Source organism: Dromaius novaehollandiae, chromosome 14 (genome assembly GCF_036370855.1).
Source record: "Dromaius novaehollandiae isolate bDroNov1 chromosome 14, bDroNov1.hap1, whole genome shotgun sequence".
NCBI lineage: Eukaryota > Metazoa > Chordata > Aves > Casuariiformes > Dromaiidae > Dromaius > Dromaius novaehollandiae.
In genome coordinates, this window is record NC_088111.1 from 8278044 (window position 1) to 8384132 (window position 106089).

The 106089-nt window shown below is 40.5% G+C and overlaps 3 protein-coding genes and 1 long non-coding RNA gene across 4 annotated transcripts; 2 read left to right on the plus strand and 2 right to left on the minus strand.

The window, feature by feature from the left end:
• The first annotated feature begins 9946 nt into the window (after positions 1–9946).
• BAIAP2L1 (BAR/IMD domain containing adaptor protein 2 like 1) lies at positions 9947–55764 on the plus strand. The gene is made up of 14 exons (XM_026116147.2): positions 9947–10166; positions 19269–19344; positions 23048–23134; positions 41221–41282; positions 41376–41447; positions 41761–41898; positions 43284–43436; positions 43916–44083; positions 44872–45022; positions 46195–46402; positions 46709–46786; positions 47151–47328; positions 52551–52591; positions 53153–55764. The coding sequence occupies exons 1-14, from the start codon at positions 10116–10118 to the stop codon at positions 53226–53228; spliced, it is 1539 nt and encodes a 512-aa protein (XP_025971932.2). The 5' UTR covers positions 9947–10115; the 3' UTR covers positions 53229–55764.
• On the minus strand, positions 55188–72012 carry BRI3 (brain protein I3). The gene is made up of 3 exons (XM_064520239.1): positions 71579–72012; positions 69995–70109; positions 55188–55576 (listed from the first exon to the last, which is right to left on the minus strand). The coding sequence occupies exons 1-3, from the start codon at positions 71742–71744 to the stop codon at positions 55444–55446; spliced, it is 414 nt and encodes a 137-aa protein (XP_064376309.1). The 5' UTR covers positions 71745–72012; the 3' UTR covers positions 55188–55443.
• A 1960-nt stretch (positions 72013–73972) lies between these two features.
• LOC112992870 (uncharacterized) lies at positions 73973–74773 on the minus strand. Its single transcript, XR_003261625.2, has 2 exons — positions 74614–74773; positions 73973–74427 (listed from the first exon to the last, which is right to left on the minus strand). It is a non-coding gene; the product is annotated as an uncharacterized LOC112992870 (long non-coding RNA).
• Positions 74774–74852: 79 nt separating this feature from the next.
• Positions 74853–102133, plus strand: TECPR1 (tectonin beta-propeller repeat containing 1). Its single transcript, XM_064520240.1, has 25 exons — positions 74853–75005; positions 77452–77684; positions 79192–79374; positions 79869–79991; positions 80650–80775; positions 82473–82647; positions 82745–82845; positions 84311–84412; positions 84804–84949; positions 85771–86297; positions 87212–87357; positions 88343–88498; positions 89041–89190; positions 89864–90021; positions 91253–91380; positions 91655–91757; positions 92440–92536; positions 92932–93011; positions 93335–93391; positions 94895–95069; positions 96270–96405; positions 97463–97555; positions 98274–98380; positions 98840–98959; positions 100271–102133. The coding sequence occupies exons 2-25, from the start codon at positions 77454–77456 to the stop codon at positions 100469–100471; spliced, it is 3621 nt and encodes a 1206-aa protein (XP_064376310.1). The 5' UTR covers positions 74853–75005; positions 77452–77453; the 3' UTR covers positions 100472–102133.
• The last annotated feature ends 3956 nt before the right edge of the window (positions 102134–106089 follow it).

The following is a 106089-nucleotide window of genomic DNA, read 5'->3' on the forward strand; positions in this document are numbered from 1 at the left end:
TTCTCTCTGTAGGTACATCCAGTTAAGATCTCCTGTACTTTTAGATTCACCTGTACATTCATTCCAGCAAGGAGATCAAGTGTATCTTCGGACCTGGAAGGACGAGCCATTGGTAGAAAAGTGGAGGGGACTGTATCTTGTACTGCTAACAACAAATACTGCTGTGAAACTGCAGGGAATTGATTCCTGGATCCACTACACCCGAGTGAAAGCAGTACCTCGAGAGATGTGGAAAGCTGAACAAGTTCAACCTCTAAAGTTAAAAATACATAAAGATATATGAGTTGTATTGGAAGCGAATCGGTTTTAAATTTAGATTGTATTCAGGAAAGAATTGCTTTAATCTGTTTGTTAGGAATAGGGTTAATATTGTTGTTACGGTATCTATGGTATCTGTGTACAAATGATGTTCTCCCAAATAACCAGGGGAGAAATGTGGTGGTTAGTTTTTCTAAGTTACCTGAGCCAAACAATTAAAGGGAATCAGGAAGGATTTTGGAGCCATAATCTCCATTTGGAAGTAATTATGAAATCTATGAAGATAATTAACCAGAAGGATTGCTGGGTGTGTACCCACTTCCCTGAACATTCCAACAAGGGCTTCCCCCTAATTGGAGTGCCTCTTAATTTTTCCTTTATGGAATTTATGAGGCAGATAAGAAATGATAGTGATCAAACGAAATATAATGAAACAACCGAACAGGAATGGGAAGTCCAGAGTGTGACAGGAGATTATTACCAATGTATCCGAAGATGTAATAATAGTAATAGATGGTGGGAAAAAAAACTGTACCCTATGGAAAGCAACCGATCAACTGTACTGGAGCCATTAAGGTGGGAGGTTATAAAAATTGCTCTCATATACCTGAAATAGGTTATAAGTGGCCAAGTAAGGAACTAAATGGGTGGCATGTTCCGAAAGGTAGTGGATGGTATTGGTTGTGTGGGAACAAGGCACGAAAAGTGCTACCTCCTAATTGGTCAGGGGCATGTACTTTAGGGGCAATAATCCCTAATGTTACTATAAGAAAAGAACTGAGTAATAAATATCAAAAATCCTGGCTAAGAACATTCATGAGGAGACAAAAGAGGGTCAATAATCCTTTAATAGATCGACCTACTAGGTTTCAGTCATTCGTAAGGTGGCTGTTTCCACAATTGGGAGTGAGTGAACTTGAAAAAGCAATAGTAAATATTTCAGCAGTTATTGAAAAAATAGGGAATAAAACCTCTGATGCCATTGCAGCTTTACAAGAGGAGGTTTCAGAAATTGCTAAAATAAGTACCCAAAACCGAATGGCTCTAGATATGTTATTGGCATCTCAGGGAGGAGTATGTACAGTAATAAATACTAGTTGCTGTGTATATGTGGATCAAAGCGGGAGAATTTCTACCGATCTAAATGAAATCTGGAAGCAGACTGAAATCTTACATGAGGTTCAGAAAGATGATACTTCTTTCGGATTTGAAGAAATATGGAAATGGTTGACTTCCTGGTTCCCTGATGTGAGCTCATGGGTTAAAAAATGTTTAACAATTCTAGGATTGATGCTAGTAATTTTTGTATGCGTTTATGTAGTGATTCAATGTATTTCTAAGTGTTATATAAAACTAATATGGGAAAGATTTTAAAAGAGTGAGACTAATATGAAAATGATCATATAAGTCTCAAAGGGGGGAATTGTTACAAGACAACCCTGAGAAGCTCAGAAAGAATGTTTGAAGTAGGTAAATTTGGATAATTTCTATCTTAGATAGAATTTGCTTAGCATGAGTAGCCGCACACTTGCTTAGCATAAGTAGCTAAATTTGCTGAAGCCTTAGGCCGCGCTCCTAGTTCGTTAAGAAAAGGCCTCAGAGCTGGTGCAGGCTGGAAAGATAAGGGAGTTACAAGCAGTCTGCATTCCTGTGCCCCACTCTCCAGAAGGGAGGATGCCAAGGCTGAGAAATAAGGCCTGTTTGGGCGCCAAGACCTTGGGAAGTAAAAAGCTTCCTCTCACTGTTAAAACAGTGATGATTAAGGGGTCTGGATTATGTCTTCTTCCTCAGGGCCTTGGAAGATAACACCTACTGACCCAGCTGGGGCAGTGTTAATTAATTGATCAGGACCTTGAGAAGTAGGGGTGGGACCCAGGGAAATGTGAAGAAATCATTAACCAATCAGTGTGAAAGAGGAAGGAAGTCACAAATATGGCAATAAGAGGAAGGAAGTCACAAATATGGCAAATTTGATTGTATAAATGCTACCTGAAAAGTTAGGGGGGTGTGCTTGATTTGTGGGAGACCACCAAGCACCCAGGCTTGCGCAACTCTGAAATAAATAAATAAATGTCTCTCCTGAGTGTGTAATTATTGGCTCATTGCACACCGGGCAACGAATCCGCTTTTCGGACAACAGACCCAGGCAGTGTGCCCCAGAGAGAACCTGCCCAGAGCAAGGCACATTTGAGCCATCTCGCCCCATTTCGCCTTGAGGCCAGGAATTGCTCCTTGTGATATAGCTCACATGTTTTTATTTTCAAACAAGAAAGCAGAATAAAAATGATGAATGTCAAACCAAACTCCTTCAGCAAATCCATAGGAACTCTACTGACTTCAAAGAAAATAGTTAGTCAGGAGCATAAAATCATCCCTAGTCATTCCAACTTCTCTAAGCATTCTGTTTTCCCAGTCCCAGTGTGACTGAAAGTGCAATAGTTTGACCCTGGTGCTGCCACCTTTCAGACAACCAGGATAATCCTCATCTCCATTTTCGAAGGGATTCAGATGTTTGCCCACATGCTAGACGAGCAAAGGAAGGTTTCAAAATCTCCAAGAACACTGTCTTTGGCTAATTTGACCATCATCTTATCTCTGCAGAACAACCTGCTGCCTCTAACCATCGCCCTTCTCAGGCAGTTTGCAAGCCAGAATTAAGACCCCAAACGGAGCCACAACACTGTCGCTGCCATGGAGCCTGCTGTGAGGACAGGCTCAGCGTGCACCATCAGGCCAGGCCGCACAAACCCTTGCGATGGATATGGTTATAAATATCCATCACCGGCCGCAGGGACTGCTCCCAAGATTCATGTTGTTGAACATTAACCATCCTCGCCCCTGCATTTTCTAGAAAGCATACGGATGCTTGGATGGGCATCCTGGAGCAATCCCTGCAGCCTGTGATGGATATTTATACCCATTCCTACCAAAAGTGTTTGGGCAGCGTGATGGTGCATGCAGAGCCTGTCTCCACAGCAGACTCCACTGATTGCCACTGCTCAGATCAGGGTCTAGAACAAGCAGCAGCTGGGCATGGCAGTGTTATATTCTACTTCAGGCAGCTTTTTTGGACAGCAGACTCATAAGGAGTCCATCCAAAGAAATCTCAGTATGGCTGAACCCCAAAACATCCACGTACAGTTCTGCAAGCATCATTTTTTTGTTACCAAAAAAATAAAAACTGATTACTCCCTTGGTATTAGTATAGCTTCTAAACAACATTAGCAGCTAAATGATAAGTTACCAGAAGAATATAATGATATTTTGAGTTGTTTATTATTAATACCACCTTCCCTTAACATTTTTCTAATTGTCCATTACTGTAAGGGTGCGTAAAAGAGGGGGTTAATTGGGTACAAGTCTCTTTATAAGATGGAAATGTAGTTCCAGGATTTTTGTCACTTTTCAAGTAGAATAAAATTATCAATATTATCTACTGGTTCTATCTTTTTCTAGCTGTAAAAAGGAAGAGGTAAGAACAGCACCAACATTTACATTTGAGTTCTTTGAAAACACTGACAAAAAACTATTTTGCATCTGGTGCATGTTTAGCTCTTCGCACAACAGTAGCGTCACACCCTGACTGGGATCCTTCTCTTCCACCCCATTACAAACACGGATAATTCTTACTCTGGTTTTAATATGCAATCTATTGATAACAGTAAGATCAGCAGTGCGTTATGCTACGCTTAGCTGCAGTACTCCACCTTTTGCCTCAGGCAAAACCAGTTTATGCCTCTGGACCAGAGTACACCTGTTGTTCGTTAATCCCCCATTAGGCAGATTACAGAAGGAAGAATAATAAGCAAGCCGTTATTTAAAATACTGTGTTTTTGGCATGACTGACATCATAAAACTCTGGAACCTAAACGGATTAGAAGTTTGTAACAAGTATTTCACCAGGATGTTGGCTTGCTACTAGTGCTGACTTCCAAAGGGAAGTTAAATCCCAAGGCATTTTTAGATTTTAGTAACATGAACATCCTAACAGCACTTACACTCTTAAAAAAAACTCCAAGGCTGTGTATGAGCAATATAAAGGCTGTTCCGCTTGCTTACTACCCATATCTATCTTGTTACTTTATAAAGCACTTTGAGAAAACCTTGAGCATAAAGACTGTATAAGTTTATTTTGTTCCTTCACACGTAGCTTGCTTGCCATCTAGTGGACACGACATAAAAATTAAAGCAAGCACATCTACCCCTCTCAGTAAAAAATGAGCCATCACAAAATGTGCAGGTATAAGAGTTTTGAATGAAGTATTTCCATGAGCAATAGAAAAAGGTCATCAATGCTGTAAGTAGTGCCTGTTAGATTGCCTTGAACTCTAATTTTGCCTAAATCCTAGACAAAATCAAAAAAAAAAAAACCCTGTACCCTATAAAAACCACATTCTTCTACATTTCTGGATACATTTCCTGTCTCCAAAAATATCCGCAGTGAAGAAATCAGATTATAATTCACTTTATACAGCCAAAAGAATTTGCCGAGGCAGACAACCGAGACACACAATGTAAGTATCCAAAGCAGCCACCTCAGAGAGAAAATCATCGCTCCATTTCAAAAGTCTGCAGAAAGAAACAGCTTATGGGAGATTATAAAAAGCATTTTGCACCCCCTTGAAATTTTTCCCCCATAAAGGTGAGTGGATTAATTATATGCTTAAATTCAGCATTTGATTAAGTGCCTTCCTTGATTAGAGCACTCTGTATCTTGCTGAATTGACCTGTGGGTGCGAGTTACAGCTCATTTGCTCTGAAAGCGGCTCAGGACAAGGGACAGGGGACAGAGGTGATGCTCCGCTTGCTTGTTCCAGCTTACAAATGGAGTAACTGCACTCACCCGCCTCGAGCAGAACCAGACCAAGGGGTTCAGCAAGCCTTCAAAAGTTTTACAGACTTCTCTCGAATGACACTTTGCGTTGCTTTCACTGTGCTTTTCTACTGCCAGCCTGAAGGGAATAAAATACCTGAAAAATTCCTCAAAGATATCAACAGAGGACCGAAAAAATGCTGATATTTAAAACTTTTTATTTAGAGGCATATTGTTCAAAAGATTAAGAAGAGGAACAAAGTATATTTTTGCATTTATCAATCTGAAAAACAAGCTGACAGTCACTTTAATTTCCTGCTCCGAAAATTTTATTCTGACTCTGAAACAACTCTGAATGTCATTTGATATCACTAAATAATGTGCTGTGTGCATATTTTTTTTTCTTAATTGAGTTAAATGTCTGCTAATGACCACAGGGAATTAAATAGGCCACAGCTGGCTATATCATGCATATGCTATTGCTGCTTAGCCACAATTTATGTAATTACTTACAGTCACATTAAGCTGTTTAAAACACATGCTGAAGATTTAATGATGAGCTGACATTAATGGGTCATTACAGTACGCTCAAATAGTTTCCAAAGTATATTTGTATATGTCATTGAGATGCAAATAGGACACTTACAGAAAACAGTTATACATAATAAATATAATTGATTTTAATGAAATACATATATTTACTCAAAGGAGTATTTCTGAGTTATTTATTTTTTCAAAAGATATGGATGATGCCGCTTTCTCATTACAATTACAAAACTCAAGAAAGCTGACAACTGCATAGGGACATTTTTGTTGTTGATACTTGTGTTCAAAAGCTTAAATGCTACAAAGGAGACCTGGCCTTCTTTTGGGAATAAGTATTAGCACTTATTCTGATTTCGTCCCTTGACTGCAGTTTTGCAATCAGATCTGTGTCATTCCACCTTTGCCCACATGGCATCAACTGCAGGAGGAATATCAGCCCAGATTCAGACGGCCGAAACTCCGTGCCAGCCCCTGTGCCTAGCTGCTCCTGTTAGCTAATGCCTGGGAAAGGTCTGAACCGCCCGAACCATCGCCGGGACCAGCTCACAGGCGAGGCTGAACTCCAAAGTGGTATCTCTTAAATTGCCAGTTTCGAGGCGGTCTGCTGAAGATTATGCATGACCACAGGCCTACAGATATTTCTGTCTGAGATCTGGAGAGTGTAATGTGAGGCAGAACAGTAGATAGAGAGGAAGGAGAGGAGTTTTGTCTGCTTAAAAGGCAGTGTGTTAAAGGCCAAGACCAAAGCATGTAAACAATCTCCTGCTTATAACACGGAGGAGGTCTGCTATGGACTGGCGACTCAGCTGGGTGGGTAGTAGATACCTCAGGAGATAAGCCCCCATAAAATGTAACAATAATCTCTCCCAGAACACGGCAGGGGATTTTCTTTATTTGCTGAGCTATAGGTTGTTGCAAAGAGGTTGAAAAACAGACTGAAACAGTCGTTCTTCTGAGCACTAATGTTACTTGTTATGAAATCTCCAGCTCTGGGGACTTTCAAAACTGAACTGGACAAAGCCCCAAGCAACATAAGGCTGAAGTCAGCCCTGCGCTGATGGGGGGCTGGACTAGGTGACCTACTAACCTATTAGGTTCCTTCTAACCTAAATTATCCTGGAGAGGCAGTTATTGCTTGAGATGCTGTACAAAGATGGAGTCAAAAGACACAATTATATGCTAGGGTGGCTTCACCACCAGAATAAGCAGATTCCCTTCTTCACCTTCTCTGGCCATGGAAATAATCTGTGTTAAAAGTAAGCTTCAAAAAAAGTAATTATGTTAATTTTAACTCCAATCAGTTCAGAGAGCATATATGATCGATGATTACAGCTAGGTTCCTGCTCCCTACAGCAAAGTTAGCAAATACTCTTCAGTGCCTCCAGGAAACAATTACAAAATGCACAAACCTGAGTATTGAAATACTGCAGCAGTCAAAATTTGATGCTATTGATGAATACGATACAACAGAACATTCTGAGTAAAAAAAAATATATCTCATATTAGTATGCTTATTATAAATGTTTATGGTAGTATGCAGGCATACACACTTACCCAGTAAAGTTTCAGTTCTGCAAGCTATTAAGTATTCTGCCCTGATCTGACAAAACACTTTGGTATGCTACTAAAGAATTACTGCACACATTTAAATTTAAGAGCATCCTTAAGTAATTTGCACAAATGGGATCTCTTTCACCCATTCTAAATTCACATTGTTTGCACACATCAAGATTCATCTCAGCTAAGTCAGTAACATAATACTAATACTAAAACAATGTAAGATCGGAAAGCCCCTATTAAGAGAAAAAAATACAAGAATTTGTATTATAAACTCAACTGTCAAGTTAAGCATATGGATGCTTGTAAATTAAGAATTGGATTTGCAAGTTTCAAGCATTTCAGTCACAGTAAAACACAACAGTGAACTAATACAGAACAATACTACCAGTTCTGAAGATTGATACACAAAATATCTCTAATAATGCAACAGAAAGGAAACACAGAAAATGTTTCCAAATGCCGTGTTACACATGTAATATTCTCAGTATTGCAGAAAAAACAATACAACCCTATGAAGGCAAAGGAAAACATAAAGACGAAAACTATTTTTCACACCGTTATTTTTATATTAACATATGATTCCCAGAGGAATACAGACCAGTGTTTTCTGTCAACAAATACAACCAAATCACACATTGGCTCTGTAAATGATTACTTCTAATGCTAATTTCAAGAATCAGAAGCAAGCATTGTTAATTCTTTCATTTTTAAATGAAAGGTCAGTCCTGCCACTTTCCATTTGTTATTTTTTTTCATATTTTGATTGTCTCAACTATCTATGACCATTTTTTCTTTAATCTGTACATAAATGACTTAACAGAAGCAATTATTACCTCTAATTAAGGATTTTTCCTTGCTAGCTACATTTCCCACTCGGGCATTCTTTAAAAAACTGCTTTTTCTTTTCTCTTTTTTCCCCACTACTTTGCAATTTTATTAATTTCAATGTTTATTTTCCTCATTTTTATACTCTACAGTTCTAAAAACCTAGAAAATATCATGTAAAAACTCTAAAGATCATATAAAAGTAGACATGAAGACTGCAGAAACCAATGCCAAAGGTTAAGAAGAAAACGGAAAATATGAAGTTCTGTAGACCTTTAAAATATTCACATCTGCTTGAAAAGTAAAAGGACTCTTAGAAATATATATTTTGAAGTGTTGAGCATCCCCATGATACCTGAGAATATATTAAGTATCAGGACATTTTTAAACAAATCTGTCTATATAAATTAACCTTATCTTGTCTTTCTGATATGTGTATTTTATTAACACTTACACTGCCATTTACTATGAGTGAATATGGACGTTATCCTGAAGATGCCTGAACTTCACATGCCAATTAGGTACAAGCTGAATCCTAGGTGATCTCCCAGACCTCTACAATTTTCAGGGGAAGTAAGACCAATGCTTTACCCCTAAACAAAGTAATACACATCCCACTGTAAAACTGCCAGCTCCTTTAGCAAGTGCAGCGTCAGGAAAGGGAAAGTCTTGTCCTGCAGCTTCCTTTGGGTACCCAAAGATCCCCAGATCTGCATGGCAGGCAAGGCGGAGGGACATCCTCTCCCTCATTACTGCACGGTGACACAACGGCAGTAGCGACTGGGCACAGCGTGTTTTCCAGAGTTATAAAAAGCTCCTAAGATGTTACAAAAGACTTTGGGAGAAACGACCTGGTTCTTCATCCCGTGCCCTGGCAAACAGCCACATCGCAAGGACCGTCTGTGCGGGTAAACACGGCTTGGAACACAAATTGCAGACCTGGGCCCAAAACGATTCACTGTAATTACAGGACAACATTGTAAATCGGATCATTACGGAAAGGCCATTCATACCATAAATACCAGCAGTCTGAGGAAACTTTGCTTGGGAGGGCGACGTCTCATCGAACTCCCTCTCTCCCTGGCGTTTTAGCTGTACCCAAGATAACGCTCCGCCTTCTCACTTTTTCCCCAAAGGTAAATTCAAGCTCTAAAGGCATAAACACCGCCACACACTCGAATAAACTCATTTCTACGACTGTCGAAACCCGATAACAACCTCCTCCCACACGAGAGTCCAACGTTGAGGGTTTGGGTCCAAGTCCGGCTTTTGCCACATGCCTTCTACCATTTTATTGCAGCAATAAAGGGGCGAAAAACCCAGGGACAGACAGCAACCTAGACAAGGGATTTATGCACCACAAAAATTTACAGGTTACCCCACGGAGGAAGGAGGCTGGGGACACTGTCTTACAGGAATATATTTAAAAAAACCAGAATATATTAAAAAAAAAATGCTCCGCCATTTGCCTGGCTGCTCGCAACCAAAGGACGCCCCAACGCTGGGGCCTCCCGAGGCCGTTGCCGTCCGGATGGACGGAGAGCGCCTCGGTCGCCATCGCGCACCTCGGGCAGCTGCGGCCCGGCCCCGGGTCGCGACTTGGGAGAAGAAAATCTGCTCCCCGGCCTGAGGGGCCCCGCGGCGCCGGCGGGAAGGGGCGAAGCGGCCGCTGCCCCCCTCGCTCGTCCTGTCAGGGCGAAGCGAGTCAGCTCCTGACAACTCGGGTTCACCGGTTCCGACGGAATCAGCTCTTCCCCGGTCGCAGGGGCCGAGGCGGCACCCGTGGCTCCGCGGGGGGGGCGGGCCGCCCCCCGGTGAGGCCTCGCCGCGGAGCCTCGTGCCGGGCGCCCCGGAGCGGCGGCGGCGGTGGTGACGGTGGCGGTGGTGGCGCAGGTGGAGGGGGCGCGGGCCGGGCCGCCCCTCCCGCCGAGCCAGTCGCGCCGCGTCAGGCGGCCGCAGCCCGGCCCCGAGCGCGGCCCCGCCCCGGCGGCGCTGCCCGGCCGGTTCCACAAGTTTTTGACAGTTTCTGCGCGGCGCAGGGAGCAGCCGGGGCGGCGGCGGCCGCGCTCTGCTGAGGACGGAGCTCGCCCCGCCGGCCGGCCGCGCGGCCACCATGTCGCGGAACCCCGAGGAGGTGAACAGGCTCACGGAGAGCACCTACCGGGTGAGCACGGCGGCGGGAGGCGGCCGCCACCTTTGCCCCGCTGGCAGGAGGGGGGGTCGGGCGGCTCCTCGGCCGCTCCGGCGGGGCTGCGCCGCCGCGCTGGGGCCGGTCTCCCTCCCCCGCAGCCTGGGCCGCGCGCGGGGTCCGGCTCCCGGCGCGGGGGTGGCGGCGGTCCCGTCCGCTCGCGCGGGCTTCAGAGCTCCGCCAAGCGCCGTGTTTGCGGGGCGGGCGTTGTTCTGCCTGTTGGCAGCAGCCGCTTGTTTTGAACTCACTTTTTGTTTTCCTCCACAAACTCAGGTGCTAAAAGCTTTGTGTTTCTGCTGCCGCGCGCCGTTTCTAGTCGTGCTCGGTCAAATGTTGCCTCCTTCATGGAGCAAAATTCCCTTAAAAATCGTAGTTTGGGTTAAGGAGCGGTTGCAGCGTTGGGGCCGCAATCTTCATTTTCTCCCCTGTGTTGTACTCGGAAAAGCGCTCGGAATTTGCAAACGCACCTCATCATGCAAAGGAAGGCACAGCTGCTGTGCGTCGGCAGCTCGGGGCCCAAAGGCAGCCTGCCCGGGGCACTGCTCCTCTTTCCAGTTTACTGTTTACTAAATCTTACTGTTTTGCTATCAAGTGTTTTCATACTTCTGAAGATTTGTTGCTGTCATGCTTTAAAAGCCTTCAGAAACACGCGCTGTTCCACAGCGAGCTGTGTTGTTCTCCAGCACCTCAGCCAGCTTTGTCCCTTCAAGCAGGCCGGCTACGCTGGCGTCGTGTTGTGTTTTCTGTTTACCTACCAAACTCAGGCAAAGCTGCTGGGGGGAAAAAAAAGAGTTTACTCAAGTGTAAATTTCCTCCACTGGAATATGTGTAGCTCTTTCTCTTAAATAGTCCCGGGCTGTTTTATATCAGTTACGTGCATGCAAGGCCATAATCAAGCATAAACTCCTTTTTCTCGGGAAAGCCGTCTGTCAATAAGGGCTAGCGGAGCCAAAACGGCAGGGCTGGCGGTTACCGGGCCGGCGCAGGGTGCCGGGGCTGTGCCAGCACGGGAATGTGCTGCTGTGTCCGTCGGCTCCGCAACGCCACGGGAAGAGCTCGCGGGGAGAGGGCGGAAAAGTGCTTGCCTGTGTGTTTAAGGGATATAATCTATAATAGGCTTTAAAGTAACGACAGACCTCTTAATAAAAAACCACCCTCTCGTTCTATTTATTACTTACTTCCTGCGGAAGTTTACCTGCTGTTTGTGTTTTTTGTTTTGTTTTTTATCCATAACTAATTCAAATTAATATTTAAGACTGAAACAACCGGCCAAAGCACAGTAATATGAGGTTAATGTTGACAGTGCGATGAAATGTCTTCTCTGGGGGTATTTGCAGAGGTCTGGTACGTTGCAGCACACAGCTAGCGCTCACGGAGCTGGAAACCCTCCGCCCGGCCCTCCTTAAAAATTGCAACTTTATCCAGACAGGGTATGAAAGCTCCTTCAGACAGAGAAAGGATTCTGGGTCTGGTTTGAAGTAGTTGTTTCTATAGCAAAGTTAAAATCTTGAACGTAGTCCTTAACTCCTTAAGGGCAGAGGGAACTAGCCTGTGTGTCGGCATTTGCTGCGACTGCAGTTACACGTCGCTCATTTAAAGCCTCTTGGTGCTGTGGGTTAGCCCGCGTTGCCGGCATCCTCGCCGTTGTTGGATAATGCTCACGTACTTCTGCTCCTGCTGTGCACCATCATGGCAACGTGGAGCTTAAAACACCAGGCCGACGCTGATGAAGTCGGCCGTACCAGTATTTGTTTCTCCCGCCACGAAGAAGAAAGGCTCGGTCTGGAGAAACCAATTAAATGTAGTATAATGATGTATCTGTGTACTGCAGGACCAAACAGGGGCTGTCAGCTTGTCAAAAAGTCAGCTTCTGGGTGAGCTGGAAAATAATCGAAAAGGAAACTCAGTGTCCTGCTAGTCTGTTTTCCACTCTTTCTTCCTTATAGTGCTAATCCACTGGATTTATTAAATACATAGCAACGTACATTAAGCAAAGCTTTAAAATATGCATACAAACATCATCCAGTGGCTAAGTACTGACCTTGTATTTTTATCTTATTCCTCCTCTCTGTGGGCAGCGACGTAGGAAAGTGAATACCTCAACATTTTTTTAGCTAACCAACTAAATAAACACCATAATCCACAAACGCACGCATGTGTGCACACAAAAATCGGGACTGACACTTGCTCTTTATGTAACACCTGGAGAACCATTTTAATGCACAATGGGAAAGGCACGTGCAAAATGCAGCCCGAGGGTGTGGGAGAGGTGACGCAGCACGGCCCCGGCCCTGCTCGGGCCGCTGGAGGATGCACCGGTGCGACACTGCCCTGCCCTTGCGCTCTGCCGGCGACGTGGCACTGTGCGGAGGGACGTGCGTGACTCCCCCGCAAACTATGCCGCTCCGCAGCCCCGGGAACGCGGTGACTTGTCGGTGCGTCACCGCAGCTGATGCGGCTTCATTTTATCCGCTCTATAGGAGGGAAGCGTTGTCGATTTGTCATCTAGCTGTGACACATGCTATTATGGAGGGGGAATGGGGCACAGCAAGAAAGCACTGAGTTACAGACCTGTCGTCCTGCCTCTGTGGTCCGAGGACTGCGCGAGCATCTCGTGTGTTGCTCCTGTGGCTTGAGGTTTCCGGAGCTCTTGATAAGTGTGATAAGCTGCAATTCACCGGGGTTAGTGGTAAACACTGAAAGCATTGATTTTTAAAATGTATTTCTCTGCATTCAAGTAAATGTTACCCAAAACTTTTGATAATCACCCAAAGTGTGTAGTGAGACAATTTAAAAAAATATATAGTTTATTTATCCCATGGAGTGCTGTGTTCTTCTGATTGAACAGGGACACACACAATTATTTTACTGGCTGAATCGTTTTATAATGGAAGTATATCTGATCAGTTAAAAACCTAACCTCCACGTTTCCGTATTTAAAAAAGACTTGCAATTAGATTAGCCTAGGACACTTATTTATGGCAGTTAGAATTCACCTAAGATCCTAGCACAGGCCGCAGTAAGACTGAATTGCATTACTGAAATATAAATATAACTGGGGGGGGAGGGAGGACCTTGGGGTTTATTTGTATAAAACCCAGTTTATCTTAGTGCAGATTATTAATTTTGACCTTATTAGAGTTGTGCCTATTTAAATTGGGTCACGTGTTCATAACCTGAAAAGGTTTTTATTTGAAACACATTGATAGGTGATGTATTAATGTTTCTCTTAAAACAAGGAGTGTTCCAGCAAGCTGACTAATAGTTAGTCATAAGATTTAGTCTTTTTGAAAAAACACTAGCATCCTGGGTTTTTTTCCACTGTTAAACCCATTTTAAAACAAAATTATTATGCCAATTTACAACTGAGATAACTTAACAGCAGATGTGTGAAGGGCTTTATCCTGCACTTAGGAAAGCTGTGTTGTGGATTTCCAAAGCTAGGGAAGAAGGTAAGATGCAACAATGTACAAAATGCTTTAAGTGCTGCAGAACATTATGATTTGCTTTCGTAGGGTTTTTTGAATCTTAAGAGAGCTCTAAAACATAATATAGCAACACTAAAGCCTTTTCCGAAAAAAACAGCTTCACTGGGTTTTTTTGAAATGAGGAGCAACAATTTTAACAAATATCAGTGGCTGCACAAAGGTTAGCTAAGAGTAGCTGTAGTGATAGTAATATGCATAATACTAGAGATCAAGACCTCCTTTTCTGTGTTAGTTGTACAGTTTCAGCTTTCCACCCAGCCGCAGCGTGGGAGTCCTGCAGGACGCAGACTGGAGGCGGCAGGGACCGCGCGGTACCTGCTGAGCCATTGTTGTGCGCGGTGCCTCCGAGGGAGGAGCCGGGCCCAGGACTTACAGGAAGGCGCTCGTACAATGCCCCTCGTCTGTTCTGAAGATTAACGGTGTTTATGAGTATCGGGAACTGAGGAAGAGATGATGCGTGTACACAGCAAGTGGAAATACCAGGCTTGTTCCTCTTTAGTCAGCTCCTTGCTGCCAGGCTGGTTAGCTCTCACTGGTTTCATGCGGTGAAAGGCACATAGCAACTTTCATACGGGATTATACAATGATTTATTGACTCGAATGACCAGAATACATAGCTTTTTCATGGAAGGCCACTTCTGCCAACTATAAAACTCTCTGCATAAAAAGATGTTTGCAGGCGCCTCTTCTGGAAGTGTTTCCCTTCGTTTCCATTCACCCTGAATAATAGAAAGCTGTAGGACCTAACCTCTAGTTAACTATTCTGCTCGTGAGAGGTAGTGTGTCACTGGAATATAGGACACTAGAGTGGCAATTAGGAGGCCTAGGTTATGCTCCTCACTGCAGAGGTGATGGGTTGTGACCTTTGATGAGCTCCTTCATCTCTCTCAGCTTTTTTTCTTACTTTGTCTTGTCTATTTGGGTAGCGACAGGAGTGTTATCGTGCTGTTTGAGGCTTTTGACAACTTTAAATTCGTGGTTCTCTTGACTGGAAATTCTTCTGCGTTCCTTTGTCCTTGCTGTTTTGGAAATTTTCAGATCTGGATTTAATATATGACTTGCCATTTTGTACTGGTGTTCTGCTACAGTCATTTTCATGACCCTTTCCTTCCCCTGCAAATGAGGGAAGCTGTAAAATAGTAAGGCATCATTTGGAAATAAATAGCTATACAATTTGATTTCCAAGAAGCTTTTTTTACCCTGTAACTTCTGAAGCTGAACAAAAATCACTTTAAATGATCTGGCATGTCATAGCAACACCAAATTTATATCTGCTTCTGAGAAGGGAGTTGCCACTGAGCAGTTTCTCTTTTTGGAAAAAGTGCTCTAGATATTTCTTTCTGGAATGTGTCTTTTGGAATGTCACTACTTCAAAGATGGCAACGGTGCTTAACTTTATGAAAAGAGCTTTAAAAACAAGGTCAAGTTTTTGTTTGCTCTAGGGATCAAGTTTTCAGTAGGAAAAAAACATTTTATGCCTCTTTCTAATGCTGAAGAGAGGGAAAATGATCTAAAAATAGTTACCTTCTAAGTCTCCAAGATTATCTGATGAAATAGTTTTAAGTTCTATGTCTTTCTATCAGATACAAAACCTTAATAGGGTAGTAGATGAGCCTTTCACAGGGCTGTGAGGATCAGCTAAGCATAGCCTGCATTAAACCAAGCAAAGGTTTAACCTCCAAAGAGGAATTTCCATTGCTAAGGTTTTTGCCGTTTCTCAGGCGTTCGCATCTAGAGACTGGTTCAGACGCTTCTGCTAACCATCAACCACTGTGGCCGTGCAAAGACTGAAAAACTTCCAGAGACTCCTTGGTCTGATGGAGGAAAGATCCATTAGCTGTATGCCTTCCAGCTACTGAATGCATTGAGCTAGAAAGTGTTTCTTCATCTTTCCCAGCAGTTTTACATACACGCTGAGCAGACGTACTGGAGTGCTTCCTGCAACCGCTCTGTACTTCAGCGGACCCGCTGTGTTTTCACCGCGTGGTCTGGACCTCCTGTACATGAATACCTGATGCATATCAAGTCTGCAGTGAAAGTAAAGAATGATGGTGTCCGGTTTCAGAGGAGGGAGCTCTTGAGGGTAGGGCTGTTCTTGCTGGGTTTTATTCACTGCTTCCGAAAGGAGAACAGTTACTGACGCAGGTGCAATCACCGTTTACGCAGTTTGGAATCCAAATTGGAAGATGCCAAGGAAACTGTGATTCACTTGAATCTTTAAGACACTCATCCCCAAAATTGGAATTTCAAGACCAACAGTTGCCCTGTTACCATTAGAATTTTGGGGTAGGTGGCAGGGGTGTAGGGGAGTAAAGGTTTTCATCTGTAACCTCTTGTTGGGAAGGGGAAAACAGGATCTGTCTCTCAGGAATACGATTTTCAGTGTCGGGTGGCAACGCAAGGTGGCATTGGGTTTCTTACCCACCATGCATGTGCACGCTCTCCACTTTCTGCACACCTTTCTCCTTCCTCCGTCCTTGGACTCTATATCCTAACACGATCCCCTAATTTACCCATTCTTTTCCCGTGATTCACTGACTCCCGGTATGCCAACAGACCTCTTCTTCAGCGCTCTGCTGGGAAGAGACGACAAAAAGATGGGACTAGGAAGAGACAACTTTGCACTTTGTGGTTTCCAGCTTTGTGGGTTGTGAGTTAACATAGGTGAAGGACCCCAGGGACAGTAGGTAGTTGTTTGCAGCATGTTTTTGGATGGGTAAGAGTTGAATAGTATAGATCAGAAACCAGTCCCAGTTGTGTTTAACTTGCACAAATAAAGGCGGTGGGGCTAGGTGTGGTAGTTCTCTGTCCAGTTTTGTGTCATGTACACTGTACCAGTGTCAGAACCCAATAGTTTTATATCTCTTGGTATCATGTTCACTTGGAATTGTGATACCACTATGTAATGACATATCAGCTGTCACTGTTAAAGAGTAATGGTAAAATAATTGCTTGGACTACTAATTCCTCAATTCCATTACCTGGAAAATAGAAAGTCAGAGAATTGTCAACAGTTAAATTTATAAATTTAAAAGGAAACTCTTGATCTTACATTTTTGACTGGTGGCTTGCTTGAAGGAAGCAGCTGTCCTGGACCCCACACAGAGATGCTGACAGTTAGGGTTGTATCTTGGTATCAGGGAGATGGAGAGATGGGCTAGTAGTGGAGGCCTTGCACAGTGGATGGAGACCAACTTAAAATAAAATAAATATGTTGACAGTTAACAGAATGATTGCATGCATTCTCAAAATCAGCTCTCTAACAGGGCTTGGGGGAGCAACAGGGTGGACATCAAATTCACACTGAAGTCCTTTCTTAAAGGATGTCGTCACTCGGTCCCGTATGTGAACCTACAATTGTATCCAGTTCCAGCAAAACTGTATACAGAGGTCAAGTATATTAAATGGTACCAGTCTAGTATGTAATGCAATAAGGAAATGCATACTGAAAATACTCTGAGAGTTTTGCTTAAAAAGAATTACTTAGCATGACTTAGCATGATTGCTAAGTACTGGTGGAGTTTGAAGTTGATTCTTTTCCTCATTTTTTAAATTAACTAGAGGTCATCCTGTATGGCACTATATTTACTTAAAAAAAAAGTTATATGTCTAAGTGACCTTGCCTGAAGATAAGACAAGTGTAATGGTATTCCTTTTCTTTCTGGGTCTGTGTATGTCCTAAATACAAATGTTTTCATTCTATTAGTAGCATAATGGATGAAAGCCTGATATTATTTAACTTGTTTGGTGCCTTCTGTTTCTTGTAACAGAAAGTGTCTGTTTTGAATTCCTTGATCTTAAAAGTTCTGCTGTTTGAACAATACCAGAAAGATGTGGGTTGTATCATAAAAATAGTAACAGAATCAAGAAGTCGGTGTCTTCCGATATCACATGATCCTCCTATGTTTTTAATATTTTTAGAGTAACGTAGTAGCTATACTTTTGTTAGGAAATTTTAAGGCTGTGCTCTGTGGAAGTATGGGGCTTTTGTATTATGATAAATAAATAAATAAGCCTTCACTACTGAAGTGTTCCTGAGACTTTGTAGCTGGTTTTATATGGAATTGTATTTTGTACGGAAGAGAGAAAAGGAAGGGCTGGAACATTGTGGCTTTACCAATTTTAAATGACCAGGCACATGTAAGGGTACCGGGCACATTCTGTAATGCTGGTTCAGGTGTAGACATTTCCGTAAGTAGAAGGGGTTGAACAAAGATGCTGTATCTTTAAAGGTAATTCAGATAGCAGTTCTACTTGAAGAAACCAGCCAGCCACCAAACCAGAGTAACTCGGGGTTATCTTTCAGAAAGAAATTGAATTCTTATGAGATGCTGTTCAAAAGTTCATTGCAACATTCAGTATTTTGGAATACTGCTATTTATACTACACGTATTCAAGACACCTCAAAGGGCATGATTCATAGGAGTAAATAACTTCTGCATCTATGTCGGCATATCTGCTTTTTTTTCTTAGTGCTTATAATAAGATGCAAGTAACTTTGGAATATTGATTTGGGGGGAAAAAAAAGTTATCCTCTTTGCATGGAAAGAGGAAAATGGAAATTTTCCTGTGCAGTAGGGACAGCTCAGATTTTGTGGTGACTTCTCTTTTTGGAGTGGGCAAAGCTTCTTCCACTTCACTTCCTCCTCCCCCCTCTCTAAACTTTGGGAAACTTCAATGTTGGATTCGTACCTCGTGGCTTAACTTATTTTCTGTTTTCTGCAAAGACTTGAAACTTTTCTTGTTTCGTGGCGTGTCTGTTTTCTTGCACTGTCACAATTGCTAGCACTTTCTCGGTTTCTAGAATTTGCTGGGTCTGAGCACAGTCCTGCCTGGGGCTGCTGGATTTCAAATTCTGGTTGCTCCGGCCAATAAATGTACTCACCAGCCAGAGCAGCTGCAGTGCATTTTTTTTTCTCCTTCCACTTAAATGAGGCCAATAATTTTCATTTTCCTTTCAGAAATACTATAGCTTCACACTATAAAATACAGCGTTTTCAAACTAAAAAATGTCTGAACTACTTTCCCTAAGTGCTATCTTCAACTTAGAAAAAATGATCCTTTGGTTTCCTCTGTTGCATTTAAATAGCAAGTGCTAAGTCTGCCCCCAGGCAAGTGTCTGCTCAGTTTCTCTTTTTTTCCTTTTCCCAGCAATTTTTTAGCAATGCCCAAATCCTGGACAGTTGTCAGAAAGTTCTTGTTATTGTCTGTTTTTTTGTTTGTTTGTTTATTTTTTTAATAAAATAATTAGCAGTGGAGAAAAGGTATTTCTCTCGCTCTTATTTCACCATCAAAATCTGATCGCATGTTTGACATCCTTTTACATAATAAACAGCCAGATTTCTCTTTAACCCCAACTGAAATAGAAGTTTAGCCTAAAAACACTTTGTTTTTCCTGTTTGTTGATCTTAAATGCTCAATTTCCTTTCCCTTCCATCCTTTGCCTTCCTCCTCTTCCCGCCAAGTCCATTAGGTTTTATCTGCTGTACATATGAAACATAAATCTAGATCTAAATGTGATTTAGACAAAGATTTTCCTCCACTGCTGAATTGTCTCAACTATAACACAAAGTTATTTTCTATTCACTAGAATGTTATGGAACAGTTCAATCCAGGACTGAGGAATTTAATAAACCTGGGGAAGAACTATGAAAAAGCTGTTAATGGTAAGTCTTCTGTATGTAAACTTTAGAAAAAAGGTTTAACTTTCCTTTAAATGTACATATTATATATGAGGGTTGGATATAAACCTAAATTCCATGTTGAACTTTGTGTGTTAAACAAACAAGCACACCTCCTCCCCCCCCCCCTTTTTTTTTTAATATGAGGGGGAAAACAGGATTTTGGCTGAGTTCAGGCACTGTCCAGCAGAAACTGCATTCCAAACACTTAGATATAGAGCTATTGCAAAATAAACCAAAGTATAAATAACCTATATTAGAAACATAATATAAATGGCAAAAGCAAACAGTTATATAAATTAGATGTTCTCTTTTTTCCTGGAAGTGTCTTCCAAAAGTACTTCCCACTCCTAGATCTGTTCCTGCTCACTTGTACACATGTAACAACCCACGTAAGTAATCCTGTGAACAGAACTACTTTAATGAGTAAGAGTTGCAGGAGTGGATTAGAATTTTTTTTTTTCTTTTTTAATATATAATAAATCTGATGATATCTTTTTAATGGAGTCAAAATCAGAATGAATAAATTTGAATCTAAGGGCCTAATGTCCCAAACTGTTTATAATGTGGTTGCTTACTTCCATTATTGACTTCAGAGAAATGATTTATGTAAAAATGGGTTTTCAAGACTGAGCTCTAGATTCCCAAAGTTTATACTGTAGGACCTGCTAAAGCTTGCTCCATTTCACTTATGCAGACCTGTTCAGCTGCTTGATACTGTATTAAAGCAATGTAAAATCTCTCTAATTTTACCTCATTTCCAGTCTGTGGCATATCTTTACCCTACACGTAATCTAGTACTCTGAGAAATGTGATACGGCAGAAGTAGTGCATAGCCAAGTAGACACTGAAATATCTCTTCATGCAAATTTTAGATCAGGCTTGAGAAAAAGATGAAGCCAAAGCATGTTGGAGATGAAAATAAGGAAATGTTGACTTAGTCACCGTAATAATTATATTTGCTAATAAGTCAGGTTAGGTTAGAGATTTTAGGTAGTACCAGAAGTAATAGCAAGTGTTTCCGTGTTTAACTGAAAGCTCTCATACCGGTTTTTGAGAGTTCTGTTTTGTTCATACTTTACTACTGATTTGTTATATTGTCTTTTTATTATTATTCAGTTTGTCATCAGCAATCTAGTATGAATGCCTAATTTCACATGAATAAATGTTTAATTGCAACAACTGAGAAACTACATTAAAGTCATCTTTGGGCTTTCATAAATTGTTAATCTGTTCTCCATAAATGCTCAGCAGCGTAAATAGATCTGTAACAAGGAGTAAATATTCTGTTGCTAAACAGTCAAACACTTTGCAGCTTTCCAAACAAGTCAGAATGGGCTGACAGCATAAAACTCACAACAGCTGCTGATAGATTTATAGTGTATTCTTTACACATTTTGAAGTTAAAAGGTCAAAACTCCTTTTCTTCAGAAATACAGTTTACCAGCCACAGTGCCCTTAAGAGACTCTACAGGTGGAGTTCTTCATCAACTTCATAAGCACAGGAAAAAGTCGCACATTTTATCGCCTCCCACTCCTCCTTTTTGTGTGTGTGCCTATATCGAAAGGCAAGACTGACGCAGGGCTAGCTTGGGAAAGCATTGGACAGGCAAGGATGGAGAGGCATAAACCCTTCGCTTACGGGACTGCAGCATACTGCTCCATCAGTAGGGCCAGTACAGTTCTGTTCGGGAGGCTTGTGTATGAAGCACCTGTAAGAAGTAGCTTAAAAAGAAATGAGTCTTGTATAGTGCAAAAGGGCCTGAAGCCTCAGAAAGAATCTGTGTTTTATCTGGAAGATGGAACCATCCTTTCAGGCTTGTCAGGGGGTTACTGTTAGGTAACCAAAGATGTCACCTTTGCTAGTAAAAACTGCAAAATACAGACCTAAAATGGTATAACTGGCAATCACCATCTTCCCCAAAAAAGAATATTCTGAGGTCAAAAGTGACAGTCTGCTTGGATTACAGTTTGGCTACACTTTGGGGTGAGAAATTAACTATAACCAAAAATGAATGAAGACTTAATTCAATAAATATTTTTCATTGCCTTTTACAATAAAACCTTGCCAGTTTTTCTCATAATTTCTTTATCCTTGCAGTGTGCAGATCAGTTCTAGATACCCTGAAGATGTCAGGAATCCAGTGCGTGCTGCAGATCTACTGCTATATGTGTTCTGTTGCTCACTGCTAGCCTCCCTGCAGTGTGAATCTTGGTGTTTCCGTGTTCATTCCAGCAAAACTGGCTTCACTGTTTAAATCAGATATAACCAGGAAATGATTAACTGAGAATAAATGAAACCTTAACGATATATAGTAGATGCTTCATGTTTCCTGTAAAGCTGGAATTAGAATATAGACAATAAAATTGTGAGGGAGGGGAGGAGAAAAAAAAGGTTGTCCTGAAAAGAAAGATAAGTGTCCAAGCGTTAACTAGGGACTGTCTGGTTGGGAATGTGAAACCTTCAGGATTCTTCTTAAATTGTGCATGCAGCTGTTGGCTAAGGTTTTATTGCTTAAAACACTTGGGATACAGCTTTCCCTGCTATTCTGAGTTCAGTGACAAAGATAAGGGTAGGCATTTCCCTGAAAAGTCAAAATAAATCAGTGCAGAAACTATGTATATCAATGCTAATTTTTCACATCTATCCCAGAAACTAGAAATCTACCAATGCTTCAGCTGCTGAACAATATAATTTATAATAATCTAAGGAACATTAATAATGCCAGTTGAAAACTACAAGGAGAATGCCAAATCTGGTTATCTATCATAAGCCTTTATAACCTGAAGATCATATTTCAAAGACTTAGTCTTTGAAGTCTTACCATATAAGGAGTCTAAAGTTTCCTTGAAATGGAAAAACTGGAGAGGATCCTATAGAATCCTGGGATTTCCTTGGCTCTGGCTGTCTCATTCTCCCTGACAAGGAAGCATATTTGTCACTGCAGTATATGATAACTGCACAGTGTTATCCATAATGGTAATTTCTAGGAGTAGCTGTATCAGATGTATTGAACCTTTCACGTTTTACTTTTTTTATATGTATATCATACCTGCCATACTTTTTGTCGTCATTTTGTGATGTGAGTTACTCTATCACAGCTTACTTTAACAGTAAATGATGATTTACTTTTGAAGGACTTCATGTCTCCTTGTTGGAACAGTAGGTTCATTTTCTCATGGACAATAGCCAGTTCTCAGTAGCCAAAACTTAAAGTTTCTGGCTGGCAGAAACTTTAACTTTTGGAATATGGGGCAGAGACCTAGGGATTCCTTGTAAATTTGGGATTACATTTTGCTTTTTTCCAACACAGCTCATCTGTATAGAGAAAATTTTGTTATGTCCTGACCAATGGCTTATGGCTGGCACTATACTTACCCACAGATGCTGATTGCTCCTGGATATACTTGAAAGCTGGAACTCAATAGCAGGCTGCAAATTTATTAATATATTCTTCTGTCCTGTCTTTCTGTCACCTGGCTCCAGAATTTACTCGGAAGCTCAGGGATTTGAGTGATCTGCTGTGATAGCAGAGTTCCTTTATTGCCATATACCTCTCTTAAAATCTGTCCCAGACTCCAAAACTTCTTGGGATCATAGATTAATAGAAACGGAAAAGCCCTTGATAACCTTTGTTTTAACTTTTCTTTTTGTTTTTCCTTTTTCCTCTCTCTTCCCCTCTATAAGCTATGATAGTGGCTGGAAGAGCATATTATGATAGCCTTGCAAAGATTGGAGATATATCAGCTGATTCTCCAGTTTCTAAAGAATTAGGTAAGTGAAATCTCATTTTATTAAATTACTTCAAAGCATACACTTCATTTTTGTTTCCAGCTGGCATTCACAGAGCTAATGCGAACTAGAAAAGGATTGGGAAAAGGGCATGTTACTCTAAATAATGCGTAGATGGAAGGGATTAGATCACTTTAAAATATATTATTTCTTAGGCCATTGATGTTTTCATTTACAACACTGATGAAACACTTTGCATTTTTTACTTTTATAAGCATATTTCTGCTTGTCTTATGCGTTCAAAAGCATGTTTTTCTTGAAGATCACATTATTCTATATTAAATAAGTACAGGAAAATGTGTAATTTCATTGAGTATAAAGACGAATGTTTTAGGTTTTAGGAGTGCTAATGTATAATAGCAGTTCCTAGACTAAATCAGTTTTCTGGATGAGTTTCACTGTGAAGAGTTTACCTCAATATTTTGACCAAGAATATCACTAAAATTTCCCAGATACTTTATTTGGTAGTTGAACTTTTGGAAGAGGCACGATAGAGTCAAAGACGTAGTACATTTACAGGAATGTAAAATTAATCCAAGTTCTGTACTTCCCTGAAAGTCATAGTTGAGTTTTTGAAAGAACGTGTTCAGCACTTTGCTGTACACTCCTTTGGCTAGCACTGGAATGACAGTGCTTCATCTACAAAAGTGACATTATCATGGAAGCGTTTGTAATGTTTCTGACAAAAGATTAAAACATCGCTACAAAACAAAGAAACAGGAACTATATTGTAAAGAGGAAACACTTCTTCAAGGCCTTAGTCTGCTTTTTGACAAAAATAAAAACTTTATATAGTGTCTTGGATCTGTACTTTTGATTACAGGCACTGGAGGACTCTTACAAGGATGTGTCATGTATCTTCTCCTGTAACTTTAATTTACTGTAGTACATGAACTTAGCTGATTGAAAGGAGTGTTTTTAGTAATGTTTTTTAGTGATTCAGTTGAAAAGTGAGGGAAAGACTGTCCTTGAATGGTGAATACCGATTTCTTTGCGCCTGCGTGCATTTTTTACAGTTTGCTCTGAAACCACTTTCATGTGGCTGTTAACGCTCTGTGTTCCAAGTTGGGAGCGGCAGAACAGCAAACAGTAAAAAGCAAACAGTCCTAATGTAGTTGCTTTCTGTATCTGCTTTGCAAGTCGTTTATACAAAACAGAGTTGCTAGTTTCAAACTATAGAAGAAAAGTATGAGAAAGTATGCATGAGAAAGTATTAACCATTCACAGTTTCATAAAACAACAAAAGCATAATTAAGACTTCTGTATGTTATTCTAATCAAGCAGTTGGACAGATGCACGGAGAAACGTATTTAGTGAACTTTGTATGACTGTGGGATATTGTCTGTTTGTTTGAAAATAGCCTAGAGCTGAATTCTGAAAATAACTATTTTTCCCTAGTAGTAGGGACAATGCAGAATTGCTATTGAAAATAATATTTTTCATCTGATTATCAATTCTTCCCTTTTTTCTCCATATAATACATAGAGAAAACATATGTCCTGGCCTTCTTTGGGATCAGGCTTCTAATGCTACAGTCCGTCCGTCTTCTACTTAAACTGTTACTGTAGAAAAATCTTTCTTCCTAATGAAAATAGTGACTCTGGATTTCCTCCAGTACACTTTCTGACAGAATACTTAATTTTGAAATACAGAAAGTCAGTGAATGTTGGAAGAGGCACTATAATATGTTTAGGAGTCTGTGAGAGATTATTCACATTTTCTTAATAATAATAATTTTAAAAAGCCATCACAGTTCTGAAGCTAGGCTACAACATTGAACTATTTAGCAAAGAAATATGATGTACTAGGACTCCAGGTGTCTTTTGTTAAAAGACTAAGTTACTGCATTTAGTATTTAACAATATTAAAACACATGCTGGGCAGTATCAGATACGCAAGGGCTGGGTCACGCTTCGCTGTGATGTGTTCCTTTGTGGACCCTCTTTCCCTGGTGGAGTTCGTGCAGGCTCAGCCCCTTGCAGAATTGTCTCTTCTATGAGAAGCGGCCTTTAGATTTGGCAAAATACTTCTTATTGACCAGTAATAGCTCTGTCATGCATGATACTACTGTCATCCTCGCCAAAAGAGAGGTCACTTGTAGTCAGCTAAGCTGTTGTTTTGTTAGCGCCTGTGAACTGCTGTTCCAGAGTGTATTCTCTTGAGGATTAAGTGAACTAACAAACTTGTTTGTTTTATAAGAGCACCAGTCTAAAGGTGACCAGCAAAGCAGCAGGGAGAGGAGCAATTCCCATAACTTTACATCTGCGTGTTATTTGTATCCAAATCTGATGTTCAGAATATCTCTAACTTTTTTGCTTTTCTTTCAAATTATATTCCAAAGCCTTTTCCTGTACAATGTTCCCATGGATGTCAGAAGGAGGTCATTATAATTTAGATATTTAAAACAATATCCTGACTGTTCACGAGGAATTAGATAAACCAACAATGACCAAGTTCTAAGGGTTCTGGAGTGCTTTAATATTTGAGCCCTAATTGAGGCAGTATAGTCTGTATGTTTCAACTTTTTACTACTCAGAAGAAAATGTTTAATTTTTTGGTTTTCAGAGTCCTAAACACTGAAGCTCCAAAGTAAGTATTGTTGCTTGAAACTAATCTGTTTAAAAATAAACAGAAAACCCGCATGGATTACCCATTTAACTTCACTCAGGACAATTAGCATATTGAAAGCAAGGCTTACCGTAGTCCGAAGTCCATGGTGCTGTTTCTCTAATTCTGATGATGGCACTGTGTCATCTATAGCAGAAATGAGGGGAAAGCTAATCACCTATCAGCTAATTATCTTTAAGTCATCTAAAATGTAGGTGTCTCCTCCACTGGGTTGGTGTCTCACCGATCAGACCCTAGGTACTTTCTGGCTGTAAAAGGAGGTTTTAGAACAAGACTGCCCCTTCACCACCATCACCACACCTCCAATAGCCTATCAACTTGTATCTTTGCAGATACAGTTTGTATTAAAATCAGTCTTCTGAAGATTGAACAGGGAAGTGAGGCAGGATTCAAAGTTTTGAGTCTTTCCTGTAGGGATTTCCACCTTTAGTTTTGGCAGATGGAAAAATAGCGTATTATTCTAAATTCAGTCTTGTTGCATTAAACTTTCTATACTTGATTATAAATGGACTCCAAGGCTTAGATGGATATAACGCAATATTCTTGAGAATCTATAGAGAATCTTTACCGGAACATTACACTGAGTCATTTTACAGCTCAAACCAAACCGGCTGGGTGACCTAGAGCATATTTACCACCAAGTGTGATGTAAAGATTTGAATCAAAAACACAGTCAATCAATCTCTCCTTCTCATAAGGAAACAGTAGTATACATTCTTCCTGTAATGAGACAGTAGAATGGGCTTATGGTCAAGGATACAGCTGGAAAGTTGCCAACTGTCAAGGCAGAGTAAAGACAGGAATAGAAAAGAAATAGGGAAAAAAATATTTGACAGAAAGGATAAAATACATAGAGGGCAGAATAAGGGGGAAAAACAGTCAGAAAGCTCAGGGAAAGAGCTTTCATCTGTAGAATGAAATTGGAGCAGAAGAGGGAGATAAGATAATGAAAAGTAAAACTGGGTATTCCAGCCGATACAGAGCTTTTGTACTAAATACCTGTACCTTTCAAGTCAGGTTAAATCTCTCTGAAATATCTTAATATAAAATAACTTAATATAAGTAAGTCGAGGAAGTATAAGAATATATTGCATTCATAATACATTTCTTATAAATAAGGAATAAGTTGATTTAAATCAGCTTTCTTCCAAGTTTTTGATTTGCCTAAATTTCTAAGCTTGCAATCCCCTTAGACTTATCTGCAAGCATAACTTGAATTTGTGTAGTTCAAGTTATTCAGCAATCTGGAATTTCCATATCTTTCTTTCAGTCTTTATATGGAATCTTCATGGAACAGGAAAACATAAGAATTGGTTTTGTGGTTTGGAGTTGTGGAGTTTTTCAGTTGTGGGGAAACTACAGTGACTTGTATAATAATTAAAACAAAAGATTACTGCATCCCTTCTTTGGACTAGGCGCCTTTCGGAAATTGCACAAATAAGAAAAGCTAAGGAAAGGAGAAACTACACATCTAAAATGTTAATTTCATACTATTCAAATTACAACATACCACAGCAGCACTGTAAAATCTTGGGTTTCAATAGTGCACTAAAAATAACTTCACATATATATACTAACCTGCTGGTACAGTGCTAAAAATAGTACTATTCATGGTGTGTTGCTAATCTTTTTTGTCCTGCCCAAAATATGGGATTATGAGCCTTTGTCTAATAGGTTTTCAGTGCTTACAATTGTAATAAACACTCTCTTTCAATAATCTAATCTGTCCTTCCCCCTTCATTTGCTCAAGGAATCAGGAAGTTAGTTCCTGCACATTCATTGAATACTTGCTGCTCATATTTCCTTAACCAGCCGCTTGTAGCTATGATAACTGGCAGGTGCTAAACACATTTATAATATCGTGGGTGTAAAGTCTCAATTTGTTGTGTGGCAACCATATCTATAGGAGTCACCCACAACTACAATATGGGTCTACACGCAGAGCCTAGTAGTGCTCAGGAAGAAAGCGTAAACTATTCCTTGTTTGACAACCTGCAAAAAACAAATTGTAAGGAAAACATTACATTGCATGGTAGAACTAAATTGCGGAAGTTGAGTATGTTAAAAGGAAAATTAGAGGAGACAACTTTTTTTTCTTTAATCTACTCAAGATTGGGGCAGGGGGAGTTTTTTGTTTGTTTTATTATTTTGTGTTACAGGCTTATTTTTTTCATAGTCTCATTCTGTTAAAACTTACTTGGAAACAGATATGCAAAAGCTGTTGCTTATCTGCAATCTGAAACTGAAGAACTTGAAAAAGCACAACTTTTTTAATTAGAAGTAGTTTTGTGGTTAAAAACCACTGCAGGTAGTTTATGGAAGGAAGTGTTGGGCTAAAAGATTGCTCTGTGTTGTGGTCGGTGCAAGATAGGGAGAGGTGGTTGGGGGATAACCCTTTAATGGCACACAAATGAAATCCCTACTTGACAGTATCTGCAAGATCTGGGGGGTTTACACCTAATTCAAGGAGGAACACTGAACTCTGGTTCACGTATTCTTCTCATGCACAAGAGACTTGACTGTCTCAGCTCCTTCAGTTTTAAAAGACAGTGTTCAAACATATTAATGTAATGCATATTTGCAGAAAGTATTGTAATTTTAAAGGTCTCCACAATGTTGTCATGCTACTCAAGTACAAAATTTACATCGTGAAGCGATAGGCCATAACTCCTAGACTTAACAAAATACATATATATGGTAGCACTGGGATGTAGGTAACTGGGGGCAGGACGGTTCTGTATATGCATGTTTCCTTTTTTGAGAGCCTTTATACTTACGTGCAGTTAGCCAAATGTCTGTATAGTTATCGACTACATATTACTTTGAAAGTCTTGGCTGGCAAACCATAGGTTTGTTGAGAATCAGCTAATGATTGGTGAATTAGGCCTACAATTTATCCAATACTTTGCATTTCTCATTAATCTCTATAAGTAAGTAAGATAGAGCACTTTCTGACAGGATCATAAAGAACCTTCAGAGACTGATAACTATTTTCTAGTTTTTCTAAACAAACTGGAACACTAACAGTTTAATAATAATGTAAATTTAATGTTAATTTAGTAGTGTAAAGCTAAATTTATAAAGAGTACTGTTTGTTTTTTATGTGATAACAGTTTCAATTTACACGTGCAACAGATAGGAACTTTTCTTTCCCTCCTCCTTTTTATTTGCAGAAATAGGAGATTTTCTGTATGAGAGACTGAGCTTACAGAGGTCAACTTACACAGAACAATTTTTGGAGATAAAAAGGGAATATTTTTATTTTGCTAAAAATAATGTATTTTCATGCTGAAAAATTTCTAATTGGGCTGTAATGTAAAGCAGTATCTTCTTATCCCGTCTCCCTAAAACATGGTCTTGCAAGTATTTGTCATTCAAAACTGTCTTTTTTCCTTCCTGATTAATAAGCAAAAGAGCTATCTGAGCCTGTACTCTTAAAAGCTGGGAATAACTATCTCTTGCTACCTCTGTAATACACCACTTAAATGTCAATCTCACTACTGAGAAAGCCAAGCAGAAAAAGGAAAAATTACATCATTTGGGATAAATCTAGCTAGTTGCACTTCAGTTAATAAAAGGGGGTGGGGGGGTGTTGTTGGCTTACTTTAGCAGATAAATTGACTCTTCCAGCTGGAATCCAATTTCACTTGTCTTAGAAAGATGACACCTAGCACCCTTTCCTTCTCTGGCTCATTTAATCTAAAGAAAAGAGATCTGTTACCTTGTCCTATCTCCATGTAACTGCAGCACATGTTCTCCTATAGGATAAATGTTTGGCTCTTGGAACAGGTTATGTTGGATAGAAAGGCAAGGAAAGTGAGCCAGCAGCTGCAGGACCCCTTTAGCACCTCATCTGGGAAAACTTCTGGGAAACTAGCTTAGATGCTGCAGTTGAAGCAGTTCATATATCAGGCCAGCTTTTCTTATGGAGCATTAATAACATACTGTTGTTCTATTTTCATAATGAAATTGAATGGGAAGAAGCCACTGATTTTCTTTTTTTTTTTTTTCTTATAAGAAGGAAAGTACATAGAAAGCTGTCTTGAAAATGAAATGCAAAGTATTTTTCTGTTTTTCAGAAGTGAAGCTCTGTATCTTTAAATTTTGCCGTAGCATTCTGTTTCTGTGCTATATAGGCATCCAATCTGCCATAAGAAAGCTAGAAGGAGAAGAGGCAGCCTTTTAGATAATTTTCTCCTGATGAAAATAGTAATTGGATTAGTAGAAACTTGCTCCTATTGGTAGCTCTACTCTTCAAGGTCATTTATAAACTTAAAGCAAACCAAACAATCATATCAACATTTTTTTTCTCTAGAATCAGTACTGTGGCTTTTCATGTTCAGTGTTCTGCATATAAACATATGATGAAAGTCTGTTGGAAGAAAGGAAAAAAAAAAACCTGTAGGCTTAGATTCTTAAATGTGAACAACTTAACTCCGTACCTAAGAGTTGGCCCAAGCATCAATTGCAGAGCTTCTGGAAGCTGTTGTATTCCCTGATTTATAAGTCAAATTAACTATACAAGTGCTATATATTACAGATTATTCTGTGGGTGTCTGTCACATGCTTAGGGCTTTATGCCTCTAATTTAAAGTTTGGCTGCCTAAAGGAGCTGTGACCCTATTTGTTAAAGGAAGAACATGTGGGAAACAAATTTTGGCAGATCTTGTCACCTGGATCACATGGTATTTCAATAGAGGGTAGAGGGTGTTGTAAACATTCACACTGAGATAAAATGCTGAAATAAGCCTCCATACAGTGCTCATCAACACGCCCTGCCAACAGCCTGGCAAAAACTCCTACAAGTTGGTGTTCAAAAGCAGTGGAGAAAACCTGGCACTGTACTATTAGTAAATGAAAAAGAAAGTGAAGAGATTACCCTGTTGCTATCCAGAACCATAATTAAACAAAAAAAGCATCACAGAGCAATAGACAATCGGTGAAGAAGGTTGCCACAAAGCACATCCTGGACCATGAGGGAGCACAGGAGATCAGATGGCACCATACAGTGAAGCAGGACAATCATTACTTTTCATGTTATATAATCCTTCCCTTCCAAAATATAAAACAGAAATGATCCTGCCAAGTCAAAGAGTGAACAAGAGGTGGGAACCAGGGTTTGTTATTAAACATGAAGGAATGTACATGCTTAAAAGCAGATGTTGCAGCTTGTTCTTGTAAGAGTGCCAATAAGAAAGTTTGTTTTGTAGGCAGTCATGTTGTTATACCTTCCATTATGAAGATTTCCAGCGTAAGGTGTAAACTGTGTGGCTCCGGGAATGGCTGAAGAGAGGAAGAGAAAACAAAAGTGTACAAAGTTCCCTATGAGCGATCTCAGGGGGTGCTAGTGTTGCAGAGGAGTAGTAGCACCAGGGGAAGAAAAGCAGACAGACATTGATAAGATTTTTCCAGTTATTTTTCAGTTTGATTTCCAGATAGTCTCTAGATCATGGGTCATGTGTCTCAATCGATTTCAGAGACTTTTCTTAGCCGCAACTTGTATACTAAAGCAGATCTCTTGGCTTTAGTCAGTGAAAAAGTATAGGTGTGACGGTCTTGCGGTCTACTGCCCCGCATTTGTTGGGGCGGCTAACACGCAGTCACGCAGGCAGCGTTGGCAGTCGTGTGCCTCGTGATGCCTTACCTGGTCGAGGTGCGACCGCCATGCGCGTGCCTGCGCCGCCAGCACGGCCGGTTGCCTGCGATGGCTTGGGAGAGGTTTGTGCAGAACGTCTGTAATAGTACAGGTGGCCACGGGCCCTCGAGGGGAAAATGAGATATTCAGCACACCTGCAGGAGGTGTGTACGTACCTAATGCCTTCAGGCTGTGCCTCCAAGGCCTGAGAAGATGGTGAAAATGCCACGGAGGGCCTTCTCATAGATATTCTGTCTGTATTGAAACGGTTGCATTACACATTTGCTTCACAGGTAGCAAAGATGTCTTCTTTGCAACAAAAACCTTGGAAAGACTGTCCTGAACTTGACCTGTGTGTACGTGCAACATTTTCCTGGTTGTGTGTCTAGAAAACATTAATTCCAGAGCGTGAGAAGCTTTACTCTGGGCGCGCTGTGGGTGCGCGTTCCCCTGGGAGCCCTCTGAACTTACCAAACTCAGGACCAGCGCAAGACGTTGGGCTAGGATGTAAAGTACAACAGGCAGGACAATGTGTTCTGTTCAGCTGATCCTTAGCAGTCGTGGGTTTTCTTTTCTTCTTTTCCCTCTACTCTTCTTCTTTTTCACAGGTATGTCTATTGGCATACAAAGAAATAAGCCTGTGAGCATGTGTAGATAAAATATGCTATCTTAATTTGTTCATTGTATGATACTGAAACTTGTCAATGGGAGAAATAGATGGCAATTGGAAAGTAAATGACACACTCATAGAGAAAATGCCATCATATATGTAACTACTTTGTAGATTTTTTTAACCAAGGGCATAGCTATATTTTGTACATACAGCACATAAAGTACAAAATATCTTTAAAAAAATAAACTAAATTAAAAAAAATCCCATATCAGTTGTAGATGTCATTAGCATTCCTAAGAAACAAATATATTTGTTTTGAAATTCTGAGGAAAAAGAGTTTTGTCAAAACTCTAGGCTCAATTTTTGTTTTTTTTTTTGTGTTTTGGGGTTTCTTCACTTCTGAGACTGGGAAACTCAGCAGCAGTGCAAAGATCTACAGTAAAAATTGCAGCAATACACTCAAATTTTTTTGAATTTCAAGTATCATTTACAACTACAACTTAAATATTTTCCTCTTTATTTTGTTAGTACTGGAAACTCATTTGCTTGTTCCAGTCTTGTAAAAAATAGAGATTAGCTCCATTGTGTGATCTGCCCCAACTAATCTGCCTAAAAACAGCAGGGCCTCATACAGACGAGTTCAGGCTTGTGGTTGTGTTGTAACTTTTATTTTTTTGTGCCTGACTTGTATAAGGATTACAAGTCACTTATTTGTTTAACCAGACTGCAGCTCAAGTATGAAAAGCCACTGAATATAAGGCTTTCAAGGCCTTATGAAAGATCAGTCTGACATACATATCTTAATATATTTTTGTATATGTTTGGTTAAAAAAAAAATGCCTGTAGCAGTCTTTAAAGATATTAGTAACTGGAGTAGCAGGTGGAAAAATGTTTGCCTTTTTTCATCCATTATTTATGTGGCATATGCTTTTCCTTTCCTTTTTTAACATGAAAATTTAGTTACTATGCTTACCGATCATTTGAAAAAAGATGAATATTTCATGTTAATTAACATCTGTTCAGCATCACAGTAGGTTTAAAAACAATTCCAATCTCTTCTTTTAAAAAAATGTAGCTTATAGCAGTTCTTTAAGGCAGTAAGAAACCCACTGAAACTTTTTTTTTTTTTGATTGAGAGATCAAAACATAGTTGGGGAGGAGAGAAAGGGGAATTAGAATAGTAGATTGATCTTTGCTAAAAATGTTAACAATAGAAAGGTCACACTTCTTTTCAAAATAATGGAAGCTAATATTTTTACTCTGTTTAAAATAGTACAGACTTTTCCTTCACCTGAGTCAAAAACGAAGCCCTGTGAGAAGAAGGGAGAGCAGCATGAGTCCACCACCACCTCACGCTCTCGGTGCCCAGCTCACCAACTTAGCAAGTGTCCTGTGCAACCCTGTTTGTTGCCTAATGGTTTTGTCTGGATATGGAGCCAAGACACTTAGACTTATGCAGCTTCCAGGGTCTTACGGACTCTGGAAGTTTCTCTCTTCTGTATCCATAAGATTTTAAAATATTTTAAAAGGTTTTAAGTATTTGGAAGTAATATAACTTATTAAAAAACAGTGATGAAACGGAGCTATGGAGAAATAGAAACTTCTTAACCCTGAGTGTTGAATCAGTTTCAAATAATTACCTGAAACACTGTGGGTTGTGAAACTTGAGCTAACTTTAGAAGAAAAATGATGCTTGGAAATCAACTTCATATAAAATGCCTATATAGGTACAGGGATGCTGAAAGCGTGAGGCTGTTTCTGTTTTAAATGAATAATTGCTGCAGTTCATTTTGTGTGGGAGCCTAATGTAAACTCTGACAACACATGCTGTTAAGAAGACTTTTTCTTTTTGATATGAATTTGCTGTGCATGAAATGAGAAGTAAGGCTGTTCTGTGCCTGGCTTAGTATTAACTAAGATGTTATTAACTTAGTATTAACTTCAGATATAGTAGTTACTGGACCCGGAATCTGACTTTGAAAAATGCTTTCTTAAATTTATTGCCTTTGTGTTTTGCAAATGGGGGAAAAATGCTTATCTGTCAGGAGTTCGTTGTGATTCTGCACTCAGCGCTGAGCGTATGCTTATTCACGTAAGTAGTCCATCTCAGTGTTAAGGAGACTGACAGATTGGCAGATGCCTTCCAAAGAATTATTATGTCATGCTGAAGTGCCTATGACAAAAATTTCAATGGCCTTTTTGGTCCAAATGCCCTTCTGTGGGATGAGCACAGTATTCAGTTTACAGCAGGGCTGACATAGGCTCCATCACTTCCATCGAGTTGGGTTTCCCAGGGGTACAAGAGATGGCACAGGTTCAGAGTTAGGTTTTGGGCTTCCAGTTGCTTTGCAGCTCTAGATTGTGTGGAAAATAAAATAGCTTTCTAATCATTTATTCAGTATGAAAAAAAATCTATTTAACCATCAAGTCTGTCATTCAGTTTCCAGATCTTTTTCAGTTGTATTTATCTCAAGTGCTTTCACCGCTTTCCCTTTTCCATATAAACAGTCACTCTTTGATTAGCCTAAACACAATCTTGTTACTTTAAACACTATGCTATATGCTGCCAAGGCCATATATCTTTAAAATTTAATGGTAACATACTGAAATTAAAAGGATTTTTAACTGTATAATACTGTGAAATAGGTCCTTTGACTTCGTGGCAGCTCCTATCTGTGTGCAAAGTTAAGCAGGTACACGAGTTTTTGGAAAGTGAGGGCTGAGTTCTAAATTTTGCACTTTTACATGTCCAATAAGAGCAGAATGTTCAGTTTCATTCCTAATAGTTTATAATCAGTATCATTTGGGGGTTTTATCGCACTGCTCTTGTGCATAAATATACAGATTTCTGTCACTGTGTAGTGGAGGTTTTGTTCATTTCCTTTACCCCACATTTAATCTGTTTTAAATGGATTAACTACTGGCTAAGTCACAGAAATGTTTCTGTTGTTCGTAGCTTTAGTGAGAACTTTACTTACTTTTTTTTACTTACTTACTTTCCTGACAAAAATTGATCTGATAATCCCTTTTAAAATGTGAAGTTCCCTTTGCTTCTGGTTTTGTTTTGTTTAGGCATTTTTTTTCTGTTCTAGCAAAACATCACAATTTAAGTGCTGCTTCATGTTACTGTGTTCTAGTATGCATAAGGGACTTCAAATCCTTCATTCTGAAATCTCCTCTCCTTTTCTCTACTGTAGGTTTTATTCCCTTTTCCCCCGCCTTCACCTTCTGCAGTCACCTTCATAAAATGGCATTGAATGGTCATGTGTCAGTGGCATTTTATAAAATGAGCTACAGAGAGATTTACTCCTTGCTTGCTATTTCATGTTCATTCATGCAGTAAGGAAAGGCAGACTTGACCTAGTCCTGTTGAGTTATGTGCATCTTAATATTAATTCTACAGATTTTTAAAGCGTTCTGGGCGAGTTGTATTAGAAGCAAAGTACAGTTAGAGTTTGTAAACTGTTACATTTCTTTATCTTTTCTTCTCATTTTATTGATTCATATTAAATTCCATTAAGGCTAAATTCAGGCTGTTTGCCTTCTTCAAGGTGTCTGCTGCACAGTTAAATCCTCCTTCTGCAATAAAACCTTTTTATGAGAGAATGATAAACTTAATGCATTTGAGGCTTAATAGACTTCTTTTTCAATCATATTTGTTACATTGTATTCCTTTACAACTTTCTATTTACTTTTCAGGGGTTAATGGTTTCAAAGGACTTTGTTTTCTAACTTTCCTTCATCATAAATGCCTTTCTTCGGGCAAAGGGTAACTTAGGAAAAAAAAGAGAACATCTTGACAGAAGCGGGATCTAATAATAAACTTGAACTACATTGTCTTCATGTGTAGCTCTCATTCTCTTGTTTAATGTAAATAACTGTGCGGTTTCATCTCTAAGACATTAGGTTACTAGACTTGCCCTGAATGCAAAATGGGACAGCAGGAGATAAATGAGTCATATAATTAAGTACTTTGTCCATTCCCAGATGTCTAAGAAAGTCTTACTAGAATGACTTTTGAAATGTTTCCAGAGCGATATCCTCTAAAGAAAACAAAATCTAAGTACCTTTCAAGTAGGTGATGCAGTTAATACTTTTATTAATTCTAACATAGCTATTTAATATTTTCAAAGCTTGTTTTAAATGATTTTGTGAGTAGCTGCTAATACTTGTCTGTAGGACAGCACTCTGTTGATCAAGAATTCCGTTTTTGGTTCTGCCTTGAACAAATTCATCTATTCTTCTGTTCCTAAGAACAGTCAACATAAGCTAAAAAGAAAACCAGCCACTACAATCGCCCAGTGTGAACATTAAGATTAAAGCGTAACTGCTGCAAAAATTCTGTATTCTGGCTTTACAATGAATATGCCTTTTTTTTTTTTTTAAGTGACGCTTTGCATTAGAAATTGTTTTTCATGTTTTCATCTACTGTGAAGACTGCATTTTAAGGATGTCTTCTTGCTCATGTGTTGCTTAATGCAGTGTGTGAAGAGTTGAGGGTGTTATATATTTTGGATTAGTGATCCCCCTCCCCGCACACACACACAAAACCAACAGAGCTTAATGGGATTCCAGTCTACCTTATTTTCTCAAATGCAATACGTGATGAATCTGATTAATTGTACTCTGGTCATGGCATTGCCATCCAGATACAACTAACAGCCTTGGTTGAGCCTAAAAATCTTCCAAATTCTTAGTTTCAGGTTAGAAGACGTATATATTTTTTTGCCTGTGCATTGAACCTATTTGAAACCGAAATACATTTACCATGGAATTTGGCATTACTGTCTGTGGTCATTTTTCAGATTATAGTTCTAAGAAATATATGTGAGAAATGTTTGTTATATTTTTAAGGCTTTTTTTAATATTCGAGATTTCTCCCAAAAGCCATGTCTGAAAGAGATTTTCTTCTCTTCCCTGCATTGCAGTACTAAGCTAATAGTAACATAATAACGCAGTATTTGTAAATGTTTCGGACTATATTTTTGTTTTCTAAAATAAATATGGGTATATTTAATGTACCTTGTTTAACTTCTGCCATTTTAGTCACTGAGACTTCATATAGAAGAAGGGGTTAGAAAGCGAAAAATGTTATCTTTGATAGGCAAGCATTTTAATAGATAATTATTTTCCTCATCAACACTGGTGTTTTTGCTTTATTAATTTATTGTATAATACGATGCCTCAAGCTGGTTCAGGTTTACAGTAAGTCTGTCATAAACTGGTGTGAAGTGGCCTGTTATCATGCAGTCTAGTCAAGTCATTACGTTTCCTAGCTATGTGGTTTGCTAGTAAATGATGACAAGGTTAATATTTGGTTACTGTGTGTTATGAGCTCTGTGTGTGTATAAAAACTGATCATGAGCAACTTTTATTTATTGCAGAATATTTTTAGTTGACAGGCGAAATGTTTGTCTTCACCTCAAGTAATGTGTTTTCTGCACCTTTTTGCAAGCTGAATAATTACTGAACACCAGAGCCACATCTCAGTTTGTACCATTATTAATCCAGAGTAACCTACTGTCTTTACTGGAGCTGTTCTGTAATTCACTGTTTTGATTAAAATCAAAATATTACATTGCAGTTGTTCAATTCCTATTCCCTTCGGATACTGTTACATTTAGGCTAGGGGTCATCTTGGCTCTCTTGCATTAGTCTTCTATAAAAATTCTTCTATAAAAATTTGTCTCCTTGCATCTTACTTGGGAGGGCCATCAAATGTGGCCAACCTTTTACCTTAAACTGGTGATAAAAGAACATGGTATATGTTCACTTTAAAAGTGCTCTCTATTTAATCTGCAGAGTTTTACCTATAATTTAAGTCTTATTAGGTCAGATTGTGCTTTCTATGGGTTCCTTTCAAAATGTTGATTCAAAACATGAAAGAGGAAATGAAATGGGTGAGCCAGTACATACAGTGCCGCTGGGTTACTGGTAACGGTAGGGAGTTTCTAGCATAAAATGGGTTTTGTCTGATGCACAGCATACAGGGAGGCTTTGGTTGAGAGGACAAGAAAATGCAATGACAGAGTCACTGATACTTAAAAATAATATTTAAAAGTGTTCTAGGGCGTGTGAAGAAAATAAACTTGTAAAATAATCCAGCACAAACTTTTTAGAAGGGAGTGCAGTTTTTAAAGTACTCTTAATGTCAGAACATGTTTTGGCAGTATTCTTTGTGTCAAAAAATAAAATAAAATCAAAATAAGTGAAAAAATACTCTTTCTAACCAAGTATTCAAGACCTAAAAACTTGAAGGCTGCAGTCAGTTCAAGTGCTGTTTGAGACAAAAATAACAGCCTCCGAGCGTCAGGTTTTCCATTCTTGACGCACCAGGTGAATGGGTTGTTTTATTGAGCGTTTACACTGTGGTGGCCGCGTGGGCCAGAGGAAGGGAGTGTGGGAGCGACGAGAGCGCTGAGTCAATGCCCAACGTTGTTGGTGTCTGTCAGGACTTGGAAGGCTGCGGCTTGCTGCGTTCGCGTTGCCAAGTATTAGCTAAGTGTGGTGCTCTGGCAGCAAATTCTCAGAACATACTTTTATGAAGAGTGAAAATAAGCTAATTTTAAAGAGAATAAGAATCTGTAGGGGCATTTATTTTGATGGCCATTTCAATGTTCACCTTGAATTTCTGTAACTTGCTAAATAGCTTTCTGTTTTGCATATTTAATAACAAACCTTATTGTCTTGTATTTCCTGATCTTTTTTCTTTTTTTAATTTTTCTACTTTGTAAGTTCCTGTTAAGTGCTTACTAAACTCATCCAGTTTTAAAACACCATTTCAGTCTAAAATGCATAGTATCCTTTCAATTGAGTTTGGTAAACAGAAATACTACAGACTAGACTGCATCCACTTCAGCAGCCTTAAAAATAACAGGGTGACTTACTCATGTCAGCCACGTCACAATTGTTTCATGCAGCTATATCGTATTTACCTTTCTGTTGCATATGAAATAACTCATTACTATAGCAACTCTGCCTTCTCATAGTATTCACCCTTAGAAGTCTGTATTCACCAGCAACCCTAAATGCAAACAAAAAAAAGCATAGCATTCAGTAAACTGCCCAGAAGGACACATGAAAACAAAATATAGTTTTATATAATTTATATTTTTTATGTATTATTTCTACGCACACAGACACACACAGACACACACCCCCACCCCCCTTAAAAAATAGCCTCTCTCTCTCTCATCTGTATCTCTCGGCTTAGAAGACGTGGTCCTGAGTATAATTACCTTTTTCTTGCTGATCAAGGGGTTGACTGTTTCCATTGTGTTCTCAGTTTCCTGCTTCCCAGGCCGCTGGAGCCTGTTGTTCAAAGCAAAGAGGCGTAGAGATGGGGATAGGGACGTGAACAGGCACTCCTGAAAAGTCAGGAAAAGCACCTGCTTTTCCTCCTGACCCACCTCAGGTTTTCCCCCTAAATAATGATATGAACGCACACTTTACATAATTTAGTTAAAGATCTACTGCGTCATGTTGCTTTACAGTACGGAAGATATGGTTCTCATTTCAAATAAAGCAAAATTTTGAGATATCCTAAGTTGAGAATGACAAGAAGGGAGAAGAAAATGACAGTATGTTCCCATAGTGCCTGGGAATGTATCTAGCTCATATGGGAAGGTTACTGAATTACTAACGTACGTGATGGGGAGACAGGTTTTGAGGGCTGAGGAACCAGATGATGAGAGTGATGTTCACATCGAGTCTTCTGCGTGTCGCTCACCTTATTTGGCTGAATTTCTCAATTACTTGCACTTTGGGGGATCTTTTGGGACCTTCTGCCTGCACATGAAGGACCTGAAGGACTGTAGGATGCTACATCTCTGCTAGCTCAGGATGGGTCCGGAATGAATACGGATGGCAGAAAACACGATTTGGAGAGCAGCATGTTAAACAGTTAATTCATCCAGGTATTTCTGGAAAAAGGAAGTAGAGAACAGTGCAAGATTAACAAATGGGGGAGACTGGGGTCGGACTGCCAGTGGCTGCAGAGTCAGAGTTTTTACAGCGGCGTACAGTTTTGTAGGGCCTGCCACCTGTACCCTGGGAAATACATAACTTAGTGGAGGAGGCCTGCCAGTGATCCAGCTCTGACAGTGAACCTGCCGTTCTTGCCAGGGAAAAGACAACGTTCAACAACAGCACAAGTCCCTAGTCAAAATCCTTTTGGGGAGACGGGGCTTGAGCACCTGACTGTGGCCCCCTGCACTTCCAGCTTTTTTTACTGGCTACCGGCTGAGATTTAGTAACTCCTTATCGACGGTCCTGATTTGGGTGAAGTCAGACTGGGGGTTTTAGGCTATTGCCGGCTACTGTTCTCCGGAGCATGTTGCAATCTCCCGGCCCAGCTGGCACGCCGGCGGTGCGTCAGTGCCAGGGCAGGGAAGGGGCCGGGTGACGTGGCCGCCCGCGCCCGGAGCAGGGTGACGCGGGCGCCGCAGGGGTTTGCACGGCGTTGGCAGCGAGGTGTCCGCCTCTTCGCCCTCCCAGAGCGAAACAAAGCAGCCTGGCGCTTAGCAGTTAGTCAGTGGTGTGGCTTTGTGCTGGGAGAGAGCAAAGGGGAATGGGACATGGAGGGTCTGTTGCGAGGAAGCTGAGAATCTGCCTCCTCTTGGCTGTTAGTGCCTTACCGCCGGGCCGTGATCGCTGATAAAACAGCATGAGAAATTAATCAGCATAGGTACCAGCTGGGTTTTAGCAGGTGTGCTGCGAATGGATGTGAAAGGTTACTTTATTAACCCTGAACGTGCAGCTAGTTAACAAACATTAAGGTTTAATTTTCAGACCAAAAAATGAATAGTGGCTATTTGGGTATTAGCTACTATCTCTGCTTCTTGTGTGCTGTTCTCTGCTGTGACAAGAAAAGAGGGTCTTACTAAATCAGTATGTTCTATTCTGGAGAGAAGGAAGTATTTTATTTTGTCTGGCACTCCACGTCTCTTCTGCATAATAAACATGATTAGTTATTATTCTGTCATTTATGAGTGTCTCAGTAGTCTGGGGCCAGATGCAATTATTTAGTTAAACTGCTGTGATTAGCAATAGCAAGAAGTTTCTTATTCCTCTTATGTATATACTCTAATTAATAAATATATTAGTTAAATATATTTTATTACTGCTCTTTTTTAACTAACTTCAGACATCTAAGAAAAAAAGAAACAAATATGGTTATATGTTTATCAACAGGCCAAGTTCTTGTAGAAATTTCAAGAACACACAAGAAACTTAATGACTGTCTAGAGGAAAGTGTAAGTTAAAAGTTTTTTTTAACCTATTTAAACTTTTGAAATTACTTTTTTGCTGATTTTTTTTAATAACCCTTTATTCATTTGCTTTTAAAGTTCAAAAAATTTCATAAAGAAATTATATCTGAACTGGAGAAGAAAACAGAACTGGATGTAAAATACATGAATGTAAGTACGTTGAACTCTAATAGCAAATATCATATTTTATATATCTGGTTGCTAGTCATAACGTTTTTTCAGAAATTGTTCAGTAACAGTCAATTAATCTATACATTAGAACTGAGGTCTAAATATATAAAAATTACAAAAAATGTCACAGAACCAATGCATGACTTAATAGCGTTTTTAAACTAAAGTGGAGAAAAGCAATTGGCAAATTTATTTGATGTGAATTAGCAACATATAATAAATATGGGTAGCACTTTCCAGTCACTTATATAGCTGTGTGCTTTATGAGATGTTTTGAATGCTTTGTTTGCAGGCAACTTTAAAGAGGTACCAAACCGAACACAGAAGCAAATTAGATTCTTTAGAGAAGTCTCAGGCTGAGCTAAAAAAAATCAGAAGGAAAAGTCAAGGAGCACGAAATGCGATGAAATATGAGCATAAAGAAATGGAGGTTAGTGTATTGTCTCATTCATTTCCTTTGTATGAGAGCTGGTCAACAGAAAACGTTACGCTGTTTGTAGCTGAGACTTTTCTAAAACCTGAGGTCTGAAGCTTACCGCAACTTTTGTATATGCAACATATTAATACACATAACTCCTCTAAGTTGTTTGGCAACAGTTAATCTCTAAAATTTCAAAGAACATGTTGGTTTTGATTTCTCAAAGGTTGTCTTAAAGGTACCGCTAGAGTACATATTCCAGTTGAAATGAAGCTTTGGACTGCAGTGCTGTTTTACATTTAGAGATTTCTGCTTCAGTTTCTAGCATTAATCCCTTGACCACCACTTTATTTTTTTTTAAGTAGCTCTGTAACTAAACCTTTATGCAGAGGCTTATACAGGGAGTTCACTATGCTGTGCAAATTCAGCTGTAATTTGCTGTAAATTTATGTCCCAAAGTAGGTAAATGGTCATTTCTGTTATTACTTACTATTACCTAGCCTACTGATCTTAAAACACCATTGCCATCTTGAGGTGAAATGGAAAATGGCAAGGTAATGAAGAGAAATTTTATCTGAAATATTAACAGTCATATTCTGGCTGCCATGTATCTCACAAAAATATTTGTCATGGCTATTTTTATTCATACAAACAAAATCTTTATTTCATGTTAGTTTTTATGTTTTTTCCTCCTTATCTTTTTATTATATTTTTCTCTTCAAAGAAAGCATTGGTTATAACCAGGTCCAGCAGACATAAATACTAGCTTATTTCTTACTACCTATCTTTTAACCTGCATTCAGAAGGAGAGTGCTTTTTTTGAGGTATGGGATTGAGAATCCAAAGATTGGCATTTAATCACAGCCTAGCCATGAACCTTCCTGATAACCTCAGATAAATACATCTTAGTCTCTTTAGTAACTCATGTTCCCCTCTCTACAATGAGATATAGATTCATCATAGCTTTGTGAAGGTATATGTAACTGCTATGGAGCTGAAGGAGATGAAAGTAACTAGTCTAATTAAAGAAAACCTGTGGCCTTGAAATTGCTCAGCTCACTTGCTACTGCTTTAAAGATGTATTCTTATTTGCTCCAGATTTTTATTCAGAGGTTAAAAGACTTCTTATTGTTTTATTTCACCGAGTTTTATTTTTGTCCTCTAAATAGATTATTGACTGCCTATAACAAGTATATGCACTTATCTGATGAGGATAGGGGAGTTAAGCGTGTGCATGAAAAGAGAAAGAGTGTGCAGGAAAGGAGTAGAGCCTTCTTACTGCCCTGCTCCATCTCACCTTTCCAAAACCTTTTTTGAGGATTTTGGAGTTCACTTCAGTAATAAGGTAGAGTACCAAATCAAACTCAGAGGTGGTATATGATTTTTCTTTTACCTAGTATGTGGAAACTGTGAGCTCTCGACAGAGTGATATTCAGAGATTTATTGCAGAAGGCTGCAGAGAAGCTCTCCTTGAAGAAAAAAGAAGATTCTGTTTTCTGGTGGATAAACACTGCGGTTTTACTCAGCACATGAACTTCTATCACGTGCAGGTCAGTGGCATTGACAGGAGCAGAAGTAAAACTCCTGAAGTCTAATAATCATTCAGAAGATCTGCAGTACTTCCTGCAGGATGTTGATCAGACAGACGTAAATAGCTAAGATGGCAAAAGGAACGCAGTAGAACTGGACAAACTCTGTCATGATCAGTTCACAGAAAATGTTTTCGATGGAATGTTTTCTCTTAAATGCATTAGAGCAACAAGGAAAGATTACGGTGACTTTTTAAAATCATTTTGAAAAAAAATTATGGGCTGATCAAATATTTCCAACCTCTAAACCTGAAAAAGTACAGTTTTTCTATCATGTTATTTGTTTTAAAGAGATATTACTTAATTATGTAAGCCTGTTAAAATTGAGTTCCACTTCACTGAGGTTATTTTATTTTGCTATATTGAAAATTTAGCAAATAGCTCTGTGCAATTTTATGAAAAGGCATATCTTTGACTAATACCTTTTAAATTGGATGCAGTGTGCAGACTTCCTCAACTCTAAGCTGCCCGGGTGGCAGGAAATCTGTAGTGATGCCACAAAAGTGCCTGAAAAAGTTAAAATTATGATAGATGAAATAAGGACACCTGGTTCCACTCCAATATCAGGAACTCCACAGCCTTCACCAATGATAGAGAGAAATACCATGGTATGTATGTCATTCTCTGCTGCTTAAAGGTTCTGTCTCTCAGATGGGAATGGATTAGCTTCACTAATTTCTTTTGTACTTAAGCATTTGGGTTCAGGTCTGTAATTTACCTCTGTTGGAATATACTGGGGTTGGGTGTGAAAGCAAAATGATTAAACTGAAGCTCTGGTACTGGAAATACACACAGTATAGCAGGCAGAAGCATATATCCAAACAGGGCTCACTCAGTTTTCAGGGGGGTGCACAGGACTCTTTGTACAGAGCCCAGCCTCGGGACTACATTTCTTCTAGCCCTCCATTTCCAACATTCTTATCTGTAAATTACAATAATTACATACTCAGTAGTTCAACACAAAAACTTGAACAGAATGGTATTTTCTATTTTCTTTCCCTCTTCTTTCTTCCCTCAGTGATTCTTATTACAGCATATTTAAGAACAGGTTAAATTCTAAATTTCACCTATTTGTATGTTGTGTTACCACTAGCTGCTGAATTTCTAAATGATATTAATCTCAAAAAAATTTTTAAAAAGCTACTAATCTAGGTAAGAATCTGTGGAAAAGAGGGTTTTCATAGCACTCCCACTAATAAATGTTTGTCAAGGGACAGAAGCCTCCTATGAACTGTTCTTATCAACAATTTACATGGAACACAAGGACTTTCTGAAGGGTCTATATATATACAATTTAGGCATATTTGAGTATTGCTTTCTAGAATTTAATGTTGCAAATAACCTAAGATGCCACTGTCACCTCAATATTGTGTTAATCTTACCTCTGTGACTCTAGATTGGAAGCGATTTTTATCCTCAACATGAAAATGCATCAAAAGTGCCCCCTGCTCCTACAGGTAGGGCATACACCAGTCCGCTAGTTGATATGTTTAACAATCCTGCAGCGGTTTCGAAGGTACCTTCCGAAAGACTAAATAATTCAGCAGGTGAGTGTCTTTTTGTTACAGAATATATAAGAGCAAATGGCATAACGCTGAGAATTAGCATAGGATTTCTTCACTTCCACATGATGTGATGCCTGAATTCCAGAAGATACAGAGGAGTAGAAAATGGTCTTTATAAAGTGTTTACATATTAGTTACCCAATAGGAAACATTTAAGTCACGTGAAGGGAAAAATTGTTTGCAGTAAAATGCAGGTCAAGATAGGCAGATTCTATTTTAATCGCTTTCCAGGCCTTCCTGATTAATCCAGCTTAAATGCTCTTAAGACTTCCACTCTAACAGAAGACGACACTCTAATTTTGAGCAAGATGTATCTCAGTGATTATTTCAGTGCACACAGACATAAACCAACATTGCAGTCTTGTTGTGGTTTTTTGTTTGTTTTGAGTGTATACTAGTTGGGGAAGAATACGTGTGGGACAAAATGAACATACTCTTTTATTTCTTTGCTGAAATGCAAAATCCTACTGTGAGATTTGTTGTATTAGTTTTTAAAAATACTAATCTTTGATTTGCCCTGCTATAGGGAAGGGAGGAAAGAACAAACTACGTCTAGATCACGATGTTAAGAAATGCAGAACTCTTCAATGTGATAATAACAATTTTAGCATTTCTTGCTTAAAAATAGCTTTATGATACACTGTACTGGTCAAATAACATAGAGTTTTAAGACGTCCTTTAAGTCGTCTTCTAGTAAACATCTAATGTCTCAAGTATCTGCAACTTTCATTGATTCAATTGAAGTTGAGTGCAAGGCACACTTGAAAATGAAATCTTACACTACATACACAGTTAAATTTTTTTTAGAATGGAAAATTTTCAGACAAAGGTCTTTTGCAGATGTGTGCATTTAGCATTTTGTATGCCAAAAGAGGAAAGCAGTAGCAACAGTTAAAATTCATGTAACTTCTATGTCTGTTGGTTCAATGTTACCATGACAGTGTGCATATGTATAGAATATACATGCTATTAAGGACTTAATGGTAATCAGACATTTGCAGATAATTGAGCAGAATTCAACACCAAAGCAATACAAAGTCAGGGTTCGATTTCCACTTCAGTATTCTGTAATCTTCTACTTTGTCAGACAACTAACTATATTTCAGTTGGTAAATGTGTGGTTAATTTTGAATTTGGGGTTTTCTTTTTGACAGAGAATTCAGATGATGCCAGTTTATCACGTTCAACCTCTGTCGCCACAGGACTGAATATAATGAAAAGACAAAAAGTAAAGACAATCTTCCCACATACTGCTGGAAATAACAAGACGTTACTTAGCTTTGCACAGGGGGATATCATCACGCTGCTTGTAGCTGAAGAAAAGGACGGATGGCTTTACGGGGAACATGACTCAACTAAAGTGTAAGATAATGTGTTACGCAATTTGAACATTAAGGACAAATGCCTCTTATCAGTTTTTATTAGCAGATATTGGTAAATGTTTTTCCACCTTTTTGCTCGCTGTCATTGACTGGGGACTTAGGGTCCTTCTGTAACGTAAATCATTGCACTTATTTTAGGGAGACTTTGTACACTTACTTGGTATCATCAAAAGCCAGGTCTTTAAATGTTGAATCTTCTCATTTCATTGAGCCTACTGTTCTGTCCAGTGTTGTCTTTTAAAAGATAGATTATGTAATATGAAATGGTAATCTCTTCCCATTACAGGAAAGGATGGTTTCCATCTTCATATACCAAACCACTAGAAGAACTGGCGGAAGAAAAAGCATTTGTCCCAGTGCCAAGGTAACATTTTAGATAAGACTTGCTGAAATGTCCAAATCTTTAAAATTTTCTAACTTTTATTAAAAATGATGCTTTTCTGCTCTTTTTTTTTTTTTTTTTTGCTTGGCAAAATGTACAGTAAGTACTTTCTAACAGTGTGTAGTATGATGCCTTGATTACATTGTCACGTTTTAATGGTTATCTGGAGACCCAAGAACTAGCATCACCCTGACTTCTTTTAAGTCCTACCAACTTCAGTGGGACTATGCCTTAAATTTTAGCTCATGCACTTTTTGTGCTTTCTTGGGACTAAAGATATCTTTTAGGGGCAAAAGATGTATTATATTAATACTGAAAATATTATTTGTTGGGTTATGTCTTGCAGCCCTGCACCAATCAGAAGTGTTAGTTCTGTAAATCTTGCAGAAAAAGGTGGTGTCGTCCTCCCACCGCCAGACTATCTGGGATCCTTGCAAACAGGTTCAACATCAGACAAGAGAATGGAGCCTTCCAAAGCTGCTGCTGTTAAAACACCAGCCGACAGACCAGAAAGTGTGGGTCCTGTAAGTAATCAGACACCATGAATCCAAATGTTCTGCCCTTCTTACTTTTCTTGACCTACTTAACTGAGCTCTTAAATGAGCTCCTGGAATATTCTAGCTGGTCTGCCTGTACTTGACTTCAGTGCATCTGGTGCAGTTTTCTTCAGATGTATCACACTTCTTGGCATTTCAGTCCCTCCATTCATAGTAATAGGAAGGGAGAGGAATTGTTTAGGGGTGTAACTAAGAGTACAAGGAGACTTTTTTCTTTTTTTAAGCAGGTAGACTTATTCTGCATAGCAGAGAAAACTTCTCAGTAATGGAGTATGTGAAATGTTAGAACAAATCCTCATGGAAGGCAGTACAAATCCATCATCTTAAGTGACTTTAAAGCTGTAGGGGACCAGGGTTTTGAAGTAGCCTAAATTCTCTATTCAGGAATACTTTATGCAGCTCCATGAAAGTTGATATTATTTTTGTGGATGTAGTCGAGGGATGTATGTACTAATTAAAGTCTATAATAAGCAAAATTACAGCTGAGTAGAAATACATTTTTTATAGATAGTGCTATACCAATCTGGTATTTCTGCCACTAAGTCAGCATTCAAACAATGATTCAAGTTGAAAGTTAGTAATGGATTAACTTGATTATATTAGTCTTGCTGTTACTGCATAGCTAAAGAAATACTTTGCTGATGTGCACTGAACGGTGATAAATGTATTTGAGACTTTCTTCAAAAATTGATCTTGAAGATGATAACAATTTGATGGAAAAAAAGGTACTGTGATTTGTATAGATATCTAGTTGTCACTGCTAAAACTGAAAGACAGTGCCAGGGTAAGATGCTAAGTTCCATTAGTAGGTACTACAGCAAGCTTCTGAGAAGGGATCCTATAAATTACATTTAGTTATTTATTGGTAAAACTGAGATATTTTATATAGCAATATAAAGATCTAAGCAACATCTAAGTTGCTCCTTTTGATGGATATTTATGCTTTCTAAGTGATCTGTTGAATTACACAGTACAAATTGAAGTAGCCTGTGTAAATTTGTACTTCACAGAAGAGAAATTCTAAAGACATTTTTAAAAAAAGAAACTGGAAGTTTATTGCATCACACTCATTAATGGTAAAATAGTCCATTTTAAGTTCAAAGGATGACACAATGTATTGTAGCAGTACTTGATCTTTAAAATGGCAAGTCATTAGAAAATAATGATCTTTATCAAAGAAATCTCCTCTTTCTACTTTTTTTTTAATCTGCTATTAGGATGTCAAGTTTGCTTACAGCATTTTTTAGTTGGAGGTATTAGGCGTTTGTGGGGTTTTTTAGTGTCTTTATGTTATATTGACAAACATAGAGAATGAACTGTATTTAAAATTAAGAATAATAGCAACTTTCATTTAATAATGACAATAATAAATAACATCCAAGACATCATAATAGAAAAGCATTACCATCTCAGTATGACACCAGCAACCAATGTACACAAGTCATATTAATTGTCTGAAAATAACATCTGAATTTTAAACTATTAAAGAATTGTAACAAATAGGGGGAAGGGAATGAAATGTATTAATTTTATTTCTTGAGTAAACTATTTCTTTGAAGACTCCATTTTTGTATTTAAAAAAAAATTAGACAAATCCATGATGTAAAGTAGAGCATGTGATCTTGACTTTGCAAATATTTAAAAAAAAAAAAAAAAAGAGGAAAATTGCTAGAGGTTCAGCTACAAAGGTCTTTTGGAAATGTTCCATCATATTGAACGTGGCTTTGTAAAGCCACTGTACACCTATGTCAGGAGAACAGCTATAGGTACAACACAAAGAGACACATTTCTACTAAACATTGCCAAAATGGCTCTTGAAGTTACAGAAATTGAAACAAAAGGTATCTTTCCTCCAGTAGGAAGGCAAAAAAAGGCTATTCATTATGGAAAATCTGTGGTCCTCAAAATGAATAAAGAACTGCATGCTCTGCAGCTAAGATTAGGTTCATAATAAAGAGAATGAAAGTTGCTTGACAGGGAGGTGGGAAACTCTCATTAAGGAGATGTTTCCCCATTTAGACTCAAGTAATAATGTTTTGGGATGGTTTTTATTTTTTCTAAGAATTTCTATTAAGAGTTTAGCTGACTTTTGTCAGAACACTCTAATATTAGCCTGTATATTTCAGTACATTATAGCATATTTCAATCCACATCTCAGCAAGTGGCTTTTTTTTATTGGTAACAAGCCCTGTTGTGTAGGAAGTACGTGATATAGTGCTTCTGGGACAATGTCTTTCCATGAGAATAAAGTTTTTCACATCCATGAAATGAGTATCAAGAGGTAATATCTAAATTTTAGTGTTGAGTCCTTTCCAAATCAAGTGTCTGTGAAACTTCTAAAATTATTGTGAAGAAAGCCATCTATATTTTGACATATTTGTGGTTTTCATTTTTGGATAAAGAAGCAATGAGCCCTAAGAACAATGTAATGTCAGAGTTATACACTGGTTCATTTATTCTATGGCTAACAGTTGAGACCTAAGACATCAACATGTCCTTCAAATGTAATTATGTTAGTGATGGTTAGAAGATGTATTAGCCTGTGAAAGTTGCCAAGCAAGCAGTACAGTGAGTTCTTTGCCCTCCGACAAGTAAAAGGTGACTTGCTGTACAGCTTTGAAATTATTGAATCTGTTAAATTGTCTCAGTGTGCTGCTGCCTTTTATATGGCTAACTGTCCTCTGGCAGCTCTCAAGAGCAGTCACCTTAAGAAAGGGGATTTTTTTCATTTTATGGCACTTTGGTTTTTATGAATAAATGTAAGGCTCATGGACTGGCAATCTTGTTGAACTGAAAAACCAAGAGAAGTGGCGAATGATTTAGCTGATAGACTAGGACAGAATTCTAATTAGAACCATTTAGCCTCTTTGGAGGCCAGAGTGGACTTACAGTCTTTTAGGAGGGGAAGATGAATAAATGTTTTGGGGGATTCTAAATTTCCGCTGGGAAAGCAAGTTCCAAAAACCGAGGAACTCTAGAGCATAAGCTAATTACTACTCGTGTTGAGATACCCCATAACTCATAGCAGCTATATTTTTACTGTGATCCCCTGATTCTTCTTACCTGTTACACAAAAAAGAAGTGTAGAGCGGAGTCACTGCACTTGCACCAAAGGGGTCTTCTCCATAATTGCCGTTTACTTTCATTCTTCCGAAAAGCTGCAGTGCTTCCTTGTCGTTCCTGCTTCTGTGCAAGTTGCCACCCCCACCCCACCATGAGGCTTTGCAAATAAGCTAAATACTACACCAGGCTGGTTTGTAGACTGGTTCAGGATTTGTATACATGTGACAGATATGGTTACAGTGCCTTTTATAAAGGAGCACAGAATGATTCATTGAGGCATCTTATCTTTGTTTCAGAATACAAAGAATAATAGCTGAAGATTTCAAGCGGGAAAGATGAGGGATGGTTCTTGCAAGTTGCAGTTTTAAATATGATGGAATTTAAATTTTTCATGGTGTGTTATGTAGAACAGTTTTATACAGAACACTTTCATCTAAAAAAGACTTAGTTGATAAGTTTTTGATGGCTGGTGTTCAGTAAAAAAGTAGCATGTAATTCAGACATTAATTCATCAAGGTATACAACTATAGGCCTAATGGTCGTTAGAACTGATGTGATTCCAGTGACACTGATCATGTACATGTACAAGCTAAGCACATGCTTAAGAAAGCTGCTGAATTAGGTCCTGAGGAAATACAGATTTCAAGACACCATGACACAGGTGAAGAACATGATATCTAGGAACTACTGGTACAATAGATGATGTACCTAAAAAAAAAAAAAAAAGGTTTACAGACCTTTGTTTAGCAGTGAAACTTTCAATGTAAGTATTAGCAACAAACTGGACATACAGACTGAATGATTAGTACAAATCAAAATGCTGCATAAAAGGCAAATGCATATTCCTGCTTCTACACACACAAATGTGGTGTTCAAATTTTCATTTTAGTAAGTATAGTTTTCCATCACCTTTGAGCTTTATCTGACACCTATTAGAAGCAATGCAATTAATTTGCATTCAAAATATGTAATTTTAAGCCTGACTACTACTACAAGTTGTTTGGGGGGGGGGGGGGGAGTAGAAATTAAATGTTTGCCAAAACTTCTGCTTTGTGCAACAGGCTTGGCAACTCTAATATTCACAATAGTTCTTCATTTTATCACATCTGAAGCACTGCATCCTGTAGGAACACCGTCGCAGTGCAACACTGCCATCTTTTGGGTTATCTTAACTTCCCAAAAATACAGTGCATTTCATCACAAAAGTACAGTGCAAATTGTAGCTATAACAACAAGTGTTTTCAGATCACGCATGTAAATGTGAGTATAATTATAACAAAATACTAGCAATAGCCATTTAAAATTACTGCTTCTTTTGTATCATTGCTCTCATACAAACAATGCAAAGTATATACACGTGCTGTCAGCTGTTTTCTTGCTTTTTTGTTGTTGTTATTGTTTTCCACTATCACCACCCGTGAAAGTCATGGGAGACACCTGAACTTGTATTTTGTAAATCAACAGTAGCTATATATGGTAGCTGGTATAAAAACTGTAATACAGATGAGAATCTGCTCTCACCTCAGGCTTTTAATTTTTAAAAATGTTATGCTGGATGCTGCCTTTTTAACTTCATGACTTTACAGTTGCATGACAACGCGCTGACTGTGCCCTCTGTGTATCAAATCTGCTCCAAGCCCCGTGTTCAAGTCCGGTTTTGGCATTTCACTCTGACAACTAGTAGTTTATAAATTATGCTATATAAACATTGTGGTAAGATATTTGTACTGCAGATACTTTTCTTTTGGTTGATGACTTTGTTTCAGTGACATTTCATTTGCTATTTTAACCTATAAAAAGTTAACCTATAAACCTATATAAAGGTTCTAGCCCAGCTAGAACTGAGAGAGGTGACTGATAATCTTAAATTTGAAAAGACAAACAAGGCACCACTGTCTTAGGGGAGTCTCTGTTCCTACCCTATGTGCAGAAAGCTGGTGTCCTGAGATCATTCTCTCTCTCCAAATACATCTCCACAGTTGAACTGAACTGCACAATTATTACGCCAAAGGGCTAGATGTTTTATCTTGTTTTAATGACAGGGCCTCTTTTCATTAGAGGATAGTGAGAAGATCACCTGTAGCATTTGTTTCTGCAAATCTATATAAATACTCTTTCTTTTACAGAAACCTGACATGAATGGCATTATAAAACCACCTTTTCTAAGGTATTTTTTTAAAAGCTTTTATAATACAGCTATATTGATATTTGTATTGGCTAATATCACTGTATTAATTGTGAGGGGAAAAGAGGATGCTTTTCCTGTATTTCTCTAGGATCCTTCCTGGGCATTGGTAAAACATTATGGCTAAAACAGGTTGTACTTTTCTCAGGAATGGCATTAAGTAAAATATGGCACTTTAGCCCGCTAATACACTTCTTGGGGAAAATAATAATTTTTCAAGTGGTTTGACAGGGAACAGAAATCAAACTACATCTTTAAGGGTTAAAAATAAAAATTCCAGAAGACTGGAAGTCATTTAAAGTATGCCCCAAGCTACCTCAATATTAATTTCCCAAATTTTAGATCTGTCATAGATAAGCTTATGTTAAAAAAAAAAAAAAAAATCAAGTTAAACTGAGTTGCATAGAATCCTGTAGTCTAAAACTGTAATTTAGTCTCCAAACAACTGCTGGATGAAGAAACTGCATGGCTTAAAAATTCGTCTTGCTTTTGATATGCTGTATTGCAGTGAGCCTTGTAGTAACTTTGTGCATTTCTTTTCAGTGGAGAAAATCCCTTTGCCACCGTGAAACTCAGACCAACCGTAACAAATGACAGATCAGCACCAATTATTCGATGAAAATAATACTCACCTGACTGTACCTCCTCCTTCTAAACATTTTCAGTAATGACAACTGCTATCTAAAGCTGTTCTAAAAACGTATTTAAATGTAATTACTGTACAGTAGAATCATGCTGGAGTGGATTTCTGATTTTTAAAAACCTGTACTTTCTAATGAGGTAACTGCTTTGGGCAAACCTTTGAGCATTTTGGCTTGATTTTGCAGTATGCCATTTTTGTAGTGTGACAGAATTGTGAAAATACTGGAGATAGCTTGGATACTTTAGTATGCCAGCTTAATTAATAGCTCGCAACAATCAGTCTTTGGCATTCATTGTTTGGAAACTGCAATAGTAAGTTCTAGAATATGTCTGCATATGCCACTTAAACTGATTTTTTTTCCCAAATAAAACAATATAACAACTGCCTTAATACTCCAGAATAGAGAATTGTCTGTATAAAGTGATTATATTTCATTATTTTTCTTTAAGACAGACACCCTAGCTTATAAATAAATATTTATCCTCTAAGAATAGGCATGTTTGTAATGCTTTGCTTCATGTTTACAGATACAAATTTTTAAATGTTAACACAAACCTATATTTAAAGTCAAATGTTGCACTGTAAGCACATTCTTCAATTATAACTTCCTTAAAACACTTTGTCAAACTTTAGTCTTATAAAAAATATCATAATAAAATAGTGCCATGATTTTTCTTCAAATGCTAACATAAAAAGCTGCCTTTGAAGTTACTACATTACTGCAGCCCTTCACAAGAGACAGAAGAGATAAAGGTTTTCAAGTTTTTTTGGTTAAGGAGCCAAGCAATGGCATTGATGCTGGCAGGGTATCATATCTTAGTTAAGTGAAATACAGCTTTTTAGAGTGCATAGCTCTGGACCTGAAGTTGTTACCTCAGGCTCTGATCTCCTAAATCACAGAGTTAGTTTGAGAGATTTTTGCTACTGTAATAATCTTGGAAACTGACTCCTCATGCTGCATCAGTGTATCCTACCTACTGTGTAAAGTCCATGTCTTTTGAGCATCTCTAGTCATTAATCCTGACTCAGTATCAGAACTGCTACATTCCACCTTGCATAGGTACATTCCCCCCTGCAGCAGCTCCTGGATAGTTGGTTTGTTGTGTCATGCTTCTGCTACTCTAAACAGTGAATTCAAGTCACGGTAAATGCATTTCAGTTACTTAGCATCCCAAAACAGTATAGGAGCATGTGATAGCTGCAGGGGAAGAGTGCACTCATTCCATCTCCTCTCACTCTGTCTTTCAAGATCAAGGCTGAGGATACTTCATGTGCTATGTCATCTTGCACAATGATCTTTCATTGTATTTCAAAACACTAACAGTTTAGGAGTGCAATTTATACTCAAGCCAGTTTCCTAAAACATGAATTAGAGGCAAATCCAACTATACTGTATCAACCTTCAACAGTTCAGTAGTAGAATTAGTTATTTTGACATGCAAAAGTATCTTTATCTGCTGGAAGCTAGTATTTGGCAATGCCACAGCTCTCTAGGTAAGTGCTCCCTGCTACACCGTCAGAAATTGCTGTTGGCTGTAGTACTGGTATTAATTCACACAGTGTTGGGAAGCTTCTGCTGTAGCACATGGATCTGCTACTGCAACCCCCTGGGGTAGTGGTTGTCACTATAAGCAAACATTTCACTAATTAATACAGTTACAGCTAAATTCTTCAGAAGAGGGAGAGGATATATTTTACCATGTCTATTAAGATATGGCACAGAGCTGTTAAAACTTTTTTCTCAAAAAGGTGTAGAGTAAAGAGACAGGTAGATTAAACACAGCCCTTAAATATATGCCATAAGGATTCTGACAAATACTCATCCTACTTTGTAGCTAAAATTACTAACTTCAGACTATGTGTTATCAGATACAAGCTAGTCACATACTTAATCTGGCCACAAGCTAGTCACATACTTAATAATCTGGCCACAAGTTGAGGATTGCAAAAAGAAAAGCAGTTTTATTTAGTTTTCAAGAGGTGTCACTAAACATGGAAAACAAGTTGGGTTTTCATGTTTTGCAATGCACATGCTTGTAAAAGATTAAGTTTAAATTACATGCAAGAGACTAAATTTCTTCACACTTTACAAAACAGGTCTGAAGCAAATAAAATGATTGTACATGACATTTACATTAGAAAGAGTATGCTAACGGTTGTAGCTTCCATAAGCACGTCCACATTCATCCCCTTAGCCAAAAGCTGCCCCACAATTAGGGCATCTTCGCTGTCTCAGTGCAAGACAGAACAGAATCCCAATTGGAAAGAATACAATGGCACACAAAACACCGAGACAGGTGAAGGTGTCCTCCAACACGCCAACCCTGCAAAAATGGAAAACAGACTAAGTCAAGGGCATCCACATTTGACCCAAAGTTACCACATTGATCTTGCAGTAGCTAAAATGACACCATCTTAGCTTTTAGAAAGCAAGATGACATTCAAGGAGTTTTCCTTTTAAAAGGCTCTTATTTTCATGGTTTGCAGCAGAAGGCTTTGAATTGCATTTTTTTTCTTTAAACAGTGTAAGTTTGCAGGTGCTCAGAGCAAGGAATGTAAATAAGAAATCTAAAGGTCTAGTTCAGACTCGCTGCTTCATTCCAGACAATTATTTTCCCATCGCTGCGGTCCTGGGCCGGTACTTAGAACAGAGCACAGCCATCACAAAGCTGAGCAGATGTATGTAACTACAACCATTGGGTAATTCAGGTACAATGAAAACAATATACAGGTCTAGCACCGTACATACAGTGGGAACTAGCTTAAGTCACATGCATTCTCAAACGCAGAAAGGTTTAACATGAAAGCCTGTGCTACTGCAGCCTCCTGATGTGCATGCTGTTACGAGCTGTCCTTGAAGAATCAGACTCAGAGCTCTTTTCCTGTATTCTTGCATCCAAGTTACTACACAGAAATGGAATTAAACATTCAGGACAGAAGTTGTAAGCAAGTATCAAACATTAAGCCTTGATAGCATTTCTTGGGCTCAAGTTTTTTCTTACAGGTAAAGGATACACTTTTTCAGAACTAAACCTTACTGTCACTAAATATTTGTCTCAGTAAAGTGAGAATAGTTCTGCTTTTAAAATAATTTACTGAATCTTCTGGAATGACACAGTGCCAAAGATTTAACTGCACAATGGTATACTGATTACTGCAAGTCAACCAAACAACTCCATTTCTCAGCTGTTTAGGTCTTGCACAACAGACAGCAGTCGCGCTTGTGTCATATGCTCTACCTCGTTTCTACAATATCCTGGTGTGAATCCTCTCCGTTTGTTCAACCTCAAGTCCCCCACAGGATAAATGTGCACAAGAGCTCTTTCAGAAAAAAGAATAAATAAAATCCTAGTTTTTCTGAATGTTTAGATCTGATGATTAGGTGCCTTTTCTCAGCTTCTTCCTAAGGGAAAGGTCTGAATGGGCAGAGAGTTGTGTAACATTGGTTAAGGGCTTCTGATGAAACATCCAGCTTACGTTTTCGCTAAACAAGTTAAAACTAGGTAATTCTGTATCTGTATTGTAAATCAGTGTTTCATCCACTAGGCTTGTCACTAAGGAAAGTAAGTTTTCTGCTTTACTTCCATAAAGGTCTGCTGGTGGCGAGTGAGCTCAAGTAACAGTTCAAGATGAATTAAAAAAAAAAAAAGAAAGAAAGAACACAGAAGAGAATATTTAGTTGTGTCCAGAAATTCTTAGGTTCCTGTAATTCAGTCCTAGTGCAAACAGTATTATTATACTGCATAGAAGAACGATCAGTATTCTACAGAGAGCACAAAGTTAAGTATTTCCAAGTAATCAGCTGACAAAAGAGGATGTTTTCACAATATTTGGCTTTTGGGTTCTGTGAAAAGAATCAAGACTTGCGATTTAAGCCATGTGATCTTCTAACTGCCTATCTGGCAGTAAGTCAAGTGACAGAGGAAAAACATTTAAAGCAGAAGTAATACTACAGTTGCTTCATTTGCAATAGCAAAGGTTATATAAGCAGTCTTCATACAAATGATCTACATTTCTTTAGCACAAAGGCACAAAAAGGCCTTTCTGCTATGGAAGCGCATTTGAAGAAAACAAATGATAGCAATGATTCAGGTGGATTTAAGTGGTGAATTTTGGCCCAGTTGTAACTTTAGTAGTTTTTAATTACTAGCATAACTTATGTTTGATATACCATGAGTCAACATGTGCCTCCAGTATAAAGAGGCGCTCCAAAGCTTAGGTGAGAGTCCTTCTGTTGTAGATGCCATTCGGTGACTTCAGGCTTCCTATCCCAGCCTAAAGCAATTCAAATCTAGTTATTAACTCAATGGAAAGTAAGATCCTAGGGAAACTTTCTGGATATATAGGAGGCTTCCTTATACCTGTTTAGCACTCAAGCCATTAGTCCAGCTACTCCCTAAAAACATGACTTGAATTTCTTGTCCTACTGAATCAAGATTGCCAGAAACAGAAGTCCCAAACAGGGTAAAAGACCTCCTCACAAAAAGCTTTTTTTCCTCTCCTGTTTGGCACAATTACAGAGGTCAGTCTAATAACTGTATGAGAAGGTTTTGGAACTGTCTCATACAAAGCACTACTGCAGCTGATGGGTGTCAGCAGCCTTCTGACTGGAGCATCCATTGCTTCCGAGACCCCTTGGTTCAAAAGTGAAGTGCTTGTTCTGGCTTTTTATACAAGTCCTAGAATTTGGAAAAGAAAAGGATAAACCTCTGTTTGATAACAGCTTACTAAACCAAGAGCTACTTTTAGTTAAACCAGCCGACTGCATTGAGCTTCAGTGTCTTCTGTTGCAGGGAGTACAGATTCCTGCCACATCCAGGTACAGGAGAGTGACAGTAAAGCTGTTCATCTGATGAAATCCAACCCAATTACAAGCCACAGAAGTAGTCAAGAACAGTTGACCTAATATCTGATTAAAGCTGATAAGAACATGGTTTACTTTTAGCAGAAGCCATAGACTCTTGTTGACCATGGCACAAAGTATAGAACAGCTAGCATTTCACAGAATCACTCAGGTTGGACAAGACAGGAGATCACTTAGCCAACCCCTTACTGAAAGCAGAACAACACTGAATTCAGACCAGGTTGCTTAGGGCTTTCTTCAGGAGAGTCCATGCTGCCAGCCAAAAGGTTTGTTTCAGTGCATTACTTCAATTTACTACACACATTGGCAATATCTGGTTCCTGCAGCTGCTCTCCTATGGTCACAGATGCCTCTTAAGAAGGCATGAAACAATATAATTAACATGCAGAGGCCTAGGTGCACTAGCCATTTAGGGCTCGACCAGTTCAGCAGGATTAAGAGAGACTTAAAAATTCTAGCTGTAGGTTTATAATGAAATAGTACTTTCAGTATCAACACTTCACTGTGGAAGGTGCCAATTAGATCGGTATGTACAGGGCTATACTGACTATTCACACTCAGACTTCCTAAGTCACCAGAACATATCAGAGATGTAGCACTACTGTCATAAGCTGCTTAACAAGTTTACTTCTGGTAGCTAGAAAAATCCGAAGGCCAAACATGCATCACTTAGGAATGGGAAACACTGAGGGTTATTTTACTTCCAGAACTGATGTCCCCTTAGAGCTGTATTAGGGCCTGCTATCGATGTAGCTCAGCTCCAGCTCAGTCCCTACTGAACGACCACCCCACGTAACAAACGTCGTTTCAGCACAGCATGTCTCATGACAAAGGACCCACATGACAGAAGAAGATTTTCTGGGTGGAATTTTAATTTCAGAACCTGGCTTCTTTCTGAAGTGCTGTATCTGAACATCCTCTAAAATGAAGACAGCCAGAAAGGTCGGCATATTCAGACTTAAGAAATGTGAGCAGCTACACTAAATAGTCATAACGTGGAGCTTAGCAAAACACTTGGATAAGATGCGTCCTCTTAGATTCCCCGGTGCAGTAAAAGCCAACACAAACAGAGCTAGAGTGACCTTGAGATACATGCTTCAACAGGCAAGGTGCCAATGCCAACGAGTTGTTTCCCTACAGGGCAGTCACAGACAACCTACTGTACAAGTGAATACAATGAAGGAATTTGCAGAATTCAGACCATTCCCCTATTGCAATTGCCTAAAATATTACATCTTGATTAAACTTAAGAGCCACTCCCCTTCCTCTGCAACATCACTGGAAGCTAAAGGCTTTTCAAAGCGTTCTTTATATTCTGTTTATGCAGCTTAATGTTAAGTTTAAGCTTTCAGAATCAGTCCCCTCCCTTTGATAAACTTACTTGACTTCTGTTTACAGAGTTCTTGCAATAGCTGTTCACTTAACATTTGGTGTAAAGGTACTGTCAGACTACACTTGATCCCAGCAGTAGTTTTATACTTCTATACACCTGAGTAAGACTGCATTAAGGAAACAAGTGAAAAAAGGTAGAATAACACTCAAGTCACCACATGGATTCTTGCCTCAAAACAAGAGTGTCCCGAGCTCATTGTGTTTTAGTCTGTGCTGCCTGTTGTGGCTACTCCTGCCAGCTCAGCATAGTGTCACCGCTCTGCTCCCTGCAAGTTAGGCAGGCACGCTACCAGAGTTACGTCCTCCTATCAATGTAAAAGCACTTTAATCTCCCATTGCTATTGCAAACTATTCTTAAACACCGACATCTGTGTGTCCAGAGACATTCTAACTCGAAGCAACAATAGATCAGCTCTGCAAAAAAATGTTCAGCTGTTAGGACAAACTCTCTGGGATTTAAGATCCATTTTTCCAGTGGCACACTTTTGTGGAACTACTCTCACAGGTGTAGGTACCACCTTTTTTTCCAAGGCTCTAAAGCACTTCATGAAAGCCTCCTCAGCCATGGGACGTTTCACAGAGCTCTCTAGTCCCTTTTAGCTTCTATCCCCAATCACAAATCCATCTGCTTAAAATATAACTTCAGAGTGTCAGTGATACTGCCCAAATCCATAAAATCATCTTTCTCCAGGAAGCAATCTCCATACTCAGCACACTGATACAGTCAACACAGGTGGCAAAGGACAGTAATTCTGGTTTGCCACCCACAGATACTAGAAGTATTAGTAATAATAACATTCACCATGTACTTTGTACCAATCTGATTCTCCAACTGAAGCAGAAGGGCTGTGTCAGGAATCAAGGACAAGGTGACGGTGGACCCTTTTCCTTTGCAAATCTTCTCCAAAAAGACATGACAGTCTCCACCGAGCACTGATACGCAGGGAGGCTGGCCCCCAAGTAAACAAGCAGACAGCCATAACCAGAAAGTTGGTCCAGCTTACCTGCCAGGGATCTGTATTTGATCCAAATTACTTTACAGATTCTTGCCACAATGACCTGCTGACTTACAGATTGTATGGACCTGAAGCAGAGGATTACACTTTTACCTCTAGTATTTCTTCTGCAAGTTTTAACACCGACCATAAACACACATCAGCAAGAGCAAATCTCAGGCTTCTTGGAAATAGGACTATTGCTTGTCTTCATGATGCAGTTTGCTAGATCTCTCTCACAGGTCAGATTCAGGCACCTCCACATCTCCGTCCTCCACATCTGTCCAACTGATACCTCTGCTAGTGCATCTTGTGGGACTGATGAAAACAGTCTTGTGTGCCATCAAGTAGCCCTTTCACTTCTGCTGGTTTGATGACGTGTTTCCACTGGGTTTACGAGGGTTGGAAAGAAACACTTCATGTCTCCCTCACCTGGCATGCAAAGCACTTCTACCTCTACAGTGAGAGTGCTGACAAGCTACACTACAGCTATGCACTACGCCAACAGACAAGGAGGAGCCAGGCCATTTCTGCTGTTACGCAAAAGTTCACCTTCAACTTGGCACATCAGCACTTGCCCTGCATCTGCCCTGCATCACGTCAGCCAACAGCACTCAGGGAAGTTACAGGCTCTGGAGTTGCTCAGCTTGTTTCGTATTTTCTCTTTCGTCTATGTCTAGTGTTCTCCTGCAAAGTACCCTAGCCCAGGACCCCCGTCAGGCAGTGAGAGTGGTGCCTGCTTCCCTTCCCCTTCCACCACAGAACATCCCCCACTATACTGAAATACAAGATGGAGAAAACAATCACAGAGGTGACAGTACCGCAGGGAAAGAGAGACAGGGAAGGGGTTATTAAAAAAAAAGTTATGAACAGAATAGCAGTTGACGTTGCCGCTACTGCGAAAGAGGCAAATATCATATCAGGGTATATCATGGACTACAGCCTGCAACTTAAACCTTTCATATATACCCTGGATTATTAATGCTTCCTCTGGACTACTGTATCCAGAGTCGATCTCATCTCAAGAAAGATGTAGATCAATGGGAGAGAGTCGAAAGGAAAGAAAAATAGTAGAGAAAATGCAGTCCGCAACAATTTGCCTTTACTACTCAGCCTTCAAGTCCTAATCCCAAACCAATCACTACACCATTAACCTGCCAGGAAACTTGAAAAGCAGCTCCCTAAGTAGAGTTCAGAGCATACTACCCCAAAGCAGAAATGCTTTTATTAGACTGACTTTTAAAACAGAGTGGGAAAGCTTCCTAGTAACATTTGTTTCCAGATATTTTCCACCAGCTGCCCTACTTGAGCATATTACTGTGTGTAAGTGGGGGTTTTGCAGTATGGCTTAAGGCTAACAGGAAAATTTTGACACAGTAACTTCTTTGTTTTACAGCCTCTTTGTCTAAGATATGTCTGGACATCACAACTGTAAATTACGTTGCAATTGGCTCTCAAAAATGGACTGTAATTAAAGAATTGAACAGTTAACAAGGCTCTCATGCCTCCGACTTCATTCACTGGGGAAAAGATGTGCTACTAGAAGTGCCACCTTCTGGGAAGTACCTAATAGGACTGAACTGCAGAGAGATACAAAACTGCTTGGACACAGCCAGGCTGGTTACAGACACAGTGATAGACAGGATATTAGAACTGAAACAAAAATGGCAAGCCTGGAAGTAGAAGTTGAATTTGGTGACTTGTATTTGTGCAAATGCATGAAGTGCTTAGCACTCTCAGGCCAAACAAAAATCAGTGGTAAGGGCTCAGGAACTCCAGACGAGGCCACTGCTTCCTCCTCACCCCCTCCACAGGTTGTCCAGGTAACACATGCGCAGAGTGGTTAAGACATGATCTAGATGTTCCTAAGTAATTAAAGATTTAGGCCGTTTTCAGTAGTAGGGATCCATCCAAGAAATGCAGAGTCCCTTTCCCAGGCATTTCAATTGCACCCAAAAGACCTTATTTCAGAAAACGCGTACTATCTAAGCATGCAGTGCACAGCATGTTAAGGTTCTTGTATTTCCTGTCTTGCTTTGCTGCTACACTAATACCATCTTTTTCATTCACACACAGTGAGCATTTCCTTCTTGCAGGCATAAAACTCTTGTTTTGTTAGTGTTTTTAAGTCTTCTCCTTGTCTTTTATTAATTTCATATTCTGTCCCTGCCCTGAAACCTACCTTTGCGACCCTCAGTAAGCCAAGGTGTTTAGTTAAGAGAGTAAGCAGCCTAACTTTGATCTGGCCTTATGGAATGGACACACTAATTGAACGTTAAAGAGGGATCAATCAGGGTACTTCTGGTCAGCCCTGAGTAGCTGCAGACCCAAGCAGAGATGACTGCTGCCCAACCCATTACAATCAACCCTCTTAATCAGCTTGCAAGGGGCAAGTCTACTAGTAAGCAGATGTCCCTGGCACTTTAAATAGAATTTACTTTAAAGTCCCTTCCCCCCTAAACAGGGTTATTTGGAAAGTATTCCTTATGCGAAGCTCAGCATTTCTCCAATTCAAAAAATCACCATCCTTATTCAACACTGAAACCAGGGAGAAGGACCACCAAGGGACAAAGCAAGCCACAGGACACATTCCAGGGTCAGCAGCAGAGGAGGACCGGGGACAGCAAACCAACTAGCAGGCCAAGGCAGTTACATGTGACACGCTCATTTGGGAAGCGTAACTGAACCATAACTATGCGACCTCCACGATAACATACCTATTATTTCAGGGTCAGTTCCCGTAACAGATCCATAGCAGTGGACTTACTACAGCATTAACTACACAAGCACTTTTTGGCTTCTGTTGATTTATGTCACCACCTAATTTTAGATGGAACACTTACCCAATCACTCCCTGTTTAGCCAATTACTAAACTTAGAAGGAGAAAAATCCCTACTTTTTTTTTTTTTAATAAATGAGAATATAGGCATTTTAGCTTTTACATCCTACCTGAGCTGTGGAATAATTAGAGACCCCATGTTCAAACTGTAGATTCATTAATGTAACCAAACATAAATTTTGTTCTATAGTATAAACCACATAAAAGCTGATTATAACTGCACCACTCCCAATCTAAAAATAAAGAGGAAAGGTTTATTTATACTGCAAGCAGTGTCTTGGATTTAAGCTATACTGCAGTTGACAACTCTAAAGTAAGGTCAATTATTCCCATTGACAAGCATTTAAAATCAAATTACTTTCCAGATAAACCTTTTCTTGAAAATAAGTCTTAAAACATTAACATCTTAAGTCAAATGCTCAGGATCAAAGGGCCAATAGTGAGATTTAAAAATACAACATCAGAACAGTTTAACATGAGCATTTTTTAGACTTAAGACAACCTCATATTTTTGTTGTTTTGTATTTGTGTTGCTTACCAGTATTTTTCATCCCTTACATATAAAGTCTAAAGAGTCATTGCAGGTAACCAGAGATGGTATTTGGGTTGTAGGACAAGCTCTGCAAAACTTGAAAAGAAAACTACACTCCACTTAAAAGGTGTCTCCAGCTGTCTTCTACAAAGATACTCCCTCACTGATCAAGCAAGTCTAGTGGAATTTTTCAAAACAGTATCCCATCTCGCCTGCCACTGACTTTAGCTGAGTTTTTAACTTCAGATTTAAAAGAAAACAGAGTCAGACCAGTGACAAACAAGAGCTTTGGAAACTGCATACTAAATCTTTAATTTTGAAGATGAAAACAAACATAATAGCCTCTGTTAGGTTGGTCCTAGGTAATGCAACAACAGCAGCTAGGTTAAGCATACTTACATCTTTAGCTGTAAGTAAAATAGGAAGAAAATTGACAATTATATATGCAACTGCGTAAGCGAGGGATGCTTACATTTTTAATTTCCACAAAGAGAAGTGCCAGCTCCCCTAGCCTCATGTTGAAAGCATACTGAATGGCTGTTAATCCATATTTACAGAAAGGGGCCTGCATCTATACATAGCTATTGGCCTGCTCTCCTCAGCATAGGCTGCACATACATGTAAACACTATTATCCTTAAAAGTCACTTTCACTCAATGGGTACCACAGTATTTGCAGACTTACCTGAACTTCCTTAACCTTTAGGCCCCACTTCCTATAGGGAAGGAAAGCTGCAGAGCCAGAGAAACTCTGGCGATGGGAACAGCCTATACCTAACTGCTGCGTTTCTTGGAATGCTGCAAGTCACTGGCCTTCTCTAACCAAGTGAAGCAGCACCACTGCTTTAACTCCGGCCCCGAGAACACACTAATTGCAGAGATGAGCCCTACAGCTTCACACCAACGGCCTAGCCTCACAGGTGAGGCTGAGCATGCCAGTGAGCGTAATCTGTGCACCACGGATACCTATCCACGCACTGGCTCGAGACCTGGTGCTGTTCCCCCTCACCACCAGCCAGTGTACATAGCCAAGTCAGGATTTCCTCTGGTTACCGCTGTCACCCAACAGACAACATCGGTTTCCTCCTCTCCCCCAAAACTCCTTATTGCTACAAGGAAATCCTAACTATCAGATTACAGACACCAAGATAAATGGTATATTCATAAAAGAATGCTATCAGCTCAGGCCCACTTACAGACTGGGAGTTTGGGACTACGTTATCATTTTTATAGGGACCGATTAGGGAATTCATTTCTGCTGTATCTTATTAACTGCATGAAGTCTTGTTTATTAGAAAAAAAGATGTGTTTGTATTATTGCCCTCAAATCAGTTCAGACCAGTAAGACTAAAATTCTCACAGAAACTGCAAGGGCGATGCTGCTCTCACTTGAGACCCTATTAAAAGGTTTACCACCGCCCCTCTTCTGGGCTTAGCTAACAGATCTTCTAAGCAGCTGTGTGCCTCTGCTGTAAGACTGGCAGAAAAAAAAACGTTGCAAGTATCCTAGTCAGTAACTCCAAATGGCAGACTCATGGCATCTGCTCAAGTCTGCTGTATCAAGTCTTTCTTCTTTGCAATCACATGCGTAAGTCATTACCGAATTTCATGCCCTAACTGCTCCAGCCACCAAATTACAGCAGAGCAGGGATGAACGCCCCAATCTGTCTGCACAGCATACGTTTACAAAAGCTGTGCACTACAGTATAAGGAAGTTATTTTGATTCCCAACACAGGCTGATCTTGTTTTTGTGACTAAGACCAGTGCCAGGAGCTGCTGCACTATTATGGCTATTCTTCTTCACAGCACTCTTGAAATGGTGGTTCAAAGGTGGCTTTACTCACGAGATTCAAAAGGATCTCTGCAGCACGTCAGCCTGCTATCAGAAACAGAAAATCCGCAAGTTTTCCTCAGGATATTAGATGTGTTCTCTAAATAGCTACATCTTTTTTGACTCTCTGCATTTTTAACCAATCTATATTATGAAAATATATGAAGAATATTTACATAAAATTTAACTGTATTTGTTCTGAATAACTGCAGAAAACCCACATCCTGAATGAGCTTCTATCAAATTCCACACACAGTGTTTATGGTTGAAGTAATTGAAGCAAAACCAAAAAAATTCGAATTTTGAAGGAATTCATCATCTAATTGCAATTTTCCCAGAGACCATTCTCTCAGAAGAGATGCACTTAATTGAAACAAAAACAATTTAAATCAAAACCTAAGATTCTACTACTTTGTCAAGTCAAAAAGAAAAAACAAAAAACAAAACAAAAAAACACACCTACGGCAGGGAGAAGGCTGTAAGAGATTTGGGAATAAATACAGTTTTAATGCCACTTGTCTCATCCTCCAGTCCTGGAAGGGGGTTCAGTATTACTATAATTTGAGATCCACTGCAATAACTCTCAAGAGAAAGCCATCATAATGCAGTGGCTTACATCCTTTCCCTCAGCCTTTCTGCCAAACAACTGAATACTTGCTGAACAGGAGAATAAAAACTGAACAGGGCCCATCGCAGGCTCTGCCCTAGATTTTGAAAGAACCAGCTTTTGCAAACTTCAGATCAAGAGAATGTTTTCATAATTTTTTCAAGGGATCTTTCTTCTTTTAAGTAACAGGAAAACAAAAACTGCTGTGCAGTTTCTTCTACCGAAACAAAGCAAGACCAAGAAAAAGAAAATGAAAGTGACCACATGAGCAGCAGTCACACTGCATTCTCCAAGCTAAAAAGATAATTACATGGCTGGATCTCTAAAGCTAGTGTCTGTAATGACTCAAGCTGTTCTTGCAAACAGAAAATAGTTTAAAAGCATAACTTGGCCGATCATCAGATGTCAGCTACAAGCAATAAAATTAACCAACAATATTTTGCATCTCTGTTTGATTCTCTATACGTAACGATCAAGCTGGGAGAGGAGTTCACACCAGGTGTGAGGGAACAGGACTGCAGCTGCCACAGACATCGTAACAACACAACGGAAGAACACACACACAGCAAGGACTAGAGTCTGTAACTGGAAAGCAGGGCTGACCAACGATCAGTGAGGACGATCTGACTAACGAATAACTTAAGCAAGAGGTACGGCACGCAAGACAGGAGAGTCATCCCTCAGGCACAGCAGTGCTTCAGAGATGAAGAAAAAAAAACTGAATACCTAGTGACCAGGTGCATACAATGCTGATACTACCCTACTTCTACAGAGGCTACTTTTAGAGATATATTATGAACTTTTTATAACTTTGTACCATAATTTTTGCCTAAAGATCCACTTTACTGTAGCTAGCCTATCAACCCCAAGATCACTCATGACTGTGCAATATGACAGACTCCTACCCAAATAAGAAACAAAGAGCACATATTTCTTCTTCTCAAACACCATATATTTTAAGTTGGAAGTAGTTTTGATTTGAATTAGCAACACTTACACATGCCACTGTGCAGGAGACTGGTTTATGTTTCTCATGGTAGAAACCCTCATGATGGGCATTGCCACTCTCTATCAGTGATGTTATTCCACAGCCACAAACAAGGCTTTTTCGTCACAGCCTAAAGCAAATGGACTTCTCTATTAATCATGCACAGCGTCAAATCAGAAGAGTAACAGAAAGGCTGACTCAGTAGTTTTATTAAATAACCAAATTTTTATGCATTAATAACTTTGTATGTTATTGATGCCCTTGCATCTTTCTGTTCAGTGTTGTATCGAGTGTGTAGTTGCATATTGCATTCTCCGTATAACAGGTTTCCAGGCCAAGGAAGTAAACTAGAACTATGCTTAACGTCTTGAGAAGTCAAAGAAGATTATGAGCTCTTTTATAAGAGAAGCAGTCAATGTAATCCTTCAGAAAAATGAATGCTGACCCTTATGGTTCCCATGAAGAGTTACACTGCCAGTATTATGCTTCCCATCCAGCTGCCCTGTCCTTTCTACTGATCTCTTAAAGCAGCAGACTATCAGCTCCTCAGTAAGTCAAAAGACAAGCAGTCTGCAATTTTTCCCTCCCATCACCGACACCAAGATTCACACTTTGACTCTTCCTCTAAAACAAGTCAGCAGAACGTGCGATACAACCTGGCCACCACTGCTAGGTACAGTTACTGGCCCTTGGGATCAGGTGCACATTCAAGAGCATTTCAGAAGTGCTGAGAAGGGTCCTACAGTTTAAGCAGTACAGTATTATGGCTCAGAGTAACCAACAGGTCATAGTTCTCCTTGCAGCCTACCTTTCCTCATAGCCAAAGACAAAACCTGAGGACCTAAAAGTGAACAAGGTTTTTGTAGAGGGTGATTCGTTTTAGAAGAGAGGAAGAAAGCGTCCAAGGGTTCTACTTCAGATCAACATTAATCTGACAGGAGGCAATGTACGCAGCACTGGGAACCTCCAGGAGCACCAGGCTAATATGGGACTTATTATTGGACAGAAAACTATTCAAGCCAGGGCACTTTTAAACACCTTACACAAGGTTCAGACTTGCCCATTTTTCCAGACAGGGCTGAAAGGATACTGGAGTTAGATATTATACTTGCAAACAATTGTTTCAAAAGGAGTCTCCTAGAGCATCCCAGGATAACTGCCAGAAAAGGAAATAAATCCTAAAAATGTCACTGAGAGTCTACCAACCTTAAGCTACTGCAGAAGACCACTTCCATATTAAATTTACTTCCAGATTTATGCTTTAGGGCAAGGAGGCCCCTCTAAACATACTGCTTACCTTTTACCAAGTAATGCAGAGTTTTTCCTGCCTTCTGCTTGAGCAAATGCACAAGCATTTTAATGTAATCACTCAAGGGGCAGGATCTACCACATCCTCTGAACAGCTCAGTGGCTACATTCTCTCCTTGTTTAAAACATACATCTCCTTCTAGATCAATAGCTCCAGCTGCTACCATTTTTCAGCCTTAACTAGTGGAATTTCAACAGGCGCCTGCTTTTATATAGCACAAGAACTTCTTATCATTTGAATCCACTTTGGAGGGCAGGTACTGACTCTTGAACAAACATCAGTTTTAGCAAAGCCAGAAGGCATCTGAGACAGCATCTGACACTATGACAAGCTCCATCACACTCATCACACTGAAACCTGGTATCATTTAAACCGTTGTAGCAAGTCTGTTTCCTATACACATTTTGAAATGGATAAGCAAGGGCTCAGATCTGCAGAATATTAAGTGCCTCCTTGCAAGATGCTGCAAGGGTAACTCGCAAACATCTTAACAGAAAGAGGAATTGTATCGCATTTGAGTCATAACGCTGGACAGACACACAAGGGTCTGAACCGCACCAGCAGCAATCTGACTGCCCTCACCCATTTGTTAATATCCTGGGTGACAGGAATTGAGAAGTGCAAAGGGACTACAGCAGACATGCAGCATTAGTGTGGAACAGAGTGCCTCCTTCCCCTTTTTTTTATAGCTGTTCATTTCTGGGAGGGAACTTGTTCTTTTGCTGCAACCCCAACTAATAAGTTGACCACTCTTTTTCTGGTTTTCTCCCCTACATCAGATTAACACTTTGAATCAAATCTATTAGCCTCCCATGTCTTCTGCAGTAAAAGACTTTAAAAGTCTCATAATACTGATGTTTTCAACCAACACCAACAACCATCTCACCCAGTTTCACACAGCATGGATAATGTTAGGACGGGGGCAAGCTGCCTTCCACAGGACTGCCAGATAACCAGAAGTGACTGTCCCAGAAAGTTTCATAATGAAGTCATGCTAGTCACTACACCTGGTCATAAATGCATCAGAAAGGACTCCTGTCCTCCCGTCCCTCAAGGGCTGACCCTTTACATTTGTGACTGAATTGCCTTTTCATTGAAAATATCACCTACAGATATTCCTCCGTCATAGTACAGATTCATGTTTATTTACATTAATTGTAATGGTGATCAAAAGCCCATCAGGATAAGCCCATGCTGAATAAATGAAAGCACTCCACTGCTTTATTTTAGTACTTTTTTGATTAATTCAATTGTACTATACACACACACACAAAGGAAAAACTACTAAAAAAAAAAAAATCAAGTAACTGCGTGCATATCTCTCAAACAAACAAAAAAAACCCATCCAGACTGAGTTTATTTCTCAGCTAAGGAACAATTTTACCTGCAGGCAGGACAGCCCCCAACTACTACTACAGAAGTGGTGGTAGCAGGCTGTTGAATAATGGTGTACGTGCTTGAATAGTTTGGCTGTGCTGATGGTGGAGGAACAGCATATCCTAAAATGAGAAGAAACAACTGAATCACTGTGTGTGAAGCACACAACAACAATAACTTGGTTAAAAGTATGGAAAAAGAACTGCTTAACAGGGGGAAAAAAACAGAAATGTAGTCTTGATGGAGCACTTCAAGAATCTATATCAAAACAGAGTAGGAACATACTATTCAGCACATCTAATTGCAAAGCCACTGCATAAATCCAAGCAGCTAGTAAAATTTAACCATCTAAAAAGCACACTGAGCTAATAATTAACTCAGAGTTTGTTTCAATGTCGTTAGAAATCCAGGGAAAAACAGTTTAAACAAATGAGGATTACCGATTTCACTTCTGGAGGTTCCATTTCAGGTATGTCCCACCCGAGCACGCAAACCAGCTGAAACAGAATGAACCTGCCTCTGGTTTCCCGCTTAACTTCCACACATTAAGTTTGTAGCTAGAGAACCAGGCAGGGGTAGTAGGACGCAAGTGGTAAGGAAGCAAGCTGCACAGTACAGAGTGAAGTCTTTCGGAAAACCCAAGAGCGAGTGTGTCATTTTTACAACTGTATTTAGAATACTGAGAAAGCTTTTGGTTACTGCATTAACATTAAAAATAAATAAACAAATAAAATAATAAATGCTTCTTAAAGGGATGGTTAGAGATATGCAGCATAGTCATAGACTCAAGGTACACTTTGCCCAGGTATAATCAAGCTTGAGTTTCTCTCCAGCGTGTAGTTCTCAGATTTCCTTGAATCAGGTTATATACTGAAAAATGTAATACTTCACGATTTAAAATGAAGAATCATCGGTAATATTTGTATTATAGGAGAATGCGCTCCAAGTTACTAACAAGGAGTTACCTACGGCCTCAAGACTCAACCCAGCCCTTGAGGACCGGGGTCTAAACACCTACTGTATTCGGGGCGCTCTCGGCAACTTTCGCACCGCTCCCTCAACTCGCGGCAGCGCTTCCCCTCCCGAGAGGCTGCCGTTTCCTTGGACGCAATTAGCCCTCATTCGGGTAATGGCAGTGCTGTGCCTGCTCACCTGCGCGAGCCTCTCCAGGGCTACTGGAGTGTAGCAGCAAAGCAAACATTAGCCAGAGCGCGGCGAAGTGCGTGAAAAGGGCACTTTTTTTTTTTTGGTAGTGGGTTTTTTTATTTTTAAGAGCTGAACTGCTGGCGCTGCTGTACCCCCCCCCGCCAGCGTTTTGGGGTGGAAGCAGGTCCTGAGGGCGAACCCCCTAAAACGGCATTTCGCGGGGCGCGAACCGGCAGCGCGGGGCTGCACCGGGGTGGGGGGGTGGGGGGCGGCTCCCCCTGGGCCCTCCCTCCTCCCTCCCTCCCGCGCGACGCCGCTCTGAGCCCGAGAACCGGGATCGCCCCAGCGCGGCGCCTCCGGTCCCTCCGCCCCCCCCGCGCCGGGCCGCCGCGCAGCCCCGGCCACGCTCCGGCCTCCCGCGACTCCCCGGCCCCCCCGGACCCACCTGCGGCCGCCGCGGCGCCCGGGTAGGGGTAGGGCGGGGGCGGCTGGAAGCCGGGCTGCGGGGCGGGGATGGCGCCGTAGTTGCTCTGCCCGTACTCGTAGCCGGCGCCCTGCGCGGCGGGGCTGTAGGCGGGGGGTCGCTCCTGCAGCAGCGGCTTGTTGTCCATGCCGGGGCCGGCGGCGGCGGCGCTGCCCGCCCTCCTGCCCAGAGGAAGCGGCGCCCTCGCCTCAGCGCCCAACTTGGCGGGCGCCGCCCCTCAGCGCCGCTGCGCTGCGCCCCGCCCCGCCCGGGGGCGCCGGAGCTCGGCGGCGGCGGCAGCGGCCCGCGCATCCGGGGGGGGGGAGGGGCGGCCCCTGGCGAGCGGCCCCCGCCCCGCAGCGCGCTCGCGGCCCCGGCGGCGGCGCTCGCGGCCGGTCACAAGACCGCGCGCCACGTGACGCCGCCGCCAGCCGCGCGGGAGGGGGGCGCGGGCCGCCCGCCTTAAAGGGGCCGCGCGCCGCCCGCCGCCGCTCGCGCCTCCTCTGTGCTGCTGCTCGCTTTTTTTCGCTCTTGTGAGCGCCGCCGAGGGGACAGGCGGGCGGCGGCGGCCAGTGCGGGGCACGCCCGCGCCGCGGAGCCTCCCTGGGGAGGGTGTGCCCGCTGAACATCAGCCTTGGGGGGTTTTGTTGGATTTTTATGGGTTTCTTTAAGGTTGGGTGGGTTTTTAGTACGCGCGCTGAGGCCCTTGTTGACATCTCTGTGGTTCAAACGCCCCTTGCCTGAAACCGGCAGCTCGGCCGTGACCGCTGCGCTCTCCCCGACTCCGGCTGGCGTTTCTCCTGCCCGTAGCCAGGGTCTCCCGCCAAGGGGCCACGGGCCGAGTCGCCCGTTTTGCAACTCCACTGGCACAACCAGCCGCCGCTCTTCACGCAGGGGCCAAACGAGCGCTGCTTGGGGAAGGCGGAAAGGCCAAGCAGGAGCACGTGTGCGAGGTGCGTGCACGGCTCGTGTTGGTGCACGCACGGCTCGTGTTGGTGCACGCACGCATGTGCATGGCGCGTGCATGTGCCGACGTCCACGTAGCCGTGGCCCGGGATGGAAAGCCGGGATGGGACCGCAGGCCGCGCAGTGCTCCGCACACCCTCACCGCCTCACTGCGCGCTGCCGGGGGAAGACAGCTCTGCGGGCGGCAGATCAGAATGGAGTCACTGTAAAAAGAGGGAAAGACTTTGAAAAGGGATTGAGGGAAAGAAAAAAAACAGAGGAAAAGTCTCACAGTGGAAAGAAACACTGGAAGGAGGAAGGAGGGCAAGGAGGGTGCCGGCTGCTTTCTCCTGCTTAGCAAACTGCACGGACCAACGGCTCCAGCAGCACTTTCACTGGTTTCAGCCCATTCCGAAATCCAAGTTTTCAACTGTTGGACAGTTCAGGCCAGTTTTTGAAAGGATCTTAAATGTCTCTGAACAGGGCTTAAACTCTTCTCCCCACACCTTCATCCCTTGGGATGTCTGATTCACCACTATTTTATTTTTGAAATATTCACAGGTACCAACATGGCTCCTGTCTCCATGGTAACCGCACTCTCCCAAACACCGAGGAATTTACCACTGTAACAAACACCCTAGCGCAGCAGGGAAGGATTCTCCCCATTTTAAGGGAAGGAAAACAAAAGCAGCAAAAAAAGAAAGAGGTTAAACCATTTGCCTCAAAGTCGGACATGCCTGGAACAGATGGGGAGGGAGCCTAAATGTCCCAAATCCGGAGGCCGTGCCAGGATCACACGGCGGTGGGAGGCTCCTGCCCTCGCCATCTCCTCCCCGCAGTGTGCAGTGCCTGACTCATCTGGCAGGGGCACCAGGCGCTCTGCAGCTACGCTGAGGCTGCTGCTACGCCCGGGGAAGATTTTGCTTACTGTATCTATACCAGAATACATACTGCTTGAGACCTTTTTTTAGAAAAAAAGTCTTAAAACACAAATGCAACACAACACTTCCTCGTTAGCGGAAAGATACTTCCCTAAAATGCTTGTCAAATGACAAGGAGAAATCCCCCTTTTAAAGAAGTGAGATTTGGGAAAGTGTGGAACAAGCAAAAGAAGGAAGAGAAACCAACTACACGTACGAACTAAGTACATTAGGACAGTGACCACAAAACAGGGAAAAGATTGAGAACATTTTGACTGTGGCAGGGACAGAGCAAAGTCTTTCACAATAACAAGAGAGTTAAACATTCACAGAGTTAATTCCCAAGCTCTCTAACCTTGTCTAGGGTCAAGGATCTGCCCCAATTACCCGGGCAGACATCCTCTAATTGCGCTTTCTACACAAACAGCGGCCTTGCCATGGTATGCTAGAGGTTGTAGCCAACTACAACTATGAGCAAAACTGAAGGAAATCTCCCGAGCAGACAAGGCCAGCAGTTGTAACTGAGACTTTATTGACAATAACTGTTTCCTCCTCAGCTGAGCTGCAGCCACAAGACGAAAGGGCAGAAAAGAAAGGATATTTAGACTTTTTTCTCTCCCCTCTGCCAAGCCTCAAGCCCTGTTCACGGGAAGGTCGGGGCGCGCCCTGCACACCGCAGACTGAAGGTTTCCCCAGCGCAGGCGTCGTGCTGGAGGACTTCGCACGTGCATCGCGCCCTGCTCCGTGGCGCGGGGCAAGGCAGAGCTGCTCCCTGACCCACCGCTACAAGCCTCCGGAGCCGCACTCGGCACGGACCTTCAGCTCCCTCAGAAAAAGGCCCTTTCCGGAGTCTTGGAGATGCCTGGAGATCTGGGGTGCTTCAGTGTTCGCAGCTCTCCTCCCCGTTTGGTTATTTGGACCAGGAGCATGGACGCTCCTGTCTGTCTTGTCAGGGTTTCTGGCTGACTGCAGAGAGAAAAAGCGGCTGATGTCGAGCGCCCAGGGAAGGGCACGGGGGCCGCTGCCCGGGGGGCGTCACGGGCCGGCCGGGAGCGCTTTCCCTCAGGTTTGCTGCTCCATCCCGCACACGGCCCGTCGCCGCCGCGCCCCACACGCCGCCCCGCCGCCGCCGCCGCCGCCGCCCCGCAGCACCTCTGTTCCTCCTGCCGAGCTCGGCCGCCGCCGCCGGGCAGGGGCTGTTTCCCTCCTCCCTCCCCTGCCCCTCAGGAAGGCGCGCGCGACGCCAGCGGGGCGAGGGGCGCTTCAGCCCCCTGCTCCCTCCCCTTCCCCGCGCTCCCCGGGGCCGCCCGCTCGCCCCCCCCCGCGGGCTCCCGGCGGCAGAGCCCGCCCCGCCCCGCCCCGCCCCGCGCGGCCGTGACGCGCCCGGCGCCCGCCCAATGGCGGCGGCGCGCGGAGGCGGCGCAGCCAACGGGAGCGCGCGCGGCCTTCAGCGTCCCGCGCTGCCCTCGCGCCGCTGCGGGCGGCCGCGGCGGCTCCTTCCGCCCGGGGCGGCGGCGAGGCCGGGCAGGGCCGGCGGGCGGCAGGTGAGGGGCGAGCCGCGGGGGGCGGCGGCGGGGCCGGGGCGGGCGGGAGAGCCGCTGCCGGGCGGGAGAGCCGCTGCCGGACGCCCAGCTGCCGCCAGAGCGGGCGGACGAGCCGGGCCGGGGCCGCTCGGGCGGAGCCTCCCCCCCGCCGCGGCCGGTGCCGGTCGCGCTGTGCGAAGCCTGCCCGCAGCTTTGCCGCCCGGTGCCGGCGCGAGCGGCTGCGGCGGCGATTCATGGTTGTATTTGTATCCCCGGTCGTGCCGGGGGCGGCGGCGGAGGCGGGGCCTGCCCGGCGCTGGTCCGGTTTCTGCAGCCCCGAGCGTACGGGGAGCCGCCCGCGCTTGGCGCCCCCGAGGCCCGAGCAGGGCTGCTCCCAACGCACCGCGTTCCCGTGCCCGGGAGCGCTTTAGAACCGCCAGTGCCTCTGGGATTCCCGTCGCTTTCCGTGCGCTCTCCGTCCCAAAAGCTCCAAAAAAGAACGGGCAGAACCTGCTTCTCCCTTCTCTCTGCTGCCTTGCGTATCTGCGGTCATCCCACCTGTCCTTTTCCTAACTCCATACTCTTTCCATATTTGAAACTTTACGTATCGCAGGTACTCCCTTCCCTGCCTTGCCTGTCACAGAGGAGTTCATCTCTGTGTTTGCCCACCTGCAGGACGCCCAAGTATCCCTTTTCTGTATTACCTGGCTACTGCAGGCGGATATCTTCGCTGTGTTATCCACAGTGCTTCCTTGACTCCAGGCTCACAGGCATTCTGGTTATTTAGGATTAAATGCATAATGTTTTCTGCTCCTATAAAGACTGTTCTGCAGAATTTTAAATGCTAATTCCGAAAGGCTTATTTCTGTGAGCTTTGTTTTCGCATTGGTACATACACAAGTGGGGATAAAGCACGGAGTGTTGCTACCTCCCAGCAACAACAAGCAAAACCTAAAAAGCCAAAAATAGAGGATTCATCCTCTATTCATAGGAGAGTTTTGCTCTTTCCACCTTCTCCCTGCCTTAGTCATTCTCGGCTGCTATATACTTTTTCTCACTGTTACCTTTTCTTCCCCTAGTGGGTTAATTTTTTTAGAGTACTGACCATCATCATCTCTTAGAAGTGGTAAATATCAGCACAACAGCTGATATTTGTGATTGCCTCTGGCCTCCTCCCTCTTGCCCTCTGAAACATCCTCCCTGGGTTTCCATGCAAATTTACTGTGCCGTTCTTACATATAGGCCTAGCTGTTTCCAAATTCTCAGCAGTTTTGCTCTCTCCATTGACGTGCCCGGTACTAGTCAGTCCCTCTGTGTCACTGCTAATTACCAGTCAGAAAGCAAGCGGGCAAGTCTCCTCAGGCTCGCGTTGGAAGCAGAGTTGCCCTTCGACAACAAAGCAGCAGTGTCGCGAGCTGATTCTAAGCAAGGATTCCCCTTTTCTTTCACCGCTTTGGATGCGAGTCTTCTTTCTACCTTTGCCTCCAGTTACATTAGCTACATAGCTGGGGCCCAGGAAGGGAAATTCGAAATAGTCATTGATAGTCCTCACTGTCACGCATAGAGAGTAAATGAAAATTTTTCAATGTAATGGCCTCCAGAAGGCCAACTGACAGGAAAGGTCTGTAGTGACCTAGAAATAACCTAGCCCTTCCTGACTTCTGAAGGGGTTGGCTTCAGCTAAAACGCTGCCCCCTCCATTAAGAGCACGGCTGCAGTTCCGAGAAAATGGCAGCTTACGTGGGGTAAAGTCGTAAGTGGAAAAACTGGAGGGGAACGCAAACAATTCTGTGCGGTCAAACAGCGCTTGCAGGGGGAATAGTTTGTATGTACATTTAGGTATACACATGTGTATACTTAACGATAGGATCCCAAAGTGGTCACCGGAGTACTTTGGAAAGAGGTTTCCTGGTAGCAGTAGACACCACTCAATATCTGTGATGACTGCGGATTAAAACTAGATGTGCGCCTACAGAGAAGCTCCTTTCAGCTCTTCCCCTTTGCGCTCGTGCGGCTACGTTGGCACGTGCCAGGAGGAGGCTGCTAAGGAGATACGGTTACTCTGGATGGGATGAGCAGTGTGTGCAGGGCATTACTGCTTCTGGAGAGTGAAGCCTTCTGCTATAAACTCTTCCATGCTACTTCATCCTTGCGCAGCCCTGACTTCTGTACTCAGCCTGCTAAAGCTGCCATGTTAGTGTCGTAAGGCTGTGTAGTATGGACAATAATGTGCTGGCAGGAAGATCTTTAACGTGGATTTTTAGAGCCATATAAGTGTTTAGACACCCAGCTCTTATTGAAAGAGATCTGGTTATCTGCTTCACATGGACTCTTTTCGAAAGATCGTTTTTTACTTTTTATTTGATATGACTGATGATGGCTCAGAGTAGAACTGATCTACAGTAGGTTCAAGATCCATTTCTTAAAATTGTCAGTTCTGTTAATAACTTGTTGTTTTGCCTTTCAGACATGGCCATGTCCAGTTCCCTTCTGTGGGCTGTTGACATTTTTGGAAGGGTTTACACTCTATCTACTGCTGGCCAGTACTGGGAGCTCTGTAAGGATACGCAGCTGGAATTCAAGCGGGTCTCTGCGGTCAAGCACTGCTGCTGGGGAATAGCCTGTGATCATCAAGTATACACCTACGTGTTCTCAGGTGACGTTCCCATTAGATACCAGGAAGAAACCTATGAGAATCAGGTATGAAATGTTATGGGTACCTCTGTTAGATTGCCATGTATTCTTCAGATGGGAACGGTAGCAAATCCTTAGATCAGTTGTCTCTGCATGTTTTTCCCGTAGGAAGATTGTTTGGTTTTGCTTTTTTTAATTTCTTACCTCGTGTTTCTGAAGAATATGCATGCACCATATAGCAGGCTATTCTTTTCATACTTTAATTCCCAAATGAAGATTATACTTCTCCATTTTTACTAAAAACAGACAATAGTGTGAACTATGGCCTGTTTTAAGCAAACCATTTCAGACTGGGACATTCCCCCATTACACCTCAGGTATTCCTTTCCTTCGTGACAAACTCAAACCCCCGTAAGAAAATTCCAGTCCAGTGTAGCTGCCAGGCAATAAAGGCACATCAAAAATATATTATTGTTAAGCAAATACTATTTTTCTGTATTTCAAAGAATTCTACAATAAAAGCTTAACTATTTGTTAAAGTACAATGTACTTCCAACTTCTTTGCACAGAAGCGTTATTATGTGAGATGGTTCTTTCTATGTGAGATACTTCAAAGGAATGCCTTTAAAATAATATTTTAAAGGAAATCTATCTATTTTGCTTTTAAGTAAACCAAAAGTCATTTGAGAAAGAAAATTTAAGAATTCCGTTCTGCCTGTTTCTCTGCTTTTTGAGGAGTAACAGGGTAAACAGAGGTTGAGAAGAGACATTAGCTTACCTGCACAGGTAAAAATACAACAAACTGATTTTATATATTGTTTAACATTGATACAACTTTCCAGGCATTAGTTATGTAAACATGTTCTTTAAAAAATGTAAGACTTTAAAATCTATTTGTTATTTTTGTTTGTTTGTCTAAGCTATGAAAAGAAGGAAAACAAAATACTAGGAAGCACAGAAGGAAATATTCTGCAAAAGCTAACAACAAAAAAAATTAAATCTTCAATAATTTATAGATAATGTGCAAAGCAATTTTGCCAGATTCCTAGTAAGCATATATAATATTTTGCATAACAATTACAACAGGATCTTGAAGCATTAATTTTCCTTGTACCGTAAGATGGAACGCAATTTTACTTGACAAATTTTGCTAGTATTTCTGTAGTGGTTGAGTGTTTGGACAAAAATATCACAGCTGCATTTGCGAAAACTGTAGTGAGTTTCTTGTTCTATGAACTGGTTAAAGCCAGATTTGCAAAAAACTTTTGGTAACCTGAGATATAAGGAAAAGATTTATTGACGTAGTTATCTTGACATACTTTCTGGCATAGCAACTATGCTGTTTTTCTAGGATAGGCAAGATATTAGTTATCTTTATCTTGGGGATTAGATTAGCGATCCCAAAGGCATTTATACAGCATTATTCTAATGCTACAGTTTCACGGTGTACCGCATCACCAAAGGCAAATGCACTGCTTATTAGTAAACTATATCATCAGGCATTCCTCTTTATGTAGTTGAAATTTATTTGGTTGGGGATGAGCAATAAAAGAATTGTTATTATTTCTGGCAGCGCTGGAATCCAATTGGTGGCTTTTGTGAGAAATTAATGCCCAGCGACCGCTGGCAGTGGAGTGATGTGAGCGGGCTAAAACATCAGCAGCTTGATAGTTTCACACTGCCTTCACCACACTGGGAGTGGGAGTCTGACTGGTATGTGGATGAAAATATTGGAGGGGAACCAACAGAGAAAGGGGTAGGTGAACAATACCAAAAAGAGATCTGTTCTGGGAATCCTCAGTGTGTAAAAATAAAAGGCACTAACCTCCCATAGCCAGTTCCTGCTGGGAAATGGCTCAACTGTAATACTGCGCGAGGAAGGATCTTGTCCGAAGGCTTTTGAAGCCTATGGGAATGTTTTTATTTATTTATTTATTGGACTTGAATGAACTTTGGATCAGGCCATGAACTGCTGGCAACTGGATATCATTCCTGTTTAAGATCTTTACTATAAACAAAGTAAAATGCTTTACTGTTTCCTGTTTGTTCTGTATGCGTCGTGTGGAGGCATTAGGACGTGATTCATAAATCATTCATAGAATTAGTTGATCTGTTAATCAGAGCTGTTAAGACATGCACAATAATTTGTATTATGTTTGTAGGAGTGACTCTCATGCACGATTGCTCTGAGTTATGATTTCAAGTTTTCCCTTGGTCCTGATTTTCATAAAAGAAACCCTCTGTTTGCAGGGTTGGACTTATGCCATAGACTTCCCCAGCACCTACACAAAGGATAAGAAATGGAATTCTTGTGTCCGACGCAGGAGGTGGATCAGATACAGGAGATACAAATCACGGGACGTTTGGGCAAAGGTTCTGGATTTCATTTAAATATTAACTAAACTGATTTCTGAAATAATCAACCAGAAGAGAAATTGGCATTTTATTACTGCTCTGTAGGCTGGGCCTGGATTCTTTGGCATCCAGTCTTGTAATTCTTGCAAGCTGGCATTTTTTCATAGAAATCCATGGTAGCAAGGTGCCAAATCCCTTGGTAGTGCAGGGAGAGTTAGATGCCCAGCTCTTTCGCAGATTTCAAATCAATTTGTTAAGTTCCTTTGGTTGTATGACCAAACACTTTCTTTCAAGGTAGCACCTCTTTAGCATCATTCACCCAGCTATGTCTTTTATCTGTGTGAGTAATTATTGCTTACTTGCATTCTGAGAATGTGCAAAATGTAATCTGTGATGTTCCAGCTTTCAAGTTCAAATGCCTGAATAGGATAGTCTGTGAGCAAAAATTTCCTCTTGGTAGAGGATGAAACACAAACTTCATGCTGCTTCAGCAGTATTTCCCCTCTCTTTGCATGTAGCAGCCTGGAATGAGAGGGAAAGGCTTCATTCTCGGCCATTTTAGAAAGTGATACATAAACCAATTTGCAAAAATTGAGTTAAGCCACCAGCCAAATCACCACGATCTATTTTGCAGTGTCTCTTCCTTTGCTCTTAATCTTCTTTCTCTTTGCTTCAGATTACATCACATGATGATCCAGATCAGTTACCAGACCCTTTCAATGATATCTCCATTGGAGGATGGGAAATCACTGATGAGCCTGTTGGTCGTTTATCAGTATGGGCGGTTTCTTTACAAGGAAGGGTATGCGCATGTTCCATCAGTTTTCTCCTAAGAAAGTTAATATTGAATGGGAAGCAAATGCTTTTAAAGCAAGGCAGGTGTGTTACCGTCTTGTGGTGGTAAGGAACTATGCTGGTGGTGTGTCTAGCGGAGGATGTAAAGCTGCTTTAGGACTGTGTTATTTAACAACTTACATTCTAAACGGAAAGGGAGGATTCAGGACTAGTTTCTCACAGGGTTACAGAAGCAGTAAATCACTATAAGCAGCTGAATCCTAAAAGTCTGTGCTGAATAGTGTCCTATATCCTGCAAAATGCTCATGAAGACAGCAGGGCTGCATGCAGAGTATGGCACCACTAACAAAGAGAAGGAGCCTTAAAACCTGATAAAGATTTTGCAAAGCATTGCACTGTGTGTCTGTGGTGGAGAGTCAGAAGTTGATTCAAGGAAGAGATTGCAAAATGGTTTTCCAAAACTTGTCATTGATCAGGAAACGTAGGCTAGCCCTAACTAGTGTTTTGAATTGTTACCTAACTGGATATTCCCTTTAGTCCTTCACAGGCTGGCCTTTTGCTTACTAAAACTCTCTGGGATACTAGATCCGAGACTGCTATTAGAATCTCTTGACTTGGCAGTGTGGAATCCAGCTCTGGAATGCTTTAAATTTATTCTCTGTTGAAAACTACATCCTTCATTTTTTGGTTTTAGGCCCATCGTAAAGTCTCTCCTGTTTTGCTTTGCACTGTAAGGATTTGATTCTGCTTTCCCTCCTTCATTCTTGCAGCATGTATCTGAGTAGCCTTCCTCTGTCTCCAGAAAATTCCTAGCTTGCAGTCTTATGGGGAAGAATGTAATAATCGTAACGGGTAGTCTGAGATTTCATTCACACTTGTCCCTGACTGGAGAGGGAGGCAATCTTGGTTAAATTGTTTAGAATAAAATTCCCTATTTTTTTATTCTAAATTGTTAGAATAAAATTCCCAATGCCTCACGCTTCCCAGTAGTAAGTGACAGCATCCCACTCTGCAGTTTTACTTAACAGACACTGTAAAATGCTTTAATTTCCCAAGCAAAAGTTCCCAGAGGAAATAAAATATCTCTAAAAATGAGGATTTTGCACTCAGCAGTCATGTTTTGGAACACTCATACACCCACCACAGGGTGCTTTCTATGTTTGACCTTCCTATTTCCCCGTAGTCTCTAGGAAAGTGCACAGACGGTAGGGCCAAGCCTGGCAAGTGGGCTGGATGCCACTGAGGGCTGTGCAGAGAATGGAATTTTGACTCATATTGCGGCAAATTCTGTTCAGTGAAAATGAGGTTGGGCTCTCATCTAACAGTATGTTTTTGTGTTATATCTTTGTTCATTCTTGGTTTATTTAACATGCCTTGAAATGCACTGGAGTGTTTTTAAATCTTGGAATATACACAGACTTTGTAGCAGTAGGTCATATGCTCAGTCCAGATTCACTTGCATGGTAAAAGGCAGGCTGAAGAAACAGCTCCTCCCTTAGTACATAAGGAAATGGACTTTAACTGCATAACCAACATCAAAAGCTATCTTTAAAGGTCAGTGTGCAAACACTGCTTAAAAAAAAATGTTATTAAAGGCAGACTATTCTTTCCAGTCCAAGTTGTCTTCATGCTTGTCTGATTGGTTTCATTGTTATATTGGTATTTTTCCAAGAAGTGGAGTTTTTTTTCTTTTTCTTTGTCTAGGTATGGTACAGAGAAAATGTTTGCCATCACAATCCAGAAGGTTCTACGTGGTCCTTGGTCGCCACTCCTGGCGAAGTTGTACAGATCAGCTGTGGACCATATGACCTCCTTTGGGCAACTCTTTGGGAAGGACAAGCTATTGTGAGAGAAGGAATTGACAGGAATAACCCTCAAGGTAAATCTTTGTTATATTTAGCAAGGAACTGCTCTGATTTGTAAAGTGTAGAATAAGAAACTAACCTACAACGGCTTCCTGGTTCTGTTTCTTGCAGGAATTTCCTGGAGTATCGTGGAATCACCAAGCTCTGAAAATGGGATTATGCACATCTCTGTGGGTGTTGATGTGGTGTGGAGTGTAACAAAAGACAGAAAAGTAAGAAGTGTTATGCTACGTTTTCCCCTGTTTGTTTCTGCTTTTTTCAAGCTTGTATGTAACTTTCATAGGAAATATTGGTGATTTGAACTTCCTACGTTCATGGGGAATCCCAGTCCCCCTGCTGTTATGGCAGTGCTCTGTGGTTTATAATGTAAAGAGTTGTGTGCGATTCCAAGCAGACTTTTTGCTTTTCTCTGGGAAGGAATTTTCTAAACTCAAGTCACACAGATGTGGTAGGTGTGTATGTTGTGGGGGAATGTAAGGGGCCTACTATTAAGGGATATTAAGCATCAAAATTAATCGGAATTCTGTCTGCCCTGCCTTGTCTCCGAAGAGACAAAGCCTTGTCTCGCTTCCTTGCTAGGTTTTCAACTTAAAGTCTTTGAGAATGTCCTAGAGTGCTTTTGTGCTGGTGATAATCAAATCCCTTCATCTGCCATCCAAAAACATTAATGATTTCTGGTTGGGAAGAAAATGATTTTTGATTTCAAACACTAAGAAACTGTAATACTTCTGGATTCTTACTCTGACACTGTAGTTTCCAGAATTTACAGACAATTTAAGATAGATAATATAAATGAGATTCCTTGTGGCCTGTATCACTTAAGGGCTTCTTTACCTGAGGAAATTACATAAGTAAAATACAGGAAGTGATTTTAACCAAAATAGCTATACCATTGGTATAACTCTCCCTTTGGCACTTACTTTGGGAATAAGGATAGGTATGGCAGTTGTAAATAATTGAGTTACCTTGGTTTAAGGAGTTACTGCTTGTCAGCTGAGCCATGGTAACTGAGTGTGTCCAGCCTGCTCCATTTGCCAAATAAAGCCACTATAAATGTGGATAAGCTAATATGTTTGTCTTCAGATTTGCCATAAGCTAGTCAAGTCTGTTATGTGATTCAGCTGACAAACAACTTCCACAGTAGCTGCTTCCCATTGTATGACCATATCCTACTTCTAGAGGTACGCACCCCACAGACACTTTCTGACAAGTAAAAGCTAATTTAAGAGAGACAATTTTAAAAGCTCCCCCTCTAAAAAAAAATCTGCAGTTCTCTCTCTTAGCATTGCTTTTCAGATGTGAAGGTGGAAACACTACTTGGAAGTCCATTCAGAGTGACCAAAAACAGCCTTATAGTTAACATGTAATAGAAAATATTTTTCCAGTGGCAGAGAGACTGAGACTGTTATAGAAAGTCATAACAAAATGTTTAGATCATCCTTGTGGGCTATTCTGGCTCTAGACGGATCACATGCACACAGTCTGGAAACTACTAAGAGAATTACTTTATCTTTACCTGATAAAGGAAATGAGCCAATGCTCCTTATGAAGGCCATTGCCTTCTTAAGGCAATGTGGCAAGTCAGTATTGGAGATTAAGAGTAAGAAACGAAATTCTAGCTGTCTGCCTGCTAGTAGAGAAGGAGCAAACTTTAGACTTTTGTTGTTGTTGTTGTAGGTGTGGTTTAGAAGAGGTGTGAACTCACATAATCCTTGTGGAACAAGCTGGATTGAAATGGTTGGAGAAATGATGATGGTAAATGTAGGCTTAAATAACCAGGTAAGACAGCTGTATACCAGTTGTGAGGACACTTACATTCCTCTTTATATAGGCAGTATCCATATATGTCATAAGAACTGTCACAGTGCTATATGGACAGCTGAACAAGAGGTCCATGTGACTGAACTTCTAGGAAGGAGTGCATGGCCAAATTATTTACCAGAAGGCAACAGTCAGCATGCCTCTTGTATGACACATTCAGGTGCAAACATTCTTCTCTTAGTGGTACAGGGTTTTATATTTCATCTGCAGTATCAGCCCTACAGAAGAATGCAAAAGGTAAATGCTGAGTCCAGCAGATTCTTGCCCTGAATTTTCCAGCACTGCTCCTTTTTGTAGATGGTATCTGCGTTCCATGCCACTTCCTTCCTCAAGCCCTTTCCTTCCCTAGGTCTGGGGAATTGGCTGCGATGATAGAGCAATTTACTTCCGTCAAGGTGTCACGCCAAGTGAGCTCAGTGGGAAGACATGGAAGGCAATTGTATCTGGCAGGGAGAATGACAGATCTCAGACTGGGAGCTCAACAAGTCTGCTCAGGTACTTAATAAGATACCTTCTCTAAACTCTGTAAGCCAGGGGTTTCAATGATAGGAGATATTTCTGTACATTCATATAGTACGGACATGGAGGAGAGGGAAGGTGTCTCTAACCATTATATATGCCAAAGAGTATTTGGGTTTTTTTGCCATTAAAGTTCACTCGGAGTAGAAGCTGATATTCCCACTTTGGAATTCACTGCATCCTTACAGTAAAGTCTATTTCTCCGGGATTGCTATTGCTATCAAGAACCAGTCTCTAAGAGGACGGAATGTTACCTGTGAAGGAATGTCATCTCTACTTAATGATTATCCTTCTCCTGAGTGTCACTGTCTCACTTTCTGTCCTAGAGAGGTTAAATCGGCAACTCTGTGCTGACTGCTGACCTGTTGGCTGTGCGAGTGGTGCCAGCGAAGCTGGGAGTGCTGCAGAAGCCATTTGTTTAACCTTATGAGTCAGAACGTGCTCTGAATAGAAGCACTCACTAGTTAAGAGAAAAATCACAAAGTTAATGGGCTCTAAAAAGTCCTATTTATTATTTGCTATCCAGAAAATATGATGTTGTTTCAATGTTTTCCTGAGAGTTGTAGATAGTCAACACTGCTGATTGTAAAGATCAATAAAACATCTTCCTATGTCTCAGATTTACTAGACTATGTCAGACACGTCTGCCTTGATGATAGTTTGACCTTTAAAAAAAGAATTCTGCTGTTTCTTTCCTAAAGCTGAAAGGCTGTGTCTGTCTCTGTATGTCTGTGGTCTCAGGCCTGTGCTGATTTATAATGCTTTGAATGATAATTAATTATCAATTTGTCTTTCAGTGCTGGCTGTTTCTTTACTGATGATATTCAGAACCAAACAAATGCTATCATTCATGGTGATGCAGATACTTCCTCTGATACAGAGCTTCCAAGCGTATCTGTGGACCTTGCCAACACTCCCCCGTTGGGAGCTGCAGCCAGCAACAGTGGTAATGGTGCAGGCAACCAGACAGCAGAAATAAGTGCAAATTTGACTGTGGATTCCCTGGATTCTGATCAAGGAGAAGCCAGTGTTGCTTCGACTAGTAATGAGAAAGCTTATCTTGAAAAACATAAATCTTCTACCAACCAGAATCCTTCTGCAGAACTGCAGTGGACAAACATTGACTTAAAGGAGGCCCAAAAGCACCCAGTCCTCTCCGTCAGCACCTTTGCGGAAACATCCAGCCTGTCTTCCCTGGGCATGTTCTCTGTGGGAGCTGAAGAACAGTATGGAGCTGATGAACACCCGCTGTGGGCCTGGGTGTCGGGGGGAGGCTGTCTCGTGGACTCACACAGCCTGTTGAAATGGTTCACTGTTCCATCAGGTACTCTCCACTCACCACAACCGACCCTGAGTCCCAATCACAACTTATCACACTGCTTTAAGAAAAATATTGATGATGATTTTTTCAAACAGCAACCATAGCTCAGAACTTCCTAGAACCCATTTGCTTTTATTGTAGTTTGTTGTTACGCTCCATGTCTGAGGATAGTGCTGCATGCATTTAGCTGCAAAGCACTTTTGGACTGAGATTCGATATAGATGTAAAGGTGATATTTTCTCTGAGTTTCTGGCAGAATTATGCAAAATAATCAGTATGCTGGAGATGCATCTAGTCTTTCATGGCACTGAAACTGGAACTTTGGGCAAAACAAAGCCATAATATCAGTTGGTAGTAATTGAAAGCAATTAAGAGGGCTCCCTCGAGAGATACAAAATATCACAATACCGCCTTGCTGCTACCATTCCTACTGAGACAAGGATAAGATAGAAATTACTTTAAAAGACATTGCGAATGTGAGCCCAGCTGATAGTCGGATAGGGTTAGAATGTAGATTCTTGACAGACAGCGGAACAGAATCATGTTTTCAAAATAAGCCAATTGTCGTGAACTGTGACTTCCCAATATTTAGTAACAGTGTAACTGTTCATGCGTTATGTTACCTAATCTTGCAGTTTAGTCACAAAATCTGTAAGATGTATATTCTGCCTCCCCCTACTATATATTTCTAGCTTTGAAAGATTCTATACAATTATCTAGTGATCCCATTTATCTAGCTTATTTATGAAGTCTAGCTATAACACACTGATCCCAAAGTATTAATTGGAAAAATTACATTAGACTGGGTTGATTTGGTCCATTGTTCAAAGCAACATTGTGATTTTTCCCTTGAGTGTCCATTTCACAAAACTGTATTCAAAACTCACTGGAGTTTATTGGTTTTGATTCTGTTCTAGGTTTGACATCCTCTGTGCAGTCTCTTTCTCTGTCTATCACCCCAGCACAGACAGCAGCGTGGCGAAAGCAGATTTTTCAGCAGCTCAGCGAAAGGACAAAGCGGGAACTAGAGAATTTTAGGCACTATGAACAGGCTATTGAGCAGGTAAGCAATGAGGATGCCTATTTGTTTTTACTCAGTACTTATATCTGTCAGTACTGGGCATCAACAGTACTTTTCAGATGTAATGCTCTGAACTTTGTCTGTTTCATATTCTTGTCCTGATTTCTGTCTATGACTGCTGTCCTGGAGTATCACTCTCCAGGCTCCCTGTGGGAAACTAGCAGCTTATCAAACCTTGAGCAGCAATCTGTATGTGAAAACATTAGCTTGACCATTTTGTTCAGGAGGTAATGCAGCATCAGTCAGCATTTTTAAATACACTGAAGCCTCAAATCCACAGACATTTGAGAAATGTTTGTGAACAGTGGAACAAGTATGAATTATTCTGCCACAGGATGAGGCTCCTTAATTGAAACACAGACTCAGGTGAGCTTCTCTCTGCAACCATCAGGGGATTAAATAACTTGCATAAATAAGGCAATGGTGGTAATGTCAATAACGGTATTTAAATAGCAGCACTTTTGTTTGAAGTCCTCTTTGATAAGATTCCTACAGCTCTCTCCAGATTCCTTCAGGTTTTTGGTCCCTTCATTGCTAACTGCAAAATGACATATGCAATTGATCTGATTAAAAAAACACTTGGAGTCCACACTTTTAATCAAGTTTAAAAGGATTCTGTTAAAAGCCTTTAAAGTCAGAACAGAAACTGTGGTATTTTCCTTGCTAAAGTTAACAAGGAACACACCAGAGAATTAGTGTCTGTGTGGTATTGAATTGTCTGCAGAAGTACCATGATAACACTGATGTAACCCATGCTATTTATACCTTACTATCCAGTTTTGGCAGTTTTCATTTTGTTTTCAGCTTTCTGAATGCTCTGGTTTATTCTGTGTCAAAGTTAACTGATACGATAGAGACTAACCTGCAGTAGGGATTCCTTGTTATCACAAGAAATAATACTTGTGAGGAGGGAGAGGAGTCGCACAGTTTCTTTACCTGTTCTTGTAAATTTGTGTTTGTGTTACAGTCAGTTTGGGTTAAAACTGGGACTTTGCAATGGTGGAGAAATTGGAAGCCTCATAAATGGATGGATGTTCGAGTTGCACTTGAACAGTTCACTGGGAGTGACGGAATGCGAGATAGCATCCTGTTCATCTATTACATGTATCATGAGGAGAAAAAGGTGTGTTCATTTGAAACCCCTGGCAGAACTGCACTTGGCAGAGGAAAGCCTATGAAGGGAAAACAAAGTTTTCTAAATGGAGGCAAATTATGATACACTGTTGTTCTGAATTTTGGGAACCAATTCAAATGTAGCCTAGGGTAATAGCAAATTAAAAATTTTTCTAACTATAGCTATGTTACCACCCTGTCAGAAATTCCAAATCAGCAAGCATCTACATCACTTTAACCATCAGCTTTGCACTAATTAGGAAGTATTTTGGAAGTACAAAATGCTCCTGTTTGTGAAGAAAGAACCATGCTTGGCTGGCCAGGGTCTTTACAAATTGGATTGATGCATATTGGCAATATGACACAAGAGCTAATGAAGGATTGTATACTTAGCCCCACTTCATGAACAAGATTCTTCCTGCACTGAGAATTAATTCTTTGGTATCTTTGGCAGGAGCTGAATGTTCATAGTCCTGAAATGCAAACATGTCGGTGCTGAGGAAGGTATATCTGAGTTTGCCTTAGTCACAAACATCTTTTCTTTTGTCCTAGTATATCCATGTGTTCCTGAATGAAGTCACTATTCTAGTTGAAGTTCTGAATGAAGCCAAACACTCCTTTGCCCTGTATACACCTGAAAGGACGAAGCAGCGATGGCCAATCCGTCTAGCAGCCGCAACAGAGCAAGAAATGCATGACTGGGTAATACTGTGAACTTTCTATTTCAAGCTGGCAATATTTAAAGTAAAACATAAAGCCTAGTCTCTGAAATCTGAGCATTACATTTACGATATCTAGGGTCTAATTTTGACAATTAGGACTGGGTATTTCAAAAGTCCTGTTCAAGTTTATTTAGAGGCACCTGAGCCTTCCTGTCTCCTCTAGAGTTTGCAGACTTCCTGATGGTCAGTTATCTACAGTAACACCAAAACTGTTTTCTTTCTGGAAATCTCTGGGTATGGATTGGGCTACGAATGAGTTAGGAGTTAATTCGGCTAGTCTCTTCTTCTGTGTTGGTAGAACTGTGTTATCTGTTGTCACTGCATAGCTCAGGAAAAGCTGTTTTTCAGTGATGGTTGTAGAGATTTTTATGTATAGACAGTCATGCATACATGCATGGAAGTAGTGGAACACCTGAAAGATACTGCATAATGATCGGATATAGCAAATCACAGAAATTCCAGTGATTCTGTTCGTAATTTCTAAAACACTGAATTACAATGCCTTTGAGCAAAAAGCTGCTAATTTACTTTGCTGATTTGCAAAAGCCTGTAAAGGTGAAGCTTTGTTTTGTAGTACTAGAGCATCTGTGTTTAATGCTTGTTCACACTGTAAAAGGAGCCTTCTAGTTCTCTGCTTTTTCCTTGATTTGTAGCTGGCTTTGCTGAGCATGTCCTGTTGCGAAAGCAGACGGATTCAAGGCCCTCCTTCCCACCATGCCATTTGGTCAGTTACTTGTAAAGGAGACATCTTTGTCAGTGAGCCAAGTCCTGAACTGGAGGCTGGACCACACCTGATGCCGTGTGATCAAATGTAAGAGCTTCCAGAAGCTATTCTCTCTGCATGGGAGGCCTTCCAGCAAAGGTGGTCTTTCATGCCAAGTCAGAGGCTTTGATGGGCTGTTGGAATCTCAGGTACCCTGCAGATGTCTGTCCATGACAAGGTTAATGGCTGCCTTCGTATTCATGAGTGCATCTGAAGAAACTCATTAGGTCATATTTTAATTCTTAGGTGCTGGAGCTATTCATGTGATTTCAAAAGCCTTTCTGTTTAAGATCCCATCAGGAATGACTTGAAAGGTTTTCAGGATTGCATCTTAAATGAAATAAATATCAAAATTAAGAGACGGCCTGGACTAAAAGTAAACCTAATCACTGTAATTCTAAGGTAGTTTGAGCTTTCAGTAGTATGAGTCAGGAAATCTGAAATTCGGAATCTTCCATATTCACGACAGTCCAGGAGCAACTCCTTCTCCAAGCACAGAAATAGCCTCAGAACTGGCAGGTTAAAGATGGATCTTCAGTTTGAAAAATGTTTGCAGTTTCAAGTTATTTGCATAAAGTGTCTTTGAATATCAACACATGAGAAATACTTCAGTCATTTCCTTCCAGGGTAGGGCACCTTGAGCATCTGGAAAACCACAAATCATGGGGGATCTGTGACCTAGATCTCCTCTTATCATAGCCATAGCTAAAGTACTCCCCTGCAATCACTTCCGTTTCCCCATTCTTCCCAAGACAAGTACCATAGCCAACTGGCTGCATAAAGCCCCAGTAAAGGATTAACCTGCTGAGATGGAGAGGACTAGTGAGAAATCCTCTATGGCCCCTTGTATTTCCCAGGCTCCTTAACGGATCTATAAATCATTTTATTTTCTTGTTAGATAAAGAAGATTCCTAGGTAAAAAAAAATGGTGAGGCCAGTGGTGGCCACTAAAAGGTAAAAATACTAGCAAGATCATCATAACTAGTATTTTAGTAAAAAATATAAAGCATAAGCCAGAAAAATAAATGAAAATGAGACTTCAAAGCCTGAAAATTCAAAGTGAAGGCAGAAAGGTTCTTTCCAATTACTTTTCAGTAGTTGTTTAAAGGGAATACTTTCAATTGGCAACTGCCTTCACCCACTGATTGGAGAGAGGCTGAACAAACTAGCAACTAAAGTTGCCTTTCTTTAAGGTAGTTAAGGTGTATGTGGGGGGAAGCATGCATTCCTGATGGTTGTGGTATGGAATAAATGTAAAATGCTGTTTCATTTCTGGCAGGTTTTGGCGTCAAGTTGGAGGTCATCTTCGAACGATAGAGTGCAATAACCGAGGCGTAGTGTGGGGCATAGGATATGATCACACAGCCTGGGTTTACACTGGTGGATATGGAGGTGGCTTCATTCAAGGTAAGGATGATTGTTCTGCTGTGGTGTACACATTTCTTGCTCTTGATTGGTGTCAACTATTTAGACTACTGTCCTTCTTTATCCTGTCTGATTTGTAGAATTATACAGTGGACACCAGTCACACATGAAGAAGAACTTGCTATTAGAGTTTTATATTTTCAGCTTAGAAGTGAGAAATAGGATAACTATCAACATTACTGTGGCTACTGGAATTTAAAATGCGGTGTCTTCAAGGTTTAGCTTTGTTATAATCCAAATGATTTATTTCTCACAGGACTGGCCAGTAGTGCTGATAATATTTATACACAGTCAGATGTGAAATGCGTTTATATCTATGAGAACCAACGGTGGAATCCAGTCACTGGATATAGCAGCAGGTTATTTACTCTATTTATTTAGTGTGTTTCTTACTGTCATCAAATGAAGCATCAATGGGTTCTAGCTTTTCAAAATAGTTATTATAGTTAATTCTGTCTTCAGTCTTCTCCAACATTTATTGTTAACCTGAGATGGAATACATACAGTCTTTGAATTTCCTAGATCTGTAAATATTCATTCAAAATGCATTTATAGCAAAGCATTACACATTTGTGTTTCATGAGTGTACAGAATTTGGCTGCTTACAACATATTTTCAGTATAAAGGCCATAGATCAACAGTTTGTATTAGGAGCTATTTATTCATGTATATATTGTGCTAAATATGTTGGGTCCTTGAATACTGTATTTGAACAGAAATATTTAAAAATTATTCACATGTCTGGGTGTCTACATCAGAGAAACTCAGGACTCACTTTCCAGTTTTAAAGCGTAGTGAGAAATACTACTCTCCAGAGAAAAGTTTAACATTGACCTCAAGTTTGGTGTAATCGGAAGCAATTGTACAGATTACTTCCCACTACCCTCCTCATTCACGTGATATTTCTAAATATAGAGATTAATGACTGAAGACCATTTCATATATGAAAATAGGAAGTGCTAGGAATATGCTTTTTCCCCCCTTTTAAATTCTCTGTTGCTGGAAATGACCTTGCATTCTTTGTACACTGTTTTATCACAGAGGTCTGCCCACAGACAGATACATGTGGAGTGATGCATCTGGCCTGCAGGAATGTACAAAAATGAATACGAAGCCTCCTTCACCGCAGTGGTCTTGGGTAAATTTTGTTTTAAAAGTCCTTTTATTAAGAAAGGAAGGGAAGGCTTAGGATTTGTCTCAAATGACCCAGATTTTTCTTCCTGGATTTGTCATAATATTTAACCTTGGTTTCTCATTTACACATTAGCAGTAATTTCCCATAGTTAAAATAATGTTAAGCACTGAGGGAGATTCTTTTGTTTAATTGTATTTAGACTTCTGTTACTCATATCCCTTGTCCCAACTGAATTTATAAAAAGACAGACTTGGGAACCTTTTTATGAATTTATTTTAGAATCTTTCTAGCAAGATGCTGCAATCCAAACAGCAGAGAGGAAATACTGAAAGGGGTTATTTTTATTATGCATTAGGGTTTTTTTGTGTTTCTTATTGAAACTATCCTTTTGACAATAGGTATCCGACTGGTATATTGATTTTAATACATCAGGTGGAACTGATCGTGAAGGCTGGCAGTATGCAGCAGACTTTCCAGCGTAAGGCAATACCTTCTTCTACTTAAAAGCCTAGCAGGCAAATACCATATTTAAGTCCTTATTTCTTCTAGTTTCCTGTTTTGCATGTTAGCCATGCTTTAACAGGGGAAGTGCACCTTGATTTCTCTCTCTGTATGGAGACGCTAACACTGGAGTTTGCTGGGGAGGTAGGGCAGCACGGTGAACTTAGCATATAGTTTCAAGTATTACAGAGTCAGAGGGTGTGTCTGATGGGCAGATCCATGACAGTCCTGTCAGGCTGCCACTGAAGTTGGAAATGCTCTGACAGCCTCATGAACATGTATTTAAATCTCTTCTGGCAGGTCCTACCATGGTCACAAGACAATGAAAGACTTTGTCCGACGGAGGCGCTGGGCAAGGTGAGGAACTAAGATAAAAATACAAGTGTAGAACTCTAACACTGACTGTTCCCTAAAGTCTCCTTTAGTTATGAGGGGAAGATCTCTTTGCACAATCAACAAGAGCAATAGCAAAGATATGTGCAGTAAACAACCCATCTCCAGTAGAGAAGCTCATGTTCTTTAATATGTAGCCTTATGGCTTTCATTTTAAGCCTCAAGAGGTGGATATCCTATTTGTTTTCGTGGGATCTGTAGATAAAAGCCAACTAGTTATACTCTGTATCATTTTTTTTCCTTATGGTAAATGATTACTGTATGGTAGAGTCTAGATACATTAGTACTTACTAGGTCACTTGTAACAACTGGTAACATGTACCTTTTATATTAATTGTTTTAACATATAAATTCCACATAACACGTACTAGGCCACAAATAATCTCAACCACATTTAAATCAAAAGTACACTATTCATATGGAACCCGAGAAGATAACAAACTGTCACCAGATTCTATTAAGCAGGGAAAGTCTGTGCATTCACTGTTTTTCTGGCTTTTCTATGCTTTCTTGTACTAAAGTGTCTAATAACTATGCTAATAAATTGCTGTGAACCTACAGTTACACACTGTTCTACAATGGCTACAAAGCTAGTATTTTGGCCCTCATACAATACCTTCTAAGTAAGGCCCTGGAGCATCAAACTGTTGTTGTTCCAGGATGTACAACAAAAGAAATGGCATCCAATCAATCTAAATGGTGACTTGAAATAAAATACACAACTTGAGAAATACCCTCAAGCCTAAACGTTTCTCTTAACTATTAATTTAAAATTGAAAACAAACAGGAAACAGCTCAGGGCTGGATCCTGTTTTTCAGAACTTAAGAATGGAGGAATGTCCCAAGTCTGTAGGATGTTCTTTATACATAGAAATAGCTATTCTGATGATTAATTCAATATAGTTTCCCTAAAAAACAGCACTACTTTTTTGCAGTTTCCACAGAAAAATGTATTGATTCCAAGAATGACCCAGCTCCAACTCTTTAATATAGAGCTGCTATATCTCTGCTTACCTCGGAATGCTCCATTTGCTTTTTAATGGTCCCCACCAAGAAATAAATTGTAAAATGACTCCCTTAAGGAATGAACCAGGTTGTGGAGTTCTCTCTGCAGTGGAGTTCTCAGCTGAGGTCAAACATTCATTATCCAGCTGTTAACAATGAAGTTTTAAAAAGATAGGAAGCAGTGTAGCACAAGCTGCAGACTTCTTCAGGGGCCTTGGTTTAGAAAGTAACTTTTAAAAAAAAACAGAAGCTTTGTGAAATCAGAACAGATTTAATATTTGTTAGAATTCAAAACTTAACACATGAGTCTGATTGTTGTAAATCTCTTTTGAACTAAAAAACCTAGTTCTTATAATACCTAATTAATGAGAGGACTTGGGCATTGTTTCCACTGGACAAGGGAGTAAATTCAGCTGTAGAAAGTGCATGCTTCTTGATGGGTTTGGGGTTTTTTTGCTTCAGAAAATGTAAGATAGTCACCAACGGGCCCTGGCTGGAAGTGCCTCCTGTTACCCTGTGGGACATCTCCATAATTCCCAGTTCAGATGCAGATGATGAAGAATCAGTAGCACTGTGGGCAATCAGTGACAAAGGAGACGTGCTCTGCAGGCTTGGAGTGACACAGCAAAATCCAGCTGTAAGACTCCCTGTTTATTTTTATTACCTTATTTGTCTATTTAATGTAATTATTTGAGTACATAAATACATCATGCAGTGTCCTCTCTCAAAGTACTGTGTTAGGTTTTTTTTTTCCCCTATTGTGTAATAGATTTGAAAACCCTCATCCATCAACTGTAATACAATTTTCTGCACATGTTTCTTATGATATCGCTTCTTTTCTATAATCTACCTTAGCTTGTGCCACTTCATTTGCAGTAATCCCTCTCATCCCTTGTATCTCCTGGAAAAACGCATCTCTTATTTCCACTTTCCGCACTGATAGCTTAGTTACTTTCTTTTTTCTTTTTTGAACTGCTGATAATGTGTATATTCCATTTAAATAAACTGCCCAGGGATAGAGCTTATCTAAACTACGACCCAAATCTAATATCCATTGATATCTATAGTAGTATGTTCATTGATTTTCGGAAGTGGGCTTGGAACTGACTCTTCTTAAAAGACAGGTAGGCATGGATGTTCCTATAGATTTGTCTTTTTTATGAACTACGACAGAAATAGTGAGTTAATGTCCAGTAAAATATGCAGAAAGATATATATGGTCCCAGTAACTTCAACAGCAATAGTTCTTTCCTAACAATAATAAGCATATGTTGGAATACCAAATTAAGGTTGATATGCAGTAATTTTAAGCCATATTTACAACAGGAAAAAAAATGATATACTTGAATGGAATTTGGATAAAAACTGCAAAAAATTGAGAAGTTCTAGGGAAGACTTTTTCTTCCTGTCAGATCTGTTACAATAGTACAGATCTGTACAGCAGTGCAACAGCAAGAACTGGAATTCTGTTTGGAATCTGAATCCCCATATCGGTAGACTTTTATAGGACTGTTGTTCTGTATAATGAGAAAAAGAGGTTATTTAAAACAGTCTCTAGCCCACCTGTTTAGAGACATGTAGGTGCTTAAATTCCAGTGATTTCAACAGAAAAGGCCCTGGTATAGTTCAGCCCAGATATTAATTTCAAAGAGTTAAATATCCAAATATCTTTGAGGATCAGACACCTTGTTTCTGTTCAGTCACAAAGGTATATAAAAATATATTTTTCAGAATCTTTTTCACTGTCTAGGATTTTTCCTGTTTGGTAATAATCAACAATGTTTTGTCCTCGAGTTTTTAACCACTGTTTCACAATTCATCTTCCATGATTTGTTAGGGAACATCCTGGCTTCATGTGGGAACAGATCAGCCCTTCATATCCGTCTCAATTGGAGCATTTTACCAAGTGTGGGCTATTGCTAGAGATGGTTCTGCATTCTATCGAGGTTCTGTGTCTCCAAAGAAACCTGCAGGTCAGTACTTGTAAACTGGAAACTGTCATTACAGCAGAGCTCGTTAGCCTGATGCAGCTAAACAGCTGCCATTTCACTGCTTACGTGCACCTGTACTTGGAAATTTAATATATTCAGATCCATGGAGCGATTTCTTTTTATTATTTTTATTTTTACAGATTCATTCACATCAAAAGTGTTTTCCCATCTCCTGCTTCCTCTTTATTTTTAAATTCCTGAGCTCAAATTTCCATAGAAAGGTCAGGCTGGAGAACCAAAAGAGGGAATGGAAGGCATTGGTTTATAAAAGCAGATTCCTATTCTGTACATGTAGTTGGAAAGGCGATGATTGACTTCTTCAGTACTTCCTCTGTCCTTCTCACATCACTCAGTTGCATTTTTCTGTCTTCAGAAGGGCTGGGAGAGAATCTTGCTAATGTAGCATCCACCAGATCTCCACGTACTCTCTGTCAGACAAGTAAAGCCTTTCCATTGTGGCAATGCTGATACTCACTGGTTCCTACAATTTCAATTGCTTAAAAAAAAAAAAAAAAAAAGCTGGAGTTTTCAGAAGAGCCTAAGATAGATGCCCACATTTCTTTGAATTCCAGTAACTTACTTTATTCAGTTTGCAAAGGAGCAGATACCAGATGGAAGAGAACTTTGTGCTGCTTTTCTCAGTACTTCAGAAGAATTATTTCCTGTTTGCATAGCCCTCTTCTACTAGCTAGGAGATGTTAACTTTTTTTGATACAATCTTCCTCTTGCACATTGTGCAATCCCTCTACACTGCCATGTCTGAAAAAGACATGTTTAGCACAGGCCTTTCCAATAGGCATGCAAAACAGTTCATGTGAACAATAATCATGTTAATTATAGCAGTTAATCTGCTTTTCCCTGTGAGATGTTTAAAACCAGTGTATGTGTCTGTAAAGACCAGCTAGTAAAAATATATCAAGTATAATGTCATTCAGCAGTTTTGTGCGCTGCTAAATGTATCAAATGCAGACCTTCCTGAGAATTCTCATAACATAATTCTTTTTTCTCAATGTTTTACTCAAGTATTTTTGACTTCTAGGTGACTGTTGGTACCATATTCCTTCACCTCAGAAACAAAAGTTAAAACAAGTCTCAGTAGGACGAACTTCTGTATTCGTGTTGGATAAAAATGGTAAGGATTTTTTAAATTATTTAAGTATAGATCAGATTGATTTAAAAGGAGAGTCTTAAGTCAGATCATCTGTTTGGAGAACTTACTGCTGCTCTAAGAGGAATAATATTTCATATTCAAAGAGATGGAGTAGGCAGCCTGCTTAATTACCGTTTTTGAAGACTTGTATTTTGATGCATTTGATGCCTTAAATGACAATCCAGCATCTGTGCTATTTTTTTTGGAAAAAATCTAATGAAGATGAATATCAAAGAAGAGAATTGCATGGAAGATTTTCATCTGAAATCCTATAAAGTACAAAACTGAAGAAGAATACCTTCCTTTTGCAAAATCTAAAATCACACCATCATTGTAAGACAAATTGTGAAGACTCCTCTTGTAAAACAAAAAGGCCTTTAACGCTGGTCTCCTTCAGAGATGTCCATCATCTCATTTGTTTTACTTCTCTAATGTATAGTTCTTTATATAAACATTTTCCCCCAAGAAATTTTACAAAATAGAGTATCTGCTGTTTTTCAGGAAAGTTATAAAGAATAACTGTAGAAATATAACTTCCAAAGTAGGAAATTACATCTTCCTTCACTTTAACACATTAGTCAAAAGCATAATGCATTTCCGCAGAACATGGCAAGTACTAACTACTGATTTCTTGTGTTGTTTACTAGCACATTATACAAGTAGTCATCCTGAGCTGTAATTAAAACTGTTTATTTTATAGGCAATCTCTGGTATCGGCAAGGTATCACACCAAGCTACCCTCAGGGATCTACTTGGGATCATGTTTCAAATAATATCCGTAAAATGTCTGTAGGGCCTCTGGACCAGGTGTGTATTAGGCTTTCTTGTATCTTACTAGTTTATTAAAAGTTATGTTTAACATTTTTGTAATTAAATTAAATGTTCTTCAGAAACACTGTCTTTTTTGTCTGTTTGTTTAGTTTTATTTATTCCACAAGGTGATTGTTTAAATACTGGAATCTTGACAGCAATGCAAAATCAGGCCAATGAAATAGTAATACAGCCAGCCTATTGCTGTAAACACCTCCCTTTAAAAATAATAGCAATAAAAAACTAAAATAAATCTTCCTTGCAAAGTCTTACTGTTTAGCAGTGTTTTCACTGCAGCTGCAGTGTCTAGTTCTTTGTTTGGGTTTCTCTCTGACTGAACTGAGCAGTATGGCTCTATACAAGGGTCAGGACTAATTTTAAGACTTTTTGGAACTTCAATTTCAGGGAAGAACAGCGTGTAGAATACATTTTATTGCCTCTTTTTGCTTTCTTAAGGTCTGGGTGATAGCTGACAAGGTGCAAGGAAGCCACAGTTTGAGCTGTGGGACAGTCTGCCATCGGACAGGTGTTCAGCCCTTGGAACCTAAAGGGCTCGCATGGGATTATGGTATTGGGGTAAGTGCTGGGGGCATAATACTGCTCTAGAGTTGGTATCCAGGTACCTGCTGATTAATGGGCACTGCCTTTGAAAGGAAAGTACCATCCTGCTTCAGCAGGTGAACTTTCTAAAGCTTGCATATAGCTGCAGGAAACTGACCTGTTCTTCAGTTTTACTTCCTTTTTTAACTTAATATAATGGGTTATTCAGTTATAACTGCAAAGTCATTTATTTGCATTTTACTAAACTTTAGCTCTTTTTATAGTGGTTACAGAGTTCTGAACATGAAAAATTAAAATTGGGTAAGAGAAAGTTAACTGATACTCAGTAAGTATTCATTTTGACTAGGTAATTGTTACAGTAGAAAAAAGTAACATTTCAAAACAGTAGATTCCTTCCTGATCTGCATATGATTATTCCTCACTGTTGTTGCTCTGTATTACCCTCAGTGTTTTAAGAAAGGTTATTTCAAGATACTGGCCCCTCTTAAATTGGTGGAAAAACTCCCTTGGCTCTGGGTGAATGCCTGACCCCACTCAACTCCCTGGAAAAAAAAATCACCCTCAGGCTTTCTCTTCATGTGTCTCACTGTCAGGGAGCAACAAAGCCTGGCTGCTCCCTAGGGGACAGGGAGCCAGGAGCTGAGCACAGTACCAAGGCTGGCAGGGCAGCAGCAGTGCCAGTAAGGGTCTGTCCCGTAGCTCCCGAGCGGGGCAGGCCTGCAGGGCAGCCCAGATCATCAGACAAGTCCATGGCGACAAGGCAGGTCTGAAGCGAGGCCGGGAAGCCTGTCCATGGGTCCAGATCAGTGGGCTGATGGCTAGGCACCGGCACGGCTGCGACGCAGCAGGAGCAGGACCAAGCGCTAGGGGAAAGGAAGGGAAGGGAAGGGAAGGGAGGTCTCAGCCCTGGCTGCTGTCGCCCAGCAGAGCTGCCTGGGAGCCTCTCTCCAGGTCAGCAGGGCCCTCAGGTGCACCAAGCTGGCTCTGAGCCCAAGCAGCCAAACTGCTGGAGTGAGGGGCCCTTACACTCACCCGTTTTAGGTGTTCTGGTCAGAAAAAACAGCAAACTGGAATGTTGAGGTCTGCATGTGAATTTTAAAAGACTAGGTGAATATGCACATTGGTTCTTTGGGAGTTACATATGCTGTCCTGTTTTTCATTTTGTTTTACAAGGAGCCTTTCTTCTGATTCAGGCCAGAGCAGGACAGTTTTCCTTACAAAGAACAAATAGTATAAAACTAGGAGTGCATATAAAGCATCATATCAAATATTTTAATTGCAGGGTGATCTTTTTTTCTTTTATATTCCTTTATCATTCTTTTATAGGGTGGATGGGAGCACATTACAGTCAGAGGAAATGCAACTGAAGCACCTAGGGTCATTACACATGATACTTCTGAGGAAGACCCTGCAAGATCAATGGATTTAGAAGATGAGGAGAGTAAAGGGAAAACAGAACATTCTAAAACCGCCCCTTTGATGGTCACTGAAGAACAAGAATTGGACAGAAGTGCTGTTAATTGTTAAGTTCTCACTGTCTACATCTTGCAAGCAAACGGTAGTCAGTATAATTTAAAAAAGAAACAAACCCTAAATGTGTACTGCCTGGAAAGAAAAAGACAACCCTTTTGTGCTACTAATGTATTTTATATTAGAACTGGAATTTGTAATGGGGTAATTTAAATAGTGATTTCCTCTACCACATCACTAGTAAAATGTGACTTGATACAACTGCTAGTTTTGTCAAAGCAGGCAGGCATTGTAGCCACAATGTGTTTCTGACCCTTTACCATAGCTGCTACAAAACTATATGAATGTGAAGGTCTTTGCAGATGCTCGCTACATTTATTTTATTCTTTATGAATATTATAATTCCCTTTACTACATTTCTCACATACTCAGGCATCTTGAACACTATACTTTACATTTGTCTTTGAGCAGGAATGAAGATTTTAAGAGTCATTTCAATATAACTGAACTACAGGAAGTTCCAGTGATTTGCCCAGCAAATGTAACTGGTCCTGATTGTACAAACATCCATGCACTTTGCTCACGTAAGTCCTGCTCATATAAGCACGTAATTTTGTCATGCTGTTTTTACTTACCTCAATAAAATTACATGCATGCATATACACACAAACTTCTGTACGGCTCAGCTTAGGGTGCAGTTACCAGTAAGGGCCAGCTTCTGCTGCCTTTGCTCACAGTGAGTGGTATCTTACTCAGCAAATGGAACCACTGGTTTCAGTGGGACTGTGCAGGGAGTATGGTCCTATTCCATTGGAATAAAAGGGACAGGGTCTCATTCTAAATTGTCAGAACAAAGGCAGATAAATCATGTTTTTTCTCCCTCTTAACTGAAGCCCTTGATAATGAAGGTATACAGATGTCTAACTAATGAAGTTGGAAGGGACCAAACACTTTTGAGGAATTGGGCTATGTTCCAGCTGATTAAAAATTATGCTTTCATAGAGTAAAAGACAAGAGGAGGTCTTAAATAAGATTCTGACATCACAGTGGTAGGAATGCAAAACTTCATTGATGTTAGTGGAGTTTTGCCAGGGTATACTAACACAGGTTCAGAATGGGGCTCCACTCTTTGGTTATTAAGTGATTTATTTCATCCCTTCTTCCAACGAGAAATAACCTTTTATTCTCAGAAATGGTTTGTTTCTGTCTTGCTTAAAAATTTTACTTACTGTGATGTGAAATTATTCTTTAAAATCCACTCATTGAAAAGTGCTGGGAAAGCTTTCTCTCCCACTAGCTTCAGGAGGGTACCAAGTTTCTCCCTGGCAGTAGTTTACAATTGTTTCTCCTGTGTGTGCGTGTGTGTGTGTGACTGTATATGAAGTTATTTTTATATGACGAATAGTGTGGTATGGTCTCAAGTACTGTATTTGTAGGAGTAAAACTAATGTTTGCACGTACTTAAAGAATAATTTGTTATTTTAATGCCAAGGAAAGCACTGTTACCAAGTCCAAATGTGAATTAAGATTCTTTAAGATGCTTTACTGCTTAAAGAACCTGTTAATTTTTTCAATATGTGATTATAGATTCATTTTATATACATAAATTGTTGCAAGTGTCATAAATAACATTTATGTTTGCATTAATACCCATGAATAGGTTTTGCATAATTCTTGCACAGCATCTTGTCCAAATAAATACAATAGCTTTATCATGTATTTTTAGAGAATTTAGGATTGTGTTTTCTCTGCGTCATATCAAAAAGTCAGATTATGTTTTTTCTTTTAATATTTGGTGTTTACATGTTCAACAGTCAAACTGATTCTATACAATAAGCTTTATGATGTAATTTTGCATTTTACCTGCATTGCCAAGTCTCCCCTATTTTACTGTAAAAAGCTGGGTTTAAGTGAACAAAAGATAAATTATAAAATGTTTGGCTAATAAACATTTGCCACCTGAAACACTTTAACTAGAAAACAGATAATTTCAAAATATAACATCATTGTTAGGGTTAGTTAAAAAAAGGAAAGTTTACTGTAAATTGAAACAATTTTGAAAAATAAAAGTAATTTATCAGGAAAAAAATGCTTTTCACAAAATCCCTTTTGACCTGTCCAAGAAACCAGCACTTTGGTACAAAGTACCATCTTGAAAGTAGCCCTTGTCATTCCATTAAAATGCACATGCCCTGTGTCTGACTGTTAGAGGTGACAGTGTTCAGAGAAGGGCTACCTTTCCCATTTCTCATCTGATACTGTATTTATCACTAGATGTTATGTGCCATTTTTGGCTTGATATTTGAATAAGGCCTCTTTGTTTGCAATGTTGCTGCTAATACACTGCCACAAACATATAAACTCTTTATTTACACCAACAGCATCAGTAATCTGTCCTTCTTAAAGTGATATTCAGTGCTTCATCAAGGGCAGTGTTAAAATACTGGCTTTCCAACTCCTGAGTTTCCTCTTCTGCCAAAGTAGCCAAATAGCAAGTCAAACAGTGGCTCTTACACAAAGTATTTCAGGGCAGACATTTAGTGTCTGGAAACCCTAAGAATCTTCCTTGTAATGCACTGATTTAGTGGACTAACGATCTTGAAAGCATCCTACCAAGGATGGAGATTGCACCACCTCTCTGGACAACCAGCTGCAGTATTTGAAGCGCCCCGGCCCCAGCTGGAGAAGAGGCCTCAAGCTCTCTCTGCAGCCCCACACCAGGGCGGCAGCATCCTCCCCTAGAGCTCTAGCTGGGTGGACGTCGCTGCTGTGCCATGGTGTCCCCCGCCCTGGTGAGACCAGCAGCCCGCCACAGCGCCTGGCACCCATCAGGCCGTTGACTGGTGGAGGCCATCGCACCTCTGCACAGCGGCCAGCCAGACTGAATCACTAAACAACACACAGTCGCACCTAGCTGGGAGCGGCAGGAAGGTATTCACTACTACTTTGGTTTAAAACCTACATAAGCTGCAACAGCTCCATTAAGACAGAGGGCTTTTGCTGGCCACGTAGGAGCAGACTATGGCCAACCTCTTGTCCCAAACAACAGGATGAATCCTGAATAGTTTTGTGTGCTCAAGGAAATAGATAAGCTATGCAAACAACCTGTTGATCATCCAGAAGCATAAATGTGTCTAGAAGTGTCCAGAATAAACAGACTGTGAGTGCCAATAATGGCAACAACAAATCTGTGCAATCTGAACAGACCGGCCACCAGTGCAATTTGGAGAGACCAGTCACCACCGAGGTATTCTCTACCCAGGCCTGTAATTAAGGAAACTAAAAAATACTGAGGGGAACCAGAGAGACTCCAGGGAACCCCACAGCCCTGTGCCAGGAGCCAGATCATCTCTGCAGCTTCTGGAATTCCCAAAATGGCAAGGAAGCTGGAGAAGGCAGAAACCATGTTAACTCACCCAGCTTCTCACCTGGATTGTGCTGTCTCTCACACAGCCCAGGGATGTCATGTAATTTGTAAAGTTGCATATATCTGTGATTACAGTATTTTGGTATCAAAATCCATTTAGTCTCCACACTGCAATTTGGTCTTAAATGGCAACACAGAGAAGGTGAGAAGAGCTGACAAAGATGCACCAAGTCTCAAAATGATGTGAATGCTTGCATTTGCCACCAATTTGTATCATGGGAGGAAAAGGAACATGAGACAATGTGACACTGCTAAGCTCAGCTCAGTCGCTTAGTGGACCAAGCAAGGGATAGGCTGTGCTGTAAAAAGCTTCACCCACACACACACAGAGTTAACTGAGACCTGCCCCTGTTATCACTCCAGTAAGCCAACACAGTCAGAGCTAGGGGACTGCAACTCACCCTCCAACCAGCCTCAGAGCTGGGCTCATGGACAGCAGCCCTCACCAACACGTGACAGTCCCACCTCTGCAAATCTGCTTCTACGTGATATTGGATGTCCACATACCAATATTCTCCCACAACTTCTGTTCCTGGGGGGGTTTATAGCCAGATGTTGGCACAGGCTGGCAGGCAGAGCAGTCCGTGATGACACCACCACGCACCTTCCCAGCAGTTCCAGGTACTGCTCTGGCAGTTGTTGATTCATAGCCTGTACCAGAGCTCATTACGCTCACGTCTCGTTTGCACTGGCCTGTCAGCCATGGTTCATTACACTCAGCTTCTCAACTCCTGATCAGGGCAAGGTCGTGATGCTCCCATGACAAGGATGCATCACAATTTGCCTGTATACTAAGTAAAGTAGCTCATACTAAAGAAAATCAGACTTAATGTTCATCATAATACCTTATGCTGTCTGCCAAAGTATGACTCATATATGGCAGTCTCTCCAGAATGAGGATCCAAAAGCCATTATAATTTCACATGCGTAAATTGCTTTATAAAGAGAAACTTAATTAGTCCATTTATGTATGCATGATTTATGTGTGTGTGTTTAATTTCTGGTAGCTCAAATTCTCCCATGCCTTGTAAAATAGATTACTATTACCAACGTATTTATTAAAACAGTAGTATAACAGTTTCATCCATTGTTCCTATGAGATGCAACTAGAACACTTCTTTTTCAGAAATGCAATCATTCAAATGCAGATGTTGCTGCTACTTACTCAGATAACTTTAAAAAGTAGCTATCTTCCGATAACTACTATATTTCTATGCCTGCTGCAATAGGCTCCACCCAGGATTTCCCAAGAGAAGCAATACACAGGTTTTCCCTTGGTAAATTCCTCTCTAAACATTTCAGCAATCATTCATCAGCATTATTCTGAGGATAAGGCTGTAGCCAACAAATCAGGCAGATCTGAGGGGATTATCAGTCTACTAGAATGTAACCTTTTAACCTGCTGCTAGATTTAGGGATAGTGAGGTATATCCCACCTGATCCTTTGTGTATTTAAGATGCAGAAAATAAGGAGGAAAAAAAGGGCTACCTCAGAGAGTAGGCAAGTTTGTACGCTGTGCAGCTTTTGTCATTTATTCAAATGTGTACATTGCAATTATTTAAAAGGCTGACCTTCATCAGCCTTTCCAGCCTGACTGCTCCCCAGATGCTGCTGCAGCCCTACTCCTCCGAGCAAGCCTTCTTCAGTTTCCATAGAGATCATTAACATTTTTTGAAGGAGACGAAATCCTAAATGTAAACGTTGTGACTGCTGACTGTAAGCATTTACTAAAGCTTCATCTTGTCGTGACTGTTACATGAACAGACTAGAAGCCTCACTCGGATTCACTGGGGGCCAGTGGTTGGGTAACATGTTTTGTTTTCAACATAGGCTTTAATGTCCAGGTCCCTGACTCCAGAGGGATATGGGATCTTAGATGACCTCTGAGCGCCCAGTAGATATTTTCCTATTTTAGCAATCTGCTTCTGCAACAGAGAGGAAGGTATTCTATTAACAGAAAATTGCATTTTAGCCCAATAGATTGCCCAATAAGGCATCTCTTCAGATAAAAGAGGAAGTAGAACAAGTGAAAGAAAATGCCTTGATGATAATCCTTTCTCCCATTGCAATCAGACAGCATACAAATATGTTAAGGAGCAGCTGTTGTATGAAGTAAGATACAGCACAGTTAAGGCAAACCAAATCTGCAAGATAGACTAAATAATACTTCCATGAATACTGAGTATTAGGAGCGCTAACCGCAACCATTTTAAAGTCTGCAAGCAGTTCAGAACCTATGAAAATCCA

What these genes read in the sequence shown, in the direction of transcription:
- BAIAP2L1 (XM_026116147.2), top strand. Translation starts at nt 10,116, where the DNA reads ATGTCGCGGAACCCCGAGGAGGTGAACAGGCTCACGGAGAGCACCTAC. An exon ending in TCACGGAGAGCACCTACCGG is followed by an intron (nt 10,167 to 19,268) that starts GTGAGCACGGCG and finishes TCTATTCACTAG; the next exon opens with AATGTTATGGAACAGTTCAA. An exon ending in TGAACTTCTATCACGTGCAG is followed by an intron (nt 43,437 to 43,915) that starts GTCAGTGGCATT and finishes AATTGGATGCAG; the next exon opens with TGTGCAGACTTCCTCAACTC.
- BRI3 (XM_064520239.1), bottom strand. Translation starts at nt 71,744, where the DNA reads ATGGACAACAAGCCGCTGCTGCAGGAGCGACCCCCCGCCTACAGCCCC. An exon ending in GGGCGCCGCGGCGGCCGCAG is followed by an intron (nt 70,110 to 71,578) that starts GTGGGTCCGGGG and finishes TTCTCATTTTAG; the next exon opens with GATATGCTGTTCCTCCACCA. An exon ending in GGGGGCTGTCCTGCCTGCAG is followed by an intron (nt 55,577 to 69,994) that starts GTAAAATTGTTC and finishes CCATTTTTGCAG; the next exon opens with GGTTGGCGTGTTGGAGGACA.
- TECPR1 (XM_064520240.1), top strand. Translation starts at nt 77,454, where the DNA reads ATGGCCATGTCCAGTTCCCTTCTGTGGGCTGTTGACATTTTTGGAAGG. An exon ending in CGGTTTCTTTACAAGGAAGG is followed by an intron (nt 80,776 to 82,472) that starts GTATGCGCATGT and finishes TTCTTTGTCTAG; the next exon opens with GTATGGTACAGAGAAAATGT. An exon ending in TGGAGGTGGCTTCATTCAAG is followed by an intron (nt 91,381 to 91,654) that starts GTAAGGATGATT and finishes TATTTCTCACAG; the next exon opens with GACTGGCCAGTAGTGCTGAT.